Source organism: Hydractinia symbiolongicarpus, chromosome 10, assembly GCF_029227915.1.
Source record: "Hydractinia symbiolongicarpus strain clone_291-10 chromosome 10, HSymV2.1, whole genome shotgun sequence".
Lineage (NCBI taxonomy): Eukaryota > Metazoa > Cnidaria > Hydrozoa > Anthoathecata > Hydractiniidae > Hydractinia > Hydractinia symbiolongicarpus.
In genome coordinates this window covers 23,573,070-23,676,264 of record NC_079884.1, presented here as the reverse complement: position 1 = coordinate 23,676,264, position 103,195 = coordinate 23,573,070, and the positions used below count along the sequence as shown (strand labels likewise).

The 103,195-nt window shown below is 32.8% G+C and overlaps 4 protein-coding genes across 4 annotated transcripts; 2 read left to right on the top strand and 2 right to left on the bottom strand.

Moving 5' to 3' along the window:
* The first annotated feature begins 1,191 nt into the window (after positions 1 to 1,191).
* LOC130612067 (glycogen [starch] synthase, muscle-like) lies at positions 1,192 to 21,840 on the top strand. Its single transcript, XM_057433357.1, has 22 exons — positions 1,192 to 1,291; positions 7,461 to 7,543; positions 7,758 to 7,865; positions 8,816 to 8,889; positions 9,012 to 9,050; positions 9,377 to 9,529; positions 10,655 to 10,840; positions 11,015 to 11,029; positions 11,312 to 11,441; positions 12,367 to 12,406; positions 12,513 to 12,590; positions 13,836 to 13,886; positions 14,761 to 14,830; positions 14,943 to 15,049; positions 15,297 to 15,356; positions 16,225 to 16,303; positions 16,383 to 16,496; positions 16,621 to 16,747; positions 16,820 to 16,977; positions 17,049 to 17,150; positions 19,779 to 19,862; positions 20,346 to 21,840. Exons 2-22 carry the CDS (start codon positions 7,477 to 7,479, stop codon positions 20,502 to 20,504), a joined length of 2,001 nt encoding a protein of 666 aa, XP_057289340.1. The 5' UTR covers positions 1,192 to 1,291; positions 7,461 to 7,476; the 3' UTR covers positions 20,505 to 21,840.
* A 1,794-nt stretch (positions 21,841 to 23,634) lies between these two features.
* Positions 23,635 to 55,510, top strand: LOC130613360 (protein sidekick-1-like). The gene is made up of 25 exons (XM_057434719.1): positions 23,635 to 23,742; positions 23,865 to 23,903; positions 33,119 to 33,434; positions 34,084 to 34,241; positions 34,925 to 35,056; positions 35,659 to 35,809; positions 40,046 to 40,224; positions 40,321 to 40,620; positions 41,731 to 42,036; positions 42,478 to 42,774; positions 43,987 to 44,283; positions 44,780 to 45,091; positions 45,379 to 45,681; positions 46,082 to 46,188; positions 46,679 to 46,904; positions 47,545 to 47,728; positions 47,949 to 48,232; positions 49,433 to 49,741; positions 51,040 to 51,512; positions 51,822 to 51,934; positions 52,105 to 52,264; positions 52,503 to 52,569; positions 53,550 to 53,821; positions 54,359 to 54,521; positions 54,861 to 55,510. Exons 1-25 carry the CDS (start codon positions 23,706 to 23,708, stop codon positions 55,061 to 55,063), a joined length of 5,388 nt encoding a protein of 1,795 aa, XP_057290702.1. The 5' UTR covers positions 23,635 to 23,705; the 3' UTR covers positions 55,064 to 55,510.
* An 8,578-nt stretch (positions 55,511 to 64,088) lies between these two features.
* On the bottom strand, positions 64,089 to 75,455 carry LOC130613361 (rab-like protein 6). The gene is made up of 18 exons (XM_057434720.1): positions 75,295 to 75,455; positions 74,818 to 74,924; positions 74,518 to 74,545; positions 74,156 to 74,203; positions 72,968 to 73,023; positions 72,451 to 72,548; positions 71,909 to 71,972; positions 71,712 to 71,788; positions 71,226 to 71,331; positions 71,006 to 71,053; positions 70,616 to 70,671; positions 69,577 to 69,665; positions 68,372 to 68,575; positions 67,072 to 67,865; positions 66,961 to 66,989; positions 66,558 to 66,631; positions 65,412 to 65,500; positions 64,089 to 64,641 (listed from the first exon to the last, which is right to left on the bottom strand). The coding sequence occupies exons 1-18, from the start codon at positions 75,413 to 75,415 to the stop codon at positions 64,453 to 64,455; spliced, it is 2,277 nt and encodes a 758-aa protein (XP_057290703.1). The 5' UTR covers positions 75,416 to 75,455; the 3' UTR covers positions 64,089 to 64,452.
* Positions 75,456 to 77,554: 2,099 nt separating this feature from the next.
* LOC130662551 (doublecortin domain-containing protein 1-like) lies at positions 77,555 to 102,524 on the bottom strand. The gene is made up of 35 exons (XM_057461443.1): positions 102,325 to 102,524; positions 101,976 to 102,022; positions 101,689 to 101,828; positions 100,463 to 100,625; positions 99,932 to 100,134; positions 99,217 to 99,310; positions 98,307 to 98,473; positions 98,126 to 98,200; positions 97,502 to 97,967; positions 96,762 to 97,129; positions 95,896 to 96,091; positions 95,313 to 95,700; positions 93,502 to 93,604; positions 93,082 to 93,178; positions 92,920 to 93,005; positions 92,622 to 92,662; positions 92,163 to 92,211; positions 91,827 to 92,073; positions 91,604 to 91,742; positions 91,240 to 91,353; positions 89,553 to 89,694; positions 89,258 to 89,337; positions 85,548 to 85,762; positions 85,270 to 85,340; positions 84,523 to 84,664; positions 83,355 to 83,611; positions 83,016 to 83,159; positions 81,179 to 81,308; positions 80,464 to 80,565; positions 80,091 to 80,206; positions 79,320 to 79,520; positions 78,952 to 79,026; positions 78,777 to 78,852; positions 78,554 to 78,657; positions 77,555 to 78,320 (listed from the first exon to the last, which is right to left on the bottom strand). Exons 3-35 carry the CDS (start codon positions 101,821 to 101,823, stop codon positions 78,132 to 78,134), a joined length of 5,175 nt encoding a protein of 1,724 aa, XP_057317426.1. The 5' UTR covers positions 101,824 to 101,828; positions 101,976 to 102,022; positions 102,325 to 102,524; the 3' UTR covers positions 77,555 to 78,131.
* Positions 102,525 to 103,195: the final 671 nt, after the last annotated feature.

Genomic DNA, 103,195 nt, shown 5'->3' with positions numbered 1-103,195 from the left:
ACTAGTCAATTGGTTACCTATCTACTAACCAATAAAGATTGAATTTGAATTTCAGAACAAGATAAGGCATTGGCCTGTCTCATCTTGTTATGAAATTCTAATTCAATACACATTATTTTACAAACGAAGGCTTTAGCATATATTCATAAATTTTACGCACACACCCCTTTCGTACCTGCAGTGTAGTTTTTTGTTTATTTATTTAGTGTGATATTTACTTAAAGTCATACATAAAATGATGGAGTCACCTACTATGGTGGTACGCTAGGACACATATAAAATGATTTCTGCCAACTTGTTTATTGGCACTGATGACGACCAGTTAAGGGAATACTTTAACAACATGCTTTCTATTTAAATCTATACATATTATACCCACACAGAGATGACTGAGTACATTTTTTAGTGCCTGAAGAGTACCTCCATAGTAAAATTGTCACATCATTTACGGCCAGTTGTGTTTATGTTCTGCCAAAATGCGAAAACGGCCTGTTTACAACCCGGACAGCCGGATTATGTACGCATGGTCCGATTATGTTTTTTTGCACTGGTTATGTCGTGGTGACCGGATTATGAACGCTGATATAATGGCTGGGCAGGCAGGCTGTGATTGGCATTTTCTTCGAACTTTTGTGAATTAAACATTCTCTGGAAGATAGAACACCCCTAAAAACTAGACATGACGAAAGAAAAAAGTCTCGACGTAATTCGTAGAATAAACTACTCGTGTAGTAAGTACATTTTAACATAATATACTTTGAAGTAACTAAATTTCACGGAATCTAAATTATTCTTTTTGTGAGAATTAAGTTTAGTGAAAAGTTATTAAACTTGCGAATCCAAAAATTTAGTATTTGCCACGAAATTTCGTTTCATTTGAGAACAACAACAACTTTGCCACCAGGGCTATTTGCAAGTGCAAGAAGTGATGAGGAATGATATAAAAGCGGTCGGCCCCGATTATATTTGTTCTATCGGCCTGCCCCGATTATGTTTGTTCTATAATAAGTGAGAAATAATATTAGACTGTTGTATATAAACTGGCCTGCCCTGATTATGTTCCTTTTATAAGTGCCAAATAATATTTTTTGAGTAATAAGCCGGCCTGTCCTGATTATGTTGCCCTGATTATGTATTTTCTGCTCTGTTCTTAACCGGGGCAAGCTGCCGTACTTAATCAGGACAGCGTTTATTATCCGGGCAGAACATTTACATTTTATTGCGCACGTCTTTTCCGCGTGCACAAGACAGGTCCAGCTGCTGTACTGCACAGCAATATTAGGAGATTAAGGTAAGTTAACTTTTGGCATGTTTCTCTCACAATAAACTAAAATTGCCTGTGTTATTTCCTGTAGCAGCTTTATTTCTTCTTTTTTTATTATGTTGAAGTTTTTTTAAGCTTACGAGCAGGCAAAGCTAAATCTGCGTAGCTGTTAAGCAAGTAAAAGAAGCTAGAGCTATCTAAGCTACTTTTAGCTAGCTAGATAGCTACTTTTAGCTTGCTAGCTACCTTAGCTAGGAATCTTTTAAATAAGAAAATACAAGAATACCTTTTTCTTTAGGAAAACCATAGCTTAAGACAAAAATTCCTACCCTTTGCAACTTTGGACGCATCCATTAGCTATTATTTCTCTGTTGTCACACAAAATGTCAAATCGACCTTATCATCCTTATGATTCCCTTCCCTTCAATATGGACAAGTGAATGTTACCATAGCCTTGGGTTACCCTAGCCATGTGATATACTCCAGAACTTTCCATCTAAGCCATTGCCTCTCCTAGAAATAATAGACAGGGTATATGCCTTAATATTTGTTGGGCTAGCCAAGTAAAATACCAACCTATCTACCTACTAGCTAATAATAATAATAATAATAATAATAATAATAATAATAATAATAATAAATATTTAAAGTAGCTAGCCCAGAAAATCACAAAAACCTATAGTTAGTGGATTGTTTCCACTGGGGGCCACTAGAACAAAAAAGAAACAAAAAATGATAAACCTTAGACTGCCTCAGCTCAATCAAACATAGTAACTGATTGAAAAGAAGAAGAATAAAAAACAAAAATTAAAAAGTTAAAAAGTGATCTCCATTAGAATTTGCCAAATACATTAGAGATGGAAGTCTTAAACGAAAGCAGACTTCCATCACAGGTCACTTGGTCTGGAAGATTATTCCACACTTTTGCAGCTCTAAATGGGAAGGCTTTTTTGCCAAATTCCGTGTTGTCCAAGGGAAGTGTGAACCTGTTTTTTGAAGCTCCTCTTGTTTGATGATTATGACAGTTTTTTGTCAAAAGGAATTTTGAGCGCATGTAATCAGGAGCAATGTGATTCATGGCTTTGAAAACTAATATGGCATCGTTTTTGATGAGTAAATTATTCATTGAATATTCCCTCTCTTTCCCAGGAAAGGTACGGACACATTTTAATCGTTTTTCTAGTTTTCCCAATCTACCTTGGGTGGCACAAGCCCATGCCGAGGAGCAGTAGTTAAAATATGACATGACAAGTGCATTAATTAAAAGGTTTTTTGTGTGAGGTTTTAAACAGGATGCAATGGTTCTAATTTTAGAATATTTAATTAGTATTTTTCTATTTATGTCATTAATGTGCTTTTCCCATTGCATTTTTTGATCAAATGTTACCCCAAGATATTTAACTTTTTCGCTCCTCTTCAAAGGAATACCCATATAGTTGATAGTTTTGTTCTCAACTTTTTTTAACTGGCTGTGGTTGCCGAAAAAGATTGTTTCAATTTTGTCCGTATTAATAGTCATTTTGTTATTATTCAGCCAGAGGTCGTCTTGCGAAAGTTCTAACTCGACCTGGGAGACAAGGGTATCAAGTTTTTATGAGACGAAATAATTATTGTATCATCTGCATATAGATGGTGGTAGTTTGAATTGACCATGGTAGTCAGATTATAACCTACCTTATCGACAGGTTTTAATGTTTAAATTATAGATATATATTAATTGTCTTGGTTACTCAGTAAAAACACACTTATTAATCGAGAATATTGTATTATGGCACATTTTTAGTATCCAACATTATACGCATGGAACGCAATTTGTAAATTTGGGGAATGGATCAGATGCCGGGTGAGAAAATAATTGAGTAAGGCAGGACAGATAATGCATGCATTACTAGCAGAGTAATCATAACAAGGTAATCACACCAAAATGCTTGCCCAAGGCAAAGAGGGTAATTTCCTAAGAGTATGCACGTTTTGGTTGCCCCTCACAAGCTTATGTCCTCATGGATCATAATATTGTGAATGGTTTCCAAGGCATGACCCAGATCTCTTCATGCATGAATTACATACTCATTTCCTCTATTCACGTGGTACATTTCACAACTAATTGTACATTTCCCTATCACTTATTATTTAATTGATTAATTATATATTTAGTTTATTAATTATATACTTATTTAATAATTTATTCTCATGCATGAAGGTTATTTATTTCTCTTCCACTTCAATCATGAAGGTACACTTGCACTTCACTATAAACCAATAATCACATATGGTGTCTTCTGCACCTCAAAAAACATGTGTTTTCCATAATCATGAGCTAAAGATGGAATGCACAAGCTGTCCAGTATTGGCACAGTGTGCGTTACCACATAATAATAATATCAGGATTCATAAAAGGGTGTGCCTCACCGTAAAGATAACAAGTGATAATAATATCAAGTAATAATAAGATACACAAGCCTCACACACGCATCTGTCCAAATGTTTTATGTAGAAAGTAGATGTAGAAAGCCTGACATCCCCTGCTTGCTCATTGATCATGGTAGTCGGATTATAACCTACCTTATCAACAGGTTTTATTGTTTAAATTATAGACATATATACATTTTCAGTGTCCATAATCATTGGTACATTCATATTTCTCGCTTGCAAACACTGGTCTGTTACTTTTGCTTTAAATGTGCTACAACTGGACATTATTTAACTTGATTATCCAGTTTGTTTTCACACATCAAATCTTCAAAATAAAAATCTTTAGTTTGGCTAGCTGAGAGATTTTGTTTTCAGAACTTGGTACTCTGAATTTACTTTTTTAATATTTATTTTGCTAATAGGCTTTTGTTGGTTAACTTCTTTACAATAGAACAAAAATGACTATTACTCCTGGGGTGTGTGATCATTGCGTTCTTTAGGAAAGTATAATTGCCAGGATTTTGAATAATAAGTATATAATATAACAAAAGAATCTTTGACAATAACGAAATATTATTTTATAAGTTATATTTTCGTGATCCATGGTTAGCTTTGTTATTTTTAGCCGCTATTCAATTTTTTGAACTTTTTTTGAACTTTTTTGAACCTCAGGATTTGTGTGGAGAGCAATGCACAAAATAGAAAATCAACTTAAATCAAGACTTTGAATTTGTAGTATTTTCAGGTTATGCATGTCACATGAAAGAAATAATGTTGGCTCGTCGAAGCAAACCCCATTGTATCATATAATTTTTAACATTCATAAATTGCAGAATAAATGATTTGCCTGACCAGCAAAATCCCCGTTACTGTGGCCTCCGCGACAGAAATCATTTGTGACTGGTTTTAAAGCCGTAAAACTTGCACCCGGCTTGTTGTTTATTTTTTTGTAATTATCTCAGGTGGTTCATTGAATGTATTAGCTCGTTTTTAATTATACTCTTCCTAGGAAGTTTTTTAGGAATTGCATGCCTACTATTTTTCATCGCACCCCTAAATAAAACTCAGACGTGCGATGTTTATTCCACGCCATGCAACTTTAGAATTGTGACCTACCACACGCCAGTCATTTTACTCACGGCCATGCCTGTATCACCTGATATTCTTTCTTATATCATGTACAATTGCAATTACATGTAAATTCTTGGTACCAGGTCCACTTTGAACCAATACGACATTACACCCTGATAACTTTGAATAGGTGTGTGTATTTCAGACATAGGTTTCTGAGTGTTTTTATATCCAATTTTGATGCTCTATTCAACGATATTAAAGTCTTTCCTATTTGTCACCATCAAAAAATAACAGTAAACAGTGGGTCCCAAATCAACTTTAAACCCTGTTAACTTTGAACAGGAACATTTTTAGATATAGGTTTCTCAGTGTTTTGATGATCTAACAGTATCAAACTTTAGCTTATTTGGCTACTTTAAATTTTGGGTAATTTTTTGACACAATTTGAGCCCATTTTAACAACTTTTAAGCCTTCGGTGAGGTTACAACCTTGCTATACACTTATCTCCCACCCTATCACCCATGTGCACGGTTTTTAAAGGCCACTGGTATAATAAGCAACTAAACTAAAGAGAAAAGGTTTATTCCACTGGTTAAACTAATGCCTAGAGCTATGACTTCCATATCGAAAACCATTTATATGCTGTTGCAACAATGTAAACATTGATCTCTGTATGAATGCTTTTTGTTTTAAAAAAATTGTTAAGTGATACACAACTGATCTTTAACCTGCAATACTGGAGTATAATTACTCATATCAGTATGATACAGAAATAAGTCTGTATCCTGTTCAACCTTGTCCCCAGGAATTGTTATATATATATAAAAAACCCTAGCAATTCTAAACTCTAGATCTAATATATATGTGACAGTTGTGGGGAAAACGGTAACGACCTAATAATATCAGTAATAATACTGTATTGCTTCTACCCATAAAATTATTGATACAACATATTGATAACTTTCTAGTTTAGTATCGATACCTCTTTTTCATTTACCAATATTCCCGATACAATTCCCATTACCAATACTGTATTATGAATACCGGTTACCAATACCATATTATCAATACCACCCATAATAACAATACCAATTATCGATACTCTTTTACCAATATTAATATTATTAACACCACCTATAACTTTACATAATTATCATTTTATCATCTAAACAGATTATGTGTGAATGATTCATATAGCTGTTTCACGCTCACCATTTCGCCTGCGCATGTTATTAACCTTTTCCCGTTATTTAAAAATTCAAGCGATAAGAATTTTGGAAGCAACTGCAAGTTTTGTTATAGACATTTCAATAACATTAATCTTCTTGGTAACCATATTAAGTCTACGGCCACTATCATTAGCACTTTAGTAATAAATTGGTATCGGTAATAATGGTAATAATTACCAATACTTTTGGTATCAATAATAGATTGGTATTGGTAATATCAATACAATCATAAGAGAAGCATCGATAATATTATTAGCACTACCGTTGCTTGCTAAAAATGTAACGGTACTTAAAATTTGTTATATCAATGCTACCGTTATTTCTTTTGTTTTATTATCAATACTACCAATAAAATAATTACCGATATTATAGGTTGTTACTGTTTTCCCCAAAACCGTCACACATACGGATTAAAAAAATCAATAGAAAAGAATTTCTGAGGCAAGTTTAAAGCATTTTAAAAAAAACTGCTTTCATACATTCTACGCTACAGTAAAAAGACCGTAGTTACTGCATGATTAGGGCTTCTTTTCTTATGATATTTTTCCAATAAGTCGCAAACCATTAATGCTGCTTGTTTAGTCCTAAGAACTTTTAGATATATACAAAAATGTTACGTAAACAGTTTTTAATCTAAGTCTGCCTACTTCCTCCCAGGCCGTTTGCTTAACTTCCATGATAAGACCTTTTAAGAAGCATTAATAGAACATTAATATGAACTGCAGCCCTTGTAATTTTGCATTTTAAGCGTCACCAAATAAATGTCGTCATAATTATATACCACACTTATTAAAACACTACAACAAATTTGTCACTCGTGTTGGCAAACTTTTTGCGACTGTTATTTTTTAACTTAAAAAAACATGTTGGCAAACTCACTACTTTCATCAGATCCACACATTTCTTTCCACACATTGCACTCTCATTCTACCTAACGCCTTCTTCTTAAAGTAGTGTTACAATCTAGCACAATCTTTTCTTTTGTGTGTGAAGTTTTTGTTTTAGCTACCCCTAAATTAAAAACTTTTTTTACTGGAGAAAAGTATTATATTAATATAAACAAAAAATATAAAATATGCATTAAGAAAGCATAGTAGAATGTATAAATAAATATTAAAGCTTAACGCTAAAATAACAGCATTTTCTGCCATACAAGTGATGCTAACTGTTTTTAATGATTAGTTGGATCGTAAAAAATATGGTTACAGATTTTCGCTAAGAGGATTTAATGTGCACTTTTATTATAGCAAATAATTGCTGAGGCAAGCATATATGTTTTAAAAATATATCGTCGAATGCCATCTAGAATTACAAAGACTGTGTCCGCTTATAATCCTTTTTGTCAGCGATTCATTTTGGCTAGTAATAGAAAAATGAGCACATCCTTTTTGCCTGTTAGGCACACAGAGAATTATTATACAAGATGGATAAACTTTTCTTTTTTGTGTATTTATAATATACATTATTAATTTATTTACAGAAAACAAAAAATCGTTATGCCAGAAACGGGTCATGCAGATTTTGGTTTTGTTTTTGAAATTGCATGGGAAGTTGTAAACAAAGGTACTTTTGTGGTTGCTTTTTTTATTGTTATTTAAACCATACATCTACTGAACACATAACATCATAGCACATTTCACGACAACTGCTTAAAAGCTTATATTAAGACGAAAGTTAAATTATTTCTTTAAAATGTTATACAGAGTGCTGATTGTGGTCTTCTTTATTTTATATTTACTTTTAAAATGTGTTCTAACTTTTTTTAATTGTTATTTAGTTGGTGGAATCTACACTGTCATTCGAACAAAAGCAGGTGTGACTGTCGATGAGCTTGGTGATGATTATTTTTTAATTGGTCCTTATAATCACAGGCAGTGTCAAACAGGTATGTTAGTAATGCTAATGGGATATTCCAGCTGAAAATTAATCCAGACAAAAAAATTCTTAAGGTATATATATTATTACCTATAATTTATGCCCAAGTACACTTTATGCCAAAAGGGTATAAAATATGCATATCCATTTTTTTTTTTTGCTTTTTGCCAACCCTATAAGGTGCATATTTTGTTGTCTGAGGGTGTGTATCCATCTATATTTGAAAGATTATTTTTTTATCTTATGTAATGTAATGATGTAAAACAACTGTAATAAACTATGTTCATATTATGTTCATTTTGGTGACCTATGATTCATTTTGGTGACCTATGATAGCTGCAGGAACAGTGAATCTGATTTCACATTATCAGTGTGTTAGCTAGCTTTTTTGTTTTGACTGTTAGACAATCCCTGATTAAAAACAACACTAGTTCACTTATCAACAGACATTTATTTGTCTAATGACTTTTTAATTTTCCTTGTTATCTAGCTGATGTGTTCTAGAAATGTACATGACAACACGTCATTCGTTGCATATGCATTTTTATTTTTATTTTGTTGAAGAATGCATACATTAAAAGTAAAAATTAAGAAAATGGTTGCAGGCGAGTTAACTATAATGACGGTTGCAGACATCTTCAATTAGCCACATGGCTAAATGTAAAAAAGGCTATTTTTCACCCCAACCTAAATAAGGTAAAAAAGCTATGCAAATAGCTGGTTAAAAAAATATCTATAGTGTGCTTTTTTCACCACACTTTGCTTTTGTGCAACACTTTGACACTTCACTTATTCACGGTTTACATAACCACATCTTGTCGCCTAGTATACAGCTCTTTCTATTTCTTTTGTCCCTTTTTTTATTTTGTATATAATTCTAAAAGTTAATGGGAGCTAAATCCTAAATACATTTGAAGGTTTAATCTAGTATGCTTTAAAGTTACATTTTTTTATTTATAGAGGTTGAAATTATTGAGCCGGAATATGAAGTTATTCGAAACACTATCACTTCAATGAGAGAGGATGGAATAAAAGTATGCCAAACATCTAAATCTCGAGATCTAATACACAAATTTTCCATCAATTCCTATAGGTTGTTCATCAAGACCTCTTTTACTTCTACCCTAGTGTATAGAACATTTGATTTTTTTCTTAGGTGGTATATGGAAGATGGCTTATTGATGGAAGCCCAAAGGTAAACCCCCTTTTTGTGTTTTGATATTAATAGCTAGTTAATGAGTAGTAATATGTATAACATAATTAAATGCAAACATCCAATAACTTATTGGTTTTGTACAATTATCTTTTTTGTTATTGTTCTTGGTCAGTGACAGGTTTTTTTTGTGGAGAAAAATTTTTTTAAAGCAATTTACCATTGACAACCATTTATGTAGGTCACATGTTTTTTTGAACTTTATTATGTTCATCTTATAAACTATGAAACATTTTGTTCTGTGTATAAGAAGGATGCTGTAATATTTAATGTGTATCCCCTAAAGAATAAATTCATTATTTTTTTAGGTTATTTTATTTGACATAGAATCTGCTCGCCACCATTTAGCTTCATGGAGAAAAGATTTATGGGAAGCGTGTCACATTGGTATACCCGACCACGATTCGGAATGCTTAAATATATTGATATTTGGATCAATTGTAGCATGGTTTCTTGGAAAGGTTTGTGTGTGTTTGTTTAGTATGATCAATAAAGAACAATATCTAAAACAATTACATAAAACCTTAAAATCACATTTTGTATGTACATTATCATGGTATGTTTTGCTTTCTAGTTATTTCTTTTCCTGCTGGTTCTAAACTTAGATTTGCTTGGCTTTAGTAACTACAAAATTTCTGGATTGATTTTTTAAATAATGGGGCGTCAGCCTATGTGTTCGAATTAATTAAAAAAAATACTTTAAAGTGCAGTGACTGAATTTTAAATTAAATTTGACATCCAGTTGTTCCAGAGTAAAACACAAATAATTTAGATAAAGTTCAACATATGAAAACATATTACATTGAAAGACACATGTACTCCGTTTTTCCTTTGATTAAATGCCAGGTGTGTTTTCTAATGTTATAAATACAGAGACATTTTTTGGACAGAATAGTTTACAGGATAAGTGCATATAGTATTGATCATTCTGTCGTTTTCTATACCCCTAAAACAGAACTTTCTGTTTTGTATGATGGCTTTTCTAAAGCCGTGTTTTTTGTATGAATTTCTTATGTTAAAAATAAAAATAAGCATATATTCAAGCTGTACATGTATTTTCATTTTCGAATAGAAAGGCATGATTTAATAGCAATTAAAAATGTGTCAAATAGAATGTAACTTTAGCTTAAAATGTTTTACGAGCTTGATTTTGAACTGCGTTTTATAATTGTCACATATACAAGAATATGGAGTCTGTTATAATTGAATATAAATTAACTTTTAAAAAGACAACCGTAAAAAAAAATACATCCTATTAAACAGCAAATTGATATCAGCTTTTTAAGTTGTGTCCAAACAGAATTATGTAGGATGGCAAAAGTAGAAAATTTGTTTAATTTCACCAGGATGCTATAAAGCTATAAATTAAAAAAAATTTAATATTTATAAACGTACTTTGAAAAGAACCGAGGGAAATTATTTAGTTTATGTAAGTTGTATATACCGGTGCAAGCATCCCTACTGTTTTCTTGGAACTAAGGGAAATAAGAAGCTTTGAAAATGTTTTTGGTTTAATCGTCTTGTACTTCTTAGTAGCACTTGTCCCTTTATAACATCCCTTAAAGCTATCAGTTGTTTCATTTTAGTTTCGACATATTGTGGGCAGTGAGCCATTAATCCTTGCTCAATTCCACGAATGGATGGCTGGTGTTGGTCTTATTTTTAGTCGGACACGTCATCATGATATCTCCACAATTTTCACAACGCATGCAACACTTCTTGGACGTTTTCTTTGTGCTGGAAGCATAGATTTTTATAACAATATGGATAGTGTATGTAGCGTTATTACTTTCTTGTCTTGAATGTTCGTTTTTAAATGTAGCACAAACTGGACATAATTACTTTTGGACGCAATATTATAGACACTCTTTACCATGTTCTGAGAAACCCTCTTTAATAAAATGTGCTACTACATTCGACTTAGTATTACTTTATTTTATTTTTAGTTCGACTTGGATAAGGTTAGTTTCTAAAACTTCATTTAACTTCATGTTTCTAAACAATGCCACTAAAGCCTGAATCATCAAGGCAACAGTTCATGGGTGGTGACTTCTTTTTTAGTTATTTTTTAGCTGCGTGTTGTGATTTTGTTGTTGCTGCATCTTCTTTGATGTTTGCATTCGAAGTGTTGGAATTTAAAAAAAAAAAATATTTGAGACCGACTTTTGAAAAATCATGTATCTGCTTGTATCATGTTATTGTGAACGTCTCAAGATTAAAAAACAACACTGATATTGGTTTAGGAAGCAGGAGACAGACAAATTTATCACAGATACTGTCTTGAAAGATGTGCAGCTACGCTATCTCATGTTTTTACCACTGTCTCACAAATTACAGCAGATGAAGCAGAACACTTACTGAAAAGACGACCAGGTTTAGCTTTTTGGGTTATACTTCCAGCTATTATGTGTAATTTGCATTATTAAGACCTTTATTTATGATGCTGTTTTGATACTTGCATCTTGAATCATCTATGCTACTTCATGCAGCTGTAGTAGAAAACTATTAGGCTATACCTACAATTTTCTCTGTAGTAACAATTATTTATTCCTGTTTAAAATGTGTGCCTTAAAGGATTTATTTATGCTACATAAATTTTATTGTTATTTATTTTTATACGAATAAATAAAAAAATATTTAAGACATATCTTCCTGAATAATGGTTGCCGATGTATTTGCAAAATTTATATTTTCTAATCCGACATTAAACAAAACATTACGTGATTTTATAATTTTGCAAATAAGCAGGAAAAAACTGCCACATGAAATAAATAAATATTTTTTTTATTTTGTTTTTATTTTTCAGAATTTATTTTTGCAAAATAGGTCTCAATACATCTAGGGAGCTTTTTTGCGAATATTGGCCAAATTTACAAAAATACGCCTTGCAAGATAATCGAGCAAGATTTAATCCAGCATTAAGTAATCCTCTTAAAGTGCCAGAAACACATAGCTTTTGTTGTCAATTCAAAAAAACCATGCATTTTCACAGATTTTAATGCTAGAATTTACCCAATCGTATTACTAATGTGCTTCCATGTTGATTTCTTCAAAATTTTACAGACCTTGTTTTTTTACGGTAAAATTTGCTATGTTCACTGCAAGGGACATCTGCAAAATTTTAAATGTCTCTTGCAGAGAGAAGAATTAGGAGAGTGCTGGATATTAGAAGTGTTGAGCCTTTTAATTAAGTTAATATATGTATTTGTTATTCAATGCCTTTTTTCCTGATTTTGTATATATAAAAAAATTGTTATGTTATGTCATAAAGTCAGTTGGTGTAAAATGTTTATTTTAGATATTGTCACACCTAATGGACTTAATGTAATCAAATACACGTATGTTATATTTCTTCATAATAAATAACTTTTTTTCTAATATTCCTTGTTTCTTTCGTTATGGTTTGTTTGTTCGTTCCGTATGTTATTATTATTTTTTTTGTAGGGCGTTGCACGAATTTCAAAACCTGCATGCCTTATCAAAAGGAAAAATTCAAGAATTCATAAGAGGGCATTTCTATGGGTAAGTGTAAATCCCTTTTATACATTTTTATTTATTTATTTATTTATTTATTTATTTATTTATTTATTTATTTATTTATTTATTTATTTATTTATTTATTTATTTATTTATTTATTTATTTATTTATTTATTTATTTATTTATTTATTTATTTATTTATTTATTTATTTATTTATTTATTTATTTATTTATTTATTTATTTATTTATTTATTTATTTATTTATTTATTTATTTATTTATTTATTTATTTATTCAAAACATATTTATACAGGGTGGCTACCGTCAATTTAAAAAATAAACTGTTATCAATGTAAGCCAATAATGGTATTAAAGCATGTGGCTTTATCTATATTAAATGTGTTTGTGTTGTGTTGTGTTACCAACAGACATATAAAATTATTCAATTTAAAATCTTTGTCAGTTCCTTCTTTAAAAAAAATTGGCACAGTAAACAAAAAAAAATTATAAAAGTTTATCAGAGACAATAAGTTTTGCATATCTGTTGTCTGAGGTTATTTGTGCAAATAAAGAAGAAACAAATAATTAGGAACTTGTTATTAAAAACTAATCATTAAAAAATCTATCCGCTACAGATTTCGCTTCTACATCAATAAAAATAAAGCCATGGGTATAATGGTATAATTGAAATAATATGCCAATCTAAGCAGCTCTTTCATACTTACTTTAGCGAAGAAAGTTTCCATTCAAACTATTTTAACACTCGCGCACATTTTTAAGATCACTTTTCAATAGATCACTTTGAGCATGCGCTGTTGTTATTCAAACAGGCGATTGCATCATTCTACAGTGTACGATCGATCATCGATCGTAGAAGAGACCCTACTTGTGCGATTGTAAAAATGCTCTTGTATTACAATTCTAAAAAATTTAAACAAAACTTCAATGCAAACCACGAAGGATTTGTTACCTTTTTAAAAAAAGGCGCTAAGAATATTTTTTTAAAATACGTGCATCTAAGTAGATAGCTAAATACGTTATTTTTTTTAACAAAATAAAAATATTTTTTCCCTCAAAACACGGTGGATCTGCAGCAAACGTGTTCAAATATTAATGTCCGCGCAAAACAAAACAGTAGGAATTTTTACGACGGAATGCAGAGCCTAAAAATACGCGAAGCAAGGAAATACTTTGAAAGGAAATCTGCCTTAAGACATTGTTAAAGTTTGTTAAAAGCACTTAATATTTTAGTCTACTTGTATAAGGTGTGTTATTAATTTCTTTTTAGGACTTTAGATTTTGATCTGGACAAGACCCTATACTTTTTTACTGCTGGCAGGTAACATTTTATGCTTGCTTGTTCGTTTTTTTAAATAGGCAGGAAATGTGCTCTAAAATTTCATGCTTACTTTTCCGATAGTGTGATATTGCGAAAGATTTATTGATATCGGCTTCTTCTTTTTTCCGTGTCGACTAACTAACCCAAGTATATTTTACGTTACAAAAAAAAATTGAACTTTTACAAACTCATGCTATTCTTAAAGCAAGTAAAGACAAAATTAGTTTTTATAACAGACACGAAAATTAGTCATTAATTTGCAACGGTAAAAGAAATATTTTATTGCAGAAGCTCATACGATCTGATTTTTATTTAAAACTGATATTTTTGGGATTTGCAACATTAAGTTCAAAACACCACGAAAACTACTGCAGTTTGTTATTTCATATTCTGCTTAAGGACAAGCCTTTAAACTTTTCTTTGTGTTGTCGTCATACAATTTGGATTTAATAAGCAAGCGAAAGGTGAATTTAGCCTGGTCCACCTCAAAAAAGGTTACAACGACTAATTTGGTATATTTAAGTCAGGTTTTGCTTTTCACATAGTAGACTGTTACAAAGAAGAATATATATTTCCGCTTAAAATTTAATCTGAACTAAGTGTGTAGCACTTGATCCCAATTTTTTAATTTTATCCTTGGAATAGAATCACTATCCTATCCATTGTTTGTTTCAGTTAGTGATCATATTATTCAAGAAGCAGGACTTTTATTTCTAAATCTGAGAACTAGTCAAGTGCTTGCACTTTGTTATTTAATTTCGTTGTGATTCGAATTCCAGAAAATAAGATTATTTATCCTGTAAGATATTTAATTTGATAGTTCATCTCAACGTTCCTGTTTTGCTTGGTTGCATAAAAAAAAAATAACATTTAGATACGAATTTCAAAATAAAGGAGCTGATATGTTTCTGGAATCCTTAGCAAGATTGAATTACTTATTAAAGGTAAAAATAGGCAACGTGTATACAAATAGTTTATATTTAACCATTTGAATTTTCTCTGTGTTTAGAAGAGCGTTATTTATTATGTTGGCAAAATCTTTATATCTATTTTTAGGCATCAAACAGTGATGTAACAGTAGTTGCATTTTTGATATTTCCTGCTAAGACGAATAGTTTTAATGTTGAAGCATTGCAAGGTCAAGCTCATGTTAAGCAGCTGAGGTAATGCCCAGGAAAGAAAATAATAAATTAACTTTGCAATTATAATTAACACGAACGCTAAGTGTTATAGTTCAAATCTGACTGTTATAGTAAGGTTAAATTGATATTGTTGTAGTCAATGTGTGTTGTTTCAATGTGGACTGAATTAAACAACCAATATCTCAACAACCAATAAACTCTTAGCTATCAGTGTCTACCACAGTTTTCATCTGGGTATTTAATCCTTATTATAAATTCTCCTGTGTAGATCTACCGTCAGTGAGATTCATGACAAAATCGGCAAAAAGATTTTTGACATTGCAATGAGGTAATTTGTCATTAGTTTTGGTGGAATAGCTTACAGCTTAACATTATCATGAAAAATAATTCTCATGATGCCATGTCTTTTGCATGTAAGTAATCATGATAAGGTTGTGGTAGATCAGTCTCATAAACTACCACCTAAATCTTCTTTTTGTTGATGTGGATAAATTACATTTTGCATTATGACTTTTATTAAGGTGTGAGCATACTGTAAGAACAATAACTTAAAATTTAGAGACAACATAACCAATTTATTTTAAAATTGTAAACCCCTGGCCCCAGTTTTCTTTTGACGACCACTGATTTGACTATTTTTGCGCAAAATTGACGAGGTGTGTTTGTTTGTTTGTCCAGTTTTCAGTTAGAGCAACATGAAACCCAGATAAAAATCCCATCATAATAGCCATATACAGTGCACGACTTTCGCTCGTTTTTGTTAATTTTGTGACAATTAGTTAGAAGATCGCTATTTGCTAAATTTACACAAATCAATTTTAGGGTAAAAAAAAAAAAATTAGACTAATTTTTTTGTTTACGATTTATCTAGCACTATAAAGAATAAATGTGTTAATTTCAACTTCAGCAGTCTTTAGTTTAAATTTTCTGACGTAAAATCCCCTGAAAACCCGGTATAAGTCGAGAAAAAGTGTCATTAAATTCGCGAAATTTATTTTTGCTATATATTGAAGTTTTTTCTCAACTTCTTAAAAATTATTTTTTTTCAAAAGAATCACTTGATTAATTTTCGCACATCTAAATTTCACAAATTAACTTTATTGCTTGTGGTTCACAAAATGTGTGCCCCTGCCTAAAACAAAAATTTTAGCATTGAGGTATTTCATATTTTTTGGACATACATAATTCAATTTCAGTGGAAGATTACCAGATGCATCAGAACTTCTACAACCCAGAGATTTAACTTCGTTAAAAAGATGTCTACTTGCCACACAGGTTATAAAAATTTTAGTAAATTTTTTTAAATCCCCATATTTTTTCACGATACTAAATTTAAAATATATGATTTATTTAGAACAATAGAATGGCACCAATTGTAACACACAATATGATAGATGACCACCTTGATCCAATACTAAGTAACATCCGTCGCATTCAATTGTTTAACCTTAAGACAGACAGAGTAAAGGTATGACAAGCTTTCCCATTAAGCTTGTGATAACATAAATTTCATCTATCAACCGCCTTTTTTTTTTCATTTAAGTCTTATTGATTTAGAATGTTTTTATTAATCGTGTGTGTTTCTCATTTAGGTCATATTCTTTCCAGAATTTCTTTCCAAAACTAACCCCTTATTTCCCATTGATTACGAAGAATTTGTACGTGGTTGTCATTTGGGTGTTTTCCCGTCTTATTATGAACCCTGGGGATACACACCTGGTAAGTTTTATATCTTTACTCATTAGCGTTGTGCTGAATTTAGATGTGCTAAAAAATTTTCTAATACTTTAGCGGAATGCACCGTGATGGGTGTACCGAATATTTCCACAAACCTGTCAGGCTTTGGACGATTTATGGGAGAGCACATAGATTATCCAGAATTCTACGGCATATATGTCATTGATAGAAGATTCAAATCAGGAGCGGAATCTATTCAGCAGATGTCTGATGTATGTTTTCCTTTGTGTATGGTTATGACGTCAAGAATAAAAACAAATTATTTCAGTACTTCTCGTTTTAGCATATGTACGATTTTTGTCAATTATCTCGCAGACAGAGGATAATTTTACGGAACCGAACGGAACGATTAAGTGAGCTTCTGGACTGGAAAAGTTTGGGAATAGTAAGGGCTATTTTATTTTTTTATTCTTATCTTACTAATTAAAGATCTTCTCGTTCTGTTAACATGGTATATTTCACCAACATATTATCGCATTTTTCTTCATTCTATTAACATGGTATATTTCACAAACATTTATCGCATTTTTCTTCATTCTATTAACATGGTATATTTCACAAACATATTATCGCATTTTTCTTCATTCTATTAACAAGGTATATTTCACAAACATTTATCGCATTTTTTTTCATTCTATTAACATGGTATATTTCACAAACATTTATCGCATTTTTCTTCATTCTATTAACATGGTATATTTCACAAACATATTATCGCATTTTTCTTCATTCTATTAACATGGTATATTTCACAAACATATTATCGCATTTTTCTTCATTCTATTAACATGGTATATTTCACAAACGCATTGTCGCATTTTTCTTCATTCTATTAACATAGTATATATCACAAACATTTATCGCATTTTTCTTCATTCTATTAACATGGTATATTTCACAAACATTTATCGCATTTTTCTTCATTCTATTAACATGGTATATTTCACAAACATTTATCGCATTTTTCTTCATTCTATTAACATGGTATATTTCACAAACATTTATCGCATTTTTCTTCATTCTATTAACATGGTATATTTCACAAACATTTATCGCATTTTTCTTCATTCTATTAACATGGTATATTTCACAAACGCATTGTCGCATTTTTCTTCATTCTATTAACATGGTATATTTCACCAACATTTATCGCATTTTTCTTCATTCTATTAACATGGTATATTTCACAAACGCATTGTCGCATTTTTCTTCATTCTATTAACATAGTATATTTCACAAACGTATTATCGCATTTTTCTTCATTCTATTAACATGGTATATTTCACAAACATTTATCGCATTTTTCTTCATTCTATTAACATGCTGTATTTCACAAACATATCGCATTTTTCTTCATTCTATTAACATGTTATATTTCACAAACATATTATCGCATTTTTCTTCATTCTATTAACATGGTATATTTCACAAACATTTATCGCATTTTTCTTCATTCTATTAACATGGTATATTTCACAAACATTTATCGCATTTTTCTTCATTCTATTAACATGGTATATTTCACAAACATTTATCGCATTTTTCTTCATTCTATTAACATGGTATATTTCACAAACATTTATCGCATTTTTCTTCATTCTATTAACATGGTATATTTCACAAACGCATTGTCGCATTTTTCTTCATTCTATTAACATAGTATATTTCACAAACGTATTATCGCATTTTTCTTCATTCTATTAACATGGTATATTTCACAAACATATTATCGCATTTTTCTTCATTCTATTAACATGGTATATTTCACAAACGTATTATCGCATTTTTCTTCATTCTATTAACATGGTATATTTCACAAACATTTATCGCATTTTTCTTCATTCTATTAACATGCTGTATTTCACAAACATATCGCATTTTTCTTCATTCTATTAACATGGTATATTTCACAAACATATTATCGCATTTTTCTTCATTCTATTAACATGGTATATTTCACAAACATTTATCGCATTTTTCTTCATTCTATTAACATGGTATATTTCACAAACATTTATCGCATTTTTCTTCATTCTATTAACATGGTATATTTCACAAACATTTATCGCATTTTTCTTCATTCTATTAACATGGTATATTTCACAAACATTTATCGCATTTTTCTTCATTCTATTAACATGGTATATTTCACAAACGCATTGTCGCATTTTTCTTCATTCTATTAACATAGTATATTTCACAAACGTATTATCGCATTTTTCTTCATTCTATTAACATGGTATATTTCACAAACATATTATCGCATTTTTCTTCATTCTATTAACATGGTATATTTCACAAACATTTATCGCATTTTTCTTCATTCTATTAACATGGTATATTTCACAAACGTATTGTCGCATTTTTCTTCATTCTATTAACATGGTATATTTCACAAACATTTATCGCATTTTTCTTCATTCTATTAACATGGTATATTTCACAAACGTATTGTCGCATTTTTCTTCATTTTATTAACATGGTATATTTCACAAACATATTATCGCATTTTTCTTCATTCTATTAACATGGTATATTTCACAAACATTTATCGCATTTTTTTTCATTCTATTAACATGCTGTATTTCACAAACATATCGCATTTTTCTTCATTCTATTAACATGGTATATTTCACAAACGTATTGTCGCTTTTTTCTTCATTCTATTAACATGGTATATTTCACAAACGTATTGTCGCTTTTTTCTTCGTTCTAGTAACCCTGCAAATCTTGCTAACATGGTCGCGTTTTTCTTCGTTCTAATAACACTCTGTATTTCACAAACGTATTGTCACTTTTTTCTTCGTTCTAGTAACCCTGCAAATCTTGCTAACACGGTCGCATTTTTCTTCGTCCTAGTAACGTGTATTTTGCTAACATTTTTCTTCGTTCTATTAACGTGTATTTTGCTAACATTTTTTTCCGTGTTAGCAACCTGCATATCTCGCTAACATGGTCTCATTTTTTTGTTCTAGCAACCCTGCATATTTTGCTAACATTGTCGCATTTTTAGTACTACCAGCATGCTCGTGTATTGGCAATTCGAAAGACGCATCCGGTACGAACACCAAGGCTTCGTCTCAGGAAGGAACAATTGGTAAATCGTGTTAATATAATATTTTGACTCGTTCTTAGATCGAAAAAGATGACACGTGGTCTCTTTTTTATTTTTATAGCAATGTACTTAGCAAACTTTCTTTGTGGATGATTTGCTCTTGTCTAGAAATAAAAAAAATGATAGAAACAACGGAAATTATCTGGTTTTTAACAGCGTAACATTGTACCACATAATGGTTCCCTTTTTCTTATGCCAAAGTCACTAAACTTTAAGAGATATTGTTGTTTTTTCTAAGTCTAGCCATGTATTTGTTAGTTTTTATTTCAGCATTTATTTAATAAAATGCAATTTAGGACCAAAATTATTCCATATTAAATTTGTTTTGACGTTGAAAATATCGAATTGATGTGCAACAAAGAAACCTAATAGCTGAATTAAATGGAGGATAAAAAAATAATTGATCACAAAAATTGTTTAAAAATAAGCTGTTATCTTATGTAATCATTTAAATGTTTTTCATAGAATTTAAAATTTCCCCGACCACCATCAGCTCCTGGATCTCCTTCATTATCTCGTCAAGTATCCGATGATGAGGAGGAAGAAGATACGGAGTTTAGATGCGGGTATGATTCGGATGACGCTGTGAAGTTTCGAGCAAGAAGTACTAGTGATGGAAGCTAAATCAAAGCATAAATCAAAATCCTTTAATGGTTTTCAAGTATGCGTTTGTAACAATATGCTAAAAGTGAAAATTAAAGATGTGATTGCTTCTTACTGTAACAGCGTGTAGTGTTGCAATATTTTTACCTGCGTACAAATTTATAGTTTTTAATTATCTTTGTTTATTTACAATTCTTATATATGTTGTTAATAGTATAATTTTTCTCTCTTTTTTTAAAACACTAATTTAAATTAAGTTAAGAATGTTCAATTTTACTTGTCTAGCTCATTGTGATTAAACTTAACAGGTCTATTGTTCGACTAGACTGGTGAAACTTCATAAATCTCACTAACGGAATTTCGTCTTTACATTTCCTATAATCTACCAGCAGTTTTGTTTCAGTTTTACTGGAAAAATGTTCGTCATTTATTTCGTGAAATTCAGAACTTTTTTTGTGGGTTTAAAGACAGTTAACAAATTCAATTAAATGTCATAATCCATTCGTAGCATTTCTTTGAAGCTTGCAGTGTCCTCAATATGTAATTTTTGAATTATATTTGCTCATCATTGTTCTCGTCTTTTTACTTGGGATCGTGTTTTCCCTCTTGTTTTATGCTATAATTACTATATTGTCAAGTAGAGGAAAATAAATTTTTCAGCAGCCATTCGCCTGTCTGCATTTTGTTGTTTATAACCCTTCTAAGTTGTGTATAACATTTGAAATGCAATGCTGGAAGAGTTTTTCAAACCATTCAAATATGCTGTATGGTGTTGTATAAAATATTTGAACAGCTTGCCTGAACTTAGAGTTGGCACACATAATTTGCGCGGATGGAGTATCAGTTCTGCATTATTTCGCAGATAACTTTATTGGCAAAACCATGATCATCAACAAAATGTCTTAAGAAATACAATTCGCAAGAGAACTAATCGAATTTTGAATTTTTCCTTTAGCAGAAGACATTTGTAAAATAAAACTAACTACGATTTTAAATTGAACTTTTCTCAACTCGACATTTTTCCAAACACGCACCATGTACTGTTTCTTTTGGTCCCTGTTGAATTATTTTTCTCTCTTTACTTTGAAGTTTGCAATGTCGAGGCTTTTTCAGTTAAGGCAAGTCTTACCATAAGTTTAAAAACTAAACTCGTGAATGAAGTAAAAGTTAATTGCTTGTATAGGGCTGGTGGAAAGATTATATAGAGAAATTTAATTTAGTGATGTATATTTAGAAAATAGACTTCAGGACTTGTAACTAGTTTATTATGAAATATATATAATCAACATTATACATATTTGATAGAACATAACATTTTGTAGTATTAATGCATTGAATAATTTTTTTGTTAATTTTATTTTGTTATATATTTCTATTTTTTGCATACTTCATGTGCTTTTCAAACGAACAATTTTTAAACAACGTGAACTGAATGTATGGTAAGTGACTCCGAAGTATTTTGAATTCTGATGGCTGATGATTTCATTATTTCCTTGGAGAAAGCATGACAATGGAGTAAAATGTATTACACGAGGACCAACATATCGCACACTGCCAAGAAGGATTTTGGAAATATTTTCTGGAGTTTATGTTCACGTTTAGATATTTTACAAGCTTTCGGGCTAGTAAAATATACGACAACTGAAAAATATAGCGATATTTTTATTAAAAAATTACGATAAGTAATTTTGTCACTAAAGCGAGCATAAATTATTGTATTCGATATACTCGGTAGATTTTTATTCAATTTCAGATTTAGACCCAACGGAATTCCGTTTATAATGTCCTATAATCTACCAATTTTTCTGAAGTCACAGATGAAATAAACTTCCTCAGTGGTGGAGTGCACTGACTTCCATGACAATGGCTTTGCGAATAAAAAAATAATTAAACCGTAAATATTTATGTTCGTTACCAATCAGACAAGATTTTTAAGCAGTATTCCAGCCAATCAGAGAAGACATAGAAGCTTTTTACAGTTCAGAATTAAAAAATAATTAAAAATTACACTTGTTTCTCGGCAGAAAATATAGCACATATTTTGTGTTGATTAGCTAAACTCAACCATGTGATAAAAAATATGACCTGACAAAATGTGTGCCAGAAATGTTTTAGGATAAATGTGCCAGATATATCCCTGATGTTCTATGAGCCAATTTTTTTATAAGGAACTGCACTGAATTTAAAAAACATTAAGCAACTTCAGTCCTGTACAAATATATGTACAAGCAACACAAAAATTACTTGTGAAAATTATTTTCACAAGTAATTTTTGTGTTGCTTGTTGCTTAGAAAGAGATAAGCTTTCTAAACAAAAAAAAATCAAACTCCAAGAAACAAAAAAAAAACACTCCAGCAAAAGAAAACTGCAATAACTTCTTTGTTGCATACTTCAGTTCATTTTCAAGAACTTTTTATTACCAAAAAATAACTTTCTTTCTTTCTTTTTCTTCTCACATAAATTAAGAAAATTAGTTATAAAAAATTAAGCAACCGTTAAGCGACTTCAGATTTATTGACTAAAAAACAAATAACTTGATTAAATTCCTTAGTTTATTTTTTATTTTTCTTATAAAAAAATAGTGTTCCTATTTCTTAATGCTCTTTCGATTTTTGGGTAAGCCTACAGTCATGCAGTATTTGGAGTAATTAGCAGTCTTTTTTACTTCCGTCCCCCACGTTGACATTGGTCGCATTATTGTAGTGATTATAAATACATACACTTTTTCTGATTTTCCCGAGATTTCTCCTAGTTTTACTGACTCTACCTTGATTCTTAAAACAGAACTATGTCAATTCCTTGACACATGCATATCCATTAAAAAAACTGGTTTGCTTCTTCCCATGCTTGTGAAATGAGTAAAAGCTGCGGTAGTCTTCCGTTACCGTCACTTTAGAAGTTAGTAATGTGAAGGGATTGGCTAGTAACCCTGTTAAATTTTTAACTGCACGGTAAAGATAGTACATGATGTTGTATTATTTTGAATTATTTAGATTCCTATTATCTATGGCAACAAGTTAATTGTTGACTTTACAGTATCGTAAAATATTAAAAAGGAAAAAGTATTCAATTTGAGAATCTTGCATACAGTAAAATGTTATGACAACGTATGTATTTGTGTTTCATTAAGATGAATGCAGCGAAGGATTTTATATATTCAAGAAAAAAAAAGAAATTTTTATTTTCTTGAAAAAATTTTTTACCAAGTCGGAAGTTTTCTTATGTTAAAAATGTTGGTTCTTTTGTTGATAAAAGCAAGTACGTATAAATTTTTTTTTAAAGTAAACAAATTCTTCTTTTTAAAATGATTATCTTTCTACAATTCTAGAAAATTACCACAATGTTCTCGGTATAATTCCTCATGTCCTTTCTTTTTTTAGCACTTTTAATCACATTTCTTCAATTCGTAAAATCCCAAGGTATGCTTATTTTATTATAGCATGTTCGCAGTAAGTTCTTTACTAATGAATTTATGTTACGCATAGAAATCTATTCACTGCCTGTTTCATGTTTGGTTTTTTTGGGGTTTTCTCTTTGGATAAAGAATGTGCTATGACTGGATGAGCGAGAAATAGAGGGTAAAACATGATAAGTGTAGTAGGGATATTAGGAAAATAGTAAGTAAGGAGGTAAAGAAATATTCAGCAGTATTGCGACGGGAATTATAACCCGTATTACGGTGAAGACATTCAAAACTACTGCATTTAACCCTTTGTATGAAAGAGTATTATAAGTAAGTGAGGCAGTAAAGAAAGATTCGACAGTATTGCGATAAGAAATATAACCCTTATTATGATAAAGAGGTTCAAATCTACTGCGTTTTATTTTCAGTGACGATATTTGATCTTACCTTTGTTTCAGCTTAGTATTCTTTTTTTGATATTATGATGAAAAATAGAAATAAAGATATTCCATAAATCGGATGTTTTTCATACACTTAGCTACTAAAATTAGTTTTTCCTGATTTTCGATTTACTAAATTTCTTGCATCCGCAAAAATTTATTCCGCAAAATATGCCATTTTTGGGTCACTCATCTGCAAATATAAATTCCGCACAAAAAACGGTGAAATACAAAAATGGCTATTTTTCCGGCATGTATGTAATTTACAGACTCGAACATATAGATATTTCTAGAAAGTTTATCTTCTTCAGCCTTGGTCATGTTTTCATCCAGAATGAGTCTTGCTGAACTATTTCTTTGTAATATACTTTTCGAAAAAAATATTGAACCAGCGAGCAAAGTGCGCTGGTCTGTATATTGCGCGAAACGCGTTTGCCGGATTTTTAATATGTACGCGAGATATACGGAACATGAGCATTTTAACTGGTTCGTAGTCCCTTTAAAGGCTTAACTATCTTAGTGTGTTTAGAAAATGTTTTGTTGGAATTCAAAATCACTGAAAGAAAGCTTGCAAAGTTTGTGTATGAAATAAACCAGACAAGTGTTTGTTGTTTTGAAAAATAAAATACTGAAGAAGCTATGTAAGATTTACGGATTAAAAGACCTTAAAAATAGAAATGATGAGGATTTCATTGGATTTGCTTTTGGTTTTCAAAATGTTCGAAAGTTTAAAGTACACTTCAATTTAGTTATTTAGTTATTAAAGAAAAGTTACTTTGATTTTCATAATCTTATTTTTCGCTTGAAATAATAATATAGCTCTCTGCCTCGTTTTCAAGTCACCTTAGAACCGAGGCTTGGAATGGTAGAATATTGTCAAAATGGCTACGGAAAGTGGAAGAAGCAATGCTGTGAAGTAAAGAAGAATTGTTGGAACTGTTATTAAGAGATATTGATTTACCAATTGCAATTATTAACAAGTCAAAAAAACAAGTTGTTGAATTAGGTAATGGGGGAAAGTCTTTGTCTCTTCTTTCTGCGTTCACAATAACAGAAATTGAAGAACATCGTTTAAGAAGTGGAAAAGAGCCAGAGAGTTCTATAATAAAAACTCTTGATCGTGGGAGAAAGTTTAAAAACAAGAGATATTTAACTTCAGATTCAGTGAGTACAAAATGGGATGAACAATGCTTTTATTTAAAATGCCAGTGTAAGGCAAGCATGAAGAAAGAAAAACGAGTTGTGTCTGTAGCACTGAGTAGGTCAAGTGGAAAAGCTAGGGGGGTTCCAGGCGAAGTGTCGAATAAAGCTCCTGTTATGGATACAGTTGTTCAAAGCCAGACTACTTCGCGGGGAATATCATCGACTCTAGAAGATCCTAGGAGAGATTACACTGCAAGATAGCTTGAATTTAATGCAAGCTAAGTTGCAGGAGAGGGACAAAAAAATTGGATTTGCTTGCTGTTGGATTGAACCAAGAAAAAATACAAAATTTGGTCAATTTGTTGTTGGTTCACCTCTTTCTTTTCACCTGAATCAAGTTGGTTTTACAAAGAAAGTTGTAACAAACATAAATAAAATAAAAAATCTGTTATATAGCGAGCACGATTACACTGAACTACCCTTATTATTTATAAAAGATGAAAATGAGCTAGTACTAAAAGATTGGGTCAATACTCCTACAGAACAGAACTGTTTAAATTCGATCAAAATTGTTGAAAACAGATACAGTTTCACAAAGTAAAAATGAGCTGTGGAAATTGTCAAAAAAATAAAAAATTTTGAAAGCCTTGCTGACATTTTTTTATCCCCAAAAGAAGAACAAGATCTTCCATACGCTTTACGTGAGAATTTTAAACATGGGAAACTGTACGAACATATAGCTCGAGAAAAATATGAACACAGACAGGGTGGCCAGCACCTGGAAAATCCTGAAAATTGGAAGGGTGTCCTTGAAAACACGGAAAGACACTCCTTATGGTCAAACATTCTTGAAAAACAAGTTTTTTCTGATAACTGTCCTGAAATTTTTCACTAGTAGAATATATAATACTTATAAATATGTCAAATCATTTTGTCTGTAAGAATATTTTTAAATGTTTTCTTTCTTTTACTTCTTTAATTTGGTATTTGATTGATCTGTCATTTTTGTATTGCACCCTTGCTAACTACACATGAAAATTTGTGAATATGATTTGTTAGTACTGTTGTCTTTTAGTATAAAGGGTTTTCTGTTTCTTGTGTATCCATTCTAACTTGTCATATACATTGATATTTGATAGTTGAAAATAGAAATTGAAATGAGTAGAAAACAAAGATTATATCATTTTCAACAAGAATGGATTACTAACATTAAGTACCAATTATGGATTTTGAAAACTGAGAATAAACAAGTAGCTAGATATAATCTTTGTAAGAAAGATATACAATGGGAAGTTGTGCGTTAGATTCTCATGCAACTGGAAAGAAGCACAAAGAAAAAGTAAGGGAGAGAGAGCAAAGACTAGACACGTTTTTCAAACCAAAGCCAGCAGCACCTAGTGTTTCAAGTGATGTTAGTGTGCAAAGAGATGCGTGCATTAGTTCTATTGAGAAGAAAAAAGTTTAATAGAGAGTTTATCGGCAAATAAAATAACTATAAATGCTGAAGTCCTATGGACATTGAAAGTTATCAACTCTCATTTTTCTTTCTCGTCAAGTATTGATTTAAATAAACTTTTTTTAAACATGTTTCCAGACAGGGATATTGTCAAGAATTTTAAACTTGACAAATCAAAACGCAGCTACTTGATTAATTATGGTATTGCACCTTATTTCAAGAAAATTCTTTTGAATGCAATCAACCTTTCACAATTTTACAGTTTAGCTTTGGACAAAAGTATGAATTCTGTTTTGCTGAACTGCCAAATGAATGTTGGCATTCCATGTTGGGATGAACAAAAAGCTTGTATGGAGTCAAGATATTGTGACTCCCAGTTTTACACTGTCCAAATGCATCAGCTCTGTTTGAGTGTCTTCAGATTGCTTCAAAAGAACTTTCTGAAGAGCGGTTTGTTCAGTTAGCTATGCATGGACCATCAGTCAATTGGAATGTTTTAGACAAGCTTGACAATATGTTAATAGAAGAGGATATACCTAAAAAACCATTGATATTGGAAGGTGCAGCCAACACATATGCATGGTGCACTTAAAACTACTCTTAGTAATTCAAAATGGTATATTGGCAAAATTTTAAAAGGCATGTTTTGGTTGTTAAATGACTCCCCTGCTAGAGGAGAAATCTACATTTAAGGAGGTGGCTCCGATGTATTCATTAGTTAAGGTAAATATTTAATTTACCTATTCTCTTTTCTGCTCACATCTGTTTTGGTGGTTCCAATAGTTTCATTTTACTGAAATGGTATGTTATAATGTAAAATCCATTTGCAGGTTTTATGCAACAATATTGATAGAGGATCAATCAGTTGCTAAAAGAGGCCTCCAAATTTGGGAAAACATGAAGAAAGTCATACAGTTTTGGGAGGACTTATGCAAATCATCAAGACCATCAAATAAGTCATACAAAACTTTGGTCAAACACTACAACGAACCTTTGGTGCCTGTCAAGCATATTCAAACTATAATTAACTCTGTTTAAAACAAACAATCCCATGGTCTCATTTATGTTACAAGAATTAGACCAATTGTTAGCCTATTGTTGCGACTGATATTTAAGAAAGAAGCCCTCCAGAAAGCACGCACTTCGATTAAAAGAATTAAAGAATCTGTCCTGAAAAATACAGATAACCATCTGGAAAATGGTTTAGTTGACACTGGATGTGCTACTTAATATTTGTTTCAGAAAGTGAAAGTGTCTGCAGCACGTAAAAGAAAGTTTAAAGGAGAGTGTAAACAGTTGGTGTTAGAAATTCTCTTGAAGTTACAAGAAAAATGTCTTTTAAAATACAGTATTGTCAGAAATGCATCATGCTTAGCTCCGGTTAGCATTGTTAGAAAGGATGAAGAATGTGCCATCAGATTTCGAAGCTTAGCTGACAAGTTATATGCTGTTAAAAGAATTTCAGCAACTGTTGCTGATAACTCAAAAAACCAATATGAAGAGATGTTGAAGTTAGCTAAATACGAACAAAGAGATAAGTTCACAAAGTTTGATTATAAAGAAGATCGACTTGATGTTGTTTTTGGGTACGTTTACTTCAAATGATAATTTTAAAGATTTATGGTTAATATGTAAGCTGATCTTTGTTTTATCACATGGGCAGGGTAACATAGAAAGGGGCTTCTCTGTGAACAAAGAAGTCCTTCAAGATAACTTCCAAAAGCAATCTTTGATATCACAGCGTTTGATCTATGATACACTACAATGCTCTGATACTAAAGTACACAATTTCATTATCTCGCCAGCTCTGCGTAAAAGTTTCAAATTAGCCTATGGGAGATACAAAATTGATTTAGAAAGAAAAAAAAGAGAAGAAAGAATCTGAAACAACACTGAAGAGAAAAGCAAACACGGAGAAGCTACAAGCTGCTAAGAACTTAAAAATCTCATTACTCGATTCGATAGAATCATTGAAAGAAGGATTGATAAGCGAAACCATATTGGCTGAAAAAAACAAAAACATGGCTTGCGTCACGAAGGCAGCTTCCTTTTTATACAGCATGAAAGCAAAAGAAAAGGAGCTGAAAGTAGTGTGTGAACAAATAGAAACACTTGAAGAAGAGTACAAAAAGCTATAATATATAATATGATTTATATAGACAATACTTGAGTTGTGTTATGTTCATTATTTTGTTTTGTTTGAGCACCTAAATGACAAAAATTTGACTTTGGTTATGATGATGTTTATTGTGCTAAAAGAGTAAATGGTAACTTCTTTGTTTGAGAATTTTTATCGTTGCTCCTAAAAACATAACATTCAACATTGGTTCATATTTTTGTTTATCCCATCAATTTTGTTTCATTTGTTCGACTTAGTTTTGACAGTTATATTTTACGTAGAAATGTGTTATCATTATCAGTTCTAATGTAAAAATGTTTTTTGAGAACAGAAATGTCCTGGAAAAATTTGATTTTGTCATGGAAAAATGCCTTAATATGTTCTAAATTCCTGGAAAAGTCCTGGAATTTCATTTGAAAATCTTGCTGACCACCCTGCAGAACCGAGCTTAAATAGCAAAAATTTGTCCATGTTAAGAGATATCTAGAAACTGTTGCCTTTGATATATCAAAGAACCATGAAACGTGGGAAAGTGTAAAACCATTTTTCAACCATGTGACATATAAGAACAGTCGCTCTTGAGGACGCAGCTTTGGCTTTGACCCAAATTTTAAAAAGTAGGGTTCTTCAGGTGAAAACATTGAAAACCTTTTCGATGTGTCATAGAACTTCATATTGATACAATTTTCTCCTGGATTTAACTGTTTTTAACCCAAAGTTTTCTAATTCCAAACCAGTAGCAGTGCAAAGTAATTTCTTATTTTTATGTAAATTTACATATCTGTATTTATAGGAAAATAGCTGTTCGTTTTCTTCTAAAAGAAAATCGTTGCGTTGTTCAAATTCTAGTATTTTTTTTCTCTCAGTTCTTTTAATTCCCTTTTCAGTATATCAAGCTCCGTAACCTCTTGTGAAATTTCCCCATTAAATTGGTCAGCAGACACTACAACAGACTCTTCGGACTCTGAAATGACTTCTTCACTTTTACTGCTGCTACTACTAGGGATATGCCTCTCTTTAGGTGGGGGTCTTCTACGTACTTTGTGTGTTGTGTGCATCAGCGACTAGCTTTTTACCAACTCTGAATGTAATTCTGATATCTTCAGTTTTGAAATGAAACTCGCACACTCTATAATTTTTTTTGGATCCTCAATGTTAAAATTATCAGCGCCACCTTTTCTTCTAACATTTCAAATAACACTGTCGTCTTAGGGTTTCTTGTTTAGGAATTCTAAAAATTCCAATGTTTGTTTTCTTTCTGTCTAAGTCGTAAAGAGCACTTTTACAGCCAGCAATACAACAATAATTCCCAAATCCACCAGATAAATTTTTTTGAGGACGAGTTTACTACTACCTGCGTATACTTCTTGTGAATTCATTTCTTATTTTTGTTTGGTAATTCAACCACAAGATAGTTGAGCTTTAGCTTCATAAAACTTATTTAGAACGCATTTTGGTCATTGACTACAGGTTCTCATATTGTTTTTAAAAAAATATTTCAAAATTTTGGCAGGTATGCACGTTTTAAATGTGCTCAAAACTTTTGAAGGGTCAGGTGTTAAAAAACAATTTGATTTCGCCTACTTTGTTTAAATTTGCTAATCAAAATACGAGAAATCTGTACTACATCTCTTTTGTTGTTTCTTTTGTCTTAATTTAAATATTTGGGCTAGTTGTATTTTACTGGAGTTAAGAAGAACAAAATACATGGACGATTAAAATCCGCAGACGGACCATTACCTATATTCTACGATGGCCCCTATGGCTCACTTCTCTTCTTGATTAAAACACTTCTCTTCTTAGTCAAAACACTTCTCTTCCGTTTGAAACACTTCTCTTCCAAAGTGAGAAACACTTCTCTTCCATTGACTCAAAAAATTCCCAGACCCAATTCCGGTCCGGAATATTGATTGAGCTAGATTTTGCATTTTTCATAAGGGAGACGAGAGTGAATAAATAACGCATCCGTTTAGGGTATTCGTTTATCTTTTTTAATACGCACGTTTTTATAAGAATACCAAAATTTTAACCAGGCTGGCCATTATTTCTTTATTGTTCTAAACAGCCATCTATTTTGCGATTTATTGTCTCTTGATGAATAAAATTAATTACTTTGCTGCTGATCTGAATTGATTCGTGATATTATTTTATGCATGTACATGCTTCGGAGAAATAGACGTAGCAGACGTATCTCAAATTTTTCAATAAAGGCACATTCAACATCATTAAAGATCTTATCGAGAGCGATCCATCATTTATTGAAAGAACGCAGATTCAAGTATCGGATTTTGTTCCGTTTGGTGAAACTGCGTGCTGCAAGAACATGGTATTTGTTTAATAACATATTCTACACTCAATCAGACGGAGTTGCTGAAATATACGTAAAGCAGTATTGCTCGCATCAGGCAGACGTCTAAAGATTTGGCAGAAATACGTTGGTGACGTATTCGTTATAATCAAAATGTCCCATCTATAAATGTTCCACGAAAACATAAACGGCCTCAACAATAAGTCGAATGCACTGTTGAACGTAAACAAGATGACAGTAGCGCTTTTTTTGACACGTTAGTCAAACGCAAGAAAGATACTATTTCAGTTTCAGTGTATCGGAAACCCACTTACTCTGACCAGTACCTGAACTACAAATCAAACCAACAAAAATCTTGCAAAGAAAGTGGCATCTCTTCACTGTTAAGTCGTGCCAACAACAGGAGAAGAAACAGGAGATTGGATATTAAAGAATGCAACTTAGTCTATAGTTTATTAATGCATTGATCGTAAATGGATAAAGTCAAAAAGTCATGACACAAATGGAAAATGAAATAAAGATAAGACCAAATCGAACCAATAGTGAAACATAAGAGGAATTCACAGCATCAGCATTTGCCCCAGGTGTCGCGAGACAAAAAAAACTAAGGTATATGCGTTCATTAAAAAACAGAGATGTGAACAAAAAAAGGGAAAATGCGGATCACGGCTGGAGCAATAGTTTAACTGGAATGAGGAGAAAAACCATTAACATAAAATCTAGAACAACGACTAGAAAGACAAAAGAAACAGTCAACAGTGTAGAAAGTGATAAACACGCATTTCTAATCAATTTCCCAAGGAATAGTTTCTATTCTTAGGAAAAAAGTAGCCATTTAACAGCTCCTCCTGATTGGTCAACTCTTAATTCTCTGCAATTATATACATACATATCCAACATCATTATATTTTGCCCGATGATGAGATAAGGTTTTCGTAAAACGTCGCCTACTGAATTATCATGTTCAAAAAATGATAAACCTTCAACAATATTATAAATACTGAACAGACAAACCGAAATTATATCTTAACCATAAACTACTTCACCTTTACTTCGTGTGGCCTCACCGCTATTTTATTTGTTGTGGTTTTTATTTATTTTCTTTTGCATGGGCAAACTTACTAAAGCAATGTCCAACGAAACGTATCTATAGTTTGAGAGACTTTTCGGTCAATCAGAGTGGCCAGATTGTACGATCCGATATTTGTACCCGACGCTCATAACTTTTAATTTCTTTCTATGTATTTTACATCGAAAACATGAGCGTGGGGACTCCTGACTATGTAAGCCGTGGAAGAATCCGCATATAGGCACTGAAATATTAAAATACTTGAGTGGATTTTTTTAATTTTAATTAAACGACAAAAGTAATACAGAAAATAATTTTATTGTTGAACATTATAGTTATTGAACAAACTTACTGTTCTTTGCATCGTTGCTTTGTTAATTTCCTTAAAATAGGACAAAAGTTTAGAACGGTTAAAACGAAATAGACAACAATTTTATAGAATTCCTAGCCAATCAAACCGCCTTATTATATCACATGATTTGTTCTAGCCAATTAGAAATGTAAATTTTTTAAGATAAGAATATAGCTACGCTTCTGAGGAGAATCGTGATAATGTAATTTGGTTTACCTGTCAGAAACACGGACACAGTTAGCGTATATAAGTTAGTGCATGATTGTTGTTAGAAGTATATAGTTTCAGACAAATAAAGTAATTCCAATTTCCAGGTATATTGTGTTTTTTGTTTTTTAATTTAGAATTTTTATCCACTGATACTGGAGGAGTTATTAGAGAGATATACTACCCATACGAGCCTAATGAGTTCAAAAACATTTATAACATAGAGAAATTTCCATTTCCAACAAGTCCTTACGAAATTAAATATCTTCCAAATTTCGAATCCGAGTATGTCTTCTTTATCCACCATTTGGTGAGTTATAAAGCTTATTTCATTACCCCAATGACTGGCCAGTATTTGTTTCACCTAAAATGCTCAAGACGGTGTAAATTCATCCTATACGAAGGAAGGACGCTGAAAGATGAACAAGTTGCCAGCAGTGACAACTATGAAAGGTAAGTATATATCTTGTTAAAGCTCTTTAGGAGCAAGGGCTTTTATGAACAGAAAATTGGTGGAATCAGTTTTGCTCACGTAATTATATTTATATTTTTTATAAGGGTTGAAGGATACGGCAACCCCCTTCAGGGTCTTTTTTTTCAATATATTTTTAATTTGATTCTTTGGCATATTTTCCTGATATTTTTTAAAAAAGAATCAAAAATATTTATTGTTAGGGATAAAATGAGGTTATGTTAGGGTTAATATGGCCAGCAGAGGGGATATTTTAAATGTGTTTCAAGGGGTTACCGTATCCTTACTATTTCAAGATGTTAAAGCTAAGAAATATGCGATAGGCCTTATCCTGCTATGCAGTAAACACGCTGAAAAGGGAGAGACATAATTGTGTAAAATCCCCCTCCCTTTATACCCCTACAAATACAAAGTTTCCCCTTCTCACCCTCCCTCTCCCCCCCTCCTCAATAAAAAAATACAAAAAAAACATCTGGAGTAACAACATTTTTCTTACATTTGTCCTATTCAAGTTCACTGATGACCAATATCGGATCGGATCTACTAAGATGGATTTCTGGGCGAACAAAAAGATAAAAAAACGGGTTATTCTCTCAGTTATAAATGCTGCAAAAAATTGTTTTTATGTAGCAAAACAATTGCACAACCTCTTACCGAAAAGACAAGGTACTACATTAAGATGTATCACGAAGGAATAAATAGTACCAATTCTCTCGGTCTTGGTGTGACCATGCCAGATAATACGAAGCATAAACCTATTCCAGGAAGTATGACATATGTGACGCCAGGTTAGTTTTAATTTTTTTGAAATCAATTGGTTTGTGTCCGATTTTGATGTATCACAAAAAAGGTGAATTATAATTTCTTTGAATTTTGGGGAACGGAAAAAAGTTTAAGGGTTGGATTAACTAAAACATTCATACATTTCATACTTCTGTTTCAACGAAATCATTTCGTTACAAGTTTAATAAAGAAGCACGTAATTGTAATTTGCTTTCTTATATGGGGACGACATACTCTATATTAATAGCTGTATTTTGTCTGTGGAGTCGTGCTACGGAAACACAAAATGTGATATATAAAGGACACAGGAGCTCGTGGATTTATTCAGAAACAACAACTACTCTCTTTATTAAAAGTTATGTCTTTTTGTACGTGAAAAAATTGTGTGCTGCAGACACACGAAATGTGGTATAGCTATAAAAGAACATTCTATCGACTACATTATAATCTATATTACAATACTCGTATGCGTCTGTCTGTCTGTCAAGCGAAATGGTAACTGCATTAGCGATATAAACAAAATGCGGTAAATAAATGGCGGGCGAAACCGTAAAATTTATCCAGCTGCCGTAGGAAAAGCGTCCTTGTCGCGAAGCCTTTGTAATCTAGCAGTCAAAAATTGACACGTTTGTATTTTAAACAACTGGCTACACGATTGAATTATTACGAACATGTAATTAATTTCTAGATATGAATTCACACAAAAAGGTTTTCCTGTTGTACTATTTTGGTGAATTTGAATCTGTAAACGCTTTAACGACCGCTTCTGTATACCCAGAACAACCCGATTTTGTGTTAACTAGTTTGACGACAGAGTCAGGTGAGTTTGCTGTAAAGAATACGTATTTTTTATGTGGGAGAGGCGGACGGGGCGGAGGGTTTAGGTTGGGTTGGGGTTAAAGTGTATCTATACGTCTTGTTGGTATCTTAACGATACAAACAAGGCGTATGCCGAAGCAGTTGGATATTCAATTATCACGAAATGTCATAAACTGTAATATATTTGGAAATTGACGATAACAGATGCTAGCACTTCTGTCAGTGATTATTGTCTGTATCTCTGCAGACAGAAAAACAAATTTTAAACACAATTTATGTTTTTTTGTGGGTAATTTGAATTTTTTGCTAGAAACAACAATGTTTCTAATAGTTATTTCGATATTTCCATCAAATATTTGAAAAAAACTTTTAAGAATATCAAATATCAAAAATATCTATAAAATATCTGTTTTAGATATATGCATCAGAAAATAAAATATGTATTAAAAGATATTTGCCTTATTCATCTGAATTTTAAGAGCTGAAGTTTTTAACACATGATCAACTCCACAGCGCTATTTGAAACCACCTTAAGAATCTGTAAAAGAAACATAAAGTCTTCAAGTTTAACTCAATAAATTGATTTGTTTTAATTTTTTTTAGAGCCTAATCGCGCAGGTTTTTATGGTAAAAATTTTGGTGCTGTAGTGATAACATGGTATAAAGTTACCGACGAGAACATTTCGCACGTTTTTGAGATAACGGAGTGCGAAAACAAGTGTGATTTGATGGTGGATGGAAATTCTTTGGACGGGTAAGTTTCTAAAAATTGACCATTTAAGATTTCTTTCTCAGTCTTTTGCTTATTATGTGTACCCAAATCCGAAAAAGGATGCGAAGATGTGAAGCGATTTAAATTCCAAGACTTAGTGTGAACTTTTTCTTTTGTCTATGAACCATAGAGAATAATTCAAAGCATGCTTTAAAAATTATTTGATGCTTCTGTGTTTCATTATATAATTACTCTTCTTAAAAAGGATCTATCTGGATCGACTTGCATCTCTGACACATGATAAAGGGAAATGTAAAATAAAACCAGGACCCGTCCCTGCATGTTAGGTTTAACCTTAACGCTTTCGAAGTCCTTAAAAACAGCGTACATAATATTTCATATAATTAACGCGCCCGTCAGCAATAGTTAAAGATTGGTAATGCCAGCCTGCTCTGTTCCACCAAATAACACATCCTGCAGCTCTTAGGGCTAGAATATTTAAAAAGGCTTTTATTGGAGCTAGAGAAGGCGTATTTGAATTTCCAAAAATAATCCTGCTAAACATTGGCCTTGTATTTATTTTAAGATAGCAAGGCTTTACTCGAGACGTGTGCTAAAACCACAAGAGTTTTCTTATTGACCTTTTCATTTATTCTTGTTTCCAAAGCTCTTTATTTCAAAGTGCTCTGGGTACCAGATTGCTTTTTATTACCATCGTTGTTTTCACCTTTCTCGAATGGCGGCAAACGCATACGAGATAGTAACAAGAAAAGCAGACGGCTACAGAACTGTGGGATAACTAACTATAAACATCGCAAAGTACCCTATCACACTCTCTTAAAAAAGGCAAATTAATTTATAAGGCATTTACTAAATTTACTGTAACAGAAGAATACAATAAAGAACAACCTCAGGTTTGTATTTATGTTTTCAAAACTGAGAAAAACCGTAAATTTTGTCTTTAAATAAGAGCAATTAGGAATGTGAATCCACTTTACTTGACGCTTCCTCAAGCTACCTTAAGAGCATTTAATTTCGCTCGTGTATATAATTTTGCTATCGCAAAAGTTTTTTAAAGCGAGGTTTTTATTTCGCGAATTGGTAGTTCAGACGTATATCGCGTGTACTAAATTTCTCGAATTTATGATTTTGAATATTTTCAAAATGGGGAGAACACAAAAAAAGAAAAAGACGAATAGTTTATGTCACAAAAGAAAATGTAAAAAAAAACATCATTAGCTATTTTTAGCATACGCTGTAACGATTTTTATCTTCTCCCCGTCCACTGGTATCGACTAAAGTATTGGCCAACGAAATTTTAACTTCTCTCACGAAAAAAAAATAACCTTTTTGATCAATTTGCCATCAAATCAACAACGCAGAATCATAGAAATAAAAACGTTGGGCACCTCTTAATGGAGGTTTCTCGAGTTAGCAAATATTCATTGGATCGCAGGACGGAGGCTGCAGCGCAGTTGCCAAGTATTAACCATTACAGATCTTTACTTATCCAATGTCTCAAAATCCCCTGCATCGTTTTGGCTAAGATGAATAGGTACCATACCCATAACCAAATGATACAAAAAGCTCGTTCAAGAGTTGTACGTAGAACCTAAAAACAATAAATTGTTGGTTCATTTTTTGATCCTGTCACACTGGACAGATTAGACGATCCTGTAGGCATTACTCCAGCTAGAAAAAACTTTAAAAAATAAATCAAATGATGTGCCATAGTTGAATGGACGTCGTCAAACAGGGCATCGTGTAGATATATCAAAGGGAAAAGAAAAATATTGTAAAAATAAATATTGTAAATTAACATTTTTTAATTTGTGAAAATTCCAGAACAAACATTTGGCGCAAACTCATTTTCACAAAAAAGAACTTTCTGAATAAGAGATGCTTTTTGCTTTGTTTTAAGAAATGTTTCGATGAGTATGAGAAGCATTTAAAAAGATTTAGGATGAAAAGCGTCTTTTTTCAGAAGAGAAATGGTTTTGCTAGGAGAAATGTCTTGATGATGAGAAGTGAAGTGTTTTTGCCAAAGAAGAAAAGTGAGTGACAAGGGCTATCACAAAATTTAATATAATCCAGAAAGTAAAAGTAGCCGATTCGTGTGAAAAAATCAAACTATAACAAACCTTAACGAAGCGCAACACATAGACACTATCTGCAAAGAAATTAAACTTTTTGTAATATCTATTAATATTTCAAACTATAAAAGCACATGCAAATTATACCTGAAAAGAACTAAGGGTAAGTCTATAAAAACCAATTAATTATTGCCGTGGAAAATTGCACACATTGTATCCGTTATTAACAAAGAAGCTGATGTTGTACAATCCTGGATTAGAGATAATTGTCTTATTCTCAACATCGAAAAAGGAAAAACCGAATTTGTTATGTATGAAAATAGATTGTCAAAAGTGGATGATTGTAATGTTGAAATTTTATTTACTACCATCAACCAGTCTGGTACTTACGAATATCTTGGTATAACGTTAGATTATTATCTGAACCTGAACGAACACTACAGCAAGGTGTATAAGAAGATTTGCTTTCGTATATACTTTTTGAAGAAATTACGACATCAGATTTCTCCTGTAGTAGGTAATTCCATATAAAAAGCGTTGATCAAACCAATATTTCACTACTGTTATTCTGCATATTGTAACCAAAGTAATACTTGGAAAATGAAATTTGAAGGACTTCATAATCGTGCTAACACTATCATTCGTAATACTAGAAAACATTCGATTTCTATTGAAAACGAACGTAAAAGAAAAGCTGTGTTTTCAAGATCCTCCAAAAAATTGATAACGTTAGCAATATTCGATACGAGCTGGTGAATCATAATATCAACACGAGAGGTAACAAGTCGCAGATAAGATTACCAAAAGAACAGAATCTGGCCGAAAGACTACGAGCTACTATGGTCCACAATTGTTCAATACACTGAACTTGGATGTACGAAATGAAAAATCTTTTGTCAATTTTAAACGGTATATTTCTTAGCACGAATGGTGATCAACCACAAGTGTTGCACTTACTAACTATGCCTCTTCGAAACAAAGATTTTTATAGTATTTTTAGCTTTTACTTTCATCTATTTTTGTACAGGTCCTGCATTGATATCAGATATGTATATATTATGACGTAGTCAACCTGTGTAAATATGAATAATAATAAATAATAATAATATAATTTTTATCGATTAAAAGTAGAAACAAATGATATTGACGGTTGTGAGCTATGTTTGTTGTTGTTGTTGCTGTTTTGTAGAAAGTGCACCATTAGGCTGTCGGAGGCACAGCCAATCCTGAATTTTTTTGTAATAAGTTCTAAAGCATTTGACGATTTTTCATCATTCTTAGTTAGCTCTTAGAGGACAAAATACTTTCTTCCTTCAAGGTTAGCTTCAGTATAGTCGAAAAATTTTTGTTGTTACGTCACGTCTGTTGTAATGCTAACCCTTTGAAACAGTTTTTCGTATTCCAAAGTTTCACCGTTTTGGGCCTATTTTCGGGTTTGGAAATATATGATGACGTCCGTTTTAATTAGAAAACTTTTAACCCGATTGCCCTCCGATGTGCTAACAAACATGTGCCAAGTTTTGTGGCATTAGGTGTCTGCTTTATCATTTTTGAAGCAGAGTGAGGGGCTTTTTAGCCCCCTCCCTCCCCCTCCTTCCTTCCAACCCCTGACTTCTAAGAACACCCGAAAAGCCCAGTCTAAGGTAAATAAACGAGGGAGTACGATTAAACACGAGGGAGTAACGATTAAACGAGGGATTAACGATTAAACGAGGGAGTAACGATTAAACGAGAGAGTAACGATTAAACGAGGGAGTAACAATTAAACAAGGGGGCAACGATTAAACGAGGGAGCAACACGCGAACGACAATGTAACGAGTGATGAACGGAGTAACAAGTAAAGAGGGGGATAACGAGTAATGAAGGGTGTGACGAGGAAACAAAGGATTATCAAGTGAAAATGACTAGTGCACTGAAGAGTGACAAAGAAATCACGAGTGGAGGAGATAATAAATGGGAGGGTGTAACGATTAAGCAATGACGTGCGAGTTTATTTCACGCTTGTAACTGGGTCTTTGTATTTCAAGGTTTGTTGTTTCCATTGAACATTTAAAGACTTACGAATACTATTGATACTTTCAAGCCCTTATTACTATTCTTTTTGAACGTTTAAAGTTATGGATAACTGGTATAGTTTAACACTCCCATAAACATAACCTACTCAAAAAAATTTCTTATATTTAGTGGAGACAAGGATGGAAAGGGAGAATACACGTGGAATCCATCCGAAAAAAAGTGGTACAAGGTTCAAATGTTTTACGTCTATTCTAAACCTGGAAAAAAAGATATAGCCAAACTCAAACTTAAAGTCGGCCAAAACAATTTTGCAGTGTTAGGAGAAAAAGAAAGAGCCAGCTCTCCTTGTGGGTGAACTATATATTAACATTTATTATTTTTTTATATATTGATATTTCGTTAACACGTGTAGCCTTTTTGACAACTTCTGTTCCTTTATATAGACCTGAATGCAAATTTCCATAGAACGGGTGTTGTCAGTAAAACCTCTACATCGATTGAATATAAATGGTACAGACCGAGAATTCCCGCTTCAATGAATTTCACTCTTCAATATGTTAAACTATATTTTCACGAACTTCACATGGCGCCTGTGGAATCATTTACAATGCATTTAAACGAAACAAGTACAAAAACATTTCACAATCTTAAAGAATACACGAACTATAGAACGTATATTTACTATTATGGACTTTCCTACAGGATCAGATCAACTGATCTGCTGACTCGTACTGCTGAAGCAGGTAAGTGGTGACATCATATGGTGTTCTGTATGGTTTTCTTATTAATGCTGTTTTCCACTTCAAGAAAATGTTTCACGAAACGGAACGCATTGGAACAGAAAAGCTTCTGAGTATGCGTACTTCAATTTTACATCGCGTGAGTGAAAAATTTTCTTGTTTGTTCCGTTCCGAGCTAAGTAGAATTGACTTCAACTTTTTCTTTGCGTTGTGTACGGAAACTGCAGGTAGCGAATTATTCAGCCAATCAGATTATCTCGTGAGAATTGCGCAAAGTTTACATTCTCTATGGAAATGAGTGCGATATTATAAAGTGTAGAAAATTTTCTGTTCTGTTTTGTCTCAGTCCGTTTCATTCCGCGAAAAATTTTATTGAAGTGGAAATAGCCTTTACCCTCGATAGAAAAAGTCGGTATAAAAACAATCGGAGACTATATTTAGTTGGATAAATAAAAGATATTAACTGCCTTCACAAAATTTGGTCACTTTTTACCGAGCGTTTGTGTCCTTATTTGTAAAGAATTTGGGTTCTGGGTGCACTAAAGAAAGAAAAAAACTTAAGGTTAAATTTTGGTACAAAATATTAGACACCGAGCGAAAACTTGGTTACATACTCTTCAATCATTCAGCACGCACTTACAAAGATGTAAACAAAACTGACATTTTTACAGACCGTTTTATTTTGGGTGTAATGCGTTGTCGTTCTGCAATGTTTTTTATATGCTAAAACATTAAATTATATCTCTATGAATACGAATTCTACGAATATATTCAATATCAAAAGATTCTTACTCTTTGTTTCAGGAGTTTTTTGTTATTATGGCTGTAACATGCAAATTAATTTATTATGGAACAGCAGGCCAAGTCAGGCGGCATGGTCTTTAAAATCAACACTTTTATCAAGAACTTTTATTTAGCAGCTGTGCCGTGCACAGTTCGCCTCTTCTTTAATGATTACTTGTAAACACCGCAATTATCACTTGGAAAAATCCCAATCATCAGTCTCAAACTCATTCGAATTGGCTAGACTGGTCATTCCAGTCAGTTTATACACATGATATCTAAATATCATGTGTATAAACTTTGATTTATTATTTATTTTTTGCCTTATAGCACCAAGCAAAGCTCCACAGAGTATTACCGCCGTCCCTCGTTCTTCTACACGTGTAGATATCAGTTATGGGGAAATACCAAGGGACGATTGGAACGGCAATATACGTGGTCACAGTGTACAATATGCAAAAGTGGCTAATGATGGTGTTACTGTGATTGGTCCATGGGTTAGACACATGAAAAACGAAGCTATCATACCCATTGAAAGCTTGGAGAAATGGACTTTTTACGCGTTTAAAGTAGCTGGTGTAACTATAGCTGATGGGCCTTACACTGATTTTGTTATTAAGCGAACGCATCAAGACAGTAAGTTGTCGTTATCTTTAGTTACTCTCGTAATATTAGTCATATCCTTCCCATCTGTTTGTTTTTATCACAGAACCAAACTAAAGCGCATTTTTTGTAACGTTTTGTCGATTCGACGGGAATACATGTTTCATCACATACATAAGGACACCAAACGTTGATAAAAAAAGATTGATTTCAAAACTTTTTTGTCAGAAACATCAAACTTTGGTTTCCATCTATCGACCCGTTGGTTGGTTGAAATGTCCTACCCAGTCAAGTAAGATAAATAAAAGTGGCTCTGCAAAATATGTCTTATCGGTGGCTTTGCCTCTCTGTTATTTTAAAGAATGTATGCATTGCCTGAATACAATTCGGCAATTTCTCTTCTGCAAAATTATCTCCTTGTTATATATCTCTACACTTCAGCTTCAAATAACGTTATCTTTGTGACTTTTTTAGGACCATCAATGGCACCAGTAAACGTGAACGGATATAACACCAGCAGAACATCGTTGAACATAACTTGGGGTTATGTTCCTGAAGCAGGTCGTCATGGTGTTATAACTAAATATAGTTTAAAGTATTACAAAGATGGAGAATATCCGAAATGGATAATAATTTCGGGCCGTGACTCTTTACACTCGCAGTTGACTGGTCTTGATTGGTTTACATATTACAATATCGAGGTAGCAGCTTTCACAAGTGCAGGACAGGGAGTGTACAGCCCTCCATGTCGAGTTCAAACTGATGAATACGGTACAAATTTTTACAGCATTACTTTCCATGTCACCCGATCTCATATAATTAATTATTAAAATATGGAGGTTGACTGGCTCGGCAAACCAAGTTGGCTCACTTGCCAAGCTGGATTTTCGCTTGTGTGAAAAATATCGGGTAAAATAGGCGAGATTTTCGCAAGCAAGCCATCTCGTCACTCCATATAAAAGAAATTTTAAAATTCTTTGAAAAAAGCATTTAGGCGGAATCATGGTAGACGGGCTGGCCCTGCTCCTGACCTAGCTCGGCTTCCATATAAACAAACTCTTAGTGTACACATCATTGCATGTTGTCAAAAGATGCAGATTCATAAATAACTGATACGTTACGCTTGCCTCTCGATATTCAGCGACTAGTTGCTGTAACGTTCGGTAAAACAATTTTTCTAAATTGTTGTACCTTTGTATGAGGAAATAAAATTTAAGAACGCACTGCAGGTATGGAATGTTTTAGGCTTTGTTGATAAAATCTTAATAATTAGAGGTAAATAGATAGGTAAGTAGATGTCGTTACTGAACACGAAACATTCTATATATTAAAGTTCAGCCCTGTGAATTAACGTCGCAATTCGGCACTGTCGACCTGTAAGCCAAGCTACAGTGATTCAAGGATAGCATTTTTATGCCGCCTTCTATGTGTGACAAGGTCGGCATGCCGAGAAAACTTCTTCAGAATGTTAACGGAAGCGATCTTGTTTTAAAGGATCTAAAAAAATGAGAATTATTGTTTGTCACAGACAAAGGAAAACCTCTTCACTCCATTTTAATCTTACGTAGAATCTACATTGAAAAATCGACATTGCCGCTCTAAGGGAAAAAAGTCAAAGTTGTAAATGAATTGGACGATAACTCGTCTGCAACAGATATTAGTTAAGGAAAATTTTAATTTAAATCCCCAGCGTAAAGTGCCGATCTGTGAAGTGCCTCAAAATCAGTTTTTCCGACCTCATATTTGTTGTAGGTCTGCAAAATTTGGTCAGCCTTTGACCGCCGAACGAACTGTTATAGTACAATTCAATTTGGTCCTCTTTTCTCAATATAATCAACTCTTTTTTAACGTTTAATAGATGTTGTAAACGCAAACAACACCTTAAACGTTTTTGTGAAGTGTACAGTAAATCTACCCGTAAACATAAATTATTTTGAACGGCTTAGATTTAGTAGAAATTAATGATCTCATGTTTTATTTTAGTGCCGCATGCACCGCCCTCAAACGTGACGGGTAATAACATATCTGATACCTCAATAAGAGTAAGATTTGAAGATATTGCGGATAAAAAACTGATATATGGTATTCCCATTGCCTCATTTGTGAAATATGAACGGGTAGACAATCCTACGTTCAATGGGGAAGTAAATGGAACCACCCGTGAAGCAATTTTAACTGGATTAAAAGAATATGCCAATTATTCCATTAAAGTTGCTATAAGAACTCGCCATGGCTACAAGAACTTTTCACAGCCTATCTACGTCATGACAGATACGGGAAGTAAGAATTTTTTTTTTTTTTTAAAACATTTTCTAACAAGACACAGTATTAAAGATAACAAAAATTTAGAAAGTAAATATCGAGTAAAGTACAATCGTTACACGTTCTTGCTTTGACCAATCGTTTTCAAGGGTTCTACATATTTTTCTGATTGGATGTTTTTGCAAGGTGTAATTTTAGGAATAGTACATTTTGCAAATACTGTTTAAAATCACAAAAAAAGATTGGCTAACATTTTTTTCTCTTAAGTTAATAGTTAGATGCTAGGATAACTTCATTTTTTTTTCTCTCCTCAGTATTGTTAACCATTAAAAGCTAATTCTAGATCCGAAGGTTGTCATCATAACATCGCAATATATCGTATAAATCTTTCTTTATAATTTCCGAAGCTTTGCAACACCTAACTTTTAGCTCAAAATTGCAGCTGTAGATTACATTTCCTTATCTGCATGACATTTTTTCTTTTCTGTAACTTTATGTTTTTTCTTCAATGTAGTTCCAGACGCCCCGCCTCGATATATAACGTCATCCGTCGTTAGCTCCACATCATTAAAGTTTTTTTGGGAAGATATACTCGAAGAAGAGAAAAATGGCATCATCATTGCGTACAACTTTACCATAAGAAAAGTAAACGATACTAAAAAGCCATGGATGTTCTACACATTGCCTCACAAACCGACTCGTACTCAGACCATTGAAATTGAAAATTTAGAAAAATGGAGATCATATGATTACGCTGTGGCTGGGATAACCAGCAAGGGATGTGGAGTATTTTCAACATATCGTCAGGAAAGAACGGATGAAGACAGTAAGTTATCTTAATGATAGTACGACGTTCCATCCCCACGAATTAATTTGAAGCTTTCCAACAATACTTATTTATTCGGCTGCACAATATAAAATGTTATAAAAAAGAAATTCTAGAAAATTCTATTTCTCTGCGAGCTTGGAGGTTGCAAGAAACTACTTAAAAATCTTTTCTTTTGCTAACAAAATATTCTCCCAGTGACAACTAAAAATTTCTTTTGTTCCGTTGATTACCCTTGAAATCAAAAATGCTGCATTCTATGTGCTTCATAGTCCATGTATTTTTAGTTCCAGAAGCGCCGCCAGATAATCTGTTTGCTATAAACAAAACTAAAGACATCATAAACATCACATGGGATGACGTACCCGAAGGTTTCCGTCGTGGTGTTATCACACTATACACAATTTTATACACTGAATCTTCGTTGGAAGTACCTGTATGGAGAGAGCGACGTGTAAGAGCTCCCGCAAATGAGATTTTAATAGGCCGCCTAAAGTTTTATACTAATTATACAATTAAAATTGCTGCTTCGACAATAAAAGGCATTGGAAATTTTTCAGAGGAAATAATGCAAGCTACATCGGAAGCTCGTATGTATTATTTTCTATCGCATTTGTGAATTTCGTACTGTACTATGCTTATTTAACTTTTGTGGACTACGATATCTACCATTATAAATTTCTTTTTTCTGTTTGAAATGAAAAATCAGGTCTTACGGCTTCTTCAAACAATATATGAAAAGTAAATCAAGTATGGTTAATTTCGAAAACTATTTTAAATATTCACAGAATAAAATTTTATCGTCAGAATTACAACTGTCCATAGTCACAGCTCCTGCATGACTTTTATTCTGTCTTTCTTATTAAATTTATACTTTCATTGCCACACTGCAGATACATTTAACAGTACATTCAGTTTTTAGTTTGTGAAGACGTATAAAAAGCAATGAGTAATAAAAATTACAATCTCATCTTTTTAAATGTTTTTTAGCTCCTGTTGTGATACCTGGTAATTTCACCTGCCATAACACATCTTCTTCGAGTTTGTTCTGTGATTGGGACAGAGTAAAAGAAGGTTCTGGATTGACCAACGGAAAGGCGAGTCCATAATCAGACTAAAAGAGGGCCTAAAATACTTGAAATTTATTTCTGTTTTTTTCTATTAATTTATCTGTGTGCAAAATTTCCTGCCTTTAACTCTATATTTTCCTTTATTCAAACAAAAAAATTTTCTTGAAGCAAAAGAAGGAGTAGAATATTCATATGTCAGCGCTTGAGGGTATATCCTTTCTCAAATATCTGTCAAACAAAAAGTTTTTCTGTTGTTTGCAAATGAACATTGACTTATAAAATTTTGATTTTGATAAACAAGGAAAAAATCCTGTAAAAGAATAGAAATGCAGAGGTTCAATTAAGGTTTTTTTTTAATTTAAGCTAAAAAAATATGTTTCAGTGATAATTACATTGTCGCTGTCATTGTCATTTGTCATGGTCATGGTCATTGTGATTTTTACTGTCACGTCATTTTCACTGTCACTGTCATTGTCATCAAAATTTAATTTTCTCAATTTCTGTGCATACTTTGTAGGTTCTTGGCTACAATCTGTACTACAGTGTTGTGGACTGTGAAATAGCAGAACTATCGAATTGCAACAGCTCGTTAGAATGGGTAATAGTTGTAAATTCGCCTGGTTTGAGCGCGAATATTACTGGTTTGGAGCGTTTTACCAATTATTCCATCCAAGTGCAGTTGTTCAACAGTGTATCAAATGGCTGGAGAAGTCCACCTTTTTACGTTTACACAGAAGAAGACCGTATGTGCTATGTCCCAGATTTTTAACTTTTTTGCACTAATAAGGGACTACTATGACATGGAAATACAGACTTTCTGGAAATAAATACACAATCTTCTTTCTTTTCCCTTAATGCATAAAGAATCAAAACTTAACAATCATAGAGGGTTATTGCTTACCGATTAAAAACACCCATGGACATGTTCGAAAATTATGACCGAAAAAAAATGTCATGGAAGGGGAGAGCAGGGGCTTATTTGGAGGGTGTTCAAAATACGTTAAAAACGATAAATACAGTACAGATACCATTACTAAAGACAAATATATAACCTTTTTGTTACATATTGAATTATCAAGATTCACTGTAATACTGGAAAGAGTATCAAATAAAATCCTAACATGTTCCTTTTAAAACGCATGTCCGTTCCGAATAATTGCCCCTTCCCAAATATACGCCGAGTAAAAATACACATTTTTTTCAATATTCAGCCTCGGTTATTTACTGAAACTAAGCCCTGATTGACGTAAGAGGGAAAAAATTAAAATTTCATGTTATGTTTACTTTTTATTTGCATCAGTAGAACAAAAGCTGCCATAGTCTGTCGTTTTAAGTTTTTTTCGCCAAAAGGTTTTATACAAGATAAATCTTTGTTCATTTTAGTTCCTACATCACCTCCTTTGAGACTGGAAGGCTTTTCCGGAACTTCCACAAGTATATTAATATTCTGGGATAAAATTCCTTGGGGAGAGAAGCATGGAATCATACAGGGCTATAGGGCTTACTATAGAAGAATGAATGAAGGACCCGATGCCGTAACACTCAGAGAGGAGGCGAAAAAGAAAAGGTTTGTTTTAGGTTTGGTTTGATTTGGTTTGAAATGGTGTGATGTGGTTTGATGTGGTTTGATGTAGTGTGGTGTAGTGTGGTTTGCTTGTTCATTCATTTAATTGTATGGTTGTTTGCTTACATAAACGAAATGACAAGGAAGCACAGAGAATAAATCATTATTACATTTATTTACTTATCCTGAAGCATATACTCAGCATGATTCTTTTTTCTAATAGAAACTTGAGGAAGCGACGCGATCTGCAGTTATGCGACGAATATGACTACGATGAAGACATATGTCTTGATGACGATGCCTCATATATGCATCACGTGGAACGACGCGCACTGTATGACGGGTTTTACCTCTATCCTGAAGAAATCATGGTCGTTAATGGTACATACGATTCTATGGATTTAACCGATTTGACAGAATATCAATGGTACACCATACGTTTGACAAGTTTTACTAGCCAAGGGGAAGGACCGTCTACCCACATCAACATGACTTGCTTGCAGTCAGGTATTCCTTTGTTTTTTTGTCATCTTTTATACGTAGTGCTCAGATAGAACAATTCTTTCGCCGTTAGCGTGGTGAAGGGGTAATAATGTTTGCCTAGCTTGGTTGGCCATGAAAGAAACGAATTTGCATCATTATTTTTAGTAGCCAAGGAAATGAAGAAAAGCATTCTTTACGAGAATTGGAAAGGGGGAGTATGGATTTCCTCCTCTTTATCCCCAGCAGCTTTGTAATTATGCACTGTAACTCAACCTTTAAGCATATAACTGTTTAATGAACAGCCTTTTTTTAAAACGCATTCTAAAATAATGCAAGAATATTAATTGTGAACTAAAGGAGGGTTTTTTTACTAATGTACATGTGCAATTTTATAAGTTAATTGAAAAGTGGAAAAGCATCCATTCTAACATAGTCAAAGTTCAACTACAAAACATAGTCAAAATCCAACTACAATATTGGGAGCAGTTAGGGTGAGTGGACTTAACAAATAATGGCCACAAAGAAACCCTTACTGTGGATAATACCATCCGTTCGTTTGGGTTAACAATTTAATATTGCAAAAATTCGTCAGCTACAACCCTAGAAATATTATTTAGAAAATTATTCGTTTTTTAACCGTTTTCGGGGGCAAACAGTATAACATGGCCAGCACTTTGTAATCAGTACGCATCAAACTCTTTAATTTGGTAGTGATGTATGTGACGTGTACTACATCGAAAAAGTTCGCTAGCTGCACCTTCCACACTGTCCGCATTATAAAGTAGAGGGCTTCAATTATCGGGAAATTAGAGCATGCTGACATCATTAAAAATTTGAACCCCTTTAACGAAATAAGCTGAGATGTAAATCCTAAGCCCTTTGTGAACATTGACAAGCTAGTAATGCTTTTTATATGGATAGAAATGGTTTTTGGATACGAAATGGCTGCAGTTGTTTGTGGTTGCGATATTTAAAACTCCTTTCTCCTTCTCGATATATTTGTCCGGGGCTGTTGACTGACAGAAATTTCTTTTCGTTTTTCTCTGCTAATAAAATTGTTATCAAATGTCCTTAAAACAACATACATAAACCTATTAAAAGAGAAAACTTGGATAATTCGAGGAAAATCTTATATCGTTGCTTTGTTTTAGGGGCGATTATTCGGTATTCTAGGGTATACATAATGACATAGTGATAAACATTCTTCTTTACATTCTCATTTAGTGCCATCTGTAGGCCCAACCGCGACTGTGTTTGATAGATATGCATTCGATGAGATAAAAATTGAATGGAATGAATTAACGTACAATGAGTCCAGAGGAACAGTGTTTGAATACAACGTCGTTTACTACGCTGTAAGCATTAATGGAGAAGACGTTATACCATCGGACTACGATCGGCAGAGTATATGGGTGGATTATCCAATACACAACTTAACTGTTACGAATCTTCAACCCTTTACAAAATACGCGTTTGAAATAGCCGCGTTGACATATCCAGGTGTTGGTGCCTATGCAAATCCAATCTATGGAGGTAATTTTTTTTCTGTGTCAAATAACACTGCGTTCACATTACAGTTATATTACGCCCTAAGTAAAATTTATAATTTCACTTTCCATTGAAAAATCTTGAACCTATACGGTAATTTTGGCAAATTTTACTGTACTTCTGCAAAAACGCTGTAATTTTTGTTCGATGGTATGCCCTTGTGTATATACAGTAAATCAAATTTATATAGTTTCTAATGTCACAAAGGGGCTGTTCATATTCAGGCGAGATAGACCGGTCAGCCTCACTTGGCGAGGTCTCATAAAACCTTAGAAACACATATGAACACGCAAGCTCGTCTAACCGAGCTGACTTTTTCAATTTTTATGCTAATAAAACTTATTGTCACTTTTTCTCGACGGAACAATAAAAATATTGAAGAGATAACTTTTTTGAAATTTTAAATAAGCTTTTAAAGTGTTATATATTTGCTACATTTTAATGTAGCAAATGTTAGAAAGACGTACATTTGTTTGATTCTCTTGATTTTCAGCGCTAATATCTTGTCTTTCCTCCGTCATTTTGATTTTGACTTTTAATCATTTAGCAAAAAACATTTAGCAAAATTGCTGCATTGTGATTGGTCACGCGTAAAGGTGTTTCATCAAAATTGTGGCAGCAAGTTTGCTAGACGGAGAATATTTATACGCGTAACCTTTTCTTTGTTGCTGGTAACTTCTTTTGTTGTTGCATACAACATTCTTTTGTTGCCGGTAACAAGATACAAAATCAAATCGATTTGATTTGTGTTTTGTTACTGGCAACAAAAATAACGTTGCGAGTAACAAAAAGTGTTGTGATCAACAAAAAGCTTCTCTGGCGACACAAGTTGACATTTTTAGGCGATAGTTATTAACATAAATATGTTACTCTTGGTTGAGAATATTGACTCTTGTCCCCGTGGCTTAACTGACATTAATCGTTAACTGTATGTTAAACGCCTTAGACGTTGATCTAAAAACATTGATGACTTTCGCATTGGCGGCTTTTGAAGTATGAAAAACGCCGCCTAAAATATTATCAAACAAATTTGAGTTCGAAGTTGGTGTTTTAACAGGCTTCATTTGCGCGACTTTATACTTTCACACTAGGCGATAAACTGCCTCAAAATCGTAAATAAACTCCAGTTAGACGGCTAGTGGGAAACAAGCTTAAAAGTGGTGTTTTAGATGCCAAATAGAAAAACGAAATTATTAGAAAATAGGGTTTTGAAGAATAATATCTTTGGCATTAACATTTCGCCTTGTGACTTTCAAAATATCATAGCTTTCTGACGTCTTTAGAAACTTGCCGATGCGAGGCTAGCTATACCACAAGCTATCAAGTTAGGCCACCAGTGTTCTCAATGAACAACCACGCTGACACTCCAGCCGGTATAATTGCTGATATAGCTGCCGAAGCAGTAGTGTATTGTTGTGATGTGTGTATTAATGGACACGGTAGGCTGCATGTTAATTGGACGGTTGACGGGAATTTTAGTGATTCCAAAAAAGAAACAACTACAGAAATGAAAATGGCTGTGCAAGACGGTACGAATATCATCTTGCCAATTCAACTGGACAGCTCACGAACTATCTATGAACAGAATCCATACATTCCTATTGTGTTTTCGCCAGGCCTTGCTATATTTTCGTTACGCGCTGACTATGTTGATTTAATGGGGAAAATGATGGTCGAAACTGTTGGCTTGTTGTGGACGTTTGTGTTGATTTGTGGCCTGCTTACTGTTTCTTGTGGACTTATCATGTGGATTGTGGTAGGTGAAATTATTGTCATATTATAAGGAAGGTAAAAGCTTATTCAAGAAGGATACGTATTTCATTGACTAAAAAAAAGATTTATATTCTTCACGATATGCAATAGTTTCTAAAGCAAAATTGTGATAAAAGTTCATCATTTTTTCGTGTTTTTAGAACTGAAATAAGCCGATATAAGTTTTTATGGGTACTTACTGAAAATTCAAGGGCTTCTATACAATTTTTCTCCTACCATGGCTGCTTATTTAAGCAGGGTGTAGTTAAAAATTTGTGGCTTAAATGTTGCAATGCTAAATTGATTTTTTTAGCAATGTAATCCAATGCAAATAAGCCGTACTAACGAGGAAGATTTTCCCGAAGATTACCGTCATGGCGGGGGAGCTGGCGTATGGTGGAGTTTTGGAACTGTCATGAGAGTTGGGTAAGAAATATTTTGTCATAGTGTTAGATACATCTGAACAATTAATATTGTTCTTAATTAATAAGTCTTAAAGTTGTTAGTTAGAAGATTCCGGTCGAGGATTCTCAATGATGAAAGGACTGCAGAATTTGTTTTGTGCCAATTGGGTTTAAAGACTTCTTTATTTTTAGGTATGGAGATTTAGTTGCTACCGGGAAGCTTGGTCGATACTGCACATTTCCTATCATTTTGATCGGCCTTGCACTACCCATGGTGCTTGTATCTGGTATATCAACGATATTTCTAACATTCTGTCTTGACAAGTCGGAGGGAACAATATATGCTCAAAAGGTTCGATACATTTTATTTTTAATTACAATTTGCTAGAAACCTACTCATCAAATTAAAGAATGTAACATCAGAGGAACATTGTTCATTATAAGAAAAATCAAAGTTAAGAAATCTCCGGAAGTGGAAAGTAATTGATTCAGCATTTATGTTGTTTTTGTTAGAGTTTACAATAAGAAGCATCCAAGGTCTCTTTAACGGATCAATATCACGTTAATTAGTCTATCAACTACTACTTTAGGTTGCTACGTTGGCGGATTCGTATGATGGTGTTTATGTGCGAAGATGGGGAGGATCGCTTGCAAAAAGTAAGTGGACATATAGTCATGTATTTTTTCTACAATAAACACGCCACACAAAAAACCTGTGCGATACGCTATACTTAGAAACTATAAAGCCTTGTGTACACCATCTCTATGCCTACACTAACGTTGCTTATTTGTAGTTAATTGGATATTTTCGTTTTGTGTTTGAGAAGGCTTTATCCAGGATAAAAAATCCTCGAAAACAATATACCACATTTAAACATTTTTATGATGGCAGATAAGATGGAACTAGAGTTACCTAATTCAAACACCAGAAAACCAGAACTTTTATTATCTCGAACCATTTTCTTGGGTCCCTTGAACTTTCGTAATTACGTAAAAAACTTCGGTTAAATCAAATCTCACATAACTAAAACATTCGTTAACTTAACTCTTTTTTCACACTTAGATATTAAAACGCTACCAGTATGGAAACAGTAAAGAGAACCTCTCTTTTAAAAATTTGATGCACTCAGACAGAAAGCAAATGTTTATATTTATTGCATATGCATATATATTACAAAAATATTTATTGTGATTTTTATGAGATTAGTTATTTTACAGTAACTACATAAGAAGCTTTAAACACAACACTAACGTGTTGATTTTCTTTATTGCATTGGCAGAAAATTTAAAACTCGAACACTGAAGCGCTCATTCATGGTACGCGGTTTATCCATGCATAAAACTGTCGGGAGTAATAGTCTTCAGAATGTAACTACTGGAGTATATACACATAGCGCAAAAAGAAAAGCATCTTTTTTTTTTTTGTAATTAGTGAAGGAATTTGATCTTGAGCGAAAATTTATCCCCTTGAAATTCCTATTGCTGCGGCGTAGAAATTTCTACGCACGTATGGATTTTTACTGGCTGCGCGGAAACTAGTAGGAAAGAAGGTAATCTTTTAATGACAACGTTGTAAAAGAGGATGTTGAATATATAGATTTACTGTTAGAAATGTAAACATAGTATTTTTCCTATAGAGAGTAGTACAAGCGAAGGTTTAGTGTCTACGCTCAAAGATGGAGATGCCAATCGAATAGCAATAGATGCATTAGATGCATCCTATCAAGGTTCAACTCTGACAAAAAATCCACAGGTGGTGTTTCGTGGAATAAGGGAAACAAGCTCGAGTTACGGTGTGGTGCTTGCTGGTGATGCAGTAAAATTGGAGAAATGTGTCCGCGCGTATCTCAAAGAACATCAAGAGGGTGTAAGTCGTCGAACAAAAGCGGTACTGGATGGAGCTCAAAAGGTAATTTATTTTTTGTTGTCTGTTGTGAGATGAGGAACCAAAATATACCAACATAAGCAAAAACAGTTTCTTTTTTACTATGCTTTTCCTTGTGGCTTTTTACGTAACTTATGTGGGATAATTTAGCGTGGATTGAATACCGGGTACTGAATCTTGATTTAATATTGCAAAGAATTTGTTTTCCTCTAGATCTATTAAAAAGTCTTAAATTTGAAAAAAAGTGCATTAACAGAAGAAACGTCTTTACGAAAATTATTCTTGTTAAGGTATTGCGCGTGAATTTCTCGCCAGTTAAATGTTACAAAATCCGCAAAAAGAAGCGAAATTTTAAGTGTGCATTAAAACATGTAAGCTTGAAAAGTGCCTGGAAAACTTTAAAGTGCGCAATGCATCTTATTTCAGACGATAATATTTCCGCGCAATGCATCTTCCTTCAAACAAAAATGTTCCCGCGTAGTGCATCTTCTTTAAAACGATAATTTTTCCGCGCAATGCATCTTCTTTGAAACGATAACGTTCGCATTAAAACGTGTTTAGATTTACGCGCCAAATGCACTGAAAGAAAAAGCAAAGGCATTTGGTACGCTGAATTCCCAGAAATGGATTATGACCTTGAAAGTTTGCTGTGGGATTTTTGTCGTGTTTTTTCTGATTGGCTTAATATATGAATGTTTTCGACGAAGAAGAAACAAAGTATCAGGTATTGGTTTATATTTTATCCTTAGTTCCTTATCTCTTATATTTATTTTTCTTCGTCTGTCTGTCCGTCCGTTTGTTGGTTCGTTTGTTTCTGTCGTTCATTTGTTCGTTTCTGTTATTCGCTCGTTTCTGCCGTCTGTTCGTTGGTTCGTTCGTTTCTGTCGTCCGTCTGTTCGTTCGTTTCTATCGTCCGTTCTTTCGTTTGTGTCTGTCATTTGTTCCTTCGTTTGTTTGTTTGTTTGTTTGTTTGTTCATTTGTTCGTTTGTTTCTGTCGTCCGTTCGTTCATTTGTTTTTGTCGTCCGCTCATTCCTTTGCTCACTCATTCTTTATATACATAGCCTTCGCAGTGGTTCACACTTCCTGTTACCGACTTTATGAAGTGGAAAGTCAAGAAATGTTGAAGAAATTCAAAGTGAGATGTGAACACGTGATAAAAGTGTTGGAGCTGAAACATGCCTTACAGCGAGAACGGTTGAGGAAACATCTCAGAAAGACAATAAAATACTTAAAACCAGAATTAGCGCACAAATATTACTTTTAAGGACACACATTGACTGTGAAAAATAAGAAAAGCACAAAAAGCCTAACTTGAAGAGCGACAGCTCCACAAACAATCAATTTAATAAACTCGTGCGTACACAAAGAGAGTTGATGAGCAGTTAACACATACGCAATGAGTTTGGAAGAAAGAGAAATTCATAGTACTATGACAACATTTGACAATAAGTGTTTATATTGCACGCTTTCACTTTATCATGCACGCTAGCACCAAGAAAAAAATGTACGGATTTAGTAGTACGTTCTTATTCCATCGCATCGTTTTGTACCACAACGGCGGCTTCACACTTGGGGTGTTCCGTACATGATGTCATTCGGCTTTTTCGCCGAGAGTCGCGCCGATAGAGAAAGTAAGTTTTGAAAAAAATATTTCAAAGAGAATTCCTAAGTACCTGATTTTTTATAAATAAACGAAGCATTTCTTTTTTTTTTTTTTTCGTGTCTTTGATTTCGAATTTCGAGGTTGTCGTTTAAGTGCATTGGGCTTTTTCAACATTACTCTGCAAAATTTTTGAAAGTAATCATTCTAGTGTCTATTTGTGATAGACATCTGAGAGTCTTTTTTGTATCATATTAACATTGCACATCACCCATCACACATCATGACTGACGTCTTCGAATTTGATGAATCGAACAAAGTTTCAAACGTCACAACATGGCGGACAAATGTCGCCTAACACAAAACAATTATTTTAATCCTTCAATATAAATACACAATAACATCCGTGTTTTCGGCTTGATACCTTAACAACAATACATGTTCATAAAAATAACGTTACAATTTGACATAACCATTAACTAAATATAGATTTAGTTTAATTTTCTCTACTTTTTTTTCTGGAACCTCTTACCCACAACAATATAGATCGTAAGAAAGCAAATTTTATTTTCGCCAAGTAAATCTGCAAGTTTTAAGTAAAATGATTTGCATTCGATCCCCATACCACCATTCACTACCGTGCTCCACATGAAGGATTTGCTCAAAATTTGCTGTCAGGTCCCTCAATTCATTGTGACGTTGACTAATGAAACCACCTTATTTGCAAGACATGGAAATGTTGCACATCAAACAAATAGGCAAAAGCGCATATGGAAGGGGTTGGGGATTGATCAGTTATCGTGTAATCTGATAGCGTCCAAAAAATTCCAATTTGCCTAACGAATAACCATGTTCGTCTAGCGGGATAGTCACCAATCAATACGAACATCCTGCACCATTGATATTCCCTCTCGACATAAGCTTTACGAATTCCTTAGACATTCGAGCGATGTGTCTACTTTTTCTGGTCTTAGTTACAGTGCTTCTGCTTCGAACAGTAGTTCTTTCATTTCACCCTTATTCCATAGTTCCATTCTTTTTTTGTGTGCATTTATGTGATCTATCATTTTTGATGTTTGGCTTGGCTTTTGAAGAAGTAAGCTCGGCATCAGATGCATAGCTTTGATAGAACATCGTATTGAGTTTGCTTTCTTTGTCATGTTTTTATTTGATAACGCCAACAACATCAAACTAGCCTTTGTGCGTTGACTTTTACTGAGAATTATCAATCAATAAAAGTAAAAATGACATTTTGTTTTTTACAGTATGTAAATATATTTTTCTCTAAACCAAGTTAAATTACAAAACAAAGAAAGGTACAAGAAAAAGAAATTTTGATCGATTTCTTTACCGGCGAGCAAATTTAAAGTTCTTTGCAATTTTTGGTAAAAAAAAATAAATTATCTATTGCTATCGCCATTGTTTTGTGCGCACTGGTTGCCTAAATCTAAAATACAGAAAGCCTGATGGCTTGAAGATTTCCGCCATCAGCGTAGACAATAAGTATGGGAGTAAAATATGTCATATAGTGCGAGAATACCTCAGAGAACAAAAAAGGGATGCATGTCATCTTCAACATAAGCTTAAAAAGTTTAAAAACAATAAAGAAAACAAAATTGATTTCAAGTAGCCTTTCTAGAAGATTTTGTAAACATCTATGTTAGAGAAAGTTTAAGCCTGACTGCGTCATGATCACTAAAATAGACATTTTTTCGGACAACAGCAGTTGTTTACATAAGAAACTTAGGTAAAAAAAAGACGCCTACATCGTAAAATTCTAAAATCAAAAACTTTTTCATAAAAAAAACCTAATTTCTTACCAATTGTTTTTATAAAGTTGGCGGAAAACAGGAAATAAATTTTGGTGGACGGTGAGAAAACTTAATTTTGATGGGAATTTAATTTGACAAATTTTTATCAAAACCGCTAAATGTAAGAAATTCGCCTAATCTCCGTACAAAGCCTCAGTTTGTACGTCCCTCTCAGACTTAGCCAATATAACTCTTGAACTACTGTACCGTTTAATACTGCGTATAGTCTTCCTGCATATAGCAAAGAAGTGTTCAAAGCAAACCCGGAAGTCAAGTCAACCAATAAGCACAAATTAATTTTTCAAACTTCTAATTTAATTGACCAATAAGCACAAGGCCAGCGTGCCCACATACCTTACTTTTTTAAATAGCTTAAGAATAAAGTATTCGTTTGGGTGAGTGAAATCATTCACTCAAAACATTGAAAAAGGGTTTCCCAAAATTCAACATGTGATAGAGGAGCAAAGAAGTAACCAATCAACATCCGTTTGCGACCCAGCTTAATTTTCCCACCCTTCCGTCTTCCCATTTCTCAGAAAATTCACGCTGGTTCTCCTGGCTACTTTTGGATTGGTTTATACGAGCATATTTCATTATTATTCTGAAATCACGCGATTTTTGTAATGTATACAAAAATAAAAATCCAATGTGGAGAAAAAACGCAAATGTCATGAACATAAGTCTTATAATTTAAAAACATTTTGGGAACATTATAAGGCCTTGTGAAGGTTTTGTGGAGACTACATATTTTTAATGATAATATAAACAAAGTATAAGAATAACTGTAAATTAAAGAATAACCACTTCCTGTTAAAAATCGCTGCCGCCCGAATACAAACATACATCGTCAATGATTTCTTGACTTCTCGCCAGTAAAACACTTAAGAAAAGCCCTCCTATTTCAATAAAAACAACACTATAATTCTTTATACATGCACCATAAACTTTCGAAGTCGGGCAGCTAAAGCCAAACAAGTATCTTTGCCAAGCTTTGTACAACGCCCGACTTTGTGTAGGACAAAAGGACGATTCAGTTCAACCAGAATACAAAGTGCTTTTGGTCATAGTCCAAAGCAACTTGTTAATCTCTTTAATAATAGCCGTCGTCTGTCTGTGTTTTCGCGAAAGCGGCGTCCCGTAACGGAAACACGAAATTTTTAAAATGCGCACGAATATCAAATGCGATATATTTTTATCCACCTTGTTGCGACGGGTAAATTTAAAGGACGAGGGAACGCGACGGGCAACCGCGTGTGTTTTTCCACGGGTTAACGACTAGTCTATATTATAATACCCGTATAGGTCTGTCTGTCTTTCACGCAAAATGGCAGCTTAGCTGCGCAAGTAGCGAGACGCACGTGATGCGGTATAAAAAGGACGGGCGAACCCGTGGATTTTCCCACGGGCTAACGACTAGTTTGATTGATTTGGCCAAGAAACGTAGAATTCTGTATCTGTATTCTTATTAGTTGGAAACGAAACGAAGCTTTTCTATCAGCTTTTCAGGTAATAAAAAAAATTTTAAAAATAAATAATGACAATGACCAGAGTCCGCGCAAATGTTTAAGCTTCAATATCACAATCCTGTACGTCGAGGTTAGCTGTGTTGTGTCTTTAACAATGTCCCTGAAGGCGATTTTAAAAATTCCGCTTCGCGTAGCAGTAGGCGGCAAAAAATAAAAAATGCCCGCAAAAAAGCGTTCTTGTTAAAACTAGCATATTCCCGAAAATTTATCAAAAAAGTTTTAATTATACACAACATCATCAGAGTCAGATGTCCTATTTAACATTGTTGCCAAGATTGTTTTAATTTTTTTAATTTTTAATATTTTTTTTTTTTTACCATCCAGTTTGGTATTTTGAGCATTTTATATGAATATGAGCTTGATATAGCTCAAAGGATACTTTTTCGTTGCTTTGAATAATCGTGATAAGCGAGAGAGTTTCCCATGGTGTAAATTAGGCAAATCTGATTTTGTTTTTATATCTAACTGTTTTGGAGTGCTGGAATTAGTTCAAGTTATGCCCTTAAAGAAAAATGTGCTGCACATTTTACACCCTATTCGTAACATTTATGTTTTGAAAAATGATATTTTAAAAGGGAAAATCGCAAAAGTAAGTTCCACAAAAATTTGCCACTTAAGGTGTGTTTACAGTCATTCGTCGTAGTCGTTTGAATAAGGACAATACAAAACTGTCTTAGTTGCGAATAAAAGAATGTAGTTCACACTAGCGCGAAAAATAAAACTGCACATAACAAATAAGACATTTATTACGAAGCAAAATTGTGGAGCACGTTTGCTACGCGAAGTATACCAAGAGAATTATTGAGATTCTCAAACTTTCGATAGAAAAAAAATCATATCAAATCAGCGTAAGGAAATATGACTGGTAATTTTTCACGAAAAGGTAGGTTATTTTTTTGTCTACTAGAACAAATAAGTATGAACCGAGCAGCTGTAGTAAAAGTTAGCTAAAAAAATGCCAATAGATGAGCTTTGTACCCCCACCCTCGTTATTTCCTGATTTTCCGGTTGCCGGAATCGAAAAACTAGGAAGTACACTCAAGCAATCAGAAAACGGCTATCAGCTTATTTGAATTATCGTGTATTTTACAGACCTAACACGAAAACATAGTTTATACCAAGTCCTGATAATAATTGGCTTAGCTGGCATGTTTTTTCTCTTATTATTTCAAGTTGGAAAGCTTGTACCTTTTTTTTAAAGGCACACTATACTAATTTGAACATTTATAATGCGCAAAAACGTGTTATATTTATGGCTTTAATAAAAAAAGATTTTAAAGTACTAAATTATCAGCTTGAATTGGCATGTTTGTGGTATCCCTTTCATACAGCAGAAGAAAAGTGAGTTGCGAAGGTATGGATGATTTTAAAGTTATTTTTACGTTTTTTCCTAGGTTCGGTGTAGCTAGCTAGCGAAATTACTTTTTGGTGCTTGTGGCCACCATGGAAAATATATTTTGCTGTCATCCTTCAATTAAATCGTTAGCTCTTGCTACAGTCAGAAAAAAAAATTCAATCCACAAGTATTAACAAAACCCTTTCTTTTTAAATTTTATTATATTATTTTTAAAAACTCAAGTTGCTTCTTTTTTTGTTGCATCGTGGAAATATATTTAAGTCACCAATTCAAAACTAACGGGGGGAAATATACCTCTTTTATTCGATAGTGGTGGCGACCGATAATGTAATGTTGTTTTTTTCTTTAAATAGATTAATAGAGAATATTGTATTATGACTCAATTTTTTGCATACACCATCATTCGCATGGAAATCAATGGAAATTAAAATCGTTTCAACCGTGCTGAGTGATCATTATGCCATTGGGTGCAAAAAAAAACTTAATAACATTAAACAACAGTATGAAACAATAAAATGTAGAGATTATTCAAATTACAATTCTGGTGAATTATCTCGCGATTTGAGTAATGAAAACTGGGATTCAGTTTATGCTAGTCGGAATTTCAACAAGCATGGTAAAAAATCACCATGGTTGACACGTGATATAAAATTGGAAATGAATTACCGGGACACGTTGAACAGAAAGTTTCGTAAATCAAGAATTTCCACTGACTTTGGAAAATTCAAGAGTCAAAGAAACAAAGTAAATGACCTTGTCAGAAAGGCTAGAAACGAACATAGTAGGACACTCCTGCAGGAAACGGCAAACGATCCTAAACGATTTTGGAAAACATTGAAAAGAATTTTTCCCTTACAAGAAAAAATCTCAACAGTTAAATCTCTTATTATTGACGGCATAAGAAACTCAAATGCAAAATCTATTGCATCACGTTTTTGTTCTTACTTCTCTACCACCGTTTCGAAACTGAAAGCCAAGGCAATACCACTGAAAAATAGGTTGACCAGAATCGGGAAATAACAGAACTATTTTAACCTTGTCATTAAGCGTTATAAAAAGAGACAAACAATGAATAGATCATAGTTATATTCTAATTTTTTTACTTATTTTTCCAATGTTTCACAATTTAAACGTCTTTTTACCACCCGCTTGTCTCATGATCTTGAATTTCTTATTCATTGCATAAAAATCTCTTTGCGCCTGTCACTGAAAGTATCTAAACATCAAGTGCAAAAATGACGCCCAAATATTCTTATTTTAACTACTGATCTCGACAGAATTACTCATGTCTTACATTTCACCAGATGGACGTAATGGTTAAAATTAAAAATTGTAGTAATTTTTTTTTGATTCAGTGACCCATGAAGTTTATTCTAGCCTTGCTTTTAATTGTCCATCTGTGCATCACCAAAAGTTTTTATGTTGATAGTGCCCTCAGTAATTGTGCATATTAATTTAAAGCAATCTTGAGTTGGAAAAATAATGACAGACTAAGATTACAGAGGTTCAAAGGTTTTGAAAACTTTTCGCAAGATATTTGCATTATAAATTTGTGCGTTTAATTATGCTGCATAAATTAGCAAATTTAGACATGTTCAGAGATAAATTAATTAGGATAAGACCCACACGACATGGGATTTGTATACCAACTGCTCTTGAAACTACGTCTTTGTGATTTGAAACAGTTAATTTTTTTATTTGTCATTTCCTTTCTTTACTTTTTTTAAATATAGTACATTTTGCCCAGACCCTATTATTCTTAGAAATTTGATTTTTGAGACTTAAATAATTTTTAATGACTAGTCGTTAGCTTGTTTAAAATTTCAGGGTGGAAATACTATCGTACATATTTCTTGCAACGCTATTCCGTACATCCTTGCCACCTGTGTGCATGAAGTATCTAAATTTGCTTGAATAGGAGTTATTACTATAATTATAAGGGTGAATAATAAACAGATCAACAAATAGGGCGACGAATCACGGCGATGAATGTCAAAACTTTTTGATATTTATGGAGTTTAGAGTTGGGCGACGAACATTAGCATTTCCACTAAACTCATCGTCGACGATAACGTATGGGCGATAGCGATCATCGCTGCAGTGGGAACCAAGCTTAAAAGAGATTCTCCTTCATCTAGAGTACCGAATAATCCTTGTCAGATTGGTTCACCTTCTCTCCCATTCCACTCCCACACATCTACTAAGCAAAGTATTTAGATCTTTTAAAACATCCAACGAATAGACCTATTTCAATATCCTTTTCCATTCCGCAAAATACACAGCCGGAATAGACATACTAACATGAAAACGAGGTTAGTTTAGAGACAATTTCAATTTTCCAGCGAAGTGATGCACATATAGTTTGTTTACCTTTCTTATTTCAAATTATGAACTTTTGGTGAAAAAATAGAACATGGCACCTATTTCATTGGGCTTATTAAAATTGCTAGTTTATATCTTTTTCTAGTGTTTAGCTAGCTAGCTAAGGTTGATTAGTTTGGATTTTATATTTATAGCTACACTAGCACTAGCATTGGTTACTACTAGCTAGCTAGTTAAAGCTCTAACCAATGTTGTTGACATAAACAGTTTATTCTTTATTATTGGATATCTTTCATTTTTAAAACATCTGTAAATAACATTATGACTTGGCTATCCTAAGCATGTTGGGTTGGTAGTATTAGACTGAATATTGGTCTTCGTCATGTTATATATTCAACAAAATGTAATAAGAGTAATATTATATTTATAAGTATTGCCAGATTCTTATTCCAAGTCACGTATAACTATGGGTAATGTAATTTATTTGTACGTAAAAGCAAAGATCAACAACTTATGATTTAAAAGCTAAGAGAATTGTAGATGAACAAACCGCTCACGATTTGTTTCAAGTCACATGTTGTTTCAATGCAATAACGTTTAGCCAGTTAGGCTAGGCAGCACTTCCTTAGATATGTTTAATACTTGATCGATTTACCACAATAACTTATAACAGATGGCCTAAGAAATTTAGAAACTTAAATATATACAGACGGCTTTACAACTAATAAATGGTTTTGTTTTATTTTTTTGAGGATAACCCAAACAACATAACTTTACAAGTTGAACACTGTCACTTTCAAAATAGTTGATAGAGGCCTAATCTTGCTGTCAAGTTGATTCCAAAGAGAAAAAGAACAATTTTAAGAAATTTGAATCTATTTTCTTAGAGAATAGAGCAACACTACACCTACTAAACATTTTTAGGTAGGTTTCTCATTTCTTGAACATTTTAAGAAATGAGAAACCTACAATACTAATATGAATCTGAAGCTAGGTATAATATATATGAATTATAAATTATAATTATATAAGTTATATGAAGTTTCAGTACACTAGGTAAACATTTTAAACTTACAGTGTAGAATATAAACTTTTTGTAGGAGTAAGAAACAAGACGTTTGTTGGCTAGCAGGTATAGCTACCAACATTAAAGTTGCTATAAATACACACTTAATATCAATAAATATTCATTTTTGTCACACTACGACTACTAATACCCTCAATATACTTGTATCCACTACGATTCTTTCAATATGGCAGTTGAAAATTATAAAACCAACATTTGTTGATAACTAAGGTCAGAACAGCTAGTAAGCAACTTGGCGTTCTGAACTTTATCTAAACTAACCTCGTTTTAATGCAATCTTTTGATTTTTCTTCACCACAGCTGATCATGAAGAAGCGATATTGAAATAGGTCTATTAGCTTTTTCCTGTAATCAAATTAAAACAGTATATCAGATTACAAGGTGTCTGAAGAAGAGAATGAAGTACAAATTAACTGACTAAAATAGGGTATAAAGGCTTCCACAACAAATATCCATTATTTCTATCCCCCTGCCCCCATCACTAACGGTGCAAACCCCCAATTAGTGTCTAGAGTCTCCATCTACTCAGTACTGTGGAGATTTAAAGGAACAGCGCAAACTTTAAAAAGAGAAACAGTACAAGCAATACAAGTATGGATAATAAGTACGGATAAAAATACATATTTAACTATGATGAGTAAAAATAAATCCATTTTTTTAATATACAAAAGAAAAATAAGCGTCTTCGAACAATCATGTTGACCATATATGCAGTAGCTGCCACAAGATCTCGTGTATTTTGAAGGGATTCATAACATGTCTAATAAACTTATTTCTTCTTCTTTGAATTATTATCAACTTCCCTCAACGTCCAGCGCATAGCCTCCAGGTCCAGCCAATTTGCTATTTTCGCGTCTTGCAATCTTAACTTTCTCGTTACTAACGTGTAAAGATAAGAACACGCTTACGTGTCAACGATTTCGTCACAAGGCTCCACTTTGACTCAAAAATCACATTTCATCAAAGAATGAGTCTAACTCTGACTTCGGTGGAGCTTTTTTAGTTTTTTTCTTCTTCTTTTCAGTCGTAGAAGTATCTGAACTTTTTACTTTTTTAGTTTTTGTTGACACCGGTGTTTCATTCTCAGTTCCTTCTGTAACCTTCTTTTTCTTTTTCTTTTTCTTTTCACTTGGTGGTGTCTATAAACAGAGCAAATGTGTTTTGTCTATAAACAGAGCAAATATGTTTTGCTTATAAACACCCGCTTTATATAACTTTCCTTGGGAGGAGAATTCAAAAGAATTTCAAGTAAAAAATAATGTCGAAGTTATATTGTAGATTTAAGAGAAGCATAACGAGTGTTTCTAAATTTAATAAAAAAGCTCTCGTCCTTAAGATATTCGCATTTAAAGTTCATATTCAATATTCATATTCAATTATTGCAAAAACAACTTTCCCTAAGCACTAGAATATAATCATAGCATTATAATTTACTCTACAAAACCCGGATTAGCTTTATCACTATACCACCATTGTATGTTTGTTTTCTATGTTTGTTTTTGATATTTTTTTTATATAAACAAATTTAGTCAAACGGCCCAAAAATTGCCAGAAGTTTAAACAATTGCTGAATAATTCGCACGGGGCAAATAAATTGATCCAAAATTAAACAATTTGCTTGGTAAATAATTGTTTAAATAAAAAAAACAATTTCCGTCCTGCAAAATTGAGTTCAACTATAGTTTCTCAAAGACACCACTTTTGCACCTTTAACCTACACGAATTTTAAGGTTTTCACTTTACTTTTGACTCATTTTAAAATACTTTGGAAATAAACAATAACCGATATACCCAGTTAAACAATGACTAGCTAAACAATGTTGGAGCGAAAAGATTAATTATTTACAAAACAAGAAGTGTATCAGGAGTTCAGAAAAATAAAAAAAAGTAAAACGTTTTCGATTTGCACCTCTGTTGTTTCATCACTCGTAGCGGTCTTTTTTTTCTTCTTCTTTTTTACTTTTGGTGATTCTTCAGAGGGAGCAACCTCAGGCTCAACTAAAAAATTTAATAACTTAAAGATATAAAATAAAACACTGGTTAAATTTTTACGGATTTTCGCCACTTTCGCAAAATTATGATTGGATGGAAATTAAATCCATCCGCAAAAATAATACTGTCAAAACTTTCAAAGCATTTCCAACTTAATGGTTAAGTTAAATATTCTTAAAAATAAGTGTGTGCCCAAAGGCAAGAAATTGTCGTGGCAAGATCAAAATTGCGATATTTTTATTAAGTCTCACTCATTTGTCATTTAAAACGTCCATAATCCATCAATGTCCTTAGAAGGGAGGTCAAATTTTCTCAATCTTATCGAATCATTGATGCCTACAGCTCAAGGTAATTTCATATAAGAGGTTTCTGAACTTAATATGGAAAATATTTTTGAGCTTTTGCGATTGATCGAAGTGTCAAGAAGAAAAAAAAACTTTCGCAGAAATCGAGATTTAAATTACTTCATTTTTTCAATATGTCACGAATGTCGTATTTAAAAATTGATTTCCACTCCCTTGTTCTTTTCTGGGTACGAAACTGATCATTTACCTGATTTGCTACGTGATAAGTGTCACTAAATAACTTTACGCAGAAAGATTTAATGGTAAATTTGAATATCAATTCTTCGCCAAAAATGCCTTTGAAAACTGGGCAATGCTGTGTTTTTATATCGAAAAAATTTCTATTGATAACAGCTCTACGCATTCAATGATGGATTGATGATGAGGTGACAAAACAGCAACCTGTTATGATAATACTTGTCTAAGGACATGTCGTTATGGCTTACAGATGAATGTTGATATACCAAAAATGTTAAAGATACCTCCACTTAAAAGAACAATACCACGTGTCAAAGGTAAAGATATTCTGCGGTATCTTGGATTAATCTCAACGCAGATTTAATTTTGCGAATGACCAAGTTAATATGGTCATTTCGCTGTTTTTCCCATTACCAATCAAAAGCGACAAATCAAATCAATTATAGCAATGCTGTTTGGATAAAAATTTTTGATTTTGTCGAGAAAAAACAAACACGAAACAAAGTTTACAAAACTCTCACCATTTCTCTGCAACTGGTTAGTCATAAACATTTCCAGTTCGTCTACATTAAATTGCAAAGAAGTATCTGTAACACTAAATAAAATCAGACAAACAGACGTTACGTAACCATAATGCATATTGTCGTGCCAGGAAATGTTGCGTGCCGTCGTGACGTAAAAGCACTACGTAGTACTCTGAAGAGAAATTACTAAACGTAGTGCTAACGCTATTTTGAGTACCGCCTTGACGTAAGAATCCTGCATATCGACGTGTAGTGAAAATGCTATACGTTGTACTGACATTATTCGAGTTTGAACAATTTCTTATCACTAGTTAAAACGTGGTCTGGAAGTTGTCCTCATACTTCTTGAAGAGAAAAACTAATAATTACATATGTCATGACGTGCATCAATATTTCTCACCTTTCCGTCACTGCTTCTGTTGAGTTAACCTAAAAATAAAAATAAGTGATTAATATATTTCCATTCCATTTTAATTGGGAATTATTAACTAAAAAAGTGATTCCTTCTTACAGACGGTTCAGCTGCTTTCTTTTCCGTTGTTTTAACCTCGACGTCACTTTCGTTATCACTTTCGTCATTATTTTTCATCCATTCATTTTCCACGTCAACATCATCTGCAATAACATAAACCTCATCCTCCTCCTCATCCTCCCCCTCCTGCTTATTGCTATCCTGGTGAACACGTGAAACATTTTCTATTTTTATTTCAACACGCTTCTTCTTTGACGTTTTATTATCAGTATTAAGGCTGGTGTCATTAGTTATATAAGCAACCGTGTTCGAGTTATCTTGTTTTTGCTCAACTAGAGATATATTTGTGTCCACAACACTTTTCGCTTCTTCTACGCGTTGCTCTCCTCCATGCTCTCCGTCTTCTTCGATATCATCGTACTCCTTTTTTTCGCTAACAGCTAACGATTGCGTGTCGTGAATAATATCATCTATGGGTGAGTCTGTATCTTGTTTTTTATTTTTTGCTTTACTCGATTTAATTTGCGCAATAATTGACACTTCACTTTCTTCCAGTTTCGTACGCTCGTCATCGCTCAGGTCATCAAAGTCTGCTTCTATTGAGAATTGCTGTTCGAATACGGGTTCGTTATCGGATTCCAAATCCTCAAACCCAGCTACCATCGGATTTCCGCCGTCGTCGTCATCACTTTCTGACATCGTTTTCATTCGACGGTTTTGACTTGAAACGCCACTGCCACCACCAGCAAGAAAATCATCATCAAGTTCACCCGGATTAAAATCATCTATAGGAGGCGCATCATCTGAGTTTTCTTTTGGTATTTTAACTTCTTCTATAAACAAACCATGTTCACACATACCGTTTATTGTTTTCACACATACACTTAATTATATCCACCCATACGTACCTCACTGTGAGGAACCGAACAGATGTTACTAGATTACACAATTTATACTTTAAATTTTGAAAATAACACAAATATTGTTAATTCAGGACCGAAAAACCCGTGTTGAGGTTGTGGCATTGGCTCTCACCCCCATCCCTATCCCATTTTTTCAGAAATAAATATTTTCGAAAACACCCTTTTCTCCATTTTAACACAGGTAAAAATATGAACAGAGTTTCATTTTCCAAGGCAATCCTAAATATGATGGAGTTCCCTTAATCAATATATTGGCTTTTACGCCTTTAAAATCTGTAATCTACCAAAAAAGCAATCACATTAGAATGACAACAGCATACATCTTTTTAGGAGGTATCGAAAAACATGAAACACATAAAAAAACAATAACAAATAAAAAACGCCACAACGACAACAGTTTTAAAAATTTTAAAAACCTTTTTTAGGTGTCGCATCACCTCCGCCAAACAATTTCGCCTTGTATGCTTGAAATATACTTGGTTTTGGTGTTTCAGTTACATGAACTGTTGGCGGGACAGTTGCTACTGGCAATTGTTTCGGGGTGGAGTCACTCTTCGATTGCGTTGGAGTTGGTTTTGGTGTTGGTGTTTCCGTGTCGTCAGTACTGGTTCGAGCAGGTTCTATGCAAGATCAAATAAAATAAATAAATAGAATCGAACAAATTGAAAAACTTATATGGTTTCTAAAACAAACGCGTTTACTCCACAAAAACTTATAAAACACTTTTAAAGGATTTTTCAAAGATTTTTATTGTATTTAAAAGTGTTTTTCTTCTTCTTTATATTCCATGTTTTTAGCACACAAACACAAATAAAATCTTCAGCCACGATCAAGGTAGATTAAGAAAGACACAAATATGGTGCTGTCAAACACTCAAAATTATGGGAAGGGAAGGCTGCAAACTCAACGAGTTACCAAGTATCATAACTAGACAAAAAGTTTTTTTGCGAAACTAACATTTCAAGGTTTCTTTAGTAAAGAATGATGAATAAGTCACGTTATCTGATTTAATACTTCTAAGGGCTGGTGGAACTGACCACCAGTTAAACAAACAAGAGTAACCAAAGGATTCCTAACCCAACGATTCAAGCTATTCTGAGCTGTTAGTTTAAGCAGAAATCTTGTACAAAAAGCGCTATATCGAAGAAGGAAATATGTTATTGTGAGAAATCTTATGTTCGCGGCATTTCGTGGATTCTCGAAAGATTTGCGAAAATAAGTCCAGGTGAAAAATATGATTTGGCCTTAACTGCGAAAATAAATTCGCCACCCACGAAAGAAAAACGATGCATGAAAATTCTTCTTTGTTTTGATGTGACGTTTTTAGTTGAAATGTATTAGAAAAATTATAACGAGAAACTGCGTCGGGGTAAAACATGGCAAATTGATTCAATCAGAGTTCTTCTACAAACTTAATGCCAAATAAAATACCGGAGAACAGGCCATTCACGAAACTAAATCCCTGCAAAAAATTCAAAATAGGCTAGTAGACGAAATTAAACCTCTCGTGAGATAAATAAATAAATTTCTCAGTAGGTCAAAACTGTGAACATTCTACCCCTCGAAAACATCACTCAATAAAATACAAAGAATGATTAAAGTAGAGATTTGTGAGAGATACCTTCTTTTCTTTGTTCAGAAGGAGATGGATTGGTTGAATTACTTTCTAATATAGTTGGATTTAGAGTTTCCGTCATCATATCTTTAAATCTATAAATAGTTATTGACACTTCAGAAACTAGGGACATTCTGTCATTATGACAATAAATCAATAAGTGTAAATGAATAAGTGAGGGTTGCTAGAAGCCTTGCATACGTAAACGTATTCAACTTCGAATTTTTAAAAAACAGAACTGGTACCCATAAGGGAAACAGTAAAATTGATTTTTTTTCTTGTTCTACAAATTATGTAAATCGGAGGCAAAAATGTATTTTTATGCTGGTTATAGTAGTAGAGGGGAAACAAAATACAAAAGTAACAAAAATTAAAGGGAATTCGCTCAGAAAAGGCAAATTTGCCTAATCTATTGTGCCAGCACGGTCAGGTAAACAGCTTCTTGATCAAAATTTGTTTTTTAATATGCCGAACCTTGTTTACATCATAGAATAAATACTTAGCCTGCGCACTGGGAGACATCACTGTGGTGTTTCCACCAGAGAATTTTATCTTGTGTAACCGAGATCTTTGTAGAATTGAGCGAAATCTTAACGAGGCAGGCTGTTTCTTTTCTCTTAGAAACATATTTCCATAATAATTTCTTAACAGTAGCATTTATCAGGTCAAAGAACTGGTTAGTTAAGTCTCTGTATAAAGTGTATATTTCAATACGAAACAATGGAGTTAAAAAAATTCTATAGAAGTGATTTCTTTGTGAGTCTTCTTTTCTCCAGGTTTTCCATGTGACACTTAGACTCAATTTTTCAGTTTTTAAAGTCTTGCATCTAGTAGCTTGTGCTTAATCTATGCAGGATAACACCGTTAAACACCATACTTTGATATTTAATAGACTGTTGAACAGTTATCAACAGTCATCGCGCAGGTTTATAAAGTAAGCAAGACAATGATGTGAAGTTTCACTTCAGGGAATTTGCTTATTTGTACAGTATTGCCAGGAAATTATTTAAAAATATATTAAAACACAAAAGCAACAACAACATACAATCCGTAATCCTGATCACTAGACGTAGTATCAATGCTAAGACTTTCTCTTGTGTCCTACAAAAAAAAAAATAACTTTATCTGTAATAACCAGGAAAGCAAGAGGTTGGTTATGGTTATTTGCAAGGTAACTGTGAGATAAAATTTCAAATTGTGCCTAACAATAGATTGATTCCAAGATTAGTAAACATAACTTGTTATTAGCCCATGGATTTATAAACATAACTAGTCATTAGACCGTGGATTAATAAACATAACTAGTCATTAGACCGTGGATTAAAATACATAACTAACTGTTATCCCGTGAATATATCATATCCGTAGCACGACTATAAAATTGTGCAGAGACAGACAACAGATATTAATTTAAAAACATAAAAAAATCACAAACCTCGATTTCCAAAGTATTAGCTTCTAGTTGTCGTAGTAAAGTTTCCCTCTAAAAAAATTGAGTAAACAATGTCCGTTTTAGTTTAAAACGGGTTATACATACTTTAGACAGATTACATCATCACACTGCTAGACTTTGACCCACGAGCTAAAAGTGGATTTTTAATACTCCTAAAAAAATTTGAAACCATATTGTCGAAATCAAAGGAAACAATACCTACCTGTAATATAAGAAATGGCATGTTCAGAAACCTGTAAATAAACTGCAGTCCAAATCCATGTTTCATTGATGCCTCCGTAAAATACACCTCAGCTGAGCCACTCGGCCTGTCAAACAAAAAATAAGACAATGTAAGGTCTAGCCTGAAGAGTTAATGATCTATCTAAAAAGATTTTTTACAGGATAGTGGCAGATTTAAAATTTTATAAATTAGGAGATTTTGGGAGAATTTGAGAATTCAAACATACTGGTTACTCTCTTTTCAAACACGATAAAAAAAAGATACTACTTAGAAATGAAAAAAACAAGGCAAGGATAATTTAAAGGGGATTTTAGGAGGAATTTTTTTGGTCAAAATTTTATCGACTCTTCGTTTGTTAAAGTTATTTAAAAGATTTTTAGGAGATGTGACTATCAATAAGTTCTATTGGTATTAGCAAAATTTTTATAGCATCAATAACATGCAAGAATGTGCATACACACTTACCGATCAAGATGCTCGAGGTGAGCGACTATTTCATCAGTGGGAACAACTCTATGATCACCCATGTCACGAAAGTTAGCCTAAAATTAATTTTAAAATAATGAATAAACAAATAAGTAAATAAATATACAAACAAAAAAATAAACAAAAGAAAGAAAGAAAGGAAGAACAAGAAAAAAGTTTTTTTATCAACTGCATACCATCACAAGAACAGGTATATGGTATGGTATCTTTTCTAGTTCGCGTTGGACATACAGCCATGTCCTAAAATTGATAAAAAAAATACTTTATTAAGATTGTTAAGTTATTAAACGCAGTACATAAAATTAGACATATTAAGACAATATTATTAACACAAGGTTACCAGTCACCAACTGGTAGCCTTGTGGTAGAGCGCTTGCTTCCAGTGCAGGAGGTCTGACCAATTATGCCAGGGACTATAAAATTGTGAATCTAATCTTTCTGCTTAGCGTTTAGCATGAGAATAGGATTGGTATCTAAGGCAGGTGTCTAGTTGAGCGATTGCTGTGCTTTCACAACTTTTGTAGCTCAAATGAAAGCTTTAAATGCACTACCACCTACTTCGCAGAACCCTTGTTGATAGCAGTATCAATAGGAACTGAAAGGCTACCCTGGGTAAACAATTTCAATAATAAACAATTTCAATAATAATTTATTTACAAAGATTTGGCATGTCAAAAAACTCATATAAAATTCATTAATTTGAAATACAACACAATACCAATTTTTTGATATATCCATGGTCAATATGACACCATGCGTTCCTTTGTAAACATTTATAAGCTCTGCATCCAACGCCATTCCATCAGTTGGTGACTCCTACAAAGTAATGGTGACAGATGGAAAAATGATGGGAATTTAAAGCAGCATTCTGTAAATTACCATTTACATGTATAAAAACCAGAAAAAAAATCATCGGTATCAGTTTAAGCCTTTATTACGACACTAAGAAACAGTGATGCGTCAGCTGAATTAGTACCCTTCAGTTCTTGATATTTTCTTTATTTTACGTTTCTACCGCTTGAACACAAATTTTTTTCAGGAATCCAGGAGTGGTGATAAGCCTATATTAAAATACTTTGTTGTACCATATTATCAATGGTTTCATAAAAACAGCTAGTATGGTCCCATTTAAAGCGCTTTTAAAACGAACCTTACACTAATTGTAGTAATGACTAATTGTAACTACTACAATTAGTAATAACAAATTGTAGTAGTAATCGTCTATAACAGCTTACCTGAACTTCATCATTCGTTATTTTAAGTGAGTCACTCTGAGTTCGTTTTCGCGAACCTACAATTAAGTTGTTCATGTCTTATAACTTGCATGTTAAGCATCGCACAGCCAGGACAAAACATATAGCAAAAAAAAGGACAAAACAGGACAAAAAATGGATTAAAAACAAGGAAAAAAACACAGACTTTATTTATGGTACTAAAACAAAGTTTTTATTATGGAAATTTAATTTTATAAATAAATTAAGAATTTTTAATTTGTAAAAATTCCAGAACAAACATGTGGCGAAAACTAATTTTCACAAAAAGGAACTTTCTGAATAAGAGATGTTTTTTTTGTCTTGTTTTAAGAAATGTTTCGATGAGTATGGGAAGCATTTAAAAAGATTTAGGATGAAAAGCGTCTTTGTTCAGAAGAGAGATGGTTTTGCTAGGAGAAATGTCTTAATGAAGAAGTGAAGTGTTTTTGCCAAAGAGGAAAAGTGAGGGACAAGGGCGATCACAAAAATTAATATAATTCAGCAAGTAAAAGTAGTCGATTCAAAGATACTGTGTGAAAAAATCAAACTATAACAAACCTTAACGAAGCACAACACATAGACACTATCTGCAAAGAGATTAAACTTTTTGTAATATCTAATAATATTTCAAACTATAAAAGTACATGCAACTAGGGGTAAGTCTAGAAAAACCAATTAGTTATTGAAACTTAAAATCGGTAGGTGGTTATAACAGAGTAGTTTTTCACAATAATGGATTCAACCCAAAATGTCTAAAGTGTTTATTAACTAAAGGCTTCTGTATGGTGAAGAGTTGATTTGAAATGCTTTGAAATTTTCAAAGGTGAAACAAAATTTATTTTTCTTCTTCAGTGTTACTTCCATGAAGAAACTTATGCAAAATGCGTATTAAAATATAAACAAAAATGAATACACTTGGAGTAGCTCACCAATCATCTTGACTATAAACTGGGAATTAGATAAACATTAAACCTTTTAACATGAAGCAAACAAAAGAATTGAAACAGAGGACAACACAAATACTTATGGAACATAAAAACATTTGGAAGGTCTGATTTTATCTACCAGAAATATAGGTTGTAAAAAGGAACACTGAAACTAAATAAAAATTGTAAAAGCACGCTGTTTTATTACCAGAACATACTAAACATTATTATAGTGACAACATACTTTTATCAACAATATCCCAAACTTCAACTTTGACTATATCATCTGCACCTACAAGTAATAGCAATAGAACATTAGAAAAAGGTCCTTCTTGCCACGTTTACCAAAATGTATGGACTGAATATCAAATAGGATGATTAGTACCTTAACACACAGAAAAATCGTCTAGACTCAACAAAGCACTTCAGAAGGAGAGACCACAACATAACTTTCATAGCTGCATGAAAACGGAACTCAAATACAAAGATTCAAGAAAGACATTAGGCAACCCAATTTCTTCTTAGGCGAACACCGAGTTTGCGCTGTGTAACTCTGCTTCTGCATGAATGTTAATACAGTAAAGTTATAAATAAGGCTAAACAAACCTCTGTAATTCCAGTTCACATTTGCCACCTACAACGAAATTATCTGTATATAAATAAAATTTAACATTGAAAGAATCCTTTATCTGGTTCCTGTTTCATTTTTTAGACACTTTTTAGAACTTTTCTTAAACCATGACAGCTATATTATGGAGTTTTATTTTTACTTTTTAATTTCAAAGTTAAAAAAATTCCTTCTTCATTTTAACTTCTTTGAAAAAAAATTTAAATAGTAAAAGCTATATACACTGTGATGCATTGTATCAATAATATACATATCACAGTAAAAAAAATAAAAAATACCTGTATTTCATGTGTTGGTAGATACTCCTCCTTAAATTTCCCACCAGTTAAACGATGCAACAGGGTTGATTTACCAGTGTTACGATCCCCTTTTATAATTACCTTCACTAAAAAACATAAACAATCAGAAAATCTTACTGATGACTGCCAAAAATGTGTGACATTTGCAAGACAAAAATTAGGCATTTTTTGTAGTACGTGTCATAAACGTGGCTTACATTAACAATTGTAAGCCACATAAAAATGCAGCCACATTTTTGCATTTGAAAGAAACAGTCATAAAGGGAACTTATGTAAGCCACAAAAATTAGTTATTTTTTCTTTATTTTATGGTAAATCCTAGTCTCTATGTAATTTTTAATTTTTATGAGGTGTAAGCCACACACCAGCACCTCTTTTTAAATGTCACAAAATAGGGGTTTATTTTTGACAGCGATTTGTTAGTGGCTGGAGATAAAAAAAAACACAAATACTTACTGTTATACTGAACACCTTTAGCATATTTTTTCTGCATTGACTGCTCAACAGGAGCAATACCAACTGGAAAAACATGCTTTTCATCTTGCTTTTTTGTAAGCTTTCTCCAAGCTGATATCATGGTTTTTGCTTTTTGTAATTGTAGCTAACATGCATAATGAATGATTATATATTTGCAAGATATATATACAAGTGCAAAGAAAACACAAGAATATTTGTTTGTACTTGGCATTTCATGCTGCAACAATCTCAGTAAACTAATTGGTCACAATATATAGATAAGCAACGTATGGTTAAACTGCACACATCGTTGTGAGAGGATTTGACGAACACTTATGACATTTGTTCAACAGCTTCAAAAGCAATCAAAAAACCATACTTGCTATTTTAATGCCTGGGTGCTCAACAGAAAATTAGGCTTCTTTAGAAAAATTGCTCTTAAAGTTTTTTTCCATTCTAATGATATTCTTAAAACATGGCAAGTCTATTGTATATTACCCACTATCAATTATAAGCATCGAAGTATCAAGAAATATAGCATGCTGCCAACAGTCCTGCATTTTATACTTTAATCCTATTTCAAAGGAAGGGAGCTAAAAATTCTCAACTTTTTTATTAACAACATGAAACTTATATGCGTGGCAGGAATAAAGATTAAAGTGCTAGGTGAAACAAAGTAATTATCACTCCATTTCACCTCATGAAGGCATTCCTATGACTTTAAATGAATTCAAATAAATCAGAAGGCATCAATCTAAACTTGATAATAGTTTAATACCTCAAACAAAGTTCCTGTGAGAAGAAATCCACAGGTAAATTCCTCTCTTCATCAAATCCTATAGCATCTTTTTATCTGTCACACAAACGCCAGAGCCAAAGAGCTTACCGCAGAAAAGTAGACCAATCTGAAATTCATCTAATTAGCTATAGTTAGGCTAGCAAGATAGCGTATATATATAGAGTATACATACAACACAAATCCTACCATATATCAAGCCCTGTTTTAATAGATCCTCTTTATCTGCAACTTTTTATTAAAAGACAGAACATACATGAGATTGTATACACAACATGGTAGCTACCAGTATCCGACCGGCCCTTTTTTAATACGTCCCTTTTATTATCTGCAACTTTATATCAAAAGACAGAATATATACAACAGTGTTTCATCGTGTAGCTAGCTGGCTATATATTAAGAAAAAATTCTCTAAATTGTATTCAGAAAATTAGTATCTGTAGCTAGCTATTCATTAAATCGTATATCTGGCCCTGAAAATCCTAGAGAAAGACTAGCTAGCTAGCTAGCTTGATAACGTTCAAAGAACTTCAAACTTTCGTCATGAATAGTCGCTCACTGACTGTGGTATTTTAAGAGTAGTTGGTATAGTGTTTAGTCGTAATCATAACCAACTTTAAAACTTACGAACACTAAAAAAGATAAGAATAGTACATGTGTTTACTTTTACTGGATCAAGAAACCATTTTCCCAAATCACTAGCTAATTTGTGGTAAAAATGCACGAAATAGAGATGCTCGGGACACGAGCGGTAATCTGAGGACCGGCATATGCAGGGGGTAGGGTTCCCATGGCGGATAAGGCAACATAACATTTATTTACTCTTTACTCATAACTGTTCTGACTAAGAATGATACTCCTACACCCCGTAGTCGTAGAAAATCTAGACGAATTATTAAACAGTTTATTACACAAGGAAAGGGTATTTGAGGAGTAATACTAGCTTTTGGGTGGGGAACGCCTATAGAAGAAGATCTAAGTCAAGCTAGGAGACCAAACCGAACAAGAGTTCGAATACTAAGGATGCGTCAGGTATCATTAATGTGGACAATAATAGAGGAGAATGTATAATACGGATAAATTCTTTATGTTACTTATTCAAGCACACACAAACACCCTCGGTATTTTCTAGCAGATTAAAAAAACATGTTCTTTTTGTAGCAAGTCACTGTTTCTCGGGTCTCACCACTGTTTTATTTCATGCAGTTAATTTGTTCGCATAGTAGACGTTTTATCTTTGAAAGATTGACCGTTGCTTTCTATATGTTTCAAGTGCATGTTCTATATGTTTCTATATGTTTTACATGCTTTAACAAAATCGCCACCATCGCCTCAAATAATATCGACAACGCAGTGATATGCTTTGTTCCAGAGCTCTTCGTCTTTTTATTTCATTGTGTCACGGCGAGACGAGAGATATATTTAGTCCCCACTAGAGAAGAAGCTGATAAACATAAAATACACAATAAAAAGTGCATGGTGAAATAACTTATTAAAATAACGTTTTAAGTTACAACTCGGTCGTTTAAAATATATTACGAGGTACAATCCATTCGAGATAAAAAAAATTAACTTCGTATATTATAGTTATTATTTACAAGTTTATATTAACATAAGTACAAGATAAAAAATGAATGAACATAAATTATTATTAAAATCCTTTACTTAACATAGCCTGTTTTTATTCGGAAAAAGTTCTTCCTATTAAAGCGTTTTAAAAAGTTTGCTTTTCACGATAGTTAGCTTAACAACTTAAGGATACAGAATTGTACACCCTCTCCTGAATTTCAAAATCTTCCAATCGTACTTGTAGGTTCTCTTTATTAACATTACAAAACGTTTTTCTTGTTCTTATACTTGATTCTCGACTTCTCAAGGTCATATATTGTGATACAAGTGTGCGTGTGTTTTTGTATTTGCCATATTCAAAGAAAATATTACTTCAGATAACAATTTAAAACATATTTCTCATCCAAAACACGAAAGCCTAAGACAGAGGTCAGAGATGCCATTAAAAGAGTTTCTAGAAATATGCGTCTATCTACCTCGGGTGCGCTACAGTAACCCTTGAACTTTTTGGTCTTTTCGATAGAACAGTATTTTGGCTGCCGTTATTGAAACTGTTGCTCAAAGATGTACGTTCGTCAAATGAATGAATAATAGTGTCTTGATAACTCGATGGTCCGGGACTAGGTAACGCCAATATAGGGCTTCTCATTGGAGCAGAATCCTAAAGTGGGTAAAAAAAATAGAAGGAGAATTATTACAGATACTGCATCAGCTTGAAGCAGCTGGTAAATAATGCTGCACCGAAAGAAAATAAGAGAGACTGAGAATGAGAAATTTTATAGCTGATTCATGAAAAACTGAGACAATCAGAACTAAGAAAATGTATAAGTAATAAAAGACATTGGTTAAAAATTGGAAACCTCAGGATTTACCTTCAACGAACAAAATACAGACCTGTGTTTCTTTATATCCAGTTAACAAGTTATTGTTTTTATCAATGTTTCCTTGTCGGTTGGCGCGTGACCAGCTGGCTTTCAATTCCATGTGATTTCGACGATCTAAAACATCAAGAAGGTATATACATCGAACGGTCAGTTTTGTTTCCCAATTAAATTCACATTAAAAGTACGAGGTAAACGTAAGACATATAAACAAGTATGGTAGCCCAGTTGTGTACCTTTATAAGGAACAAATCTTTCTCCACTTGTGATGCATATTGATTGGCCTCTGTGTAAGTTTTCCATTGTCAAGACCTAAAAACGTACAAATTATATTATCTCAACTAAAAACTTGCTGCAGCATGCCAAGTTAAAGAAAGATATTTTTGAATGTAGTTGAGATGAAAAGCTTACCTCGACCCCATCTACCGTAAATGCCCTTCTCGCACAATTGCTTAACGACAGTTTGCTGGAAGCGTTATCTAGAAGCTAAACATAACATAGTGTATTTTTATGGATTCTAGTTTTTCGCATTTATCTTTATAGAAACAGCCTTTTCTAATTCACGTCGGTACTCAGCAATTTTCGAGGCGAATGCCGACGTGTTAACAGAAAATCTTGATTCATGGCGGCAAACATTTTCGGATATATTAAATATTAATCACAAAATATTGCCGATGTGAACCTTGCACGAAAGGATAAATCAGAAGAATTATTTACTGTTTGCCTCGACGACTGGATCATGTTTCTCCAACTTGTTACAAAATACCTCTAATAAATACCTCTTGAAAATGACGTGCAAATATGACTTCGCTTCTCTCTGGATTTTCTCCATTTGGAAACACGTGCAACTTCAAAGCTTGTGGCAGTTGGTATAATTTCATCGTCTTCATTTTGTCTAATAATTTCGAAGTGGATGATTTTCTTACGTTTAATTCTTTTGCTCGGCTTTCTTGCTGTGACTTCACCTCCTTCAACTGCACCTAGTATGTAAGATCATTTCATTGCCTCATAAAAGCTTTTTTTTACGTTTACAATAGCGTTCTTATAAGCCGAGTTTGCATATAGCTATTTTAAAACATAAACCTCTAAAGGAGGATATAGGTAAGCCTTGACTTTCAAAATTGGCTACTATTTTAGAGATTTAAGAGTTTTTATATGTACCATTTTAATTAGAAAGGTAAAATGCTATTCAAAGCTAAGGTTGCTTTTTGACCTCAATTCTCCTTTAACTCAACAAAAATCTCGTAAACAAATAACCAAGGAAAAATAAGATGAAAACAAATGGAATGGCGATAGGATAAAAGCTTGCTTAGATTCTGTTCTTGGACTGATTTCAGCGAAATGTTGTAGAGATTTCCTTTAAAACCGGCTAGTAAAATAATAACGGCCAGATTGACTGTTAACATAACTCGAGTTATGACTATACAAGAAGAGTGACTAGGGGCAACAAGTGACAAAGAAAAAGGCGACAAGTGACTAAGGGCGACAATGTGGGTTTAAACTTTCAAGTAGGGCGTGGCTTATGCGCAACGTATATTGCAATATCTCACTTTAAACTTTTCAATTGATTCTTCCATTTTGTCTTCTGCAGCAGATGGAGATGCCCATGCTTTCGAAAGAACTGGTTTTACATGTAGCTTGGAATTTCTCCCAGACAAACGTCTTCCTGTAAGAATAATATTTATAGGTTAACTTTAATACGTTTACCAGATAACAAAAAAAAAATCAAACATTTAAGTACATTTATTAAACCACGAAAGTAATTGAGTTTGAGATCACAAAATACTTATTTAGTTTTATTATACATTCGTTCGTTGGTTTGTCTGCCTCCTGTTATTTCTTCGTATCAACTATCTCACTTCTTTTAAACAACTGAGAGGCCTTAAACCTTTCATACAGACGTCGTTTTACGAAGTAGCTTACCCTTAGCTTGACGTAATCGATGTTTTTCTAGTTCAAGATGGTTGGCTGCATCAGTTTTCTCTGAACGTTCATATTTGGCGAGAATATCTGCTTTTTCCACTTCTAAATACAAAAAAAATACGGTTGACTCTATATAATAATTGAAACGTCTTATTCGGTTGAACAAATTTGTCTGTCCCTTGAATCTACTACCCCTTTCAGTTTAAAAACAATTAACTCGAAAACTCGAAAATCTCAGTAGCTCAAACAAATTTGTCGGTCCCTTGGACAAATTTCACTCCATAACTCGAGCTTCTCCTGATCTCTTTCCTTCTTTAATAGAATTGGACTTCCTTGACAGAATTCAAGTATTCAAATATTTTGGTTCTATTCGAAAGACAAATGGTGCCCATAAAACGAGGTACAAAAATTTTGGAACAGGGATTGACAAATAAGGGAAAGCCATGGAAGTATGGTATACTGTTTTTATCAAACCTTGAAAACTCTATAGTTAGAACTTTTTTTAAGGTCCCGTGACAGTTTGAGTTATCGAGTGAGCTGTCAACTGCGTCATGGAGCCTACTAAAGTATGTTTGCGGTTACTCAAACACCTTATAGTTCAGAATAGAATGATTTTCGTTTCATAATCACTTTATTTTTACTAGAAACAGGTTACACAAACACATACTGGTATTTGAACGAAAGAAAATACGCTAATCTATAAATCTGATCTTACCATCCAGAGGAGTAAAGTTTTCTCCCAAAGACACCCAAACATCAACTGGAATGCGAACATCCAATTTCTCGATGATGATCTTTTCCCCAGTAATATCGTCAATTTCCTCGTCATTTTCAATTGATTTGTCCTATGCAAAAAGCTAAAAAATTATTTCGACATCCATTTCTTTCCGCTAATCTATTATCGGCACGGACAAAAGTGATAGCTTACTGGCTAACGGCGTGAAAAACAATAGGTTTGCAGTTAAGTCTACTGGTTATGGAAAATTTAATTCTTTTTGCTACATTTTTCATGGTAGAGCTTTATCTTGCTTTTTTAGCTATATACAAGCCTTAAATCTATTTATTTGGAGGTTGGTAGCTATCTTTCAGGACCAGAAGGTTCTTTTGTTTTTTGTTGTTGAATTATTCTAGCATAAATGCAGTACTTTCCGAAGTATAAAATGTGACATATATCTGACGTTATGGTAAAAAGCGAAAGTAGCTTAGCTAGCTAACAAGCTAGTTTGCGATACTAATTCTTCATTGCAAGGTCGGTGGGTAAAATTTTAATTATAATATATTCACATAGCAGTTTAACCCTAGTTTTACTAGCAAGCACCACGCTTTTTAACATTTTTTTCATTACAGGACAGTAAGCACGCCAACAATTATGACAAACCGATGACAAAGAATCAATTCTTGTGATTAAAGTACGACATACAACTTCAGGAACAATTTGAGAGACCAAAAATTTTTGAAAGGGATGATATCTGGGGGATTGACATCCTAGATAGTTGAATGCTAACATCACGTGAAATATTTGTGAGGAACTAACAATTAACATTCAAATTAAAAATGTTATGACAAGCTCCTTTAGTTGAAAATTTCCTTGGCATGTCCACAGGTTTAAACGGAGCATTTTGCCAAAAAAGTAATTTGATTTAATTTAGTCAAAATCTATTTTTATTAAAAAAGTCTTATCGCCCTTCTTTCTTGACATTCTTGAACACAGGAAATATGGCTAATACAAAAATGTTTTTATGTTAATTCAAGTCTAAAAACACACCATAAAATTTTATCCTAGTCGAATTATATTCTGATATTCACGAAATAAGCTCAGAAGATGCCGAGTCATAACACTAACGGTTAAACCAACAGAATTTTCGTCCATTCTTTAAAGGTTAAACTGATTGACAGATAAATTCTCACAGGAACTTCGTTCGTAGAATAGGCTGTGACCAATGGAAACAGTGCGAACCAGTTATTCAAGGATGCAAGACCTCAAGCTAGTTCTTCAATAATACTTATGTTTGCTTTACACAAATTGTTGTTGCTAGCCAATTATGTCTTTACAAAACTTTTTAATGTTTAATTAACAATATTAATTAGTGATAATTTCCTGGGTGTCTCTTGTCTTAACTAAATTTTGAAGTAAATTTAAATTGTACTCAAGCTCTTGTTTTCTAGAAAAACGAGTGCTAAGTATTGTTAGCTAGAGTTTCTAAACATTGGCCCTCTACCTTATGTGTTTCTCATGTAAAAAAAAAAAAATAAGGTTGGTTCCAGATGTAAAGGCAGTTAAAGGATAGAAATATGTAGCAGAAAAATATGTAAGAAAAATATAAAACAGGTGGGGGAAAAGTTATTTATACGTTCCATATGTACTTAGTATATAGCTAGTTTTTTTATATATGCGTGTTATAAAAAAATTGTTTCAAAAATTACATTCCTAAAAAAACGTCTGGGACGAGATTGAAAAATTTAAAGAGAAAAAACGAGAACCGAAAAAGGAACCATTAAATATACAGGGAAACACAAACGAAATTTCCAGGATTCTGCTAACAAAAACTTACCTGAAACGTTTCATTTATGTATGTAAGCTCGGGATAGTAAGGCTTTAACAACTGCTGCATATTTGTAATAAGTTCGCCATCCATGGTATACAAGCGACGAGCTGCTTTCGACAGATTCAGTTTTATCGTACACATATCTAGTATCTACAAAAATAAAAGAAATACATATTTTTTTGCACTTGTAGCAAAACATAGAAAATTTCAGACTGAAAAGAACTTTGATTGATAAATATATATTAATATGTATGATAAAGAAGTAAAAACATTTCTAGGCACTGTTCAAATAAAAGGGAGTCAGAACTGGAGGCTAACTGAGAAATATAGAACACAGCTCTTCACCTGCGAGATCATATTTCCTATCACAAGCACTCCTTCGCTTTTTCTATCGCCGTTTCTATGAGCTAACACTCTAACAGCCGGGTTACTCTGTGTCAACGTCATTTCACTCGCTATCACTCGAATACTTGACTCGTGACGTAAACGATAGAGCTGCATTTCCCAAACAGCTAATGTTGACTCGCATTCCAAACTGGATAAATCTACTTTGCCATTCAAACATTGAAAAGCACCGACCATTTTCAGTTTGTGTTTACGCGCTGAATGAAATAAAGAAGATATTGTTATTATTATTATTATTACTTTTATGGTGTGATGTTTTTGGTTTAGGAAAATATAAATCTCAATATTTCTCTAGAGTTGAGTATAGGCACCTGCTTACAGGACCAATAAAAACGTATGCTTTCTTGCTATTTGCCTTAATGGTAATAAATTTTGCGGGTATATAATTAAATATTATTATTATATTATACATAATTAAATATTATTTGCGAATGATCGTTTTTAAAACAATTTGGGGACATTAATTTTCGCGAATGACATTATAATGTTATACTATATTTTAGCAAATGTTTCAAATTTTACAATTGCGTTCTAGACAGTTTTTGCACAAAATTTTATCAGGTTGATCAAAAGAAAGAAGAAAATTCTTTCAGTTTATACTTGTTTCGAGTAGAATCTGCAAGCGAGGTTTTCTCACGTTTTTTAACTCCCCCAAAAACCTTCTATCAGTCAATTCCAACAGGTGCAAATCTAAGAAGTTAGACGCGTTAAGAAATAGAGTATGCGCAGGAGTGCCCGGGTTTTATTCATCACTAAAGTTGAGAGAACGTCCTGTGAACGAAGTTGTAAAAAGCAAATCGGAAATCTTTTCAATTACTGTGCGTCTTTTGAATTAAATTTAGTCTTTCAAAAAAGTTTTGAATTTGATTTTTTTTAATCGTCATGGTTTTTTCATGCGAACATAAAAGGAAAAGTTCGCGAACTTTGTAAAAAACCAACATAACTCCTTGAAAAAGTTTATGCCAAAAAAAATTTCAAATCGCGAAACTTTTAACTTGCCCTTTAAAGTATGATACCACGGCTGACGTTTTTACTACTTCAAGTTATAGAAGAAAAATATGATTACACGTAGCAGCAATGAAACATGTTGAATTCCAAACTACATTACCTTCTCCCATAGCGCAAGAAAACTCGATAAATTCGTTAAGAGTCTCCAGTTTCTGTTTCCCACGGATATTTTTACCACATGCGTCACAAAAATAAAGCTTCGATGTTTTCCCATCTTCCGTTTGTTGCTTCCAGCAAAATCCCTGACAAACAAAAAGATCAACTTAAACTATATGCCCAGGTTGTAATCCAACGTTCTCTGTAGTCGGTAAACAGCTTTTTCCAAATTAAAATTTATCCCAAATTTCCCGATTTATAACGGGAGCTAATTATATTCACTACAAAATATGGGACTTATAGTCATTTTATGCAAGTTGTGAAGGAATAAGTTTCAATAATACCTAACACTACCGAAATGAAATTCCCATTTGGGATTGAGCGGCCCTTGAAATGGATGAAAGTAGAAAGACAATGTAACAGTATGGCGAAATTAGATAACATGAAAGCAGTACATGGTCAACATTTAAGGAAATGAAAATTAGCAAACACAGATACTAAAATTTGCAATTAATGAAGTCAATACGAGAATATTAAATAAAATTCTACGTTAACAATTGGTAAATTAAGATCTGAATTAATAACATAGTCTGCCCAAACTGTGCTTAAGCCTGTACTTCAAATTGCTCTATTTTAAGACAAATTGATTCCGATAAGCAATGAAAGAGAGGTCCGACGAGCCTCTTCTTCGCACTGATTTCACGTTGGTATTTTAACCAAAAACAGTACAACTAACAAAAAACATACATACCGGCTGGTAAACTTGCGTTTCATTGAACACTGAGTATGTACAAATACCGGCTTTGTTTGCTGCAGTCAAATCTGAACAATGGAAAAAGTTAAAATATTTTTGACAAAACCACCTAATGCATGTGAAAGAATTCACTTAAAATATAAGCAGATGCGCCTGCTAAATTAGAGGTGTAAAATTACTTGCAGGAAAAAACTTTACCAAAACATTCAATAAAAAGTAACCTCCCTCTCACACCAAAAAAAATGTTCCAGCTTGAAACTAACTAACTAACTGACCCATATTTACGTCATCTGTTGCAAATGCATGAATATATCCAGTAGCTTGATCAAAATAGAACAACTGATTGGAATTTCCATTCATCATTCTCTTTTTCACTGAAAGCATCAATTTAGCACCATAATAACTTCTTTCAACTGCGTCTTCGTCAGTCTTTCGAAATGGTGTGGACACTGCGAACACGCGATTGGGATTGGCTTTTAAACAAATCGTTCTAAAAATTGCAATAAAAAATCTTTGGCGGTCGCCAATCGAGACAATATGTTGGCCAACCTTTTAGCCAACATTTAGTACGATTTGACATACTCTGTCCATATATTCATTTATTTTGTTTGAACAGGGACATTCAAACGGGTGGGAAAGGATTCGACAAGACGGTTGAAATTTTTGTCAAAATGATGGATACAGGATATACCGACGTTGGCCAACATTTATTAAAAAGTTAATAAATGCTGGGCAAAATTTTTTTTAATATTTTTTTCTTTGCCAACATGTTGCCAGCTACCGCAATTCGAGACAGCATGCTGGCCAACAAATTTTGTCCCGATTTGCAACTCCCTTAATGCTCACAGAACATGTCTGTCTGCGTCTGCGACTCGAAGTATACTTCTTCAAAACTCAGGTATTTTTAAATCAATTATAATTATAATCGTTATAATCGGACCTATAATAACTCCAATGCAACTTTTTAAAAAATTTAGTGACGTGGTAGGTGAGTCAAAATGTACCAAGTTTCCTTCTAGCTAGCTTTGCTGAGGGTAGCCACAACGTTGTATGCTATAGACCATTTCGGAGATTATGCGCCATTATGGATTTTCGAAGCCCGGTGGTGCAAGTTTAACATTTTGGACTTCACGTTTTATTCCCTAACGGACGTGCTGGCGGCAGGACAGTTTTGCTTTTTGTTATCTGTTTTTATGTTTGTGATACTAATTTTATGATATATATTTTGAAAAATACTTTTATTATGCACTTATTTGTACTTTTAATTTCTTTTTTTACAATAAAGGCAACTTAATATATCCTAAAAATCTTTAAACTAGATAGCTAGCTAGAGGTCTCCCAAAAATGCTTTTAGGACACTGTACTGTAGCTAGCTATAAGGCTGTAATTAGTAATTAATGCTTGGTTAAAGGTAATTTCATTTTATATTTAGATATTTAAAATTGTGTATTATAAAGATATTGGCATTGGATTTTAAACTTGGATTTTTAGAGAGAAATTTTTGATTTTGGAAATACTTTACTGGATTTGGACTTGAACTTTGTTTTTGGATTTGTAAAGAAATGTTTAGGTTGTAATATTTGTAAAGATCTAGAGAGTTATAATCCATTGTCAAAATACTTGTCAAAACTCTAAAATGTTATCTATTCCTAAAGTAAAACTTAAGCTCGCAAAATAATCTGGCTTCTTCTCTATAATGGGTGTAAAAATTTTCAATACACTGCCCATAGAGATACGGTGAACAGGTTCAGTCGCAAAATTTTAGGAATAGAGTCAGTAGTCATTGTAATTGCAAATAATTTTTATTATTTTGATATTTTTATAATTTTGTTTTTCGATGATAATTACACTAATCGTATGTTGGTCCCTTGATTCGTCTACCTAAACACTCCTATCTGAAGTCTTGGTATTAGAAAGAATACCTGTCTCTCTTCCCTGCTTTTGCTATTGCCCTATAATTTTTTTGTACGCTTCTCTTATTGAAAAATATCAAAAAGGGAGAAATGATGAGTTTAGTTTACAGACTAAAGTGTTATTCAATTTTTTGTTTTTCTATGTTATTTGTTTCAGTCACAATGTATATTTTACATGATTTTTTGTTATATATACGTATGTCTTTATCGGTTTCTTTATCAGGACACGCAATTATAGCAGTAATTTATTACTAAAGTGTAAATCTTTATGATGAATAAATAAATTACTCTCTGAAGCTCGTTTGAATTATTGGCATAATAAGTTCCATAGCAGAAAAAGCTCTGGCGATTAACTCAACTATTACTCAGTCCACAAGAAGTCAGTCGGCTGCCTCACGCTAAGTTCTAAAAAATCCTTATACGTTGTAAGAGCTGACAAGAAGTCAGCCAGCTGCCTCACGCTGATTTCTAAAAAATCCTTATACGTTGTAAGAGCTGACAAGAAGTCAGTCAGCTGCCTCGCACTAAGTTCTAAAAAATCCTTATACGTTGTAAGAGCTGACAAGTCAGTCAGCTGCCTCACACTAAGTTCTAAAAAATCCTCATACGTTGTAAGCGGCATAATTCGATCGTATAAATATGTTTAAAGTTGATTAAATATATCACTTCAGCGTTAAAATAATAATAAAAGATACTCAGTATCCCTACGTCCTACACGTGTATTTTAATTGCTATTTCTAATTAATTAATAGATGAAATCAATACGCTTAAATGAATGTTGTCTGGTGCTATCCCCTGTTACTTAGATAAAAACATTACGAAGACCTAGGTACGCTAAGAGTGTATACAAAACTCGTTTCTTTTTGTGTGTTTTAAGAGAGTTTTCCACTACGGCATATAGGGTTCAAAGTTCAGCTTGCACCACCGGGCTTCGAAAATCCATAATGGCGCATAATCTCCGAAATGGTCTATTATTTTAGGCTATCTCTAGGAACAAAAGAGGTTATTATCCTACACCTGGATAACGTTGAAAACATAACTAACACATTTTATTACTTTATTTCGCTTGTTAAAGTAAAGTCAGGTAAAAAACAAGCTACAGATGAGTGATGAGACTTGTACTGCGAACTTGACACAGGTGACAGTTTATGGGTAATGTGGGTAAATTTTTGAGGTTTGCGGTCACACTCTTATATCGTAGCTGATAAACACTAATATCGCCAAAGCTTTAGCTATGATGGATATTTTATGTATGATATAGTGGATAGACTATGTGCTTAAGTGTTTAGTAACATCTGATATCCTTTGACAACTGATTTAACAACACCATGAATTAAATGGTGTTTATAATGCCGGGTATTAACCCTATTCATATTGTGTCGTGAAATATGAAAATTGGGTTCAGCTTAATTACTATTTGGTCTAAAAAGATACCGAGAAGCTAATTTGGTCTGATATTTTCTTAGCATTGTCCACTGGCTTTGAAGAAATCATCTTGCTAAACAAATTGAACCTATTTCTTTGTTATTTAATCAAAATCCATTATTTTCTTTGTAAGTCTTATTACATTTCCTTAAAATGTCTTTATTCTGAAACTCAGGAAGCCGGAGGAAAGAAAGAGGTCCACGCATCCCTGTATCAGCTGTCAAGTCAATAATCCTGTTTTTACTAAAGTTATTGCACCTTTGATATTCACAAAAATGGGCCTTGGGATTCAGCCATGACAAAATGGACCACTATGGTTTAACTGACAGGGTTTTTGTCTGTGTTTTATATACATGTTGACCACTTTACTTATGTTTAAGAGAACTTTCATAAAAAAGCAATAAATCGAATTGGTGCGAAGACGTATATCCTGTAGTTTTACATCTAGTGTGGTTTTAGCTATAGCAATGACAGGTTAGAGAATAACAGAAATTAAAAAGTTTCACAGTTCTGTTTGAGTGACAATTGAGTGCTTATCAAATTGTCATATAAATTCTGGAGAAAGCTATCAAATATCTAGTCTTTTTAGACATATTAGACACAAATATACAGTCTTTTTAGACATATTTAAGACTTATCAAACTAACCCGTCGGTGCAGAGCAGCCATCTTTGGTTGGCATCTTCATACTTTTTACGACATATCAATAAATAATCGTAAACATTATTCTGCAAAATAAAAAAACAAGAGAAGTTACAGAAACAGGAAAGACATTTAAGTATAAACATAACTACCAATACAGGTAAATGTGCTACACATAGAAACTTGAAGCTACATGCTTGTCTTCTAATTAAATAAAATTATATCATTGAAAAACAGTGAGAATCTCGAGTATCTACTGGTAAGAAAAGAACATTACCAACAATGGTGTTGTTCTACTTACCTCGCTACCTTGCACCCCTATCACCAAGTTTGGGTTAGATTGTAAATAAATAAATTCATCAGAGTACACCCATTTGTAGGAGAATTGCTCTTGCACAGTAGTATGGGGACCAAATAATGCATCTCTGTGGCTTATAGAACTTCTGAAAAAAAGTAGATGGCTTCATTATAGCTTAATTAAAAAAAGAAACAAGCATTTGTTATTGCATAGACAGGTTCTGCGCCTACCACTTTTAAACATTTTTTTTTTGCGATATGGCTATGATAATGAGTGAGTTTTTATATCTATTCATTTATGCTTAGAAAACTCGCAATACAACTATATTTCACAAAGGGGAATCATTCTGTAATGTTTGGGCACATGATTAACCTGATTTCCTGAATTTTTTGTATTTACTCAAAAATTGAAAAAATCTTTTTTTCAGACGATTTTTGGCATTATTTTCATGCGTAATATGTAAAAAAAAGCAGAAAACATGTTGAACAACTTTTATGGCTTTCAGAAACTTCAACAGAATTATAGAACCATCAGCCTCTGTTGTGTCATATATTCACAATACCCAGATAGTAATGCTGTTGTTGTTAGGTGTGTGCACGCATTCTGAAAAACAACAGACCACAGTGATCTACTAAAATCGAAGAAATCCATTGAAAAAAGAAAACTTTCGTTAAAGATTGGTGACACTTGTTATAGAAACTCCATTAAGGAGTAGCAATAATGACGTAACAATATAACTTCTCTTTTGTTAGGTTGTAAGTAATAAAATCGTATATTTTGTATATCATTATTTTAAAGAACGTTTTAACTATTTTGCCTTCATCTGTTAACTTAATTAAGGCGTATATTACACAAAAAAGCACTTATATGATGCATTTTTGCTTGATAACATATTTGTATTACATTGGATCAATATGAACAATTTCCTAACATTTTCAGGAAATTAAACTTGTTGATTGATGTGCTTTTGTTCTGCGTATACGTATGCTCAGACTGAAGGTGCTCTCTCGTAGTCGACTTGTATAACCGTGTCACATTGTAACAGGAAGGAATCTGGAGGTTTAAATATTTAATAAACTATGAAGTTAATTTTTTGTATGTTAAATGAATAACAATAACAACAATGTTAATGCAAAATATGTTAATGCAAATATAAAAAAAACAACCAGAAAACCATATGTAATACAAGTTCTGAATAATTTAGCAAAATAAGTCTACACTATATCTTAAGGGAAAAATTGTTTGAAGAAGCAGAATTAAGTCTAGCCTTACAAGCACATTTTTATTGAAAATTAAGAATTGTGAATTGGTAAACTCAAATACCTATCATTTTGCTTATACAATGGAATCTCTCTATCTCGAACTTCTCTCTATCTCGAACTAAAGTCTCGGTCCCTTCGGAAATTTCCCTAAGGTATTTTCCTTTTTTTTATCCCGAACTTTCTCTATCTCGAACAAATCTTTTGGTCCCTTGCGAGTTCGAGATAGAGGGATTCCACTGTATTGTTGTTAAGCAAAATTTTATTCTTAATCTACTGGAAAAATACAAAGAAGATGGCAGTTACGTAAAGGCGAAATAAAGTGTTTCAGAAAGCAGAATCTAAATTTGCAGATACAAGGCAACTCTGCAAGCATAAATACTGCATGCTTTTCTTCTTCACACATGCACAATGTTTTGTTCTGTTCTTACCTCAATTCTGTATCACTGTGAGATAAGTTGAGAGATAATTCATTTTGTTTTAAATGTGATCGTTGATGAGCAGTGAGATTGTCTTCCGCTTCTTTATCTCCAAAAACTTCATTTCTATAAAAATATAGAGGAAATATTACTACACAACTGTCCTGTGTTAAAAGGTAAATGGTAAAATTTGTACTGACATGTTAACAAAACTTCTTGATTTACATTGGAAAACTGTTGACAACTTTTAATACAAACTTAATTTTGTCTTTTAAATGTTGTTCTCGGAGTAGGTGATTGCGAAAACGCAAGTTAAACACAAGTTTGCCGAAGTGAAGCAGTAAAGCATGACATGAAGAAAAAGTACATTACAAACCCTTTTGATTCAGCTTCGAATATTTCATTCTCCTGTTCTTCAGTATTTTCCATTTCTGTTAATTCTTCATATGGATGGTCCATTAAACATAACTTTTTTCCATCACTCAAAACATCACCGTCAACTTTGGCAATAAAACCTGGACATTATTAAAAAAAAGAATAGGTTAATGATACACTGACAACAGATGGAGAAATTTAGCTGTAATAAACAAATGTAAAACCTGCTTGTTTCTTTAGATCAACATAATTTCTAATCTTTGCCACATCAGCAGCCAAACTAGCCAGTAATAATCTCTTTTGATTTTCAGCATACGACACGGAGGGGTTATTCCAGTTTTCACCACATGAAACATATACTAACTCATTTTTTTCTAAACTTCCTAAGGACTTTACTTCCTTTCCATCTGAAGTAAACAACCGCCTTGCAGCAAATGGCAGGTTTAATGCATCTGTACATCTTTCCAAAAACTATAAACACAATAACATAGAATAAAAATCCAAACTTTTCTGTAAGAATAAACAGCACAGTTTGTACATAGCTTAGATATTATGTGTACCTGATAAAGTTCTATATCACTTGGTGTTAATCGAACAGTTCCTTCCACACTAAAAGTGATGTAAAATTTAAAAAGCATCTTATTGGGTAAAATATTCAACAATCCAGTCAAAGCCTTTTGGTATAGGTTCGCTGACAGCTTTGCTCACGAAACTTTCCAATATTTTTTGGGGTTTCTAACAAAAATTCTTAGGCATATGAAAAGAAAAGTGTCCTAGTCAAAATTACTTTTGTGGAAAGAAATGATTACGGAAAATATGTATTTCCACATAGTTTCCAAGCTTCAAAGGGAAGACGATGGTTCTGCCACTCTATTTCCTGCGTTCATTATAGGATTCTTTTCATTGAAGTCTTGCTGTCCTGTTGTCTTGTCATTTGCTCATCGATATACGAAAAAATGCCTTTTACAAACGCTAGTCATGTACATCTCAATAAAAATAAATAAAGAAATAGACTGTACCTTTTCGAACTAGTAAAAGCAACTCTGATATCTTTCTTTAACTGAACAACAAGAAAAGAAAAATACGTTAATGTTTAAAGAAAAAAATTCATGATGACTTAGATAACAGTTTTCTTAATCCTTTTTTTTACTTGTATATTTGCTAAACATTTTTTTATAAATAATTTCGGTAAAGAAAATATTCTAATCCAAATAAATCTCCTTAATCATTTATCAAAGTATATGGTCTAATACATTACTTTAATCAGAACTTCAAGTTTTACACATACTAAGAAGATACTTCCATTGATTTAATTACCGATTTTATATCAGGCCCAATAATTTTCAATGCTCGTGATGCATCTGTTTCACCATTGCGAAGAACCAATAATTTAGCAGGTACATCTAGATGTAAAACGTGTAAAATTTAATATGTGCAAGAAAATAACTAATAGAAGAAAAGCATGGAAAATGACATCACCAGTTTTCGCAGCCTTAAAAATTTCCTCTTCTGAATTCTTCGTGACTTTCCATTTTAATTTTGGAGCACCATATGTAAGGAAACCTTCCACAACCTCCTAAAATGTAATACAATAAAATATAAAGATAATATGAAATACAAATATCTTTTTTTACTGATAAAGTAACAAGGAACTGGGTCAACCTACCCGGTCTGGAACAGATGGGTTGATAACATCAAGCTTTTAAACCCTAATATCTCTTCAATTATTCGTCAAAATCAACGTAGCAGTGAAAAAATTTGGGAAAAATAATTTTAGTGTATCACATTGTCATACTTCAAATAGATCTCTCTCACTGTTTTTGTGTCTAGGTTGATTTTTTCACTGGCTTATCAACTTGTTTTACTTTAAAAAATACCAGCACAACAAAAATACCATACCTCCACAAATGTATTTGTTTGGTCAACTGGCCAGAAAAGATTTTGCCTGGACCATTTCTCAGATATGTTGGAATGCACAGGGTTAAGTGTTTTCAGTGCCCATCTAAAGAATTTTGAAATTAGTACACATTTTATTAACAGCTACATCTAAAACATAAATGGCTATTAAATATTCATAGATTTTCTAATGGTCTATTTTACTTTTTTGTGTGCAGCTTTTAGTTGTTTTCTATAAACTAAAATCCAGGTTTAAATGGAACCCGTATAAAATGATGTTGGACTTTTTTCGCTTTTTCAAGCTCTTTTCGTTCTCAAGATATATTTACATTTAAAGAATTTCGGATTTAATTATGCTGCATAAACTATGATGTCATATTTAAATAATAGCAAATTTTCTGTCTACATTTTCTGTCATCAGTAATTTTAGACCTGATAAAGGAAGTGCATTTAAACTTTATCAATGCATAGATATGATAAGGTGAATTGCTTTTTTTGCTAAAATGACACTTGTTTTTGCTCGTCCCAGGCCTGGTCTATTTTTTTTCAATGACCCAATAACTCAGCAAGCCTTACAAGAATAATTTAGTATTAATAATGTGCACACTATCTTAACTAATTAGTCCTTATCGATGTCTTATAGGTGAATATGGGTGAATTTAAGTAAGTCTTAGAGTAAGGTTTTTTGAATGAAATTTAAACTTTTTATGGAAATTTCAATTCCTTAATAACGGTATTAAATTTCTTATTAAACTTATTAACGCAAATAATTTATTCATGGTATTAATTTTGTGCACCTGAACCGTAGTTAGGGAAAATTAAATTAAATATCATAGGTATAGAATGTTATGTGAGTAAGTATTATAATGAAGTATAAAGGTATCTTCGAAACACAAATTTACGAAGACACAAAAAATGACAAAAAAGTCTTATCGATGACAAAACTGTTATTACGCCATTTGGGGACAATGAAACAATGTAGATTGAAAATAAAATTTATTCTGGTGTCAAAATCAAAACATGTATCTTTTACCACTTCCTTACAACAGGCCTTTTTTATACATCATTGACATTAAAACACACATTTCATGCACATTAATTTTGTGTGAAAAAGACTTATTTCGCAGCTTATCTGCGCAAAAATTAATCACCACCTGTAAATTGTAAATTAATACAACTACAACAACATATTTTTTGCAGAAATTTTTTCCGTGACTCAGGGGTCTAAAAATTGCAAATTGGCGAAAGAAATCTTTGGGAAGTGAAACTAAAAGTTGTATTTTGCAGAAGAATTCAGAAGAATCCAGGTTATACTGAAAATTAGACAACAATTTTTATATATATTGTGTGTCAAACTAAGTTTTAGAAAATGTCGGAACATGTCAATTAATTTTCACAAATGAGAATTTTTAATTTATTTTGCAGAACAAATTTTTACAAATCAGGAACTATTGGTAAATTTTGCAGAATTTATTTTTGCAAGTTAGGTAAAATTCGTGCTCTTCTTGCAAAGAAACCTAAATTCTGTAAACAAAAATTTTATTATTTCCTTTTCTCAAATTGTCACGGTTAAAACAAACATGTTTAGAGTTACTACTAAAAGATATTCACAAGGTTTTATAGGCCATCCATATTCAGCTAACCTTGTGATATCCAAAAACGCGCAGCAAAGTTGAATATCACAGAGAAAGACTGAAAAACTAGTCCAATAATGGACATCTAAAATTATTGGTTTGATATATTTTTTCAGATGTATGGTAATGTCAGCTATCACCTTAGCAAATAATACTAGCTACAGAGCAACAGTTACATACTTCTGCGTGGAGGCCAACATGTGCTTTTCAGGAAAGCGTGGCATAACAACTAGCGATATATTTTGACCACCATAAACATTTTCTACATTCTCAAACAGCTTTTTATCTTCTTCCATATCTTCGTTCATCTTTACAGACTCTTCTTCTTGATCCCTTATTTCATTTTCATCTTTTTTGTTCTTCTCCTTGTTTACTTTATCATTATCGTCATCGTTTTCATCGCCACTGTTTTCATCAGAAAAACTGTGATGCTCAGTTACGACGACACCGTTTCTTTGATTGTTTGTAATATCCCATTGTTGGTCAGACTTACCATGATTGTTCTCGTCAGTTTTAAGTTTGTTTAATGAAAACCCAGACACAGCAGTTAGGACATAACCAGGATTAACTAAAAAATAATAACAACACAGTTAAAACATACCAAGTCAACAGGACATTATACCCATCTGGGATTAATTCATGTAGATAGGTGTGTTATTAAACCTCAATATGCTAAATGCTTCATATTAAAATTAAATAAGAGGTCAGAAATTTGTGTGAAATAATGCCAAATGGCAACTACGGTTTCATACACAAGTTATACCTATTGATTGGATGTACCCATCTGTTGTAAACATCCACACACAGTTGTAATTGTCTTTTTCTGGCTTCGCTTGACAGCTGACAACAGCACCGTCTAATAATTCTTCTTCGCCATCGTCACTGAGTGTCATTTGGACACTCTGATCTAATATCCCAAGGACAAGACCTTTAAAGTGTTTATTAAGAATAAGGCCATCCTATAAAAATAAGGCAGGTAATAAATGGAAGGTGTATACACAATCTTGTCATTCTAGCGCATGTGATCACACTTACACACCCCGACTGACACTTGAAACAGAATTGCGTCTGCTGCTTTCAGGTTTTGACTAAACATGAAAAATCTGATATTGCTTGTGCAAAAGTTTATTTTTAGACTGGAATTGCAGCACGACTGAATAAACAAAACTCAGGACATAAATAGGGTAATTTAAAAATAAAAATCACACACCTAAACGACTTAACACAAATTGGGGAATGCAATGTGCTGCACACCCAGCCTTTTCTTTATTGACTGTTAATAGATTATACTTTTATTATACTCGTAGTAATTGTAACACACACTTTATTTGTCTTGTAAAGAAATAATGCTGCAATTCTGTTAGATATTTTTTTTTACATGACAAGCCTTCTACAATAAAATTTTTTTTAAATTCACTGACATAACTTATAACAAATAAATTTTATGATTTCTTTGAACTTTCTCAGGCCTTCACATGAAATTAAAACCACCATTAAAAATATCCAGTAGCACAGTATTTTCTGGTTCAGTTAACCAGATAAAAATTACTGTAACTTTTATTATAAAAAAAACCTTCATTCATAGAAGTTTTAGTTTTAAAAGGGGATGCAAATCATTAAAGCTCATACCTTAGTTATATACCACTGCTGTAGGAAGCTTCCCCATATATCTCCCTCATTCTCGTGTCCTTTTGTGATAAAAGAAAGTTCAGGGTACATTACAAGACTATGGTTTTCCTTTGATTGCAAGTACGTAGCCGCATCAGTTATGCACGTTTCACTGCATTGTTGAAAATATGCAAGTTTTTCTTTGTTTGTCATTTCTATCTTCATTTCCTGCATCTCACATTGTGAAGGAAGGGAAGAACAAATGTTCCATAACTTTGCTTTTGTTTGGTTTTGATCTCCACCTAACCACATATCTTTCTGAGTTATTTCCTTTAATCCCCATAAGTTAACTACTTTTATTTTTTCCAACATTATAGTCAGTACAGGGTCTAAAAATAGAATGTATTTTAATACATAAAGACTGGAAGCCAATAGAAAAGAATTTCTCCGCAGATAAGCCCACTCACATATAGGCCCATCAATGTATAATGGTTTTCCTTATCGATATTTGAGGCCTGCCCATAGGCCCACCCTCATATAGGTCCATCCACATATAAGGGCATGTCTTTTTAAGTTTTGTCAGAAAATATGCCTGCCTTCTGAGCAGAAAAATGTTTACATTTAGAAACACTTGCGCAGAATGACTGTGATTTATCAAACAGTCAGCTGAACTAGTGCATACCACCCATTGCTTAAAATTTCATATAAAAATCAGTCATAATAACAATGGCAAAAAATTGTTAAGGAACTCATGAACATACATTCAATTGGTAAAAAACTTTCACCCAGCGATAACCAAACTTCATTGCCATGCTCCAGTGTATCAAAATCTGTTACTTCCGTTCCATTTAATAAATAAGCCTTCTTGACAAAACTTCGTTTAGAAAGGACACCAAATAATCTCATGACTTCTTCATTTGAATTTAACACGTCAAAAAATCGTTCCATAACTTCTGCTTTAGTTTTTGCACCCTTTTTAAGGTCTTTAGTATTAAAAAACAATTTAACAGGCACAGTAACATTCAGGGGAGTGCCATTAGCATATAATTTCAATCGGATACCAGATGTCCCTACTAATCTACTATGAGAGTCAATTTCGGTAATGTGTTTGAATTTGTATGATGATGAGGACATTGCTTCTTCTTTATCATGTAACTTTTTGATTTTCTTCAAGTAACCGTGGAGTTTGGGCAAAGCATCCTGCAGTTCATCGATAACTTGATTTTCCTAAACACAAAAAAGCATTGAAGACTTCCATATTCTGTATTAATTGCACAATAATCTGTAACATTAAAAAATAAATTTAAAAAAAATATGTGCTGTTGAAAGAAGTTGTATAAAAACTAAAGTAAGCAAAAGTCTAAGAACAATAAAAACAGACTTACTTCAGACAGCTCGGTTTCAATTTCTAACTTTGAATAAAATATGTGAAGTTCATCACTATTTAACTGAGCCTCCAACTAAAGACAAATTAGGTGAATAATAAGCATTTCTTAAGAAAATGCACATGCCAAAAAATTCAATTGGAATAAAAGATTACCCAAACAAATGTTTGACTTAAATTACCTGTTGTGCATATTCTTCAGAGCTTTTTATTCTGTCCTTAGTATTTGCGATCATTGTGAAAAGAAAGCTGTATGCACCAGTAGGACTAAACAGTTCCCCTTTTGTTACCCACAACGGTCCTAGTACAGTACCAGATGAGGGCTGCAATACTTTATCCAAGCAAGGAACTAAAGAGAGTGTTAATGACTTGTCAAACGTAGAAGAAGCAAAAATTACTATTCTGTTAATAAACATTTAAAGGAGTAAATATTTGTCAACAATTAAATCACAGGATTATGAATGGTGCTTTTTGATGTTTTTAGAAACTTGTGATATTAAAATACTGTTAAGTACTCAATACAGCAAACTCACTATAACAATTTTAGTAATTTTTAATTCTTTCAAAATGTTATCCACCACTGAGAAAACGTTAAAGAAAGGAAGAATTTCAACATACATCTGGCCACCATGTGAATATATGTCAAAAAACCTTTTCTAAGTCAAAATATTGTTTGACATTTTAATCCCCAACTTTTAAGTAGAAATAATTTCAAGCATCTAAAAACCCCACTTTTTAGTGCTTTTAAGGGAAAACAGACTTAATACAAAATTCTGTTCTTAATTTAAAGATACATTTTAAATGTGATTCAACGAAATGGAAACACAAAAATATTCCAATTAAAACCGCTGCTGTAAATGTTGCAAGTTTTGGACACATTAAAAATATTTATTTTAGCTAATCTTTATATGTTATCATGAACATAGTCCTACAATAATATTTAAAAAGAATTCCAGTTTGCAACAAAATTATAGTTTTGAGAACATTTCAACACTACTTGACTGTGCTTTTGTCAAATCTAACTCTAGTTAGAATTCTTATTTATAAGTGTTCTATATATTTCCTCACAAAAGTATTCACATATTTGTGTACCTTGTGAAAACATTTCAACAGGTTTACCACTCCAATCATACAATGTACGAGCGCCAGAACTCAGACCTAATTTTGTAGTACAATCTTGCAAGAACTAAAAATAAAGCAATAAAGTTTACAACTTCTGTAGGTAGTAGCTACAAGAAACTGTGAGTGACAGTCAGGGTTTAGAACATTGGCTTCGTGTTCCTGCCAACACAAAACACTCTGTTTTCTAATCTGGAACGCACAATATAAACAGGGTGAAACCAGAAATTGCACTTGCTAGCCACATAATTGATACTGTATTCCCTCTAATAACAGTAGATGTTCTTATTAAAATTTTTCGAAATTTAAAGGGGGAATTATTAGACCCTCTGTGTTTAAAAAAAGAAAGAAAGGTATATATATTTTTTTATTTTTTAAAAATTGATTTGATTGCGCTTTTTTTTTAATCGACTATACAAAATTTACAGGACGAGATTAGGACGAAAGTTGTTGTCTATATTTTTATTTATTAATTCTAGTACCCTTATTAATGGACCCAGGTGCTTATTCAAGACTGGAGGGGCTTATAAAATTATTCTGGAACTTAGAAGGCAGTTATTAAAGGGAGAGCACTTAAAAGAGGAGATGCTAAAAAGATGAAATGCTGTAACTTAAAAAAAAATAATCTCTTAAACAGAATTAATATGATCCACGTTATTGTTTACAAAATAAAGTTTTCTTTTCATACCTGATCAAATCTATTAGCTATAATTTCAACACCACCAAAACTTTCTCCATTTTTAAACACTAATACTCTTCTCTTTTGTGAATCAACCAATTCCATCATTCTATTTGATATTGAGGAAGCCAAGCGTTTCGGTTTCTTGTTATTAACAGGCATCATTATACCACTCATTGTCCAAAACGATGCTTTGCGTAGTTTTTCTCGCTCTGAACGCAAACAAGTTTTAATAATTACTAAAAGAGCCATAGATATTTACATATTCCTTGCATGGAATTTTGCATCAAAAGTACTTACATAAGTAGTGATATTAAAGAACTAACAAAAAAATCATAAAACAAAATCATAAAACAAAGTTTATCTACCTATCTACTCTCAATAAAACCAGAATAGATGAGTTAAACTTTGTTTTTTTTACTCCAGTGTAATAGAATTAAATTACTCTGTATGATTAGTATAGAAAGAACCGTTGTTCGCAGATATTCAATTTTTAATACCAAAAAATTTGGTCCATGAGAATAAAAACATAACATATACCTTGCAGAGACAAGTATGGATCTTTAAAAGGTTCACCCATTGAAATATAAACTTCACAATCTTTGTGTAGTTGTTTCGGATGAACTACAAGCGTACCATCACCTAGAAATAATTTCCTTCCAGCTGAAGTCAACCCAAGTTTGCTTGTACACTCAGCAAGTAGCTATATTATAGAATAAGAAAAAACATAAATTAAATATCATATCATATAAGTAAAGTAAGCAAGTAATTTTATAATAAAAACCTGCATGGGCAACTGTAGAGACCACCTGGGTCTAAAATTGGACCAATTAAAGCTTAGTTAATTTACACGTTTGGAAACCAACAATACTAACGTTACCAAAAAACTTGAACCTTAATATTATTAAATTCTATTTCTGTAACTACTATTTTTTTTATTAAATAGATTTTTCCATGGGTCAACAGACTAGTCTATTATATTTTTTCTCCAGTTCAGGTAGAAGAAGCTGAAAAAACGTCTAAATGTCTAATTTAGTTAAGGTTACGTTAACATAAATAAATTTAACTAACATCAAAATATTTAAAAAAGATTATTACAGTCATTGCATTGTGCTTAAAACTTTGAGGCTAAATAACTTAAAAACAGAGTGGTCGTGTCAGTTTTTCTTCACTGTGCAGGTTACTAGAGACAACCTGGGACCAAAATTGGCCAATTTCTCCAAAGCTGAGTGACACACCCAAATGCCAAAGACATCATCAAGAAACCTTTAAATACTAATATCTCCATGACTGTTTGTCGAAAGTACATGATTCTACATATTATATTGATCAGTGTTTTAAAGTCTACACAATAGAAGTTACGGCTAAATCAATTTAATAAAAACTTTTTACTGAGATTGTACAGGTATTTGCTGACGTCAGGTGTTTATCAGGTATTTATCTAACTATTTGCTGAAATTAAGCAATATGGTATCACACAGCTTTAACTATTCAAAAAACATGTGAAAAACAAAGAACAATTTTTGTGTTTATCAGGTGTTTATCCAACTACTTGCTGAAATTACCCAAATGGTATGACACAGCTGCAATTAATCAAAAAAAGAACAACTTTTATATTTAAAAATGTAAAAAAAAGAATTAACTCTGCCTCCCCTCGTTCAATTTTGTTTCATATTGCAGGATCATCTACCCTTTCCTAAGACAAGCATACTATCGAATTACATTTGGAAATTCTTTCTTTTTAATTCCTGGTAATAAGTATTTACCTGTGACAGGTCAGAAGCAGTAACTCGTGCTGTTCTTTCTCTTGAACCATTTATAAATGCCTGTACACAAAGTATATGTTGCTTTTTTCTGTAGACAGCTTTAGTATTACTGCGAAAAGAGCACGAAGACATCATTGATGCTGAAAATAATAAAATTAATCAATGAAAACTTTCTTTTTAAATTTCCTCATGTTGATATCTCAAAGTTGAGTGATTACAAATTATGGTAAATAGACAGCATGTCAACGTTTCTCCATTGCCATGATGCTAATTATACACATCCATACCTGAATATGAACCATTTAAATCATCAAAAGCCGTCCAACTTCCAGTACTTAAAAAAAAAATAATAATAATTCATTTACATATGCCCAGTACTTGTACACTCCAAATGTTAAAAGAACTGTTTTAAAATTTTAAACAATAACAAAACTTCAAAATATGTTATGAAATTTAACATAATTAAAATATATAGTTAAAAACCTGTTAAAAGAAATTTCAGGTTGCAAAAATATTGCCAATCAACTGAACCAACATTCGTTTACTTAATGGGAAAGAAGTTCAAAAAAGAGGAAATAGAGTGTAAAAACACTTGCTAATAGAAAATTCAATTTGTCTACAGAGTAATATTTTTACCCTAATTTGTAAACAGGTGCTGATGTTGGTCTTTTACGTTTAGGAGGATGAGGCACAAGATTCTTTGAAGATTTTCTTGAAAACGACCTGCCAGAAGCTGGTCGATTGGAAATCAGTTTGGCAGAGGACGGTCTACTGAGTGCAACGTCTGAAGATGAATCATGTTGCAAGTGTGCCTTATAAGGTGATCGGAGGTGCTCACTATGATAAAAAATAATTAAATACAGTAGCTCAAGTAAGAAGGGCAATGTTTTTGTAAATCACGCATTGTCATTGGTTAAATCATGTACATGTTCGGTTAACCATGCAACGTGATTGGTTAAAATGTCACAGCAGGTGATATTCTTTAATAGTTGACAGTTTTAAATTAATGGAAGCATGGAATGTAAACTAACATGGAGTTCACAAATGTAACAGAAGGGAATAGTAAAAGTAGCTTTAGTTACCGCGACAGTTAATAACACGATTATATTTATACTTTGGTTTGAACCTTGTTATTATCATAAGGAACACGTGGCTAATAATATGGTTTCTATATTCTGCTTTTACTGTTCTATACTTTCTTTTGCATAATTCAACAAACTTAAGTAATTTTTGTACTGATGTCTGTCACGTATGGGTCTGACAAGCTTGGGCAATACTTTAACGTTAGTCAGAATTCTCTGGTATTGCCCTGATAAACTGTTTTTTATGGTTTGCATTAACCCAGAAACTGCTTAGCTTAGCTTGGATATTTTTGTGTTCATTTTTGTATTTTTTTATTTTCCTAGTCCTGTTTTGCGATATCAATACAGAATACAAAGTACAAAACTAATAAAGTTAATCATACATGCCTGCTAGAATGTCTTTTTTTATTTTTACTTTTACCAAC

Bases quoted from the DNA above. Each gene is read 5' to 3' on its own strand.
- LOC130612067 (XM_057433357.1), top strand. From the start codon at position 7,477: ATGCCAGAAACGGGTCATGCAGATTTTGGTTTTGTTTTTGAAATTGCA. The intron at 8,890-9,011 runs GTATGCCAAACA...TTTTTTTCTTAG, and splicing joins TGAGAGAGGATGGAATAAAA to GTGGTATATGGAAGATGGCT. The intron at 12,591-13,835 runs GTAAGTGTAAAT...ATTTCTTTTTAG, and splicing joins ATAAGAGGGCATTTCTATGG to GACTTTAGATTTTGATCTGG.
- LOC130613361 (XM_057434720.1), bottom strand. From the start codon at position 75,415: ATGATATCAGCTTGGAGAAAGCTTACAAAAAAGCAAGATGAAAAGCAT. The intron at 71,789-71,908 runs GTATGCAGTTGA...AATTAATTTTAG, and splicing joins ATATACCTGTTCTTGTGATG to GCTAACTTTCGTGACATGGG. The intron at 71,332-71,711 runs GTAAGTGTGTAT...TTTGTTTGACAG, and splicing joins CACCTCGAGCATCTTGATCG to GCCGAGTGGCTCAGCTGAGG.
- LOC130662551 (XM_057461443.1), bottom strand. From the start codon at position 101,823: ATGATGTCTTCGTGCTCTTTTCGCAGTAATACTAAAGCTGTCTACAGA. The intron at 85,763-89,257 runs GTTAGTTTGATA...TGCAATTTTTAG, and splicing joins TGGCTGCTCTGCACCGACGG to AACGATTTGTTTAAAAGCCA. The intron at 78,658-78,776 runs GTACACAACTGG...TTGATGTTTTAG, and splicing joins AAGATTTGTTCCTTATAAAG to ATCGTCGAAATCACATGGAA.
- LOC130613360 (XM_057434719.1), top strand. From the start codon at position 23,706: ATGTTAAAAATGTTGGTTCTTTTGTTGATAAAAGCAA. The intron at 48,233-49,432 runs GTATTCCTTTGT...ATTCTCATTTAG, and splicing joins CATGACTTGCTTGCAGTCAG to TGCCATCTGTAGGCCCAACC. The intron at 51,935-52,104 runs GTAAGAAATATT...CTTTATTTTTAG, and splicing joins GGAACTGTCATGAGAGTTGG to GTATGGAGATTTAGTTGCTA.